Raw genomic sequence first — 144,179 nt, 5'->3', positions numbered from 1 at the left:
GCTTGTGTGTGTGAATCAAGGCACCTGCAGTGATTAACTCTTTCACTACTGTTGAAATTACATTCCTTTAAAATTTACTCTCTTTTCTGCTGCTAGCAGTTATTGTTGCGTGAAGGTTCCGTTTTCACTCAGCTACCCTGCTGTAGTGACCCTCAGATCAATGAGCATATCAGGGTTCCCTTAAGTTCAATCTGTGGGAATCCGATGTAAGGTGTGAGACTGAGTGGTCCTGCATAAGCAGTAAGCTGTAGTAGTAGTGTTCTCTAAAATAACTTAACATATCTTAACATATTACCAAGCCTTAAAAAAAGGAATACTACTAACAGCTAAAATCATGGTTGGTTCTTTAGCTCAGAGTATGGATCACATGATTCAAGGCTTAAGGGATATTCAATTAGAGAATCAGAATATAATTTTTTTTATTAATGATCACCTTGCTAACAAAACTCCTAATGTTGAGTCAACCCCAGAACCCATTGTTAGTCCACCTGAAAAGTTCTCTGGGGACAGATCTATGTTCAGGGATTTCAGGAATTCCTGCACTCTGCTTTTTACTTTGAAACCTAAGTCATACCCAACTGACAGGATTAGAGTTCTAACTGTAATTTCATTTCTCAGAGGTGAGGCCAGGTCTTGGGCCAATGCTTTTTATGAAAAAAATGATCCTATCCTAAATTCCCTAGAAGATTTTTTTTCTGCTATGTCTCTCTTATATGAAGATCACAATAGAAAAAATACTGCTGAAACTGCCATTAGATCTTTAAGGCAGGGCAAAAGAATGGTAGAAGATTACATTACTGAATTCAAAAGATGGGCTCCTGACACCCTTTGGAATATTCCTGCTCTACGCAATCAGTTCCGTCTGGGGCTCAATAATGCAGTTAAGGATGAGTTGGCAAGGGGTGTGATTCCAGAGGACTTGGATGCCTTGATGACTCTCTCTATTGGCATAGATTGTCGACTTAGGGAAAGGAAGTCAGAAAGATCTTATTCGGAGAATACCAGCAGAAGAACCCCCAATTATTATCACTCAACTCCTTCCACAGTAATCACTAGACCCATAGAAGAACCCATGGATGTTGCAGTTATTAGGGGACCCTTGAGACCTGAAGAGAAAGCAAGGCGTAAGCTTCTAAACTTATGTCTATACTGTGCTGAAAAGAACCATGCAGTTAGGGACTGTCCCTCTCTGATTCGACAAAAGAAGGGTAAGACTTCATCCAATGACCATACAGTTAATTTGGTTGACAGCATAAAATCTCATCTATTTATTTATGTCTCCTTACAGTGGTCCCATCAGAAGATAAACGTTCAGGCCATAATTGACTCTGGGGCTTCTGGGAATTTTGCTGATAACACTTTTGTTGTTAATAATCACATACCACTAATAAAAAAGAATGTTGCACTAGCTATTCGTCTGGTTGACGGTTCATTCTTTAGCTCTGGTCCCATAACTCACCACACTATCCCACTCAAAGTGGTTACCCCTTCAGGACACACAGAGCTTATTTCCTTTGATGTTCTTCCATCCTCTGTTTATCCACTAATCCTTGGATTGAATTGGTTAATAAAGCATAATCCCACTATATCGTGGTCTACAGCATCAGTAGTTTTTGATTCAAATCACTGTAAACAATCCTGTTTTGGGGTACACACACTTTGTCAAATCACTGAACATAAGTTACCAGAATGCTATAGTGAATTTGCTGATGTTTTTGATAAAAAAGAGGCTGAGTCCTTACCTCCACACAGAGACTATGACTGTCCTATTGATCTTATACCTGGAAGCTCCATACCATATGGTCATATATATCCGTTGTCACAGCCAGAGTTAAATCATTTAAAAGAATATTTAGATGATAACTTGAAAAAAGGCTTTATTAGACCTTCCACCTCCTCTGCAGCTGCAGCAATGTTCTTTGTAAAAAACAAGGATGGCAGTCTTAGGCCTATCATCGATTATAGGCAGTTGAACAAATGCACAAAAAAGAACAGATACCCCCTGCCCCTCATACCTGAACTTATTGAACGTTTACAAGGTGCCACAGTTTTTACTAAACTTGACCTCAGAGGTGCTTACAATTTGATCAGGATGAGGGCAGGGGATGAATGGTTAACTGCATTCCGTACTAGGTACGGTTTGTATGAATACACTGTAATGCCCTTCGGGTTGTGCAATGCCCCTGCGACATTTCAATGTTTTATAAATGATGTCTTTCATGATTTGTTAGATGTCTGTATTGTCGTATACTTGGATGACATCTTGGTTTATTCAAATTCTCTACAGGCTCACATTGTACATGTCAAACAAGTATTAACACGTTTAAGGGCACACCATCTCTATGCAAAGCTTGAAAAGTGTATTTTTAATACAAACACCATATCATTCCTTGGTTACTGCATCTCACCAGCTGGAATTTCAATGGAGTCAAGCAAAGTGGAAGCTATCACTAACTGGCCTATTCCACGTAATAAAAAAGATGTTCAAAGATTCCTTGGCTTTGCGAACTTTTATAGAAAGTTCATTAAAGATTTCTCTCTTATTGTCAGACCTCTCACTACGCTAACACGTAAGCAAGTCAAGTTTGTTTGGAATCAAGATGCTGATCATTCCTTTAATATTCTAAAAACTAAATTTGTCTCAGCCCCTATTTTACAATTTCCAGATCCCACATGTCAATTTACGCTGGAAGTTGATGCTTCTGAGTTTGCTGTGGGGGCTGTTTTATCTCAAAGACATTCTGAAAAAGAACCTTTGCATCCTGTCTCCTATTATTCTAGAACTATGAGTTCAGCAGAGATTAATTATGGAATTGGTGATAAGGAACTTCTTGCAATCAAATCAGCTTTGGAGTTTTGGCGACACCTCCTAGAGGGTGCAACATATCCAATCACCATCTATACTGATCACAGTAATCTAGAATATTTAAAATCAAACAAGACCCTTACTGCTCGCCAGGTTCGATGGAGTTTGTTCTTTTCTCGTTTTGATTACGTTATAACTTATAGACCAGGATCAAAAAATATGAAAGCCGATGCTCTTTCTAGAAAAGACCCTCGTCCTACTGATGTGGTTTCTCCTTCATCTATCATACCTTCGGATAGAATTATTTGTCTAACAACTGATTTTAAAACCATTTTACAAGAACATTTAAAGGATGATTCATCTTTGGATCATTTGGATGTACTAAAACATTCGGACAACTTATACTACCATGGCACTCTGTTATATATACCTCCTTCTCTCAGGAATGAGGTACTTACCTCTGCCCACGACTCCTTGTTGGCTGGTCATCCTGGAGTTCATAGAACTGCTCATTTGATTAAAAGGAATTATTGGTGGCCTAAGATGCATGATACTATTAAACAGTACATTGAATCCTGTATGGTATGTACAACTAAGAAACATCACCATAAGAGTCCCTATGGTTACCTTCTCTCTTTACCAGTACCAGACAGACCTTGGGCAGCGATTGCTATGGATTTCATAGTTGATCTACCTTCATCAGCTAATTATAACACCATATTAGTAGTAGTGGACTTATTTTCTAAAATGGCACATTTCCTACCACATAGAGGATTGCCTACATCTTCAGAAACTGCTTCACTTTTTCTGAATCACATTGTAAAATTACATGGTCTACCTGAGACAATTACCACAGATAGAGGTACGCAATTCACTTCAAGGTTTTGGAATCAACTGTGCTCCTCTCTCAACTTTACCAAACGTTTGAGTACCGCTTATCATCCACAAACGAATAGTCAAACAGAAAGGACAAATCAAACATTAGAGCAGTACCTTCGTTGCTACTGCACTCAACAACAAGATAAATGGCATTCCCTACTTGCTACTGCCGAATTTGCCCATAATAATGCCGTAAATTCATCAACTAAAATTATACCATTTTACATCAACTACGGATTTCATCCCTCATATTACCCAAATCGGATCAACAATTCCGACATGCCTATAGTTAATGATCTTGTTAACACCATTACCACCAATTTCACAACATTGAAACAAGTCTTACTAGAAGCTCAGGCTGTTCAGAAACACCATTATGATCTACGTAGATCCAAGCCCCCAGATTACAAGATTGGCGACAAAGTCTGGTTAAGCACTAAACATTTACGGTTACAAGTTCCATCTAAAAAACTCGCTTCTCTATATTTAGGGCCTTATCCAATACAAAAGGTCATCAATGTTAATGCTGTAACACTTAAGCTACCAGATTCTCTAAAGATACATCCCACATTCCACGTTTCTCTTTTGAAACCGTACAGTACAATCAGAGACACGACTCAGAATGACACGGTGGATCCTTCAGTTATTGATGGCATGGAGTATGAGATTGAGTCTATCCTAGACTCTCGTTACCATCATAATCAACTTCAATATCTTGTCAGTTGGAAAGGGTTTGGTCCGGAGGAGGACTCTTGGGAACCTTCCACTAATGTCTCTGCACCACGTCTTGTCTCCTTGTTTCATCGTAGAAATCCTGATCGTCCTGGTCCTTGATCCGCGGAGCGGCTCCTTGGGGGGGTGTCCTGTCAGGGATTTATCTCTTTTCATGCTGTACCTTTAAAAAGTGAACTCACTAGCCCTATTTAAGGCTCCTCCCAACAGAGCTCATTGCTTGGTAATTTGTTGCTCAGTGACAAGCTGCTTCAGAAGAGACCTAGCCGTTTATACAACTTTGTATTTCAACTTATTGCTCTCTAAACTCACCCTGAGTTTCTGCCTGCTTGAATCAACCTGCAGATGCTCTTTTGTGCCTGAAGATTTTCACCCTTTATTCAGTCAGAGATTTCTCAGTCTCTCTCCTGTATTGAAGTTACTCCCTGCAGCGTGTGACGTCACGCCCGACATTCTCCCGCCGCGGTTCTCTGTCAAGCTCACTGTGATACCGCTGGGACTTGTTGCTGTCTGGTAACAGTATTACTCTGCTCAATTGCCATCTCCTGTAATACTGGTCTGTATATATTGCATTGTATGAACTGTGTGTATTGCTGCAACTTCATTACACTTATGCTTGCTATATTAACTGTGTAACTTTCACTTGCTGGAGATTCATATTCGCTTCAGATATCAAATATGCACTAAACTATTACTTCTAATTACCAACTTGCATACAAATAACTGTGACAAAGATTCATATTGCTACCATCTCTCATTAACGGACTGCCTAAGCATACTTCAAACCTTATGACAATTAACCTTCATTCTGCTTGAAAAGAACTGTTTGCATTAACTTCAACTTTACCTGTTTCATGAGATAAACACAGCATCTTATACTCTGATTGAACAAGTTTGGAAATAACCAATATTCATTATCAAAGTATGGTTTACATAATGCCCACAGCTTGATTTATTTAGATAACAAAGTACTGTGTGAATTTTGGTGTGTTTGCTAAAGCCTGCTGCATAAACTATTTTACACTGCTTGTGTGTGTGAATCAAGGCACCTGCAGTGATTAACTCTTTCACTACTGTTGAAATTACATTCCTTTAAAATTTACTCTCTTTTCTGCTGCTAGCAGTTATTGTTGCGTGAAGGTTCCGTTTTCACTCAGCTACCCTGCTGTAGTGACCCTCAGATCAATGAGCATATCAGGGTTCCCTTAAGTTCAATCTGTGGGAATCCGAGGTAAGGTGTGAGACTGAGTGGTCCTGCATAAGCAGTAAGCTGTAGTAGTAGTGTTCTCTAAAACAACTTAACATATCTTAACAAAGGCCTAGCAAAGGGGTGGACTGTAAGATTTTAATGTGTATAAAAATGGTATTACTGTAGTTATAGAGGGGTTAGTGTATCCAGACTATTTTAACATCAGGCATGATGTAATGCTGACCTAGTCAGTAAGCAAGCATATAACATATATGGATATGGGAGTGACAAGCATTGCAAAGGCTTCACATAACTCACAATACCTAGTTTGGAACATGGCCAAAAGTGTATTATCAGCAGTTTTAAAGGGTATAAGAATCAGGGTGAGATAACAGTAGACAGAGTGCCTCTCTGGAAGGGAAAACATCAAGTTACACTCCATGACCTTAACGGCCTCCCACAGAAGTAAACGGGGTAATATCATTTTATTTACTATTTCTCTGTTAAAATTGTTCTCTGTGTTTTAACCTTGTAGACAATAACAAATAATCTTGTTATTTATCTTTCTTTAATAAATGTGTGATTGTTTATGTTGAAGGGAGTATTGTTGTCTGTTTCTGGAGAGTCATGATAGATATACAGAAGATTGTATATGGATTCGTTTGCACAGGGCCCATTATTGATATATGTATATATTAATTTTACGACGTGAACATCTTTTAACATAAGATCCTTTTTTGTTTAAGTGTAATTTCTTACACTTAAAGATAGCTTTATGTTTGTCTATGAGGTTGCTAAGCTCCACAAGTTAAAAGTAGCTGGCTCCATTATTGTCACAGATGTATTTAAATAGTAGATGCTAGGTGCGTTAACAAAGAGATATGGCAGTGATATGCAAGATAACACTGCTTTCAATTGAGGGGTAGGGGTTGTTGAAAGAGGCCTCCTCTACTTTTCCACCACAGACTTGTACATTTTCTGGAACACTAGTGCTGAAGTAATACTTTTGAGCTCTTTCCAGTCAAAAATCTTGACATATGCAATATCATTTTAAAACAATTTTAATATATTATTGTGTTTTTTAATAGTAATACTTTAAATTCCTATGTTCTTGACCTAGAAAAAAAATGTTCTTTTATTTTAAATATATATTTCTATTTGATCTGTATATACAATATCTATATAACTATATATTTATCTATCTGTATATATTCTTATAGATATATAAGTATCGATATATATTTTACAAAAATCTATACAGATACATATAGAAATAAATATTTTAAAAAACATAGGTATTTGAAGTATTCCCAACGCACATTCATCTTTAGCACAAATGGCCTAGACTCGAGCACCTTCAAGTTAGCACATGTGCGATCAAAAGAAAAGGCTTATTAGCACGCCTCATAGAAAGGCGTTAGCACAGTCTCAATATCCAATCTATAGATGTTAGCCCACCTAAATTAGTGGTAGCTGTAAATGACTTTGTCCACTGTTATAAACAATCACATAATGGAACTATTTAGGTAACTTTTGCAAAATGCTTAGGTTAACCTCCTTTAACTTAAGATCTTAATTGAGCCTCTTTTTCAATCTCTTGTAGGTCATTTTTAATGATAAAGATCAAAAACAAGAATATAAAGCAAAAACATTATTAGACAGTACACAAATATTTAACATACATGCAACAAACATGCAAACAGCAACAAGCAATCCTACAGGCACTCTGCAAACATACACTTAAAGATCCCTTTCTGCAAACAAACATTTGAAGACCTCACAGCAACAAGCAATCCTACAAGCTCTCTGCAAACTTGCGCCTAGATTTAGAGTCCTGCGTTAGCCGTCAAAAACAGCATTAGGGGGTCCTAACGCTGGTTTTGGCCGCCCGCTGGTATTTAGAGTCAGTCAGGAAAGGGTCTAACGCTCACTTTCCAGCCGCATATTTTCCATACCGCAGTTCTTTCTAATGCCAGTATTCAGAGTCTTGGCTGAAGTGAGCGTTAGAAATCTAACGATAAGACTCCAGCCGCAGAAAAAAGCCAGGAGTTAAGAGCTTTCTGGGCTAACGCCGGTTCATAAAGCTCTTAACTACTGTGCTCTAAAGTACACTAACACCCATAAACTACCTATGTACCCCTAAACCGAGGCCCCCCACATCGCCGCCACTCTATTAAATTTTTTTAACCCCTAATCTGCCGACCGCACACCACCGCAACCTACATTATCCCTATGTACCCCTAATATGCTGCCCCTAACATCGCCGACCTCTACATAATATTTATTACCCCCTAATCTGCCCCCCCCAACGTCGCCGCTACCTACCTACAATTATTAACCCCTAATCTGGCGACCGGACCTCACCGCTACTCTAATAAATGTATTAACCCCTAAAGCTAAGTCTAACCCTAACACCCCCCTAAGTTAAATATAATTTAAATCTAATGAAATAAATCTTATTAAATAAATGATTCCTATTTAAATCTAAATACTTACCTGTAAAATAAACCCTAATATAGCTACAATATAAATAATAATTATATTGTAGCTATTTTAGGATTAATATTTATTTTACAGGCAACTTTGTATTTATTTTAATCAGGTACAATAGTTATTAAATAGTTAATAACTATTTAATAGCTACCTAGTTAAAATAATTACAAAATTACCTGTAAAATAAATCCTAACCTAAGTTACAATTAAACAAAACACTACACTATGAATACATTAATTAAATAAACTATCTACAATTATCTACAATTAAATCAACTAAACTAAATTACAAAAACAAACACTAAATTCCAAAAATAACAAACACTAAATTTCAAAAATTAAAAAAAGATTACAAGAATTTTAAACTAATTACACCTTCTCTAAGCCCCCTAAAATAATAACAAAGCCCCCCAAAATAAAAAAATACCCTACCCTATTCTAAAATAAAAATTGTAAAGCTCTTTTACCTTACCAGCCCTTAAAGGGGCCTTTTTGCGGGGCATGCCCCAAAGAGAACAGCTCTTTTGCATTTAAATAAACATACAATACCCCCCAACATTACAACCCACCACCCACATACCCCTAATCTAACCCAAACCCCCCTTAAAAAACCTAACACTAAGCCCCTGAAGATTTTTCTACCTTGTCTTCACCACACCGGGTATCACTGATCCGTCCAGAAGAGGGTCCGAAGTCTTCCTCCTATCCGGCAAGAAGAGGTCCAGAAGAGGCTCCAAAGTCTTCATCCTATTCGGCAAGAAGAGGAGATCCGGACCGGCAAACATCTTCATCCAAGCGGCATCTTATATCTTCTTCCATCCGGCACGGAGCGGGACCATCTTGAAGCAGCCGACGCGGATCCATCCTCTTCCAACGACGTCCTAAGTCCGAATGAATGTTCCTTTAAATGATGTCATCGAAGATGGCGTCCCTCGAATTCCGATTGGCTGATAGGATTCTATCAGCCAATCGGAATTAAGGTAGGAAAAATCTGATTGACTGTTCCAATCAGCCAATCAGATAGAGCTTGCATTCTATTGGCTGTTCCGATCAGCCAATAGAATGCAAGCTCAATCTGATTGGCTGATTGGATCAGCCAATCGGATTGAACTTCAATCTGATTGACTGATTGAATCAGCCAATCAGATTTTTCCTACCTTAATTCCGATTGGCTGATAGAATCCTATCAGCAAATCGGAATTCGAGGGACGCCATCTTGGATGACGTCATTTAAAGGAACCTTCATTCGGACTTAGGACGTCGTTGGAAGAGGATGGATCTGCGTCGGCTTCAAGATGGTCCCGCTCCACGCCGGATGGAAGAAGATAGAAGATGCCGCTTGGATGAAGATGTTTGCCGGTCTGGATCTCCTCTTCTTACCAAATAGGATGAAGACTTCAGAGACTCTTCTGGACCTCTTCTTGTCGTATAGGAGGAAGACTTTGGACCCTCTTCTGGACGGATCGGTGATACCCGGCGTGGTGAAGACAAGGTTGGAAGATCTTCAGGGGCTTAGTGTTAGTTTTTTTAAGGGGGGTTTGGGTTAGATTAGGGGTATGTGGGTGGTGGATTGTAATGTTGGGGGGGTATTGTATGTTTATTTAAATGCAAAAGAGCTGTTTTCTTTTGGGGCATGCCCCGCAAAAGGCCCTTTTAAGGGCTGGTAAGGTAAAAGAGCTTTATAATTTTTATTTTAGAATAGGGTAGGGCATTTTTTTTATTTTGGGGGGTATTGTTATTTTTTTAGGGGGCTTAGAGTAGGTGTAATTAGTTTAAAATTCTTGTAATCTTTTTTATTTTTTGTAATTTAGTGTTTGTTTGTTTTTTAAATTTAGTTTAGTTAATTTAATTGAAGATAATTGTAGGTAATTGTAGGTAGTTTATTTAATTAATTTATTGATAGTGTAGTGTTAGGTTTAATTGTAACTTAGGTTAGGATTTATTTTACAGGTAATTTTGTACTTATTTTAACTAGGTAGCTATTAAATAGTTATTAACTATTTAATAGCTATTATACCTGGTTAAAATAAATACAAAGTTGGGGGCGGAACCTGGCTGTGAAAGTAAATGGCCGCACATTGATAGTGCTCTGATACCCTAATACTCTCAGCACTAGGATAAGCACGACAACCAGCACCTAGACCGGTAATAATCTGACATAACTGGCTCTACCATATGACCATACAAGAATCGGAGGTGAAATTGAACGAAATTGCCGATTTGCAGGGGCAGCATAGGGAGAGGCCTGCAAACCACCGGAGCAGTACTACGCATTGTTGATTCCCGCGCCCTGTAACCTGAAAAGACAAGAGTGGCCTGTCGGCAGCCGCTGCGCTAATGTACAGATGTGCTGGGCTATGATCTGGCTAAAGCAGCTGTGACAGCACCACACTCGCCGCAATACGGCACACGCTGGCAAAGTTGCGGCCCATATCGGGCTGTGAAGTGGCGACTGGGCCGCAGTGTATCCCACCGGCTGAGGTTCCTGAAGTAAGAGGAAACAGAGGATCATGCCAGTGAAGTGGTGAGTGGCGTCAGTTGGCGCATATTATACTAAGGTACCATACACACCGAAAACCACAAAGGGCAGACTTACATAATCACTAGGAATTCGGCCCACATTTATATCTAAAAAGCTGATGCACAAAACCATATGAGTAATCTTTACCGCACTGTGATTCTCTTGTTAAGTGACACAGGACCGTTGTGACATATAAATATTACGCAGTTGGGACTCTGTGAAAGCTGCAGGGCTGCCATTTACACAGCGCCACATGTGGGCTAATAGCCTTTATATTAACAATCAAGAGATCAATAGAAAGACCTGTCCTTTGGGGCATATGTGACTCACACTATAAACATGTCAAGCAAGAGAGGTACCAAGCCCCAAAAGGTCACACACTCCTCTAACATGGACAGCTATCTTATTCCAGCAGATATAGGACAGGGATCACATAAGGACACCTCTGACTCAGTTAGCATGCAGGAGGCAGCAGCTGCACATAGCGTTGATCCTAAATATAGCAATTACATTACAAAAGATGATATAAGGCATCTATCATCTAAGAGTGACATAAATTAAGCCATCATGGAAATGAGAAATATGTTTGGTGAACTTAAGAAAGATATTGCTACTATAGACGCTTGTCACGCTTGTGGAAGAGTCACAGGAGGCACTGCGCTCTGATGTACAGCACAACACTAATTACATACAGACACAGGACGCAACTATCATGAACTTGAATGAGAGAATTGAAGACCTAGAAAATAGGAGCCGACGGAACAACCTGAGAATAAGGGGAGTTCCTGAGGCTGTGGCTCCAGCAGAAATAAATGAATATATACAGAAGCTGTTTAAAGACATCAAAAACAACCCAGAAGACGAAGATATTCATGTGCAAAGAGCCCACAGGGCCTTAAGGCCTAAACCACCAGCCAAGGCCCCACCTAGAGACATTATTGTCAAATTTTTATCTTACAGGGATAGAGAAGACATACTCCGGCATGCCAGAAATAGGCAACCCCTGACTCACAAGGGAGTAGAGATCCAGGTTTACACGGATTTGTGTCCTGCAACGTTACAGAAATGGAGAGAAATGCGCTTCCTTACTCTGAGCCTCAAAGAACACAGGGTCCCATACCGATGGGGCTTTCCGACTTCTCTGATTGCCTCCAAGGATGGAGTTACAGCCACGTACCGCACAGAGACTGACCTACCTGCCTTTAATCAAGCCCTTGGATTACAAATAAGGCATGTTGGCCCCTTGGCTGAACAAGCACAAGGAGGAGAAAATCACAGAGCGGACAGAAACCTGCATGGCAGAGGACCTCCTTGATGCTTGTACCCTTCCATAGTGCAGACAAAGTGTGGGCTCGTGGGTAGAGTCACGAAGCTGGTCGTATACCGAGTACGGCAGACTCCATGCATATAAGACTTAGATCGACACATCTGGCAGCTAAGTACAATGTTTGATATATCCCTCATAGTTACACTCAGAAGTTTATTGAATAGATTCCTACTGCTTAAAAGAATCTCTCAAAGGGGGGAGACACTGGCCACCTGGAGCTGGCAATAAGACATGACACCATCAGAGTGACTGCTGTTTAATTTGTACTGTTGGTAAATGTTGAAAAACGCAGTTGATTTAGTAAATTATAATATCTACAGTTTATAACAAATGTTATGTTCTCTATATTTGCATTCTGATTGTCTTAGAATGGATCTTTACTGCTCTACATAAAAGACTCTCTCGATTGGGGGAGACATTAGCCATCTGGACCTGGCCATGGACATGACTTCACCAGAGTACTTGCTGTTTAACATTTACTGCTATTGAATGTTGAAAACTGTAACTCAGTGAGTGATTGGTTATGTTTGTGGTCTATATCAAATGCTCCATATGATTGATATGCTGCCCAGGCCGCAATTGGTAATGGCTGATTTAACCATGTTGGCTGTGGTGCAGTATTGATTATTAATAGATAATGTTCTTAGAAATGAAACCCATAAATGTTTAAAGTCACTGTTTAAGCACGGTTCATATTTGTTTAAGGTAGTCAGCACTATACTTCCTCATTCTAGGTTTTTAACAGCATATTTTGATGCCAAATGTAATTATGTGTTGCCATAACTCGATGCTTTGATATTTGGTTATGTTACCCTTGCTCTATGGATTCCACACTGCATATGGGAGCACATTAGCACTATACTGCCCTATTAAAGGCGCGCTGTATGATACTATTAACTATGTCCCCCACAACACAAAAGGGATATTGAAATATAACCTTACTCTAGATAGGATCCCAATCCCCTAAAAGGCCAGAAGTCAGGCCCTTAAGGCTCACCCCCATCTAGAGATATAGCATATAAACCCGACTAGTCAATTTTGATCACTAAGTTAAAATGTAGCTTTTAATGGAGCCAGACAAGCCGGGGTCCCATGGTACGTGAGTCAGGGGTCATTTTGGGGGTCCCATAGCGCAGAGCGCCTTTATAGCATTTACAGTTAGATTATGGGCAATCATTCACGGAGTGCACCCTCTATGATCTACATTAAGAGTCAAAATTCATGTTTTATTACCAAATTGTTGTGTTTATCCACAAGTTATGCAATTTATATATAATATTTCATTTGCTGAGAGTATAGGGGTTACTACCCCCTTTATTTGTTTATTCATACTTACTAGTGGAGAGTGACTATACCTTTCCTCCACTTTATAGTCTTGATTTCTTTTCTTTTCCTCATTCTTTTCTTATTTTTTCTTGATTACTAACTTCCCACTTCTTGGCTCTTTCTTAAGACCTCCTACGGGGCATCTATTTCTTTTTCCTTTGATAACTCCCCTCTTATCTTAGCTTTCTTGCTTATATAGTTTATTAACTATACCTTAGCCCCCTTCCCTTGCCTTTCCCTTCCCTTACTTCCCTCTTATCCTCCCCCCTTTTTTTTTTTTTTTTTTTATTTATTTACCACACTACCCCCTCATTACCAAATAATCTACCTTACCCATCACAGTCTATCCCCTAGTTTGCAATATGGGAGGCACTGATAACTCGACGATGGAACTTATCACAATTAATGTGAAGGGATTTAACAGCCCAGGGAAAAGATCAATTGTGACCAGGGACCTTAAAAGGATGGGAGGGGATATTGTGTACCTCCAGGAGACACATTTCTCCAAATATAGAGAACCCAAGTGGTACAACCAAAACTTCCCAGTGGCGTATTTTGCCTCTGGCCCGATCAAGAAAAATGGGGTGGGGATCCTGTTTGGGGCGGGTGTGCCTTTCCGGATGGAGCAGACGATAAAAGACCCTGATGGCAGGTTCCTGATACTGGTCAGAACTTTATATGGAAAGTATGTAACTTTAATTAATGCTTATGCCCCAAACCTGGCACAAGATGTTTTCTTTTAAAAAACTGAAGAACGAGATTCTAGAAGCACAGAAAGGGATTATATTCCTAGGAGGGGATTTTAACATCTCATTTTGCCCCACTCTTGATGCTTCGGATGGTCTATCTAGCACCAAACATAAAATAGTTAAGCAGATTGCTAAATGTATGAGAGATTTGGTTCTCCATGATGTATGGCGCACAATGCACCCAACCACTAAGAACTATTCATTCTATTCCCATCCTCATGGGAAATACACAAGGATAGATTACATTTTCACAGATTCTACGGGGCTGTCTTATGTAACTGGCAGTAACATAGGACAAATCACTTGGTCTGACCATGCCCCAGTGAAATGCTCTATAGAATGGCCGGAGCAACCAACCATTCCATTTATATGGCGCCTAGATGAATCCTTACTAGATGACAAAGTGTTGAAACAAAAACTAAACAGCACTATTGAGGAATATTTCCGCAATAACACAAGAGAGGGGCTGGCCGACACCACAGTGTGGGAGGCACATAAGTGCGTCCTGAGGGGCGTTTTGATCAGGCATGTGTTGGCTATACGACGGGAGTAACGATCCCACTATGCTGCTCTTTTGGAGAGTGTAGCACAGGCGGAAAATGCACATAAGACAGGCGGATGTCACAATGCAGGCAGATCTGGCAAGGACGAGAACAGCACTTTTGAGCTATTTACAAAAGGAACAACAAGCAAAAGCTCTCAAGCTTAGACAACATTACTTCGAGCAGAGTAATAAGGCAGGGAAACTGCTAGCGCGTGCTCTAGCACGCCAAAGACTCAAAACCTATGTTTATGAAATTGCTGATCAACTTGGTGTGGAGCAGCAAGAAGGCCCAGCAATTGCTGACACCTTCGGACACTTCTATGAAGCCTTATATAACTTGCACCCTAGAGACATAGGGAGCCAAGATGGGGCACTTAAAGAAAACCGAGAGAAAGCTATCATAGACTACCTGGGCGGATTAGAGATGCCCGGATTAATGCAAACAGAAGCTGAGCAACTTGAAGCCCCATTCACGGTGGAGGATATTGAGCTAGTGATCAAATTACTCCCAGGGGGTAAAAGTCCGGGCCCAGATGGGTTTGGAATGCGGTATTATAAAATATTTCAGGACAAGCTGATAACTCATCTACGACGAATGTTTAATCAGATTTCAGAAGGAGCCGTCCTGCCGGGTTCTATGCTTGAAGCGCACATTTCAGTCATACATAAACCAGGGAAACCTGAAAAGCAGCCTGGTAGCTATAGGCCGATATCGCTCCTAAACTCAGATATAAAGATCCTAGCAAAACTCATAGCGAATCACCTTGCTAAGCTTTTACCACAACTCATTTCTACGGACCAGGTAGGGTTTGTACCAGGCAGAGAGGCCCGGGATAACATTCTCAAGGTGACCCAATTGATATGCTTCGCGCATAATACTTCAGCTCCGTTGGCACTTGTGTCCACGGATGCTGAAAAAGCCTTTGACTGGATCAACTGGTCTTTTATGCTGCACACACTGGTCAAACTGGGATTCCGTGAAGGCATTATTCGTGCGATCTTCTCGCTGTACTCAACACCTAGCGCTAAGGTCCGGGTAAATGGTATGCTCTCGAAACCCTTCCCGATCACCAACGGGACAAGACAGGGGTGTCCCCTGTCACCCCTACTATTTGCTCTAATAATGGAGACGCTCGCATGTAAGATTCGTAGCAATCCTAACATTTCAGGTGTAGCTCTCGGTCGCAGGGAGCATAAACTAGCAATGTATGCGGATGACGTTCTAGTGACGCTCTCTGACACTTTGCTATCACTCTCTGCCTTATTGACTGAATTTGAGGATTTTGGAAAAGTCTCGGACTTTTCGCTCAACCTATCAAAATCTGAGATTTTGAATGTGACAATACCGACTGATACCTTTCTCGAAACCTGTGACAAATGCCCTCTTAGTATAGCTCCACACCGCCTGAAGTACTTGGGGGTTTATCTAAATCCGGTTCTGACTGAAATGGTTGAAATAAATTACAAATTGATTAGAGACGCGGTGACAGGGGACATGACCAAATGGAAAAATAAATCTATTTCGTGGATGGGCCGCGTCCATGCGGTCAAAATGAATGTGCTACCAAGGGTCCTGTATGTCATGCAGGCACTCCCTCTCTGGTCGGCTATGCCCTTTGTACACCAGATTCAGTCGGAAATGGAAGCATATATTTGGAATGGCTTAAAGCCAAGAATTAGAAAGAGCACAATGTATATGCCTAGAGACAGGGGGGGGGCGATGGAGTTCCATTATTGAAAACATATTTCAAGGCAATAAATGCCCAGCGCCTAGTTCATTGGTGTCAAAACAAGGCAGACAAAGCCTGGGTTCATATGGACTGTGAAATCTTGCAAAGGGGTAATGTGGGTACACTCGCATGGATATCGATTGAAAATCGGTCCCCTCTAATGCACCAATATCCTCTTCTGAGTAATGTCTTCAGTGAATGGGACGCATGGGTCAAAGAGGATGCATCCATCTCTTCTAAACCGTCGCCGGTAACACCGGCCTTTGAAAACCCAGACAACGCTCTAGCAAATGAAGCCCGATCCCAGAGACATACTTATACTCTAGCAGAAGCAGCCATATATAACGCATTCGACGAAGGCAAGCTTCAAACCCAGGAAAATCTAATGAAATGGAGTCGATGGCTTTTCTCGTCTTGGTTCAGAGTGGCACAGTTTCATCACTATATTAAGGGGCACAAAGATATGACCCCCTTCACGAGAGAAAGGACCATCTTTGAAAATATCTGCACGATGGATCAAACGCCAGGGCATTTGATCTCCCGTTTATATAAGCTTTTACTGACAAGGAATGATGAGATGCTGCCCTCTTACGCAGAGGCATGGCGAGCGGAACATAACTTAAACATCACCCGCAAAGAGTGGTGGCAGATCTTTAATAGGGCAAAGACGACATTGGTATCAATGAAGTTGCAAGAGATGCACTTTAAATTTCTAAGCCGGTGGTACCTGACCCCGCAAAGGCTGCATAAGATCTATCCACAGGCAAGCGATGAGTGTTGGAAGGGTTGTGGGGAGATAGGCACCATACTGCACATTTGGTGGTCATGCCCGAGAATTCATGACTTCTGGGAGAGAGTCCTTGCAGAGAGTAGTCGGCTTCTCGGGGTGATTATACCCCCGAACCCTCAATACTTGCTATATCATAATCTACCCAAAATTGTTATAGAGGCAAAACATAGACTTTTCTTACTGATATTGAACTGTGCAAAGAGCCTGATCCCAAAACACTGGAAGTCGGTTATTGCACCAAACTTCACTGAATGGAAGAATGGGGTAAGCGATCTGCTCGGTCTGGAGAGGTTCCACTACCTTAAAATAGGAAAGCTGGATCTACACGAACATATGAGTTTAATCTGGGAAGGGAAAGGCATCTGAATTCCAGGAGTAGCGTGATAGCTTCACTGATATGGAGGTGTGAAACTGGGAGGTACACATTAATGTTAATGCTCTAGAATGGTGTGAGATATAGGGAATGATGAGATTAGAAAACTGTAATAAACCCCCCCCTCTTTTTTTTTTTTTTCTCTCTCTCCCCAAGTTTCTGCCCTTCCCCCCCCCCTCTCCCTTCTTCTCTTCTTTCTATCTCCTCAATTTTCTGATTGGGTATAACTTGATACCCAGGCTAGTTTTCTATCCTAACTATGGGATACAGCACTCATTAAAAAAAAAAATTATGCGTAAAAGATATGCTGAAATTGTTAACAATGTGCCAGAAACATATACTGGGAGTAAAGTTTCGAGAAAATTTTTACTTATGCACTGTAACTTTTGCTATTCTCCTAACAATATGCATAATATGTAATTTGTTATCTTTGTTTGTTTATCAATGACTGTAATACTCTAAATTCTGGTCATTCAATAAAGCATTTAAAAAAAAAAAAAAAAAATACAAAGTTGCCTATAAAATAAATATTAATCCTAAAATAGCTACAATATAATTATTCGTTATATTGTAGGTATATTAGGGTTTATTTTACAGGTAAATATTTAGATTTAAATAGGAATAATTTATTTAATAAGATTTATTTTATTTTGTTAGATTTAAATTATATTTAATTTAGGGTGGTGTTAAGGTTAGACTTAGCTTTAGGGGTTAAAACATTTATTATAGTAGCAGTGAGGTCCGGTCGGCAGATTAGGGGTTAATAATTGTAGGTAGGTGGCGGCGACATTGGGGGCAGCAGATTAGAAGTTAATAAATATAATATAGGGGTCGGCGGTGTTAGGGGCAGCAGATTAGGGGTACATAGGGATAACGTAGGTTGCGGTGGTGTACGGAGCGGCAGATTAGGGGTTAAAAATAATATGCAGGGGTCAGCGATAGCGTGGGCGGCAGATTAGGGGTTAATAAGTGTAAGGTTAGGGGTGTTTAGACTCGTGGTACATGTTAGGGTGTTAGGTGCAGACTTAGGAAGTGTTTCCCCATAGGATACAATGGGGCTGCGTTAGGAGCTGAACGCTGCTTTTTTGGAGGTGTTAGGGTTTTTTTCAGCCCAAACTGCCCCATTGTTTCCTATGGGGGAATCGTGCACAAGCACGTTTTTGAAGCTGGCCATGTCCGTAAGCACCGCTGGTATTGAGAGTTGCAGTGGCGGTAAATATGCCTCTACGCCAGCGTTGTTTAAAAGGTGCGGAGGGAAAAAAGCATGCGTAGCTAACGCACCCCTTTGGCCGCAGAACTCTAAATCTAGGCGATACTTTTAAAGATCCCTTTCTGCAAAAAAACATTTGAAGACCTCACAGCAACAATCAATCCTACAGGCTCTCTGCAAACATACTTTTAAAGATCCCTTTTTGCAAACAAACATTTAAATGTAATTCTTCTATCTCCAATCAAGACAATGAGTGCATTTTATTTTTTATATCTGTTGGGCTAATTTGGAATTGGTTTTAACATTCCCTTCTCCAAGCTACACCCCCCCCCCCATACACCTACGCTTTATCAACAGGAAGTTTTACCTTTAAAACTCTCTTTCTCACACAGACCTCACAGCAACAAGCAATCCTTCAGGCTCTCTGCACGCACTAGCCCACCAAGCCCCCCTCCACCTCCCACCCTGGTGTTTACCTTAATATATAAACACCTAACAGCAATTAGGTGCAGCTGTCACTAATGATCCAGGATAGAGACACTACTTCACACTCACAGCCTCTGAACTGACACTTTATCATATTCTGTTACACTTTTCCAACCCTCATTTACTCACCACACATTTCACTCACTCTCAGTTTACACTGCCTTTATATCAGACATATTTCCCTTCTCGCTCACCTTTTTTTTCCATTCCCTCTCCTTTAGATTGTAAGCTTGAGAGCCTCTCTACCTTTATGCCACTTTGTATTTAAAGTGAACTACTACTGATTGTGCTCAAGGGCAGGGCATTCCTCTCCTTTTGTATAACTCAATTATTGTACCTACAACTGTAATGTACCCTAATATTGTACTTGTTTGTTTGTGTATTTAATGCATCCCTGTAATGTTCCATTACTTCTTGTATAGCGCTACGTAATCTGCTGGTGCTTTACCTGATAATAATAATAATACTAAAATAGTTTGGCAATATTGTCTTATGGGTATCCCTATTGGCTATTAATCATAGACTGTTCTAATCTCACTTCATAAAAAATGAACCCTCCCTAGGAGCAACTTGATAAAAAAAAAAACAACTAATTAAACACTAATTAATACAAATGTCATAGCTATCTCTGTAGTCTTAGAATTATAACCTCATAGGAAAATTCAGATAAATAAATAAACCATAATAACATAATTACTGACAAATATATATTGAATGGAGGACACAAGTAACTTGTTTTTTAAGTTTCCTTTTTCCTTTGTAACACGCAGCCAGTATTGCTGAGCAGCTCCTCATCTTTATATTATTGAAATTATTAATTGGTTGTGACTTAAAGGGGCATGAAACCCACATCTTTTTCTCTATTGATTCAGATATAGCAGGTGATTTTAAACAACTTTCAAATGTACTTCTATTATTTAATTTGTTTTGTTCTCTTGTTTGCCTTTTATTGAAAAGGATACCTAGGTAGACTCAAGAGCTGCTGATTGGTGGCTTCACATAAATGTCTAATTTTATTGGCTTGCCTGATGTGTTCAGCTGTTTTCCAGTAGTGCATTGCTGCTTCTTCAAGAAGCGATAGAATACATTGGAAAGATGTTTAAAACTGTATTCTCTATCTGAATCATAAAAGAAAAAAATGGGTTTTCAAGTCTCTTTACATTAGTCAATTTCTGTTCTCATTAGAAATGTTCAAAGTATAACTGCACAGGATAACTGATTTTTAATGCTTCACATACTAAAATGTATTGGAGTAGGATTCACCTTTGGGGTTTGTGCTATTGTGAACTTACATGCTTTATACAAAATATGGCGGTAATATGGTGATACAGTGCATTATGGCCCACATTTAAGAAAGTCCAGATGAACAGGGGTGTGCATCATCGCGTCTAGCAAGCATTGCACATTATCGCAAGTGTGCAACCCCACCCCTCTCATGCTCAGCCAGTTATACACAAGCAGGGGCTGTCAATCTCCCTGGTTGGAAATTTCTGGGGGATTAACATATGCCACAAAATAGTTGGTGTAATGTGTTAAGAAACAGCAGTCTGTCGACTTCTGCTTCTTAACACTTGGCTGCAGGCCTACTTGTGCAAACCTGCAGCCAAAAGGGCTCTGAAGATCATATCAGAGCTTCAAACATGCAGCTGGAATATGTACATTTAAGGACCAACATTTTAAGTACTGGGTAGGAAATAATAGTTCATCTAAATTCCACTGGGAAGGTTCTGATTAAGGCTTATTAGTGTTTGCCAGTTGTAGGGGCGTTGTGGCTATGAATTGTTTTATTACATTGGCTGGTCTTGCAGTGCAGATGCTGCATATGTGTAGTTTATCCAAAGTCCCATTTTTAGTGTAGTAACTATTTATGTGATAATTATTCAATCGCATTCAATGTCAATTAACCCATACAATAATGGGGATGATTCAAATTCAACAGGCCAGAGAAGTTTCACCTTAGTGGAGCCTCTTGAGCACACAGGTAACACTTTTGGGATCTGACATTTGCATTACTGTTCAAATAGATTATAAGCGAGTGTGTGGAAAAAGTTGGAAAAAGGTTGAAAACATGGAAAAAATATAAGAATTTGATGAGGGTCAGAGTAGTAATTAGGTAAGGCTAAGAGTGAGTCTAAGGGAGCAATAAGCAAAGCTTTCCAGAATGTCTTAGATTCAAAGGAATCCAAAAGTATCTCCGGCAGCATGTTCAGCTCCTCCTATAGTTAAAGGGACATAATACTCATATGCTAAATCACTTGAAACTGATGCAGTATAACTCTAAAAAGCTAACAGGAAAATATCACCTGAGCATCTCTATGTAAAAAAGGAAGATATTTTACCTCACAATATCCTCAGCTCAGCAGAGTAAGTTCTGTGTGAAAAGTTATAATTCAGCTGTTGCTTAGCTGCGGGTAAAAATATAAAAAAATGAAGAAATGAACAGCAGCCAATCAGCATCAGCAGTGCTGAGGTCATGAACTCTTACTTTGACCTCATGAGATTTGACTTAACTCTCATGAGATTTCATAGTAAGCTTCCTTTACCTGATTGGTGAAATAATATGAGAGTTCACGAGGCTCATCCTTTCAGCTGACCCAGGACAGACACACTAAAATGCTGCTTAGAAATCCTTTACAATGGGAGGTGGCTACTGAGGAACTTTTGAGGTAAAATATCTTTCTTTTTTACATAGGAGATATTTTCTAGTCAGCTTTTTACAGCTATGCTGCATCACTTTCAAGTGTTTAAACATTTGGGTATTATGGCCCTTTAAATGAGGCACAGAAGACAAGCACCTTTCATGAAACATGTAGAGGAAAAAAATATCTTGGTCAATGACCACTGAATCTTGAATAAACATTGCTTTAACTATTTGTATAATTATATGTAATGTATAAAAAAATTAACGAAGAAGCACTCTTTAAGCCGAATCAGTAAAAGAAGAAAAATTGTTTATAATATTATGAAAACATAAGTCTTTAACCTTATGAACATATACAGTATCTTTATATATCTTAATTAAAGGACCACTAAATACACTAGAACTGCATAATCAACAAGTGCCTTATGAAAATACAATTAAATAATACTTACTCCAATTTCAAATAAGCAGTAGATTTTTAATTTTGACAAATTTATTTTTTCTCCATTTGCCAGCCCCCTTTATCATGTGACAGCCATCAGCTAATCACAGACTAGTATGTGTATATCCTGTGAGCTTCTGCACATGCTCAGTAGGAGCTGGTGCCTCAGAAAGTGTGTATATATAAAGAATGTCCAAAATTTGAAAATAGAAGTAAATTGGAAAGTCTCTTAAAACTGTGTGCTCTATCTGAAACATGAAAGTTTTATTTTGACTTTAGTGTCTCTTTAAGGAATTATTGTAAGATTAATCTTACCATTGCATTATAGGTGTGTATATTTGTTGATTTGTATTTTGATTATGCAAACTGTGACATGTATTGTAAAATGCAAGTATAATTGTTTTTGCATCTATTCCTTCAATCTCTATCAGGTAGATTACAAGTTATGGATGCAACTGGTGCGAAACGATCGTAACAAAAGTTGCATTATTTCACACTCCATTGCGCTGCCATTACAAGTTTTTAAGCAGCCGGCTTGTGCGTGTGATATGGTTGCGTTGAGCTCCATACCGCACAAAATACAAGCGCTGTCGTGCAAGCTTTCCCCATAGACATCAATGGGGAGAGCGGGTAAGAAAAAAACCTAACACCTGCGATCGCGGAATTAAAAGCTCTGTAACGCAGCCCCATTGATGTCTATGGGGAAAAAAAAATATGTTTTAACCTAACACCCTAACATAAACCTCACGTCTAAACACCCCTAATCTGCTGCCCCAGACATTGCAGACACCTACGTAATGTTATTAACTTCTAATCTGCTGCTCCGGATATCGCCGCCACCGAAATAAATCTATTAACCCCTAATCTGCCCCTCCTGATATCGCTGCCACTATACTAAAGTTATTAACCACTATTCCCCTGCACCCCGACTTCGCCCACACTAAAATAAATCTATTAACCCATATTCCGCCACACCCCAACATCGCCGCCACTAAATAAAGTTATTAACCCCTAAACCTCTGGCCTCCCACATCGCTACCACTAAATAAACCAATTAACCCCTAAACCACCAGCCCCCCAAATCGCAACAACCTAAATTAAACTATATTAACCCCTAACCGTAACCCTAACCCTAACACCCCCTTACTTTAACATAATAAAATAGAGCTAAATTAAAGTTACAATTATTAACTAATTAATACCTATTTAAAACTAAATACATACTTAACTGTGAAATAAAACCTACGCTAGCTACAATATAACTAATAGTTACTGTATATTGTAGCTAGCTTAGGTTTTATTTTTATTTCACAGGTAAGTTTGTATTTATTTTAACTAGGTAGACTAGTTAGTATATATATATATATATATATATATATATATATATATATATACTAGTAAACTATTTACTAACTACCTAGTTAAAATAAATACAAACTTACCCTAAGCTGCCTTACACTAAAACCTACCATTACAAAAAATAAAAAACACTACAATTACAACAAAAAACTACCTTTACAAAAAATAACAAACAAAATTATCCAAAACAATACAAATTATTCCTATTCTACTACCCTTTAAAAAATCAAAAACACAAAAAACAAAATAAAAAACCCTAATCTATAATAAACTACCAAGGGCCCTTAAAAGGGCCTTTTGTGGGCCCTTAAAAGGGCCTTTTGTAGGGCATTGCTTTAAAGAAATCCGCTCTTTTCTACAAAAGATTAACACCCCCTAACAGAATACAAACTCCCACTCCCCAAACCCACAAACTAAAAATAAAGTAAAACCTAATCTACCCATTGCCCTGTAAAGGGCATTTGTATGGACATTGCCCTTAAAAGGGCATTCAGCTCTTTTTCTGCACATTAAAAATAAAAAAATGGCTATTCTAAAAAGAAAAACCCACCCCAAAATGAAAAAAAAAAAACCATTACACAAAATAACAAACAAATTATCCAAAATAATAACAATTATTCCTATTCTAATACCCAATTAAAAAAAATAAAAAAAAATAAAAGAAACCTAATCTATAATAAACTACCAATAGCCCTTAAAAGGGCCTTTTGTAGGGCATTGCCCTAAAGAAATCAGCTCTTTTTCGAAAAAAAAATACAAAGACCACTAACATTACCAACCCCCACCCCCCAAACCCACATGAAAAACAGCCAATAGGATGAGAGCTTCTGAAATTCTATTGGCTGTTCAAATCAGCCAATAGAAATTCAGTAGCTCTCATCCTATCGGCTGATTTGAATTTCCAAAATCAAATCAGCCAATAGGAATGCAAGGGACACCATTTTGAAAAGGCTCCCTTGCATTGAAGATTCAGTATACGGCGACGACCACATGAAAAGGATGCTCCGTGCCGGATGTCTTAAGGATGGAGTCGCTCCGCTCCATCGGGATGAAGATAGAAGACGCCACCGGGATAAAGATAGAAGACGCCGACTGGATGGATGAAGACTTCTTGCCGCCTGGTTTTCAGAAACTGTAAGTGGATGTTAGGGGTTTAGTGTTAGGATTTTTTAAACTTTCTTGGGTGTTTTTTTTTTTTAGTTTGGGGTTTGGGCTTTTCTTAAAAGAGCTAAATGCTCAGGTTTTTAGTTAGAGTTAGGTTTCTTATTTTGGGGGGTTGGTTGGGTGGTGAGTTTTACTGTTGGGGGGTCTTTGTATTTTTTTACAGGTATAAGAGCTGTTTAAGTTAGGGCAATGCCCTACAAAAGGCCCTTTTAAGGGCTATTGGTAGTTTATTGTAGTGGGTGGGCTTTTTTATTTTTATGGGGCTATTAGATTAGGTGTAATTCTTTTTTATTTTGATAATTTCGTTTGTTATTTTTCGTAATTAAGTGTTTGTTAGGATAAGGTAGTACTGGAAGGAGCTTCCAGTACTACCTTATCCTCGAGTAACAGGCAGATAGATACCCTGCAGCTAATGACCCACGTGACTGCAGTGACATCATCAGTCCTTTAGCCGGACTGGATCTAGCTGCTACCAGAGGGAATCTACAGTTGTCATCTGAACATCTGACGCTACAATTCTCAGCTGATCTCGGGCAGTTGCAGCAGAGTGTTATTACCCGCAGCTGATTGGAAGTCCCGTGGCGACGTGTCTTAGCCTGGGGGTGTCTGTCGGGCGACTCTGAACAGTCCCGACTTGCGGTTTAACGCACGCTGATTGTGCCGCTCGTCTTGTGAGTATACAGTACTATCCGGGGGGGAACTTACCTGCTCCATTGCATTGGACCTACGATACTGTTTTATGTTTGGCTCCTCTCTTCTTCCATTTGTTTATACAGCAAGGATTCCGTCGGGATTTCTTTTGGGGAGTGCAGCCGCAGATCCAGCATACCAGAACTGAAGATTGTCAACAAAACACCAGCTCACCTCTTGGGGACTGCGGACCCTTTTTTTCTATTGTAATTTTTATAGTAGTGTTAGGATTTATATTTATTTTTCTTTAATTGGTAGTTAGTTTAATTTTAGCTTAATAGTTATATTTGTTTAATTGTTAGTTTAAACCTAGTTTTTTTAATTTGACAGGTAAATTTTAATTTAATTTAAAGGGACAGCCAACACCAGAATTTTTGTTGTTTTAAAAGATAGATAATCCCTTAATTACCCATTCCCCAGTTTTGCATAACTAACACAGTTATAATAACAGTTATAATAAAAGTTTTACCTCTGTGATTATCTTGTATTTAAGCCTCTGCAGACTGCCCCCTTATTTCATTTTTTTTGATAGACTTGCATTTTAGCCAATCAGTGCTCACTCCTTGGTAAATTCACAAGCATGAGCTCAAATTTATCTATATGAAACACATGAACTAATGTCCTATAGTGGTAAAAACCATCAAAATGCATTTAGATTAGAGGCGGCCTTCAAGGTCTAAAAAATTAGCATATGGACCTCCTAAATTAAGCTTTCAACTATGAATACCAAGAGAACAAAGCAAAATTGGTGATAAAAGTAAATTGTAAAGTTGTTTAAAATGACATGCTCTATCTGAATCATGAAAGATGTTTTGGACTTGACTGTCCCTTTAAGATAGGGAAATTGTAATTTTAATATAAAGCATTAGGTTTATAGATTACTAGTTTAAATTAGGTTGTTGCGATGTGGAAGGGTTTCGGTTTAGGGATTAATAGTTTAATTTAGTATATTTTAATGTGGGGGGCTTGCGGTTTAGGGGTTAATAGGTTTATTATGGTGTCGGGGAGTGGCAGAATAGGGGTTAATATCCTTAGTATAGTGGGGGCGATGTGGGTGGATGGCAGATTAGGGGTTAATAATATTTAAATAGTGTTTGTGATGCAGGAGGGTGGCAGTTTAGGTGTAAATAACTTTATTATAGTGGTGACAATGTCGGGGAGCGGCGGAATAGGGGTTAATAACTTTTATTAGCAGCGGCGATGTCAGGAGCGGCAGATTAGGGGTTAATCATTTTAATATAGTGTTTGCAATGCGGGAGGGCCTCGGTTTAGGGGTTAAAAGGTAGTTTATGGGTGTTTAGTGTACTTTGTAACAGTTTAGTTATGAGTTTTGTGTAACAGTTTTGTTGCGTAAATCTCATAATTACTGCTCTCAGATGGCGATACGGATCATGTCAGGATAGGCTGTAACGCAAGCTTTTTAGCCTCCCGCAAAACTTGTAATGGCAGCGCTATGGAAGTCCCATGAAAAAACGTCATTTTTAAGAGTGCAGGACTGACGTTGCGTTACAGGCTAAAAGGCTAGCGGTACAGATATACCGACAAGACTTGTTAAGTCTGCGTTGCTGTTTTAACGCTAAAATTACCATATTTTCAGCGTTAAAACACAAACGCAAAACTTGTAATCTAGGTGTTTATTATTTATTTATTAAGGCTGCGTTGCTGTTTTAACGCTGAAATTACCATATTTTCCGCGTTAAAACACGAACGCAAAACTTGCAATCTAGGTGTTTATTATTTATTTATTACACCTTTAATGTACTTTTCCTTTCTCTACAATCTTTAAGGAGACAACCATGCACATATAATTTATCACATCTAAACAATATTAGTGATGCTAAATAGAGAATGAACTAATCTATTGTAATTTGGTCAATGCAGCTGTGTTCATCCATGATATAGTCATGTTTTGATCGACATGTGCACCTTAGTCACAGTCATACGATACAGAAAATCCTTTAAAAAACAATGTCCAAGTCTTCCACATCTGGAGAGCCTCATAACGCTTAAGAAGACTAATCTCTAGGGTCATTGAGTAGCAAAATATCTTCACTTGCTGCTAAAGCTATTCAACCAGAGCTAGAGCAGATTGATGTGCATCCTTACCATAAGTGTCAAGGTGCTCTTTAAAGACTATAATCTGTAAACTGCAAGAATGTTATGCTGTGGTTTCAAATGATTGCATTTAATGCTTTATCCATATGAGGCTTATTTGTATAAAAGTAAGATTTATAATATAGTTTTAATTAAAATCCTTCTTATGTTTATTGTAGCTGCTTACGTTTTTATTGCAATTATCTTGGTAACTATAACAAATAGCATTACAATAATGTAACTAAAAACAATCTTTCATAAGTACAATTTAAATATATGATATCAATGTTCATAATCCTGTGAACTCTATATTTTATATCCATAACAACTGAGGGATTAATTAATGACTTGTTCTATTTTATGCTCTGATGATTCTCTTTATGATATTACTTGGCACTTAGACCTGTGGATGTTACCAAATGTATGTTTGTCTATGTATAGTTACTTGATCTATCAGAAAATACTGTTATGTTACCAATTAGGCTTAACCAACTAATTGTGTTAAAATTACAGGCTAAAAATGTAATATTCCTTTTACTGGCAGTTGTCTTCAATAAGCCTAAGTTATAATTGAGTGAAATATTTAGGCATAGGAATTGTTTTGTTGTTAACAGATAGTGGTATGGCTATCAGGACACTGTATGTAAGAAATGGTTAAAAGGGACAATATGCAACTAATAGTAACAAGAAAATGATACCAGTAGATTTTAAGATAAAACCCAAATATCAAAAGCTGCTTGTGATGTCCTTAAAGAATGTGAGTGGCATTCCAGAGGGATATTAGCTTAATTTCATACTTTCATATATTTTATTATAATAGCCTTTATTTTATTTCTGTATTATAAAAATTCAAGTAATTCATATTCTCAGAAAAAATTAAACTACTCTGAAAAAAAGTAGTTCTCCATGTGAAGATTAAAACATGTCCTCAAGATGCATGTCATAAATAGAGACATTAAACAACATGTAAACGCTCACCAGTACTCACAGACAGCTGAGTTTTCATTCAATGACTTAGAGCTAGATTACAAGTGAAGCGGTAGTTTGTGCCCCTGCTTGTGCATTAACTTCGCTCAATTTTGGCTTTTTGGGTGTGTCAGCGCATGTATTACATGTTGAAAGTAAAACATTTTTGCTTGTGCACTAACCTGACACACACAAAAAGCTGAAGTTATACTATCATGATTGTGTTAACATATTCCCCCACAAACTTCAAAAGAGCATGAAAAGTCATGCAAACCTGATCACATTTAACCAAAGTGCTCTAACCTGGCATCAAAGAATATGAATATTTCACATTTGAATGTTCTGCACATAGAAGAATTTGTTCTATTTATTCTTAAATCAATATATATATATATATATATATATATATATATATATATATATATATATACACACATATATACACAGTGTATATACATATATATATACATATATATATATATATAAAATATTTTTGTGGTAATATATATATATATATAGATAGATAGATAGATAGATAGATAGATAGAGAGAGAGAGAGAGAGAGAGAGAGAGAGAGAGAGAGAGAGAGAGAGAGAAGGCACTCTGGTCTTTTAACAAGTGAGTTTTAACATCTCAAGAGTGACGTTTCGGGGACACGCTCCCTTTCCTCAGACAAACAAACACAAATCACAAGTGGCAATTTAAATCATTTAAACCCCATCCCCCAGTGAGAAATTGCACCAAAATTGTAGCCATAGTGATCCTCAGTAAACAAAACCTATGCAGGTTTAATACTTTTTCAAACATCCAAGAATTATTAAAAAATTATTCAAAATTGTATCATTGCAAAAATGCCCATATGGGTATATATCAAACATATAGTTAAATCATCACTCTCTGTGTTATCTATATATTAGCTCCAAAAATAGATAGAGTTCAAAATAACATCAATTGGATAAAATCAGTGAAAATATAGTGTAATTTAGACAATGTTATCAGCCCATATACTGTCTACAATCAACGGAGATCAATGGAGCATACACCTGGGCCGTATATTTTGGGCATATTCTTAATAAACTCATAGCATCAGCTTAAATGTAAATTATTGTTACCTTCTATTCCACCTTTCTGGTGGTTCGGGGGATCCAACTATACCCAACGGCATGAAGCATAGCCTTAGCATCGCCGTGTAACGTACATCAGGCCTCATGCCGATGACGTCATTAACCCCTTAAGGACCAGCGACGTACCCTGTATGTCGCTGGCCTTTTTTTGGCACGTGATTGTTTTATAGCGCGGTCTTGCCACCAGCGTTTAGACTGCTCTATTCCACAAAGCCTGCTGGAGGGAGGGCATTAATAGCGTGTTCTTGCTAGACTTGTGCTATTATGTCCTGAAAAAACCCTTAACGACCAGTGACATACTGGGTACATTGTGGTCATTAAGGGGTTAAAGAAGAGACATGCCTTAGGGTCTCCACGTTGTTGCCATAGCAACGTAAACACATGGGGACTCGCTAGTATTATCTGATTTACAGAATCAGCTGCAGAGCTGTAGGCTGCAGTATCACTATGGAGAATGCTGACAGGACTATGGGGAAAAATATATAAATAAATGAATAGAAATAAATATTAAAATATAAATATTAAAATAAAAATATAATAAATTAATGAAATAGGAAAGACAATAAAGGAGAACTATAAAAAATATAGAAATATAGAAAAAAAGGAAAATATAAAGAAATATTATATAGGAAAATGTAAAGAAAATAAAAATAATAAAAATAATTATAAAAATGAAAAATAATAATGATGAAAAAAATATATGATGAAAAAATATTATGAAGAAATATGATGAAAGAATAGGATTAAAAATAGGATGAAAAATTTAAAAAATAAAAAAATTATGAAAAAATGATAAAAAAATTAAAAATGAAAAAAGTGATAAAGGAAAAAATGGGAAAATGAAAAATGAAAAAAAAAAATGAAAATATAAAGATAAAGTAAAAGAACATAACATAATAAGTACACAGTGTACTGGTCTAAAGAGAGGTCAACAGGTTATCAACAGCAATATGTCTACAATCAACAGACTATGGTCTCTCATATAATGAAATGGAATCCAAGATTCTCAAATATTTTGGTATTAAAATGTCTTAAGTGTCTCAATGAATTGCACTGGGAGATTCAATATCACAAGACTGCACATCACTTATAACACTTTCCAGCAAGTTATCAGCCCTATGGATACAGATACTGGGATTGAGGATACTCAGACTCTAACATTCACAGAGAGTGATGTAGCACGCATCCTATTTGAATATGAGGAGGAAACACAATTCAGTACAGATTCAAGCAACTCAATTTTTCTGACCTTGTTGAAACTAAAGAAAAAAGAAATAGATTTGAAACTACATGGTATTTATTTATCCGATTATTATCGGAAAAAGCTGATACAATGTGGATTCTGCATCAGAAACATACCTACTATAAGCAGAGCCAGTACAGCATTCTGTAAGGAATGGTGCGCAATTTTAAATAAATGCTCTTTGGACTTAATACTGCTGGTTACCGAAGAAATTAGAACACAGCTTGAAAAGATCAAGATTGACATACAGGAGTATGAAAATATCAATACCCAGAAATTAGAAGCAGACACCAGCACAGATTGGCTGAACCAATTGCAGTCACAGATCAAGGAGTACAAAGAGGCCCTTATATTCTTTAAGAACAGGAAATTGGCCCCAGTTACAGAGGACTACAGAGAAAAAAGTGTATATAGGTGTTAAGCGGGAGGTGAAGGGGGGAACAGAGGATACAGACCTAGAAGGCAGAGACGCCCTAGAAAATATACAAGAAGGAATCTCCAAACCATTTATACCAGCTCAGGTACTGATTCAGATACCCCATCAACCACACAGGCACCTACACTGCCATACAGAAGAACCAGACAGCCACAACATGTTTTAGGGATGACTACTGGTCAGCGATAAGAAGAGGAGGCCACATCCAAGAAGGGGTGGTCAGAGGCAGACCACCATTCACCCACCAATCCCTATAGAGGCATCAACAAGCAAAATATTGGTCATTAATAACAGTGACCGCAAATTATCTGACTCTGAAACTCGTCTTCTAAACAAAGGACTAAACTTTTTACCTATTAGAAAAAGTGATCCTTTTGACATGTGGATAGACCAACAGAAATTCCAGTGATCCCTGAGATTAAGGAAACACTTCAGTAATAATCTGACCTCCAACATGAGTACTCCATTTCGGAAGCCAAGCAAATTTGATCCTACAAGCTACAATTTAAGTATCAAGACATACTCTCGCCTGATAAGCAAAGACGTCAGTACGGTACCAATATAAACATTCAGGAATAATCTGATAAAAGAGGAGGCTTTAGCAATAAAATCTCTAGCAATGGACCTTACGATTGTCATCCGCCCGGTGGATAAGGGGGGAGCAACGGTAGTGATGAACTATGAGTACTATCGATCAGAGATCATGCACAAACTCAATGACACCACAACTTACCAACATCTACAAAGGAACCTGATAAAAGAATTCCAGAAAGAGATTTAAACATTGGTGTTGGGGGGGTGTATCACAGGGCTTTATTGATGAAAAAATAGGTGACTTCCTAGCGATGGATCACCCTAAATGCCTGATATTGTATACTTTACCCAAAGTTCATAAAAACAAAACTCACCCTCCAGGCACACCAATTGTCTCAGCCAGAGATTATATTACATTACCACTCTCTAAATTTGTGGACTTCTTTCTACAGCCAATAGTCAAGAACATGAGGTCATATGTCAGAGATTCATTGGACCTCATACAGAAACTGAAAGGCTTGAAAATGGAAGAGGACTGGATATTAGCAATGGCTGATGTAACCAGCTACAACGGCTGATGTAACCAGCCTCTGCACTGTTATACCGCAACAGGAGGGCTTTAACATGGTAGTGAGAGCACTTAGCAGATACCCATATGTGGGACCACCAGCAACATGTCTTTTACAAATTCTGGTGTTGAGCCTCAGGCTGAATTTTTTAAAATTTGAAGACTCCTACTACTATCAAATAAATGCAACAGCCATGGGCTTGAATGTTGCTCCTTCTTTTGTGAATCTCTATATGGAGCACTATAAGGAAGAAATTATGAAGGCCTTTCATAGAAAAGAAGTAATAATATATCAACATTACATTGATGATCTTTTTATGATCTGGGCTGGCCCGAGTGAAACACTACAAAATTGGTTTCAAGAATTGAATGATTTAAAGCATCCTATTCAATTTAAAATATCTTACAGCCATGATAAAGTGGAAATTCTAGACCTGTGCATATATAGAGATGGAGTAGGCCTAGGGACCACATTATACCAAAAACCAACAGTCAGAAATTCAGTATTGCATGCACAGAGTTGCCATCCAACATCCCTTCTCAGAGCCATTCCACAAGGCCAAATGTCAAGAGTTAACAGAAACAATAGTGATACAGTGAAAATGAAAACACAACTTCAGGATATGGAGAGCAAGTTCATGGTAATGGGATACCAATGGAAATATCTCCTAGAGTGTATGACTGAACAGGACTACCCCAAGACTGTGAGGGAGAGAGAATCTATAAAATGCATGCCCTTCATGACAAAATACTTCCCAGACACTAAAAACATTGGGCAGAATATAAAAACCTGCTGGCATATTTTCCATAGTGACCCTACCCTACATTTTGAAGAGTGGGGGAGACCAAGAGTGGGCTTCAAAAGGAATCGGTTGGTTTTGACTGATCCAAAACACTGCTATGCAAAGAATACATGGATGACAAATACCAAAAAGGCCATGCAATGATCTCAGGGTCCACATTCCATCACCCTGGCATGAACCAAAAATTCCACATTCAACATTATCTCACATGCACAACACCTTTTGTGGTCTCCATGATCAATTGTCCATGTGGGCTTTTTTACATAGGAAAAACAACAGATGATGCCTATACCCACATGGCCAACCACAGGTCATAAATTAGAATGGCGATAAAAAACAAAAAAGTGACCAACCTGTGGCACATCACTTTGCTACTAGTGGACACACAGTACAGGACCTTCGGTTCAAGTTAATTGATCATGTGCCCATACTCCCAAGGGGAGGACATAGACATAGCAAATTCTTGCAAATAGAATCAAAGTGGATATTTAAACTGGATACCCTCCGTCCAAAGGGACTTAATGTGAGCCTGGACTGGCACTGTTTCCTGTAAAGGATAAAGAGTCACCTTACAAAGGACTGTTGGAAGCTTTAGATGTTCCCTCGCAATAGAAGTCCCTGATGGAGAAGATGAAATACAGATACCACCTACCTTGAGACATTATAAGTAGAAGGACTTAAGACACTTTAATACCAGAATATTTGAGAGTCTAGGATTCCATTCCATTATATGAGAGACTACAAACCATTGATTGTAGACATATTGCTGTTGATAACCTGTAGACCTCTCTTTAGACCAGTACACTGTGCACTTATTATGTTATTTTAGTTTATCTTTATTTTGTCATTTTTTCATTTTTCTATTTTTCATTTTCCCATTTTTTTTTCATTTTTCACTTTTTTCATTTTTAAAACTTTAATTTTTTAATTTTAATCTTTTTTCATTTTTTCATCATATTCTTTAATCATATTCTTTCATCATAATTTTTCATTATATATTTTTTCATCATTATTATTTTTCTTAGTTATATTTATTATTTTTATTTTCTTTATATTTTCCTATATATTATTTCTTTATATTTTCCTTTTTTCTATTTTTCTATATTTTTATAGCTCTCCTCCTTTATTGTTTTTACTATTTCATTCATTTATTATGTTTTTATTTTATTATTTATATTTTTTATTTACTTCTATTAATTTATTTATATTTGTTTTCCACGTAGTCCTGTTTGCGTTCTCCATAGTGATACAGCAGCTTACAGTTCTGCAGCTGATTCTGGATATCAGATAATACTAGTGAGTCATCATGTGTTTATGTTGCTATGGCACCGACGTGGAGCACCTAAGGCATGTCTCTTCTTTGATGACATCATCGGCATGATGCCTGATGTAAGTTACACGGCAATGCTAAGGCTATGCTTCACATCATTGCGGCTATGATAGTTGGAGTCCCTGAACCGCCAGAAAAGCAGTATAGAAAGTAATAATAATTTACTGTTAAGCTGATGCTATGAGTTTATTAAGAATATGCCCTAAATATACGACCCAGGTGTATGCTCCGTTGTTTGTAGACGGTATATGGGCTGATAACATTGTCTAAATTACGCTATATTTTCACTGATTTTATCCACTTGTTGTTATTTTGTACTCTATCTATTTTTGGAGCTAATATATAGATTACACAGAGAGTGATGATTTAACTATATATTTAATATATACCCATATGGGCATTTTTGTAATGATACAATTTTGAATAATTTTTTAATAATTCTTGAATATTTGAAAAAGCATTGAACCGGCATAGGTTTTGTTTACTGAAGATCACTATGGTTACGATTTTGGTGCAATTTCTCACTGGGGGTGGGGTTTACACTGTTTAAATTGCCACTTGTGATTTGTGTTTGTTTGTCTGAGAAAGGGGAATGTGTCCCCTAAACGTCACACTTGAGATATTATAACTCACTTGTTAAAAGACCAGAGAGTGCCTCTTTTTGTTCTCTATATTTAACCATTGGCACCCTGGCAGTGGAAGATTGAGGTAAGAGTGCTTTCTTCTGAACAGTATATATAAATATATATATATATATATATATATAAAAGACAAAATATGCACGCTCAGGATTTTTAAATGCAAAAAAAAGTGAATACATTTTGACTTTTTTGCATTTAAAAATCCTGAGAGTGCATATTTTTGTCTTCCTATTGTATTCCAATATTGTACCTAGGTGAATGTCTGTTGGTGGGCATTAAACAACTGAGTGGATACATATATATATATTTGGTTTTATATATATATATATATATATATATATATATATATATATATATATATATATATATATATGTATATGATACAACAAAGGTTTTTTTTGGTTAAGCACACCACAAAAAAGACAATTTGCAACCTAGCACACACATTGTGGAAGTGCTACCAAGGTGACCAGCAATTAATTGAAAAAAACAAAAAAGTGTAGGTGCACATTCTACCACTAGAGTCCACATAGTTATAGCATATTTAAATATATACTTCAATTTGCTAAATATACTTGCACTGTTCAAATAAGATTGGGGATAGACATCTCACACAATAATATCGACATATATTTAAATTGCAAAGAATATTATCAGAAAAATATGCTTTTAAATAAAAATGGGTTCTTAGTCACACAATATGATCATATTCTGCTAAGCCAGTCTACCACTTACAAGGTGTCCCAAATCAGACTGGTCCTATGCTAATCAGTATCCACACTGCAGCAAATTATGTCTATGCAGAGTTCCTTAGCTATATATATATATATATATATATGACACAGTAGTTAAACTGGAACACACCTGAACTGGGTGGTGTGCATTAACCAAAAGGAGGGTTTGGTCAGCTCCCTAATTTAAAAGATACAACAAAGGTTTTTTTTGGTTAAGCACACCACAAAAAAGACTATTTGCAACCTAGCACACACATTGTGGAAGTGCTACCAAGGTGACCAGCAATGATTAATTGAAAAAAACAAAAAAGTGTAGGTGCACATTCTACCACTAGAGTCCACATAGTTATAGCATATTTAAATATATACTTCAATTTGCTAAATATACTTGCACTGTTCAAATAAGATTCAGGATAGACATCTCACACAATAATATCGACATATATTTAAATTGCAAAGAATATTATCAGAAAAATATGCTTTTAAATAAAAATGGGTTCTTAGTCACACAATATGATCATATTCTGCTAAGCCAGTCTACCACTTACAAGGTGTCCCAAAACAGACTGGTCCTATGCTAATCAGTATCCACACTGCAGCAAATTATGTCTATGCAGAGTTCCTTAGCTATATATATATATATATATGACACAGTAGTTAAACTGGAACACACCTGAACTGGGTGGTGTGCATTAACCAAAAGGAGGGTTTGGTCAGCTCCCTAATTTAAAAGATATATATAAATACAGATTCACAGAAAGATTTACTTTTGAAGTGGGCAGAGGAGCGCTGGGTATTTGAATTTCATATCTATATTAAAAAGTAAGTAATAGCTCATCTTCATTACAAATGATGAATTAAACTCCATCTAAAATATCTCTAACATTCCTTATCTGTTTTTATAAAGGGGAGAGTTTACCATCACTTTAAACTCCAGGCTGAGATAGTCGCTTTTAAATCTTGTTGTTCTGATGATATATACATAAAATACAATGGCCTCTAGTTATCAAAGTCTGGCGGACCTGATCCGACAGTGCGGATCAGGTCCGCCAGACTTTGCTGAATACGGTGAGCAATTCGCTCGCCATATTCAGCATTGCACCAGCAGCTCACAAGAGCTGCTGGTGCAAAGCCGCCCCCTGCAGACTCGCGGCTAATGGGCCGCCAGCAGGGGGTGTCAATAAACCCGATCGTACTCGATCGGGTTGATTTCCGGCGATGTCTGTCTGCCTGCTCAGAGCAGGCGGACAGGTTATGGAGCAGTGGTCTTTGTGACCGCTGCTTCATAACTGCTGTTTCTGGCGAGCCTGCAGGCTCGCCAGAAACACAGGGCATCAAGCTCCATACAGAGCTTAATACATATGCCCCCATGTGTTCTCAGATTGTTCTGTTATATTGCTCTGATCTAAATCAAATATAAAATATACAATATTTTTTATATCCATTATCCCATGAAGAATGCATAATAGTTTCTTGTCAGTCCATTTTGTATTCACTGATACTTTATTAATACAGAAGTTATTGGGAACATAGCATCACTGTTTTATACATGCTGCTCCACTTCTCACACTTCCTAATTATGGGATAGATTACAAGTGGCGTGCTATCGTTATTGAACATGAAGAATAAGTGCACTCCTGTCAAGTTTATGTGCGCAAAACCCGTCAGGAGTACACTAATTCTTAGTATGAGCTAACCCAACATGAGTTATAGATGTTCTTAAGCACTGTAAAAAAATATTTTTATATATATGTTTATGATCATTTTACAGTAACTATAATAATTATTAATTAAAATTAATATTTTTTCAATATTTTATATCTAATATTTACATAATGTAACTAATTCTTCATGTGCGCTAACCCAACACCACGTAAGACCTACAGCGTGAAACCCGAAGCCCGTTACGCATATTTTATATTTCAATGTTCTTCTCATAGAACAAAATGATCTTTTTGTATTTTAAATATATATGGATATATATATATATATATATATATATTGTTAATGTAAAATATATATCTTTACCAATATATCTATATGAATATATAAAAAATAACATTTTATTTTACTACTACTACTACTACTACTAATAATAATAATAGTAATAATACTATTCAAGAAACATTACAAAATATTTGGTAGAGAAACCCGAATAATTGTGAGTATACATATGAAATCCAACCTATACATATTATTTTATGAATAAACTTGTATTTAATTGCCACAGATATAACTTCAGTGCTTAAGAATTCACTCTTTAGACAAAATATACTGTATGAAAGTTCTCTTATCCAAATCTGTTTTAAAACTGCAGATTATAGAAAGGTTTCCCTCTACTCTGGCAACTCTAAGCCATTAATGTGACTTCATGTTTCTATGCCTAGTTTGTCTCTTACCACAGAAGGTTTTCTCCTCTTGTGCCTCCCCCCCCCCTGAACCTCGGATTAAAGCACATCTGCTAACATTGAGATATTTCAAGCTTAATTATCATCCATTTCCTCTATCCAGAATCTGTCCTTCCTCCATTGGAATAACCTCCATTTGTTTACCTTTGGGTCCTCTTTAGTAGATTTTCTATTTATATCTAGCTCTCCTCTCTCTTCTGGTACTTCTCTTTGATCAGCCTGTGCATCCACCAGTGTCAAACATATTATTTCAAGTCAGTGGCTGGATCCTTCACACTCAAGGTGGGCAATTGTTGTTGGGGAAAATGTCAAACTATCCAACACAGCAACCACCATTTTACCCAGAATATGTTTTACATTCCAAGATTTATAAAGAGGGGTTGCAATACTCCAAGGTTTCTACATAAAGGGGCCTATTTATCAAACGTCTGTCCGTCATGATCTGATCAGTGGATCATGTCTGACAGACATAGCTGAATGCGGACAGCATACGCTTTCCGCATTCAGCATTGCAATGCCGCCCCCTGCAGATTTGCAGCCAACCCGATCGTATCTGATAAGGTTGATTGCTATCTGCGTCCTCATAGAAGGCGGACAGGTTATGAAGCAGTGGTCAGCTCCATACGGAGCTTGATAAATAAAAGTCTTAAAATTTATGACACTCTGAAGTTCATCCGACTGGAACTCCCATACTGGGAGATGACCGGTTTAAGTGCATCCCACCTCTGATCTAATTGCCCATGGTTTTCTTGACTATTCTTTAAGTTGCTGGCGGCTAGAAGCCAAATGTTTACTTGCTACCTAACGCCTAGATTTAGAGTTTGGCGTTAGCCGTCAAAACCAGGGGCTCTTAACGCTGGTTTTGGGCTACCGCTGTTATTTAGAGTCAGTCAGGAAAGGGTCTAACGCTCACTTTGCATCTGCGACTTTTCCATACCGCAGATCCCCCTACGCCATTTGCGTATCCTATCTTTTCAATGGGATCTGCCTAACGCCGGTATTGAGAGTCATGGCTGAAGTGAGCGTTAGAAATCTAGCGACAAAACTCCAGCCGCAGCAAAAAGCCAGGAGTTAAGAGCTTTCTGGGCTAACGCCGGTTCATAGAGCTCTTAACTACTGTGCTCTAAAGTACACTAACACCCATAAAGTACCTATGTACCCCTAAAACAAGGCCCCCCCCCACATCGCCGTCACTCTATTACATTTTTTTAACCCCTAATCTGCCGACCGCACACCGCCGCAACCTACGTTATCCCTATGTACCACTAGTCTGCTGCCCCTAACACTGCCGACCCCTACATAATATTTATTAACCCCTAATCTGCCGCCCCCAACGTCGCCACCACCTACCTACATTGGGGGCGAAAGATTAGGGGTTAATAAATATAATATAGGGGTCGGCGGTGTTAGGGGCAGCAGATTAGGGTTACATAGGGATAACGTAGGTGGCGGCGGTGTACGGAGCGGCAGATTAGGGGTTAAAAAAATATGCAGGGGTCAGCGATAGCGGGGGCGGAAGATTAGGGGTTAATAAGTGTAAGGCTAGGGGTGTTTAGACTCGCGGTACATGTTAGGGTGTTAGGTGCAGACATAGGAAGTGTTTCCCCATAGGAAACAATGGGGCTGCGTTAGGAGCTGAACGCTGCTTTTTTGCAGGTGTTAGTTTTTTTTCCAGCTCAAACGGCCCCATTGTTTCCTATGGGGGAATCGTGCGTGAGCACGTTTTTTAAGCTGGCCGCGTCCGTAAGCACCGCTGGTATTGAGAGTTGCAGTGGCGGTAAATTATGCTCTACGCTCCCTTTTTGGAGCTTAACGCAGCCCTTCTGTGAACTCTAAATACCAGCGATATTTAAAAGGTGCGGGGGGAAAAAAGCCAGCGTTAGCTAGGCGGGTCGTTACCAACAATACTCTAAATCTAGCCGTAAGGTAGTTGTTAGAGCCAAGATTAAATTAGCAATTCAAAATAATAAACATAATAATACTGAAAATAAGCTAATAACAATATAAAAATGTGACTTCAACTCTAAAAAATATATACTGTGCACATTTTTTTACTTTTTCTAATTTAAAAAAGTGTAAGAGTTAAATTAATTTTCAAGTTGATCAATAGCATTCATAAATTTAGTCAATTGCTTATATTTGTAATATAAATTATTACATATTTGCTTTATTCCAAGGTAATTTAATTAAACTCCATTAATATCTTGATATTCTGTATGTATAATCGAATATTATTTCTTTTCCTATAATGACTAAATATTGATTGAAATCTATGATGAATTATTACTATCAAATATATTATTACTACATTGCCTGATTGGTTTCATTTTCAACTAGTTTGTGAAATGTTCAGAATGTATCCACTGCTTATAGAAAAATTATATCATATGTACAAATTATATTATGCAACAGAACCACTGAGTTGTAAAGTTATGCTGAAAAAGGAAAACCTTGAAATGAAAAACTGACAAAGAAAAATTAGTTATAACTAAATACATTTACATTACCGCTTGCTTGCTTTTATTAATAATGCTATTGTTTTAAACATGTTTGGTATTTTTCTTGGACTTAAATGTGACTATAAAATTATATATTTTTAGTCTTATGTATGGATTTATCAGTCGTATAAACCATATTTAATTATAGTATTGTTATTAGCATTATTATTGAAGATGTATGGAATATGATCAAACTAAATTATGTAATCTATGTTTACAAGGTTGACTTTTCTGAAACATACTTTTCCTGTAATATATAGGAGCGCAGAAAGTCTCTATGATTTATTCCAAAGAGGATGATATGACTCACATCCATATGTATGCAGCATCTGTGCTGTACCTGGGCAACACAAACGTAAATCTAATATGATACTCAACAACTCTTGTAGCTAAAGAAATAGCAGGAAAATGATCATAAAGGTAATCTTTAATAAATAAATATTCATAAAAGCACTTAAGAAGGAGAAATAGTGGAAACTTACAGAACCTTAGTAGAACCAAGTAGAAGTATATAAATCAGAAAAATGAGTAAGATTTCCAAAAGCCAATTTAATCTCCTTAAGCAGTTGAAAGAAATAGAAAGGAAAATGAAGACTCTCTTCATAAAGTCTCAAGAATTCCCAAGACTAGCAAAAACATATATATAGTAAACTAATTTCAACGCTGCCAGGAACCCATAATGTAAGGACTCCCTAAAATATTTAAAAACAAAATAGAAAGTATTGATCTCAGGTTTTTAGCTTATTATGTATATGACTAAAAAAAAATAGCTAAATAATACTTGACTGACAGGTAGTTTTTGATTTCCTGAATGCCTGGGATCATTTTGTCTTCTTGAAGACCTTTCAATCACTGGAAAATTTAGTGTCACCAAAAAAAAAATATCTCCTTTTAGTATTTTTTTTTTCAAAAGAGCTTTATTGAAACATAGTTTGATAAATTACAACAAAATAGGACATACAATGTTTTTCAATGTCAGTCAAAAACTGGTACGTTATCCTCTGATCCTGTACATAGGAATTACATCATAAGTCCATTGAAGCGCTCTATTATTTTCTTTTTTAACAGTATTATCTAAAGCAAAAGTAAACCATATTTCCAAGAATAATATTAACAATAACAATAAACAGATAACTCAGTGGGTACTGTATAGTGGTCTTTTGGGCCATATCAAGTAGGTAATTACACATCAACACGTGTCAACTAAGGAGGGATTAAAAAAAAATAATAATAGTGGGACAGGAAAGTAGTGTGGGGAAAGGGTAGGGAAGGGAAGATATACATCATAATTTCAGCAGAAGTCTAACTCTAATCCAACCTAGTCAAAGACCCATTTTTATGTGTCATTATCGCCCCTCAGGGCCTCTTGCCATTTAGTCAACATTAGCTCATGTGTCACAGCCCTACCTGACTCCCAATAGTGGTTTCTGTCAAGTTTTAAGGTGAGTGTAACCTGGGCTTTCCAGTGATCTAGCGTGGGGATCGATGTTGACCTCCACCTCTGGGTGACAAGTGCTTTAGCACTGTTTAAAAAGATTATAAGGAGCAGCCGAAGTGAAACCTCCTCGACCTTGGGCAGAGAGTGGAAGAGTAAGATGTCTGGTCTCAAGGGTAATGTGATTAAAAAAGCCTGCTTAACAAATGCAATGACCTCATTCCAGAAGGGAGCTATTCTGTCACATTTCCACCATATGTGCAAAAGGTCAGCCTCCTCTCCTCAGCCCCTCTAGCATCTCCCATCTGTTTTTTTGTATATTTGTTTTATCCTGGTGGGGGTCAGGTACCATCAAGAGATAAATTTAAAATTAATTTCTTGGGTGTTGGCTGAGATTGAGGATTTTTTATGCATGAGGAAGATTGATTCCCAGTCCTTTGGAGCTATATTTGTGTGCAAGTCAGAGTGCCATTTATGTATATAGGCAGGCATAACGTCAGGAGGAATCAATAGTTTGTATATTTTGGATAGCATGTGTCTCGCTGGGCATTCTAACATACAGAGGCTTTCAAAAGCTGTGATTCGTCTAGCCAATAAGGATTTCTTAGTGTGAGAGTGCACAAAGTGTGCGACCTGCGCATATGTGAACCAAGAGGTAAAGACTGAGTCCCCCATTCCCATCTCTAATCAAAGAGCCAACGGCTCTATCCCGAATATGTACTGCTGCCCTATCCATGCGGATGCTACTATATAAAGGGATCTCAGGGTTCCCTTTAAAAGGCGTTAGGGGGGAAGGGATAGAAGAAATATGTGTAGAAGTGTTCAATAGCTTATCCCACTGAGTAAGTAATTCACTTATAAGTGGGTATAGCTTAATCAATGGAGGCCTATTCTGTGGCGTGAGCCAAGCGAGAGCGCCCACGTTTCCCACTCCCAGAATGTCCGAGTCCAAACGGATCCACTGTTTTTGGTCCAATTGGGAACACCATTCCAGTATCCGTTGCAGTAGGGTAGCCGTTCTGTAACGTACTAGATCCGGGACACCCAGTCCCCCTCTCTCCCTGGGCAAGTAGAGAGTTTTCTTTTGAACTCTGGGTCTAAGTTTATTCCATACAAAAGTCTCTAATTTAGATTGCAACTTAATGAGGTAATGGTAGGGCAATGGTAGGGGTATCGTCTGAAGGAGGTAAAGTATTCTGGGCAGGACATTCATTTTTAGTATTTGTATCCTGCCGAACCAGGAAAAGGACTTGCCGCTCCATCTAGAGAGATCGTTTACGATTTTGTTTTGGATGAGGGTGTAATTAGCTTCAATCATATCTACAGGGTTGGCCAATAGATAGATACCAAGATATTTAAGTTTTGGGGGCTGAATTCTAATAGGACAACAAGAGACAATTTTTTCCAATTCACCGTGGGGAATATTCACGTTAAGGACTTCAGATTTGGTTATGTTAAGGTGGAAATTTGAGTGCCTGCCATATGATCGAAATTCCTTAAGCAAGGCGGGAATGGAGATACCTATGTCGGTCAGGGTCAACAAAATGTAATCGACATAAAGAGCCGCTTTGTATTCTGTATTATGTACTGTGACACCCCAAACCTGTTGGTTATGCCTAATCTTTTGCACTAAAATTTCGATGGAGAGGGCAAATAATAATGGGGATTAATAATGTGGATAAGGGGCAACACTGGCGCGTACCATTTCATATTTGAAAAGGATCTGATAGGTAGCCATTTACTTTAACTCTTGCTATAGGGCATGAATATAGTGCAAAGATCTTTCCTATAAATTTATCCCCTAGGTTCATGGATGACAGGGTGGCTCTGAGAAACTCCCAATCCACCCTATCAAAAGCCTTTTTGGCATCTGTGGAAATTATTGCTATTGGTATATGATTATTTACTTTGAGGGTATTATCCCTAGCCTCCCTCCCTGGGATGAAGCCCATCTTTTCCGTATGAACTAGTTGTTTTAGTAGGGGATTTAACCTATTAGCTAATACCTTTGCATATATTTTCACATCTGAGTTCAAAAGTGAGATGGGCCTATAATTCTCTGGCTTATTGGGAGGTTTCCCCGGTTTGGGGAGTACTGTGATATGAGCTTCCAACATGGTTTGAGTAAAGCCTGTGTGGTCTTGTAGTGAGATAAATAAGTCAGTAAGTTGGGGAGCTAATATATGCATGTAAATCTTGTAGTATTTATTACCATAGCCGTCCGGTCCCGGGCTCTTGCCTACAGGTAGATCTTTAATAGTGTCTACTACTTCCATAACTGTAAATGGATCGCCCAGCGCATTGGAGTCGGCTTCATCAAGTCTGGGAAGGTGTGGAAGGGAGAGATAGCTTTTCAGCTCCGCCTCTCTACAACTACGGTTCAAGGGAGGGTTTTTGTGCTGTTCCTTCTACAGATTATATAGAATGGAGTAATAATGTTGAAATATTTCTGCTATTTGTAAACTATCCTCACACACACGACCTGCTTTGTTGTGTAGGGAATGCATGTATGCTTTTAATTGTTTTCGACGTAACGCCCTGGCCAGAAGACGCCCAGCCTTATTGCTATGCTTATAATAGTGTTGTTTTAGTGAGAGTGTGTTACGGTGTTGTTCTTGTTGTAGGTGTTGTTGTAAAGCCAGTCTCTGATCAGTAAGGGGAATATTGGTCGGGTCTTGTTTATGAAGGTGCTCTGCTGTACTGACCTCATCTAATAATTGTTGGTACTGCATTCAAAGTCTCTTACGCAAACCTGCTTTGTGTTTAATGAAGTCACCCCTTATAACGCATTTGTGCACTTCCCATATTGTAGTATGTGAGAGTCCATCGCCAGAGTTTAGTTGAAAATATTCTGTCAGGGATTTGTCAACCGCAGTCTTAAATAGAGGATCACTCAAGAGTGAGTCATCTAGCCGCCATTGGAATGGCGTCATTGGCGTCTCAGGCCACCCCAATGTGCAAAACACCGGGGCATGGTCCAACCAGGTTATGGGTAGAATCTCAACCGATCGCACATATGAGAGGCTCAAGGGGTCAGTGAGAAAATAATCCAGTCGGGAATAGTTTTTATGGGGATGGGAAAAAAAGGTGTAATCCCTATATTTGGGATGTACGGTACGCCAGACATCATGGACTGCTAAACTCCCAAAATTATTGCTAATATTTTTGATATGTTTTCTAGATATTGACGAGGTTCCCCCATAGGTGTCCATGCCAGGATCCAGAGGTACATTAAGATCCCCCCCCCCCCCAAGATGAGGGAGCCCTTTTTATAATCTAATACAGTGTTTGCTATTCCACGGATAAAAGCGTGTTGCGCTGTGTTGGGTGCATATATGTTAACTATTGTGATAGGCCTACCAAACAGTAAACCAATGAGTGTCAGCTGCCTGCCATCATGATCCCTCTACAACTGTTATAGTTGAAATCGTATGTTCTTGTGAATAAGGATTCCCACTCCACACTTCTTATGGGGGCCTGAAGAAAAGAACATTGTAGTATATATCTGCGATGGACCACCTAGGTTCTTTCCCTTTTTTAAAGTGGGTTTCTTGTATCAAAACAATATCCCCCTTGAGCCTGGCAAACTCTCTGAGAGCTATAGATCTTTTCTCTAGTTGCTTAAGGCCTTTGACATTTAGAGTTAGAAAGTTTATATTCCATAATTGAGAAGTCATTTTATATCAATAGCTGAGAATGATGTAAGGTGGAAGAGGTGGGGCTCAGGGGAGGGAGAAAAGGAGGGGGAAAAAAAGGGGGGAAGGATATGTAAAGTAAAGTGACACTAGTGTATAATTATTAGGTGATGTATATTGTAATCAACCAAAACGCCCTTTCTTCCCACTGAGAGGAGGCAATGGAGAAAATAAGGGGTAGAGCGAAGAAAGGGAAACAATAGCCAGGAAAAAAGAAAAAGATAAGTAATAAAGATTAGGGGAGTAAAAATAAAGAAGTAAAGCAGAAAAAAAGGGGTCGAGCTAAAGACCTGCAGGGTTTGTAAAAGTTATTCAAACAAGATGATAAATATCTGTTAGAGCAAACAGTTTATCTGCAATAAAGGGTTGCGCTTATGGGAGGTGTATACTAATTGTGAAGAGGGGAAACCCCTCCTCAAAAATGGTATTTAAAAAAACAAAAAACAAAAACAAAACATCTGCCACAAAGCACCGTCACAAGGCGAGGACAGGTGCGCCCACTTATCTGGTATGGGAGGAGGGGTTAAGAAGTGGTGCTTGGGTACTATAGTCTAAAATCAAGCTACTAATTCCCCACATACCCTATCAGTTACCTTATTGCCATGTATGATATAATCAGTACACAATACAGGGAGGTCCCCCCACCAAGTAAGATTTCCCCTGACAATGCATGTAACACAGTTGCAGTATTCCCCAACTCTCACCATGGGTGGACATCCCCACCAGCATTGTGGGGGCTTCCTCTGTACCCTTCAAACATTACTTGCCAATCTGATCTTCCTAGGCACATATGAGTAACCTATAGCGTAACCTAAGCAACAGACGGTGCACAGTAAGAACTATAAGAGGACAGCTTAATCCACTTATGCTTACTTGACATCCATGCTCTACCCTCATACAACCAAGCATATTAATTTTCTTCATTCAACAGGGGGGCCAGCCAACGTCCAGTCCAAATTAGGGAAAGATGATTAAAAGGGTACAGACAGCAAACCCCCGAACATTGAAACTAATGGAAACACAATAATATATAAGATCATAACATTGTAAGTACTTATACACATCAAACATTTGTACTTATCTGCTATATCGGATTCGCAGGACAAGCTAAACATGTTATCATAAGCCTCTAGTCAATAACACAAGCAGCTGGTGATAGGTTCAAGTGTCCTTGGTTAGCTGTGTTCCAAGGAGCCAGAGTGGGTGTTGGTATTTCCACCGTCAGGTTGAAGGGTAGGGTCGGATATCTCCACCCCCAGCGATTCACAAAAGGTAGGGGGCTTAGGAATTATTTAGTTAAGCAGTGTTGGGGTAGTTTGTGTTTGTAGGTTGTGGCTTTGCAGTGGTTAATAGTTTAGGGGGTATTTACAGTATAGGGGTTAAGTAGTGTAGGAGATTTTTGCAGTATAGGGGTTAATAGGTTAGGACCTTATTGCGGTGGGCTATTGGCGGTGTATAGGGGTTAATAGGTTAGGAAGTTTATTAAGTTATTGGTGGTATAGGGATTACTTGGCTAGGAAGTTTATTGCTGTGGGCTATTGGCGGTATGGAGGTTAATTAGTTAGGAAGTTTATTGTTCTAGGCTATTGGCAGTATAGCGATTAATAGATTAGAAAGTTTATTGCGGTAGGCTATTGGAGGATTAGGGGATAAGTATTGTAGCGTGCGGTGGTGGGTTATAGTGGTTTAGGGGTACATAGGACTAGTTATTAGACTTGGTGCTATATTTTTAAAACTTTGATCCTTTGTCAATGCTGCTTGGATTATTTATTTATTTTGCCAGCAACATCACCCATTGCGATGCCTTTAAAGGGTAATGACTGCACTTTTGAATATGTCGCCGGCATTCTCAACATTGCATCAGATCCTTTTTGAATATATCTCCTCCTTGCAGCACTTTTGAATCAACAGGGCATAAGAGATATCTGAATGTAGGAATTTCCTTTTTTTTTTTTGCTTATGAACAAGAACTTAAAGGGACAGTCTAGTCAATAATAAACTTTGATGATTTCATGATAGGTCATGCAATTTTAAACAACTTTCCAATTTACTATTATCATTAAATTTGCTTTGTTCCCTTGGAGGTATTTTTGAAAAGCTAAACCTAGGTAGGCTCAAACTGATTTCTAAACCATTGAAAACCGCTTCTTAGCTCAGATTATTTTGAAAGTTTTTCACAGTTAGACAGTACTAGTTCATGTGTGTCATATATATATATATATATATATATATATATATATATATATATAACATTGTGCTCACTCCTGTGGAGTTATTTAGGAGTCTGCAATGATTGGCTAAACTGCATGTCTGTCAAAAGCACTGAGATAAGGGGGCAGTCTGCAGAGGCTTAGATTCAAAGTGATCACAGAGGTAAAACATATTAATATAACTGTGTTGGATATGCAAAACTGGGGAATAGGTAATAAAGGGATTAGCTATGTTTTTAAATAATAAAAATTCTGATGTAGACTTTGCCTTTAACATAATTGTTTGTAATTTATTATTAATGAAAATAGTTATCAAGACGGCTTATAAATTAAAGTGATGGAAAAGTCAAAATTAAAATGTGCATGTATGCATTTAAATTTTTAATAAAAGCATTTTTGCAAAATACTTCCACTAGAAAAAAATGCTTCTAGTAAAAGCAAAATAGGGGATAGGTTAAAAGTGGTATGCAAACAATTGTGCTCAGGTTTTCGCAATGATTTGCGTACAGATTAAATTGCGCTTATATTACAAGAATCATTAACGTAATCTCAGAGCTGTGGTTAACTGTTTGGCGAAATTAAAATGTGGCACAAAACACATTTACCTTCTAAAGACAAGGAAACCCCTGGGTCTAAATGATAAAATGGACTATGCCAGCTTTGTGTAGTTGAAAAACATTTACAAACATCATGGGACTGAGCATCCCAACCAAATAATGTGTAGCTACAAAATGTTGTAAAATATTTGTAAATATCATGGGGGCTGAAGTGAAAATAGTTAATCTCTGTCAGTCAGTACACATATATAAAAGAAAGTACACAAAAATTAAAGCATTTAATGTTTTGGAAAACATGATACAGAATATGGAGCTGCATTTAATAAAAATAGCAGCATATTGAAATAGGTAAACACAGCTAAACCAAGGTGAAATAGGTATGTGTTAAAATACACTATAGTATGGACTAATTCATTTGCATGTCTTCTTGAAAAAATTTGGCTCATTGAACAGTAAAGGATGTAACTTAAGATGTTAGGATGTTAAGGTAATGAGGCCTATTTATCAAAGGTCTGTCAGACGTGATCCGACAGTGCAGATCAGGTCCGACAGACCTCGCTGAATGCGGAGAGCAATACTCTCTCTGTATTCAGCATTGCACAAGCAGCTCTTGTGAGCTGCTGGTGCAACGCCGCCCCCTGCAGATTCGCAGCCAATCAGCCACAAACAGGGGGGTGTCAATCAACACGATCGTACTTGATCGGGTTGAACTGTGGCAATCTCTGTCCGCCTCATCAGAGCACGCGGACAGGTTATGGAGCAGCGGTCTTTAGACCGCTGCTTCATAACTTGCATTTCTCGCGAGTCTGATGACTCGCCAGAAACACGGGCCCTCAAGCTCCATTTGGAGCTTGATAAATGGGCCTCTATGTGTCTTTAACAATAAAGGTGTTGTGAAAAGAAAAATGGTAAGGGCCTGAAGGCTTAAATAATCAATCACACGTGATGAGAAAGCAAGCCCTGGTGAAGCCCCAGTTCAGATAGTAAGCAGGGGTGAAAAGAGTATGTTGTTGGCAAAAAATCTTCATGAGAGGACTGTTTTTTTAATGGATACTAACAATGCAGCAAGCATAATTTGCAGAGGAGCAAGTACACTCTCAAGGGAATAAAGAAATGAAAATCAAGTAAGAGGCAAGAAAGACTCTCTAATCAAGTCTGCAATTTTGCAGGAAAGGATCCTTTGGGGTTTAAAGACAGCTAAGTGAAGTGAAACAGATGACGTCATGTACCGGTCACTCTATGGTTGAGCGCAATTTGCCTAGTCCAGATGACCACGTTCCAAGTAACTAATATTCAGCCCAGGTGAGCATATGTTGCAGAGCACTTTGTTCAAACAGCATGGATTCAGCTGTTAGCAGCATAACGAAAAAGCCGTTGGGGAACAGTGAACTTACAAGGCAGTTCCGGTGGTGGTAACATGTATACTTACAGTGACTTGCCCACATAAGTTTGATCCTTTATGAAAAAGTTGCTGGGAAACCAACTGCATAAATAACAAGTGATATGTTAAAAAGAAAAGCCTATAGACCTTAAATGTGGTGGAAACCGCGGTCAGCAGACACAATATCACTTAGTTAATCTTATTCCTAATTCCCTGTGGAAGTTCTATTAGCATTGAGGTGCATCTTTTAGTATTTTTTGGACTACCATTGATCATTAAAAAGATGTTTAATAACATAATGTGCATCTAACATGTTACAAAAATATTTTGTATCGTTTAAAGCAACAGTACGTTCTTAATGCTTGCAACATTGTAAGATTGTTTAGTATCATGAGTACACACCTTTTAGGATATTAGTAGCAAGTTTTATATATTTCAGTATGTAAGGATATGAAGTATGATCACTAGGTTTTGATATGAGGTAAATAGATACTTTGATGAGTTTGTAGCAACCTTAGTTAGGAGGATACTTTGCAACAGGTGGATGTTTGAGAAAAGAGATTATAAAAATAAAAAGCCCAAACTTTTAAAAAGAGTGCTGTATTCCCTTACTTTTGGATACAAAGATTATCTCTTTTTTATCCACATCTTTCTTCCCGAGGTTAATATATATATATATATATATATATATATATATATATATATATATATATATATATATATATATATATTTATATTTATATATATATATATATATATATATATGTCTATATATGCGTATGCATATGTATTTATGTATTTCCATGTGTATATCCATGTGTATATATCTATTTGCACAATAAAATAGATTCCCCGTAGGGAGACCCTGGGTGCACCTGAGCACAACTGTGTCCTTAACTCCATCGATTGTAAAATATCAATCATAATTGTAATCCCCTTGGAACTTGACAACGTTAAATAATGATAATACAGTGATTCAGCAGTTCAGCTCGTATAAAGCTCAGTGTGCAAATGAATGCATTTATACAACAGCGGTATACAGTGGCAAAACAGCTTATCCTCACTTGAACGACCTCTTTTGCGGCATACGCTTGGAAAGCTGTTGGATAACTACTAGTTACTTCACCGCTCTACTTGTAATCTGGCGTTATATATTGTGAAAGTAAAGCAGTTATTAATTAAATATTGATGGTGACCAAAAACATCAATATATGATGTGTGCAATTAAAAAAAATAATATTCTGACTATCATAGTTTAGTAGTGTGCTGTACAATATTCACAGTTTAAAGTAGTGGCATCACTAGGGTTGGTGTCACCCGGTGCGGTAAGTTATGGTGTCAGCCCCCCCTCCCCCCAGAAAGAAGACACACAAAAACACAGGCACACAAACATACAAACACTCAGACACACTTAAAAACACACTCATATGCACACAAAAAACACTCGGAAACACACAGACACACACACACAAAAAGAAAACACAGAAAAACACTTAGACACAAATACAAAAACACTCTGACACACACACACACAAAAACACTCAGGCACACACACAAACACTTAGACACACACACATACACAAAAACTCAGACACATACACATACACAATATGTAAACTGCACTGCATTAATTATAAAGGTCATTCCTAGAGCTGCTCCCTGGCTCAGCAGAGCATCAAATGAAAGATAAACAGAGCACTCTAAAATAAATCACTAAAGAAAAGGTTTATTCACGCAAACTATGAAAATTCTGCTCTCTGACTCTGTTCTAAGTCTGTCAGTGCACAGCCCCGAGCTGCGTGCCTACTGCTTCTTATGGCCAATCACCTCTGCACTCTACCCAACCCCAGACCCCCACCCACTCTCCCCTCCTACCTCTTCAGTGTGCACTTAGTGTACCATAACCATACCGGTCTGGTGGGCATCATACGTGGCTCCTTAACTTTAGAGACAGTGTCAGACAGTTATGCGGTCAGGTGCCAGGCATCCCCCTCATGATTTCCTGGTTCCCGTTTAGAGAGACAGCACAGCAGTGAGTGACTCCACTGCTCCACACATCACTGAGCAGTGAGCACAGATAGGCAGGCAGGTTTAGGCTAGCAGCACAACTTTGCAAGCCCCACGGCACGCCCACAACATTCATAGTGAAATTGGGCAGGGGAGAAGCAAAGTACAAACAAGCAAAAGCAGTCGGGAAAACTATTTGTGGAAATGCAGCGCTGGCTCAAGGGGCAAAAATATTAAGTGTCTACAACTTCCCCAGTCCCACTAATGTTCACAAATGCTGGACCCTCTAATAAAAAAACCTATGCATCTCTACATTGTATTTCTTTGAATTTCAATGCACCCCACGCACCCTCTAGTGACGCCACTGGTTTAAAGGTATGTATTACCATTTTGATAAAAAAAAATATTTATGCCATTTGGGCAGGGATAACATTTTGTTACAGTTATTTCTTATGGGGAAGGTGGGCAACAGGGAAAATGGGTAGTCCTGACACCTAAGATAAAACAGGATCTGTGGTATGCTTTTTATATGCAGTCCAGTATTACAATTTGGATGAGCAACAGCATCACATGTGGACATCAGAGCAGACAGGCAGATCTGGTACCTATTGCAGTGCAGGGTACATTGAATATGGAGGTATAGATAGTGTAAGTAGAATTTCATAACTTGGAGGAGCAATAGCAGGGGGCAGATGGGCACTCAGGGCAGAACACAAGCCATGGCCCATGTTGGTTTATGGAGTACAGTTTTACAACTTGGAAAAAAGGCAGCAACAGCACCATGAGCAGCAGAGCAGACATGCAGCCCTGGCTCCCCAGAAAGCAGAAGAGCCACAGCATGTGGTGCTATTTTATAGTGTAAATCTCACAACTTGGATATTCAGCACAATTGGGAAGAACAGAAGGTGATGGCACAGAAGCCATGTCACATGATTGTATATGTAGCTGAAGTTGTTTTACAACTTCAAAGAACAGCAATATCAGTAGCCCATCATGGACACCAGGTTTGTACCAAGTTATGCCAGTATTTATATGGATTTTTTTTAACATATTCATGTATGGTACAACTAGGAATTTGGTGCAGATCTGATGTCCTGACATAGATACTGTGATGAAGTAATTTGCATATAGAAAGGGAGAGAAATAAAGTTAACACAATTTGTGAATAATCTTAATGATAATAATCAGTTCATTATTTTAACACGAGAGCACCATAGTCATGAAATCAACTTTATACATCAAAGATAATGTGGTGCAACGTTTTTTTCAAGAAATGTGACACTAATACATACAAAAAACATGACAGTTGTCATCATCCCAATTGGCTAAAGGCAGTACCAAAAGGTAAATTTTTAAGAATCTGGAGAAATTGTTTTATGATAAGCAGTCCAACATCGTCAAAGAGAGATTTATAAAAAAGGATATAAAAACATGACTTTAGAGGAGGAGAGAAATTAAATAAAAAACAGAAATAGATCTGAACTTCTTAATAATATTAAAAAGGAGAACACCATGAATAATTTCTCAAAATTTGTAACTTCCTTTAACATAGAACATCGATCAATTAAGAAAATTATAGAAAGACACTGGCATATTTTAAAAGAGGATGAATATCTAGGCCCTATGATCCCTAAGAACCCATTAGTCATCTTTAGAAAGGGACAAAATTTCAAACAAAAATTAGCACAATTAAAGGGATAGCCCCCAAAAACCTCTACAAATGAGTAATATGACAGTTTTTTTTTACATGTGGAAAATGCAAGGGATACAATTATACGAGAAGAACTCATAAAACATTTAATTCCACTGTTACTGGGAAGAATTTTTAAATAAAAGATTTCATCACATGTAAAAGTAAGAACGTCATATACTTATTACAATTTGGATGTTAATGCTAATATTTGGGTCAAACGTCAAGATTTTTAAAAACTACGATCATGGAATATCAAAATAAAATAGAAAAAAAAACATGAAGACCATGTAGTACCTCTACATTGCAATAACTGCCATTTTTTTAAAAAAAAAGAAACATTTATGTGGCTAGGAATAGAAAAAGTTAAAAGTACACTGGAGAGGTGGTGATATGGCCAGACAACTAGACCAAAGAGAGCTAAAGTGGATACATACGCTCAAAACTTACGCCCACTGGGGTCTAAATAAAGACACAAAAATCACTGTTTTTGTATAAAGCTCATAACCTCTCCAAACATATGTATAATAACACATAGATATGACACAATGGTAAACATGTTTTTATAATATGCTTTCCAATAATCTTGCAAAGATAATTAGGATATCATAATTTTGTTTATTAATATATGATAGATCCCAAATATTTGATCTACTAAGGTTTCCCACATAGTGGGGCCTATTTATCAAGCCGTCAACTTACTTGCAATCGACGGCACCAATACGCTCGCCTAAGATCGCCTAACTTCGCTACCGTGGACCTGAATACGCTCTCCAAAGTTACCAAAAAAGCTGTTAAAAAGCCGCGCACCAAGTACGGGGTCGATGAACAGTGGACTGTTGTTAACTAACAGTCATCGATCTTGCTGCTCTTCGGCTTTTTCCCAGCTTTATTGGTATACTGTCACTAAACACCCACACTATTATAAACTGATTAACCCCTATCCCGCCGCTCCCCGACCCCGCTGCAATTAAATAAAGTTATTAACCCCTAAACTGCTGCTCCTGGCACCCACCGCCACTCTAATAAACCTATTAACCCCTATCCTGCCATTCCCGGAGCCCACCGCCACCTACATTAGGTTATTAACCCCTAATCTGCCGTCCCCAACGTCGCCGCCACTATATTAAATTTATTAACCCCTAAACCTAAGTCTAACCCTAACACCCCTAACTTAAATCTAATTTAAATAAATCTAAATAAAATTCCTATCATTACCTAAATTATTCCTATTTAAAACTAAATACTTACCTATAAAATAAACCCTAAGCTAGCTACAATATAAGTAATAATTACATTGTAGCTATCTTAGGGTTTATTTTTATTTTACAGGCAAGTTTGTATTTATTTTAACTAGGTACAATAGTTACTAAATAGTTATTAACTATTTAATAACTACCTAGCTAAGATAAATACAAAAGTACCTGTAAAATAAAACCTAACCTAAGTTACACTGACACCTAACACTACATTATAATTAAATAAATTAACTAAATTAAATACAATTACCTAAATTAAATTATCTAAAGTACAAAAAAACAAACAAACACTAAATTACAGAAAATAAAAAACAAATTACAGATATTTAAACTAATTACACCTAATCTAATAGCCCTATCAAAATAAAAAAAAGCCCCCCCCAATAAAAAAAACCCTCCAGACGGACAGAAGTCTTCATCCAAGCCGGGCAAAAGTGGTCCTCCAGACGGCAGAAGTCTTCATCCAGACGGCATCTTCTATCTTCATCCATCCGGCGCGGAGTGGGTCTATCTTCAAGACATCCGATGCGGAGCATCCTCTTCTGCCAATGACTACCCAACGAATGAAGGTTCCTTTAAGTGACGTCATCTAAGACTAACCCCCTGAAGATCGACATACCGAGAGACGTCTTCATCCAAGCCGGGCAAAGTGGTCCTCCAGACGGGCAGAAGTCTTCATCCAAGCCAGGCAGAAGTGGTCCTCCAGATGGGCAGAAGTCTTCATCCAAGCTGGGCAGAAGTGGTCCGCCAGACGGCAGAAGTCTTCATCCAGATGGCATCTTCTATCTTCATCCATACGGCGCGGAGCGGGTCCATCTTCAAGACATCCAATGCGGAGCATCCTCTTCATCTGACGACTACCCGACGAATGAAGGTTACTTTAAGTGACGTCATCCAAGATGGCGTCCCTTAGATTCCGATTGGCTTATAGAATTCTATCAGCCAATCGGAATTAAGGTAGAAAAAATCCTATTGTCTGATGCAATCAACCAATAGGATTGAAGTTCAATCCTATTGGCTGATCCAGTCAGCCAATAGGATTGAGCTTGCATTCTGTAAGAGTATTATGATATCTAGGTAGCATATACACATTGTATCATTATGCATATTTTATTGTCTTTAATTACAATGTATCTGATGTATCTTTTTGTATCCTTCTTATAATCAAAATGTAGTCAGAAGCATTATAACCTTTATACACAGTTTTATGCAAACTTTTGAACTCTTGAGCTACGTGCAAGAAATAATGTTCATGCAAGCAATTTCTGTAGGTCAGACTATAACTATATATCTAATTAATGTATTTTAAGATTTTGCATTGTTTCTTTGTCATGTCAGTCATAAATTTATCTAATGTCTAGGAATATCAGACAAGGATGAAATATTACGTACAGGATGCATATGTTCTTCCGAGTCTTAGAAATGAGCTACTGATTATAGGTTTTCAATGTATTTCTGAAATGTATATACAGTAAACTGACCATTCTGACGTAATAAATCAGAACTGTTTTGCAAGCATATCCTTGTGTGTGTGTTCTGTAAGACGGTTCTCCAAGCTCTTGTCATTACAGTTTGCAGTGCTAAATATCAGAGATCTGAGGATAAGGAAGACGTGAAGTGCTGCAGGTGCCTAAGGGTCCTGGTCCTGAAATAAGGCCTTATCACATTCTATTAGCTGTCCAAACAATGCAAGCTCATTCCTATTGGCTGATTGGATCAGCTAATAGGATTTTTTCTACCTTAATTCCGATTGGCTGATAGAATTCTATTCACCAATCGAAATCTAAGGGACGCCATCTTGGATGACGTCACTTAAAGTAACCTTCATTCGTCGGGTAGTCGTCAGATGAAGAGGATGCTCCGCATTGGATGTCTTGAAGATGGACCCGCTCCGCGCCGTATGGATGAAGATAGAAGATGCCATCTGGATGAAGACTTCTGCCGTCTGGCGGACCACTTCTGCCCAGCTTGGATGAAGACTTCTGCCCATCTGGAGGACCACTTCTGCCTGGCTTGGATGAAGACTTCTGCCCGTCTGGAGGACCACTTTGCCCGGCTTGGATGAAGACGTCTCTCGGTATGTCGATCTTCAGGGGGTTAGTCTTTTTTTAAGGGTGTATTGGGTGGATTTTATTTTTAGGTTAGGGCTTTGGGCTGCAAAGAGCAAACTGCCCTTTTAAGGGCAATGCCCATCTAAATGCCATTTTCAGTGCAATGGGGAGCTTAGGTTGTTTTAGTTAGTTTTTTTTGGGGGGTTGGTTGTGTGGGTGGTGGGTTTTACTGTTGGGGGTTGTTTGTATTTTTTTTCCAGGTAAAAGAGCTGATTACTTTGGGGCAGTGCCCCGCAAAAGGCCCTTTTAAGGGCTATTGATAGTTTATTTTAGGCTAGGGTTTTTTTATTTTGTGGGGGATTTTTTATTTTGATAGGGCTATTAGATTAGGTGTAATTAGTTTAAATATCTGTATTTTGTTTATTATTTTCTGTAATTTAGTGTTTGTTTGTTTTTATACTTTAGATAATTTAATTTAATTTAGGTAATTGTATTTAATTGAGTTAATTTATTTAATTATAGTGTAGTGTTAGCTTTTATTGTAATTTAGGTTAGGTTTTATTTTGCAGGTGCTTTTTTATTTATTTTAGCTAGGTAGTTATTAAATAGTTAATAACTATTTAGTAACTATTCTACCTAGTTAAAATAAATACAAACTTGCCTGTAAAATAAAAATAAAGCCTAAGATAGCTACAATGTAACTATTAGTTATATTGTAGCTAGCTTAGGGTTTATTTTATAGGTAAGTATTTAGTTTTAAATAGGAATAATTTAGGTAATGATAGGAATTTGATTTAGATTTATTTAAATTAGATTTAATTTAGGGGTGTTATAGTTAGACTTAGGTTTAGGGGTTAATAAATTTAATATAGTGGCGGCAACGTTGGGGACAGCAGATTAGGGATTAATAAGTATAATGTAGGTGGCGGCAGTGTCAGGGGCGGCAGATTAGGGGTTAATAAATATAATGTAGGTGGCGGCGGTGGCAGGCAGATTATGCGTTAATAAGTATAATGTAGGTAGTGTATCAGGGGTAGTGTATCAGGGGCGGCAGATTAGGGGTGTTTAGACTCGGGGGTTATGTTAGGGTGTTAGGTGTAAACGTAACTTTCTTCTCCCATAATCAATGGGATATCAGGCAGCATCAAACATAACCTTTGCTGCTTTCAGACTCCCATTGATTCCTATGGCATCCACCGCCTCCAGGGTGGCGGATTGAAAACCAGGTACGCTGGGCCGGAATAGTGCCGAGCGTACCTGGTAGAAATTTGATAACTAGCAAAAGTAGTCAGATAGTGCCGAATTTGCATTCAGAACATCTGTAGTGACGTAAACATCGATCTGTGTCGGACTGAGACAGGCGGATCGTATGTTACGTAACAAAATTCTACTTTTGACGGTCTGTAGCCTTTGATAAATAAGGCGAATCAGGCACGCCACAATTACGCTGCGGAATTCCAGCATATTTGCGGTTGACGGCTTGATAAATAGAGGCCAGTGTCTTAACAAGTGTGCAATTATGAGAACCTCTGATAGAAGTTTGACTAACCATATTTTGTTATCTGTCACCTGTTTCTTTAAATCTTGGAAATTAATGTCACAATTATTATAACATTGCTCATTGTTAGTCGAGTCTATAAATAAGAATTTTTTTATGTCAGCTATCTATGACAATTTTAATTCAAATCAAACAAAGATCACATTAATCACACTCTTTTCTTTCTTTCCCATTTGTTACTTAGTTTGCATCGGCACACACAGCCGACAATAAATTTATATTGTTTTTAATGGGATGCTCCAGATTGGACAAAAAATAGCACGTGATGACTAAGCACCAAAGCAGACCTGGCTGGAAACTGGTATAGAAAAAATGGCTCTAAAGGGAACTACAACAGTTTACCATTAAGGATTGGCTAAGCACGATTCAAATATATAGAAGGTGATTGGTCGCTCATATATAATCAAAGTGAATACAATATTTTGTACCGTTAAGAAATAGTGAAATTTCATGTATGTATTTAATAATGTGAAATAAGTTGATGTTAATTATATTACATAAATGTTTTATTTTCTTTTAAGTTAGATTTATTTTTTATTTATAACGAGTGTAAACCCGGCCTCCACCAATGAGGTAATGGGTAGTGTCTCTGATTGTGTATTTAAAGACCGCCTGTGTTGCGGAAAGGTATGCTTGGTTTGTAAATGCACTTTTTTATCTGTGAATGCTCTTGAAAAAGACAGCCTGGACCTTTGAAATGCGTTGGGAAAAATAAAACTGCTTTTATATGTAAAAGCTGGTGAAGTTTTCTTTGAAAACACAAGGAGCCACTTATTGTAAATATATGCTGTGAGTGTCTACACTTTATTAAAGTAACTATGGTTAATTGCAAAAAATGATTTATTCCACTATTTTATCATTTCCTGTTTAAACATTTGACAAATTATAATTAAAGCAGAGCATCCCTCCATTGAGAATGATGCTGTGCAGTAGAGAACGAGTAAAGAGGTAAGAAATACTCGGCTAATACAAAGAAGGAACAGTTGTGTGTTTAATATAAACAGCTTAAATGGAGTGATGCTCTGTTTAATTATAATTTTTCAGATGTTTAAACAGGAAATGATAAAATAGTGGATTAAATAATTTTCTGCAATTAACCATTGTTACTTTATGCTTATAATATATATAGGGCTAGATTATGATAGGAGCGCTAACAGTTATGTGCAAGCGAAAAAGGGTTTATCGTGGGTGTTTGCATGCATTGGGTTTATCGCTCATATTACAAGCTGAAAGTAAACACGATCTCTTGAGCGTAATTTAGGTTAACACGCATTGGTCTAGCGTAACCTGAGAGCTTTGGTTAACTGTTTCAAGAAACAAGTAAAAAGTTACAAAATACATCAAAAATACATGTAAAAGTACAGTTACCTTCATAATAGATATACTACAAGAAGGATTGTGGCACTCAAAACATGGCTAAAATTATTATGTTAGGAAAATGTGCAAGCAGTCACAAGAATAATATGTAAATACACCAGATTAAGAAAGGACTAATGAATATATATACAAAAGCCAAAGTGTGACACAGGCTGCACCAAAACCCAAATTTTATTATTATATGCAGTCGAACCAGTGTTCAGTGAAATACCTTAGATTGGAGCAATGAAATTTGCTGCCTAGATATACCAAAGTAATACACACAGAGCTATAACATGGTAAAAGTTACAGAAAGTAAGGATCTGTTAGAACACATGCAGTAAACACTCAACTTGCAGAAAAAACTAGGAAATGTCAACAGCTGAAAAAAGTCACTGAGGGGAGTTCCACGGTGCTCTTAGTGCTAACACACGCACCAATAAACAATTTCCAGGCTGAAACAAGCAGTGAAGACATCCAGGCAAAACTCTAGAGCACTTAGTGTGAATGCATGCTCAACGCCTAGTATCTGGAAAACAAGTGACAGACCACTCATGCGGAACAGGCTTGACTTACGAATCTTCGGATATTGGGGTAACCAGCACTGATGCCTCTATCCAAAGGTCTGCTTCAGGGTTCCAATCCTGATTACAGAGTGTCCGTCTGCAAAGACTCTGTGCGAAAACTTTTCTCAAATGATTCGGCTCACCTCCTTGCACGTCTATAGTCGCAGCTATGCTTGAACAGCAGCTGCTGGACACGTGAACTCAAACAAACACGGAGGGCCTGGTTAGATTCATACCATGCAGCAAACAACCAAACAGCTGTGAAAGTGATGACGCGTTTCGCCCCTCCCCTTAGTGGGCCATCTTCAGGGCTTCTTTGTATTGATCCAAACTTGTCATCTGTTGTTTATATGTCAGTGAGGGAAAACCTAGTGAGACTTCCGAACATTAAAATAACAATACAACGTTACTGAAACAAACTTACTGAGTTTACATTTACAAAGGACAACATTATTTCATTTTAAATACACTATAATATACACTTGACTACAGTGTATCTTTCTGATAGAACACTTCACACACAATAGAACAATATAATAAGTACTTTTAACATGGTAAGAGCAACTGAGCTTTGGCATATTTTAAGATCAGAGATAGATAATGGTCATTACAAAAAATTAGCAAATTCTAATTTCTCATTTAGACCCATTGGTGAAAGAGTGTTGAGGACATACATCCACTTTGATTCTTTCTAAAGTAGAGCCTTATCCACATCTCCACTCCTTCTTCTAGGTTTCACTTGCTCAATGCCTATTACTTTCAACCCATCATAGCTAGAACCATGTTTCTCAGCAAAGTTTCTCCCTATGGGACTGTCTAGATTAGTGTTTTTAATTTCATTTCTATGCTCCCGTACCCTTTCCTTAAAGGGACAGTCTAGTCAAAAATAAACTTTCATGATTCAGATAGAGAATGTAATTTTTAACAGTTTTCCAATAAACTTGTATCACCAATTTTGCTTTGTTTTTTTGGTATTCTAAGTTGAAAGCTATACCTAGGAGGTTTCTAATTTCTAAACCCTTATAGGCCGCCTCTTCTCTCATGGCATTTTGACAGGTTTTCACCCCTAGAGGGTGTGAGTTCACGTGTGTCATATAGATAACACGGTGCTTCCACACATGGAGTTCAGATGAGCTAGCTCTGATTGGCTAAAATGGATGTCTGTTAAAAGAACTGAAATAAGGGTGCAGTTTGCAGAGGCTTAGATACAAGGTAATTACAGAGGTAAAAAGTGTATGTATATATTGTGCAAAACTAGGGAAAAAGGGATTATCTATCTTTTTAAACAATACAAATTCTGGTGTAAACTGTCCCTTTAAGTTCCCAGGTCATTTTACCAACGTAAACATGGGGACATGAACAGGATAACAGGTAGATCACCCCTGCCGGAATTGCAATTTATCCACTGTTTAATTTTAAATACATGGTTTTCTGTTGTGCAGAAAGTTTTAGTTCTTAGCATGCTGCTACAGTAGACGCACTTTCCATAGGGGTGACTACTCACTCTAGGTATATTGGCAGTTAGCCAGTTTTGCGGTGGAGTACCTTTTTCATATTCACTTCATACCAAACAATCTTTGAGACTTAAAGCCCTCCTTGCTGTCATTTTTGGGGATTCAGAAATAATGCCTGCCAGTGTTGAGTCTGCCTGTAAGACATGTCAATTTGCTTTCACTATTCTCCTTATCTTGTCCCAGTGGCTATTATATCTAGTGATAATCCTTAAAGTATCATCTTCCTTCTTTGGTTTCCTCTGAAATAGGAGCTCTTGCCTGGTGCTTTTCCATGCCCTAGTCCATGCCCGTTTAACCTGTCTGTTGGAATAGTTCCTTTCTTTAAATCTTTGTGCCATGATCACAGCATGCATTTCAAAGGACGCCTCCGTAGAACAATTTTGTTTTAGTCTTAGAAATCGTCCAGTTGGAATACCATACTTTAGGACCTGAGGGTGATGGCTCTCTGCATGCAGCAGGGTTTTTGTGGCCGTGGCTTTCCTAAAGACCTCAGTTATGAGGCCATTGTTATGTTTTGATTTTTAAGAGATCAAGAAAAGGAGCTTCAACATCACTGACCTCATATGTCAAGAAAATGTTGAGGGAGTTGGCATTCAGTAAGTCTGCAAAAGTCTTAACTTCTTCTGCACTTCCCTCCCAAAGGATAAACACATCATCCACATATCTTAACCACAGTGCCACGTGTGCCTCAACCCACTCACTTAACCTAGAAAAAAATTCTAATTGCTCCCAGTACCCTAGGTGCAATCAAGCATAAGTTGGGCAACATGTAGTACCCATGGCCGTACCTCTTTGCTGACGGTATAGCTTACCATAAAAAATGAAAATGTTATTTTTCAACACATTCAAGAAATTAAAATGAAGTCAGTGTGATTCTTGAAATCTATCCCTCTAGTTTCCAGAAAGTGCCTTGCAGCCCTAAGACCAACCTAGTGAGGGATCGAGGAATAGAGGGACTCAACATCAAAGGTCACAAGTAACATATTTTCTTTAATGTTCACGCTGTACAACCTTTGTAGAACCTCATTAGTATCCCTGACATATGAGGGCAAAGCTAACAGGAATGGACGCAGGAAATAATCTACGTTCTTGCTTACATTCTCTGTAGGCCCTCCTATGCCAGAGATAATAGGTCTACCTTGAGGCTTTTCCAGATTTTTGTTCAGCTTTGGAATACAATAGAATGTAGGAAGGACCGGGTTCTTTTGGAACATAAATTTATGTTCAGTGGGGGTAATGAGTACCTTCATAATAGCACCATCTATTAAAATTATTTTAAAAATGATTGCACATATAAAGTTATCAGGGCTAAAAGATATGAGATAAGAGATGTGTTAATAAAAAGGCAGGCAAAGGGCTTTAACATAGAGATACTTACTGTACATATACAAGATGTATTGTATTGTACTGCTGTCCTGAAGTAAAGCCTTTGAAATTTCAAGAATTTTGTGAGTGTCTGCATGTTTTTCCTTTGATTTATGTATGTATACATATATTCAGTCCACAGGTATCTGCATTCACACTTCAAAATCAACAACAACCTGGGTGCTAAGTCCTGAAAAGTACATACTGCAAAGGAAGGACAGCACTCATTTGATTTCTTCGATTTATTGTAAATACATTTTAATTTTTTTTTTAGAAATCCAGTGAGTGCAGTCCTTCCCTTTGCAGTATATAGTGAATAGCTATAGCAAATCATGTCCGCTCGACATTTAGTAAATTTACCCCAATGTGTGAGTTTGTGTGTGTGTGAGTTTCTGTATTTGTGAGTTAGAGTGTCTGTGTGTATATGTGAGAGAGTGAGCATCTTTGTGTGTAAACACCAAAGAAGAAAGTAGAATCCTTGAAAGTTAAAATCCGTTTTCTTTATTCATTAAATACAGGATAAAAATCCTTGACACCCACACACAGGATACTTTAAGGCCTAGATCTCAAGGTACAAAAGATGACCGTACCCTCTTTATCACACAGTACTCTTCAGAGTTCTATGAAATTTGTGATATTTAAAAAATATATTTCCCTCTACTATATGGGGATAAGGGCCTGAAGACTACTGTAGAGCAAGGTTTCAAATGTGTATATTACAGAAATTTAACCTTGAGTAATATCCTGTCCCCTACTCAGCTCCCACAGAAACAACAGCCTACTACTTGGCTAAGCATTAATGGTACATATAGATGTGGGGGGACTAGATGCAAGGCTTGTGAATCCATTGTAGAAGGAAAAGATTTCTACTCATGTGTTACCAACCAAACCTTTGAAACTAAAATATGTGTCAAGTGCTCTATATCCTACGTCATGTATATAATAGAATGCATCCACCACCGATGTCAATATGTAGGTATGACTACTAGAGACATACGAACCAGGATACGCGAACATCTTGGTTATAAAAACAAAAAACAAATTTTGTTCTGCTCTGTCATGACATTTTATTGAGGTGCATGATGAGGATGTAAGAGGATTCAAGTGGTGGGTAATTGAGACCATTAGGTGACCACCTAGAGAGGGGCAACAAGGATGCGCTCCTGGCTAGGCAAGAAGCCTTTTGGATTTTTAAACTATGTACCCAGGTCCCTGATGGTTTCAATTCTGAGTTCGACTTGATTAAGCACTGGCGTTAAAGACATTTTCTTGTGTATATGATAGAGTATACAAACACATTTGAGCCATATACACTAGTGTGAGTCTATTTGGTACTGCTGTGATGCCCTTGTAATTACATTTGTATTTACATTTATGTTTGTATCAATAAAGTTGATCTAAGATTTAGGACTTAGAATATGAAAATGTGAAACCTTTAAAGTTTAAAATGTTAATTGAAACTTGAAAGCCACAACCGTGTGGTTTTATAAAGACTGTTTTAGGATATACTATTGGTGGTTACTTTACCATCATATATACCCTTTTTATGAGTATATTATTATTTTGCTTTTTAACTCTATGCTTACTTGTACCTTTTACACATTTTTGTATATTTGGTGGCAATCTCCTCTATCCTTTCTTATAAACCATTGATACAGTAGATACAGCCTATGTACCTATTTTTCTGGACATAGCTGACATGTATATCTAGCTAAACGAAGTTGGAATATATATACTTTCTAAAATTAAATCTGTACAAAATGATATAGGCGATTTGAGGTGGTTTAGACTTATCTTGTCAGATATAATATTTATTGATGCTGTATCAGTATTGGTGTTTTGAGCTCAAACTGTATTATCCCTATATGAAACTCGCTCGGCTAGATTACGAGTTTTTGTCGGTAATGGTGTGCGGTCCTAGCACTCCTTTTTTTCTTACTGCTCACTTAAGACAACACTGGTATTACACTGGTTTTCTGCAAGCCGGCTTTAGCCTCAGAAAAGTGAGCGTTGAGCAAAATTTAGCTCCACATCTCACCTCAATACCAGTGTGGCTTAAGTCAGCGGTAAGCTGGCAAAACATGCTTGTGCACGATTTCCCCATAGGAAACAATGGGGTTGAGCTGGCTGGAAAAAAAAACTAACACCTGCAAAAAAGCAGCGTTCAGCTCCTAAAGCATCCCCATTATTTCCTATGGGGAAATACTTTTTATGTCTACACCTAACACCCTAACATGAACCCCGAGTCTAAACACCCCTAATCTTACACATATTAACCCTTAATCTGCCACCCCTGACATCGCTGACACCTGCATTATATTATTAACCCCTAATCTGCCGCTACGGACACCACCAGCACCTACATTATCCCTATAAACCCCTAATCTGCTGCCCCCAACATCGCTGAACCCTACATTTTATTTATTAACCCCGAATCTGCCCCCCACAACATCACCGCAACTATAATACATTTATTAACCCCTAATCTGCCACCGCCAACGTTCCCGCCACTATAATACATTTATTAACCCCTAAACCTAAGTCTAACCCTAACACCCCCCTAACTTAAATATAATTTAAATAAATCTAAACAAACTTACTATAATTAACTAAATAATTCCTATTTAAAACTAAATACTTAATACTAATAGTTACATTGTAGCCATTTTAGGATTTATATTTATTTTACAGGCAACTTTGTATTTATTTTAACTAGGTACAATAGTTATTAAATAGTTATTAACAATTTAATAACTACCTAGTTAAAATAAGTACAAATTTAACTGTAAAATAAATCCTAACCTAAATTACAATTAAACCTAACACTACACTATAATTAAATTAATTACATAAACTAACTACAATTAAATAAAATAAACTAAAGTACAAAAAAACAACAAACACTAAATTACAGAAAATAAAAAATTAATTACAATTTTTTAAGCTAATTACACCTACTCTAATCCCCCTAATAAAATAAAAAAGCCCCCCAAAATAATAAAATTCCCTACCCTATACTAAATTACAAATAGCCCTTAAAAGGGCCTTTTGCAGGGCATTGCCCCAAAGTAATCAGCTCTTTTACCAGTAAAATAAAAGACAATACCCCCCAACATTAAAACCCCCCACCAACATACCCAACCCTATTCTAAAACCCACCCAATCCCCCCTTAATAAAACCTAACACTACCCCCTTGAAGATCACCCTACCTTGAACCGTCTTCACCCAGCCGGGCAGAAGTGGACATCCAGAGGGGCAGAAGTCTTCATCCGATCCGGCCAGAAGAGGTCCTCCAAGCGGCAGAAGTCTTCATCCAGGCGACATCTTCTATCCTCTTCCATCCGGAGCGGAGCGGGTCCATCTTGAAGACATCTGACGCAGAGCATCCATTTCCTTCTTGATCCGACGACTGAATGAAGGTTCCTTTAAGTGACGTCATCCAATATGGCGTCCCTTCAATTCTGATTGGCTGATAGAATACTATCAGCCAATCGGAATTAAGGTAGGAAAAATCCTATTGGCTGATGCAATCAGCCAATAGGATTGAAGTTCAATCCTATTGGCTGATTGGATCAGCCAATAGGATTGGGCTTGCATTCTATTGGCTGTTCCAATCAGCCAATAGAATGCGAGCTCAATCCTATTGGCTGATTGGATCAGCCAATAGGATTGAACTTCAATCCTATTGGCTGATTGCATCAGCCGATAGGATTTTTCCTACCTTAATTCTGATTGGCTGATAGGATTCTATAAGCCAATTGGAATTGAAGGGACGCCATCTTGGACTTAAAGGAACCTTCATTCAGTTGTTGGATCAAGAAGGAAGAGGATGCTCCGCGTCGGATGTCTTCAAGATGGACCCGCTCCACTCTGGATGGAAGAAGATAGAAGATGCCGCCTGGATGAAGACTTCTGCCACTTGGAGGACCTCTTCTGGCCGGATTGGATGAAGACTTCTGCCCATCTGGATGTCCACTTCTGCCCGGCTGGGTGAAGACGGCTCAAGGTAGGGTGATCTTCAAGGGGGTAGTGTTAGGTTTTATTAAGGGGGGATTGGGTGGGTTTTAGAATAGCTTTAGGTGTGTGGGTGGTGGGTTTTAATGTTGGGGGGGTATAGTCTTTTATTTTACAGGTAAAAGAGCTGAATACTTTGAGGCAATGCCCCGCAAAAGGCCTTTTAAGGGCCATTTGTAATTTAGTATAGGGTAGGGAATTTTATTATTTTGGGGTGCTTTTTTATTTTATTAGGGGATTAGATTAGGTGTAATTATCTTAAAAAAATTGTAATTCTTTTTTTATTTTCTGTAATTTAGTGGGGGGGGGGGGTTCCGTAATTTACTTTATTTAAATTAATTGTAATTAATTGTAGGTAGTTTAAGTAATTAGTTTAATTATAGTGTAGCGTTAGGTGTAATTGTAACTTAGTTTAGGGTTTATTTTACAGGTCCTTTTGTATTTATTTTAGCTAGGTAGTTATTAAATAGTTAATAACTATTTAATAACTATTGTACCTAGTTAAAATAAATAAAAAGTTGCCTGTAAAATAAAAATAAACCCTAAAATGGCTACAATGTAATTATTAGTTATATTGTAGCTAGCTTAAGGTTTATTTTATAGGTATTTAATTTTATTTAAATTAAATTTAAGTTAGGGGGTGTTAGGGTTAGACTTAGATTTAGGGGTTAATATATTTATTATAGTGGCAGCGACGTGGGCGGCAGATTAGGGGTTAATAAATGTAGGTAGGTGTCGGCGATGTTAGGGACAGCAGATTAGGGGTTAATAAAATGTAACTAGTGTTTGCGAGGCGGGAGTGCGGCGGTTTAGGGGTTAATACATTTATTAAAGTGGCGGCGATGTCCGGTTGGCAAGGCTCGTAATCTAGCTATATGTATCCTAATGATGTATGAGTGCGTAATTATGTCTCCTAAATAATGTTTCAAGATGTGTTCCTGTGAAGTATTGGGAATACTAGCCCTCCAATGTACCTACTTTTTCCTTCTTTTTCTTTTTATAATAACATTGTTAGAGATTAATATCGATTTAGTCAGCCAGGGGGTTAAATGGGAGATCCTTTCCCCCTTCTTAATTAACCAATAACTGTGCAGAGTAATATTTTTAAATTGTTCACTAATTAGGGTGTAGCAGGTTTATGATTACAGCACCACGCTGAAACTAGTCAGACCAACCTGCATTTTCTGTTCCTGTGTGTGGGTGTCATGGACTTCTATCCTGTATTTAATGAATAAAGAAAACGGGTTTTAACTTTCAAGGATTCTACTTTCTTCTTTGGTGCTTTTACTTTTCTGGGGCTACAAGGAGTCCCTAACTTTAGTTGAATCCTGTTAAATGTCTTCAAACTTGATAGCCTATTGCTGCTGTTCTACGATACCTAAGAAAAGGTTTGAAAGGAGAAGCTGATTGGTCAGGAGCTACACAACTTCAACACACCCCTGCATGATGTCACACGCCATACCCGGAAGCAAGTCATACTCTAGAGGAAGCAGCGGATTGTGTGAGTTGGTTTCCACACCGGAGCTGTGGTTCACACACTGCGTATACAACTCTGAGGGGTCTCAGCAACTGGGAAGTTCGTGAGGGAGAGCTGAATCCAGCAGAAGTGTGAGTTTTTGTCCCCTACTCTGCTACAGTGGATGCCAGAACTGCTCTTGGGTATGGGTGTTGGGGTGGATTTAATTGTGTACAGCCACTAACTGCAATTGTCGATATTGATGGTCTTATCTCTGCTTGTCCTTTTGTGAATACTATTGCAGCCTTCTGAATATGTATGTGTCAATGAGTTTTTTTATTCTCCGATTTAGTATATGAGATCTCTATGCTGGGAACATTTTTCATGTTTGTTTCGTCTTTGTGTGTGTTTGTGTGTGAGAAAGTGTGAGAGTGTGTGAGATGTGTGTGTGTGTGAGAGTGAATGTCTAAGTGCAAATATTTATGTATGTGTTATTATGTGCAGAGTGCAAGAGTGTTTAGACCTGAACTAAAGGTGTCAACTCTACTATCGGATGTGTGTGTATGTGTTTATGAGTGTGTGTATGTATGTTTGTGTGAGTATGTGTAAGTGTGTGTATGTGTTTATGAGTGTGTGTATGTATGTTTGTGTGTGTATGTGTTTATGAGTGTGTGTATGTATGGTTGTGTGAGTATGTGTTATGGATGTGTTTATGATTGTGTGTATGTATGTTTGTGTGAGTATGTGTAAGTGTGTGTATGTGTTTATGAGTGTGTGTATGTGTTTATGAATGTGTATGTACAGTGGGCCAAAAAAGTATTTAGTCATCCACCAATTGTGCAAGTTCTCCCACTTAAGAAGATGAGAGATGCCTGTAATTTTCATCATAGGTATACCTCAACTATGAGAGACAAAATGTGGAAACAAATCCAGACAATCACATTGTCTGATTTGGAAATAATTTATTTGCATATTATGGTGGAAAATAAGAATTTGGTCACCTACAAACAAGCAAGATTTCTGGCTCTCACAGACCTGTATCTTCTTCTTTAAGAGGCTCCTCTGTCCTCCACTCAGTACCTGTATTAATGGCACCTGTTTGAACTTGTTATCAGTATAAAAGACACCTGTCCACAACCTCAAACAGTAACACTCCAAACTCCACTATGGTGAAGACAAAAGAGCTGTCGAAGGACACCAGAAACAAAATTGTAGACCTGCACCAGACTGGGAAGACTGAACGCAATAGGCAAGCAGCTTGGTGTGAAGAAATCAACTGTGGGAGCAATAATTAGAAAATGGAAGACATACAAGGCCACTGATAATCTCCCTCAATCTGGGGCTCCACGCAAGATCTCACCCTGTGGGGTCAAAATGATCACAAGAACAGTGAGAAAACATCCCAGAACCACAAAGAGAGACCTAGTGAATGACCTGCAGAGCTGGGACCAATGCAACAAAGGCTACCATCAGTAACACACTATGCCACCAGGGACTCAGATCCGGCAGTAACAGACGTGTCCCCCTCTTAAGCCAGTACATGTCCGGGCCCGTCTGAAGTATGCTAGAGAGCATTTGGATGATCCAGAAGTGGATTGGGAGAATGTCATATGGTCAGATGAAACCAAAGTAGAACTGTTTGGTAGAAACACAATTCGTTGTGTTTGGAGGAGAGAGAATGCTCAGTTGCAACCAAAGAACACCATACCTACTGTGAAGCATGGGGGTGGCAACATCATGCTTTGGGGCTGTTTCTCTGCAAAGGGAACAGGACGACTGATCCGTGTACATGGAAGAATGAATGGGGCCATGTAGCGTGAGATTTTGAGTGCAAACCTCCTTTCATCAGCAAGGGCATTGAAGATGAAATGTGGCTGGGTCTTTCAGCATGACAATGATCCCAAACACTGCCCGGGCAACAAAGGAGTGGCTTTGTAAGAAGCATTTCAAGGTCCTGGAGTGGCCTAGCCAGTCTCCAGATCTCAACCCCATAGAAAACCTTTGGAGGGAGTTGAAAGTCCGTGTTACCCAGCGATAGCCCCAAAACATCACTGCTCTAGTGGAGATCTGCATGCAGGAATTGGCCAACATACCAGCAACAGTGTGTGACAACCTTGTGAAGACTTACAGAAAACGTTTGACCTCTGTCATTGCCAACAAAGGATATATAACAAAGTATTGAGATTAACTTTTGATATTGACCAAATACTTATTTTCCACCATAATTTACAAATAAATTCTTTCCAAATCAGACAATGTTATTGTCTGGATTTGTTTACACATTTTGTCTCTCATAGTTGAGGTATACGTATGATGAAAATTACAGGCCTCTCTCATCTTCTTAAGTGGGAGAACTTGCACAATTGGTGGCTGACTAAATACTTTTTTGCCCCACTGTATGTTTGTTTGTTTGAGTATGTGTAAATGTGTGTATATCACTGGTTTTAAAACCAGTCCACAGGCCTCCTGACAGGCCAGATGACATAATCAGCTGATAAGGGAAACATGATTATAACATACTCTCACCCAAAGTTATCCTGAAATTCTGGCAAGTTAGGGAGGTCTGAGGACAAATGTGTATGTATATATATGGACCATATTTCCCTACTTAATACAATACATGTATTGCTGAGGTATGGTCTGTTGCGTATACGCTTTCTTTTCATAAACATGGTAGCTGTATAATATTTAAATTTACTAATTATTGTCACGTGTACTATATATCTGCAAAATATGATAAGAAGCGCTCAAGAGAGCAATAGAGTACTTGAGGAATAAATATCTAGAAAAACTATTTATTAAGCAATAGAATACAAAAAAATCAAAGAAATCTATGGTTAAAATACATACATAAAGATGAATTAAAAGGCGCCAGAGAAAAAAGATATGTAAAAGGGACGTCTCCCCGATTTAAGATAAAATGGATAACATATAAAACCAACAAATAATGATTTCACTGAGATCTAATATGTCATAGGCAAAATGTTAAAGTGCAAAAATCTAAAGTGCAGGTATCTGAAATACATAAGATATAGTGATATAGTGAACCTGTAATAGATGTGTTCTATTGCTTAATAAATAGTTTTTCTAGATATTTATTCCTCCAGTACTCTGTTGCTCTCTTGAGCGCTTCTTATCATATTTTTTACTTTCTATGCATTTCTATAATTATACCTAGGGAAAATTTAATTTTGAGAGGGAGCTTATACATTTATGTGCGCCCTGTTTTTTAGCATTATGGCACATTAACCCATTTATCAATTTCCTGTGGGAAATTTGGTCGATACCTAAATCTCCCTTTTTTTCATGAAAATGTGCACGTTTACGTTAAATAACTAGCCATTTCAAGTTGCTGGTTAATGTTCCTGGGAACTTGTCGTAGCATTTGTGGTAGCATTCCCCCCCCCCCCCCCAAATAAAGTGTGCAGTTACCTTTATAAAATTGTGGTCTAAGCGGACTGTGTTTATATTGTTAATATGAATGTATATGCTTATATACATACATATTTATGTGTTAATATGTGTATAAAAACACATAAATACATATTTATATATTCATATAAATATATAATTTAAATTTGCTGTGCAACTTAACCACTAGGTTCTCTGCTGTGAACGAGGCTCCCATTTGAGACTATGGATGCACGCTCTCGTGAGCCCAATGCTTCCAGGCAATGTGAACGTGAGGTCCCATTCACATTGTACTTAACTTGTAATACCAGCACACATTTGCGTGCACTGTTATTACTTAGTGGAGCAAATATCATGCGCGCAAAAGTGGAATTTTGTGCTCCACTCGTAATCTAGGCAAATATGTTACACCTATAACAACCTTTCGAATATAGCAATTGGCTTTTTTGGGCACTAGGCCAGGCACATTCACAGAAATCAACACATAACAGTGTGTAATGATAGTTAAAGGGACAGTCTACTCCAGAATTGTTATTGTTTAAAAAGATAGATAATCCCTTTATGACCCATTCCCCAGTATTGCATAACCAACACTGTTATATTAATACACATATTACCTCTGTGATTACCTTGTATCTAAGCCTCTGCAGACTGCCCCCTTACCTCAGTGCTTTTGACAGACATGCAGTGTAGCCAATCAGTACAGACTCCTAAATAACTCCACGGGAGTGAGCACAATGTTATCTATAAAACACACATGAACTAGTACTGTCTAACTGTGAAATACTTTCAAAATGCTCTGAGCTGAGAGGCAGTTTTCAACAGTTTTAGAAATCAGTTTGAGCCTAGCTAGGTTTAGCTTTTCAAAAATACCACCAAGGGAACAAAGCAAATTTTATGATAAAAGTAAATTGGAAAGTTGTTTAAAATTGCATGCCCTATCTGAATCATGAAAGTTTAATTTTGACTAGACTGTCCCTTTAAATCTTTTTCTGTAATGTTACAGTTGATTTCTTTTTTGAAATGTGGAGATTGGCACAGGTATTGCCAGGCACACTCACATAATAAAAGATAAGCTTTGTGTAAAAATATTTCTGCAATGTTACAGGTGAAGAAAGATACAGCCTTTACTTTTGGAATATAAATATTGGCACTTTTTTGGGCACACCTGTGCACTGTCATCTGAGGAGTTGGCAGTGAGTAGGTCGCATAAAGCCAACTAAAGCCTAGATTACAAGTGGAGTGCAAAAATATTAGCATGCTAGCACTGCTCAAGTTAAATCAGTAGTGCTTTTGCACTCATATTACATGTTGAAAATAAATATTAACTCTAGTGCGAATGTCTAGGGTGCACTAATAGATAATTGATAGAATGTCTGGGCTAATTCCTCACATAATAGACTTCTGCGGGGAGCTCTGAAAAACTCATGTCAGCTCAATTGCTAATCCGAACTTGACACTGAATTTATGGTTAACTAAAGGTCTGTTAAACTGAAGGTCAAATAGTGGAGTTCTTCACTGACTTTTAAACTATGATTTTCTATTAAGATATGTTTAAAACACTTCACACACTTCACACATACATACCTACATACATACAAATACAGTACATAACATGCACACTCACATACTGAGACTGAGTGGTAAGATACAGAAAAGATAAATATATATATAATATAATCTGGGTATTAACTTGAATCCTTACAAAAACATTTTTGTTGTTTGTTCATTTATTCATTAAAGGGACTGCAATTTTTTTTCTTTATTTTGGGCATCTGTCTGAATCTGAATAAAGGTTACAAATGGCACAGTAAAATGCGATAGAAAGTTATTTTCATGAATTGGAATAGGCACTTATAATTGTAACCTATATTAAACACTCACACATACTCCTTTAAACTTAAGTGTATGGGGCCTATTTAACAAAGGTTTGTCGGACCTGATCTGACAGTGCAGATCAGGTCCGACAGACCTCGCTGAATGCGGAGAGCAATACGCTCTCCGTATTCAGCATTGAACCAGCAGCTCTTGTGAGCTGCTGGTGCAACACCACCCCCTGCAGATTTGCGGCCAATCAGCCGCCAGCAGGAGGGTGTCAATCAACCCAATCGTACTCAATTGGGTTGAATTGCGGTGATGTCTGTCTGCCTCCTCAGAGCAGGTGGACAGGTTATGGAGCGGCAGTCTTTAGACCGCTGCTTCATAACTGAGCCAGAAACACGAGCCCTCAAGATCCATCCAGAGCTTGATAAATGGGCCCCTAAGTGTACGTGTCCCTTGTCTTTTGCATAATTGCTTAAGTTAAACAGTCTACTCCACAGAGATTGTTATGAAGATGCAGGAAATGTACTGTTAATTTCTATTTATTTTAGATCAACGGCTTTATTACACATTGTGAATTAAAATGAGTTCATTGTTTTTCTGATATATTGCTGTCCTTCATTGATAACAGTAGATATAAGGAATTGAAAGCTAAATTAGATATACTCATGTCCTTGCATTAAATTATATCATAACCTTAAAAGAGTCTATTTATCTGCAACTATTAAAAATGATTGATTGCATTATGAAAAATAAGACCCAGTGAATAATAATAGTTCTTAGCGCCAAGTCTACTGAGCAATTAAAATTGCATTTTAGAGCATCCTGAATAGGTTCACAATATGCAAAAAAAAAAAAAAAAAATTAATGAAATTAAAACTTAATAGCTATGCTTGGAATGAAATGAGAGACGCTGATGAGTTTTAGGCATGGTGTTGTTTTTCATTACATAGTGTCTTTATTCTTGATGGAAATTCTAGTACATTTCAGTTTTTAATGAAACTTTCCCTTCACTGAAGAGAAAAAACAACTTACTGCAATAGATATGTTTTTTTTTGTTTTTTTTAAATCTTGGGGGAGCCAGAATTCCATCCTTATTTCACGACTAACTAAATGCTGTTTCTGCTGCCAGTTAATGGCCCCATGTAGTGTTTTGGCACTTTAGGAAGGTAGAGAGAAGCATTTATACACTGCTGTTTTGTGATAATTAGCTATTTTATGCTATGGTGACCCATTGCATAATGAGGTGATCTGGGACCAATTAATAGGAAAAACTAACAACCAACATATTTATAAACAGCTCCTTACATGGTGTACCTTAATTCTGAATGCTCATGTTGCTTGACAGATTTAAACTGTCCCAATAGATTCTGATAGCTCAATATGTATCTAATTTCTAATTTGCTATCTCTTAAAGAACAAGAATTTGTAGAAAAAAATGCTATCAGTTTATAGGCAAACTTTATTTTTTTTATTTTTTTTTAAAGATAAACTAACTTTCTGGGCATATCTGAATTCTAGAAAAAGGGAATGTAATTGTTTATCTAAGAGGATTTATAAAAGATGTATTATACTATTACTCCCACTGAGTAAAGGTTAGTAAATCAGACTCTTGGCTATTGCCATATTGATTTTAGCGATAGTGCAATATGTCTTTTTAAATAGGAATACTGGCTTAAAGTACTTACAGGCACACATAAAAAAATTTTTTCAATCATTGGTTTCCAACTGGTAGAAAATACAATTTATTCTCAAATGTTAATAACTTATGATCTTAAAGTTTAATTTTTGACCCCTTGTTAATGTCAGACACATTGGATTTCATGTGAATTTATTCAGACCTCACTAATATTTTCAATGAATAAACTGCTTCAATACCACTGCCACTGTTTTGCTGACATTTATGTTATGATTTGTAACATGCATGGATAATGTAACCGTCTATAACAATGTTCTGAATAATAGTTCCACTATCAATAATGCCATAGTTATATTCTATGAACTAGTGTATTATATGTAGTTTCACATATTCTGTATCCATGTAATTGATGTTATTTGCTTAATTGAAGCCAACAAACACAACAGAACACTTGACATAGAAGAGTTTACATAAACACAAACTTAATCCACTATTTTCATCAGCATTTCTCAATTGCAGCACTTAACCTTGAAAAGCCATATTTAAGTATTTCCTTGCTCAAGCTTATTAGTGGCTTAGTTGTGTAAGAATATTTCAATAGTAAGCAACGAATAATGAAAGGCAAATATAGCGCTGTATGCTTAATGCATTACTGTATACAGTGTACATTATAATATGCTAATCACCTAGGGTGGTACCTATTAGTTCATTTCAGATGTGATGAGTAATCAAATAGGACATTTACATATGAAGTTAGAGATGTTGACATACGTTTTTAAGAATTGTTCTTCTACATATTGACATCAGAAATGATGCATGAAATCAATTATAGAATTTACATCTTATTTGTTCTTTAAAGCAGATAGTAACAGTGAAATAAATACTTTATCTAGGATACCAATTGGAAAATGATGGAGCAATTGGATTATTATTACATTTACAGATTACACAAAAAATAAATTATGAGAATACATTGGCCATTCTTGAAGTGAGTTTAAATGCTGAAGCATTCACTTCTTAATAAACCACATTTTGGGTTAGATTACAATTGCATGCTTTATCTGAATTATGAACATTTTATTTTGACTAGACTATCCTTTTAACCAGAGCATCTTAACATGCCCAAATATTTTTAGTGCGTTCTACAAATTTATTGGAAAGCAATGGGATAATTACTCGCTCACTGCACTTATATTACAAGTAGTGAGTTTCTTTCATTATTCAGATAAGATTTACAATAATAATAATAATTTAAAAAAAAAATCCAATTTACTTATATGATCAAATTTACTTTGTACTCAGGTGTCTGGACCACTATGACTGGTCTTGCAAGATGCTTTAAACAATGTTATACATTATGCTACCAAGTGCTGAAAAGCATTCTTGCTGTTATATAGGGCTTTAGAAATGTGCTAACTTTTTACAACAAAGAATACAATGAGATTGGAGCAAATCTGATTATAGAAGTAAAATGGAATAATTTTAATATTAGAATATTGAATCTGAATCATGAAAGAAAAAGAATTGGGGTTCATGTCTAAGTTTTCATGTCGAAGTTTTATTTAATTTAATTGTGTTTGCACATGCAATATAATAGTTATATTATTATTGTTTAATAAAACAAAACTTTTTTATTTTAAAGGTATGGTAAAGTGAAAAATTTTTTTTTAAATGGATAGGATAGAGTATGACTTTTTAAACAAACTTCCAAATCACTTAAATTTTACTTAGTTCTCTTGATAACCTTTTGTTATACAGCTCAGGGATGTACGTGTCTCTTTAAACATCTGGCAGCAGTGTTTGTAACAATGTTTATAGCATTGTTAAACATTGTTGCCCAAAGCAAACTGGATCTGATTGGCTTATAAGAAGAAACGGTTGTTACAAATGTGGTGCATCTCACTGCAAAACCTGCAGCTATGTGATTCAAGGTAGTAGCTTCCAATCATCTATCCTGAACATGAAATTTGATATTTTATTAATTGCAATAACACCCATGTTATGTATTTGCTAATGTGCATGGGTTGCAATAAACAATATACAGGTCATGCAAAAAGAGCTTTAAAGGACAGTTTTTTTTTTTTAAACTCATTAGGACCATTGAGGACCCTGATTCAAATCCTACTATTGCCAAACATTTTCACATTTTTACATAATTCAGACTGTTCATTGTTAAGAGTACAAGGTATAGATTTTACTCCACACAGTATGAGAGCAGAAAAAAGAGAGACAAAATTGGATGAAAGGGATGCTTTTTATCTTTCATTTAAAAACACAATATCCTGATGGTTTGAATTCACAAATGGATGTTTATTTATTAAGCACTAAAGAAAACGTGGTTGATCAATCAATGAATCATATGTGATATATATTTGTAGATTCAGAGATTTATAACATACTAGATAATTTCCATTCCTTCTGTACAGGAAGAGTCCACAGCTGCATTCATTACTTGTGGGAATACAGAACTTGGCCACCAGGAGGAGGCAAAGACACCACAGCCAAAGGCTTAAATACCTCCCCCACTTCCCTCATACCCCAGTCATTCTGCAGAGGAAACAAGGAACAGTAGGAGAAATATCAGGGTGAAAAAGGTGCCAGAAGAAACAAGATAAAATGTACGGCCACCCATCAGAGTACGCGGGCTGGAGCTGTGGACTCTCCCTGTACAGAAGGAAAGGAAATTATCTGGTAAGCATAATTTATGTTTTCCTTCTTAATACAGGGAGAGTCCACAGCTGCATTCATTACTTGTGGGAAATGATACCCAAGCTACAGAGGACACTGAATGATAACGGGGGGGCAAAAAGAGAGGCGGCCCCCATCTGAGGGCACCATAGCCAGCAAAAAAAACATACTCCTGAAGGCTGCTTCAAAAGAAGCAAAGGAAAAACCTTCTGGAAAAAGAATGTAAGGAGGACCAAGCATCCACCCACAATCAGATCCATACAGATCTCATGCCAGAGACCCAAGATAACGTCACTGCTCTTGAACTGAGCCGAAAACCTCTGAGGAGGCTAGTGTCCCGCTGTCCCCTATGTCAAACGGAAGACACTCCTGTACAAAAAATAAGGAAGTTGACATGTCCACAGATCATCGCACTCCCCAGATACCAATATTCAACAGAGAAACTGTCTAATCTTATAAAGCCTAAAGAGATTAAGGCATGATTCCCTCAAAAGGGAAAACCCTCTCCTCCTAAAGAAGGAATAGGACATAAAAAAAGTAAACAACCACAATCTCTCGATTGAGGTCTCAAAAAAACACAACCTTAGGAAAACCCTAACTAGGCTTGTAGAACAGCCTGACTATAGAGGAAACCCCATAAGTAATACGTATTGTCATTTTGCAACACCAAGAAAAAACATGGGGTAGATCATTGAAAACAAAATTCAAAGACTGCCTCCCGCACAGGTACAAAAGTAGTCCAAAGCAACCACGTAAGCTAAGATCTAAGCTCCAAAAGGAGCATCAGATTGACTCACTGGCCTGAACAGTCAGACCCACAGTCAGAACCCTAGCAAAAAGCTAAATGCCCGGAAGCTCATGAGCCTCTATGGTGGAAAACAACCAGAGCCCAGAAACTGTCCCAAAAAGGAACTAGCTAGGAAGACCCTTCTCCAGGATGATGATCATCCTGGAGGAGAAAAAGGGAACCCTGGGAGGACAGAGTGCAGGACAAATCTTGCTCTTCCCAACAAAGAGGGTCCTACACACCTAAAATAGATGACGAGGAACTAGCTAAGCGCTGAAGGAGGGCACCGTAATTTCAGAAAGGAACCCTCTCTGTCAGGATTCTTTCAGCTGTTCCTAGCATCCTGTCCAAACTCCTCCCATTCCACCTTTCCACATTCCACTAGTGCTTAGTAATTTTGTGTAGATGATATCAAGACCTTGTTCAAAGCCTATTCTGAAGTATCTAACTTTAACCATACTTCCTACAGAGACTTATATATATAAAACTATATATATAAAACTATATATATATATATATATATAAAACTTATAGTTTTTACATCAGCCCAGTTCCTGCAATCCTGTCTCTGCTATATCGCAACGGAGTTTCACAGTACCTCTGTCCTCATACGGAACTTATCTATCTCAAGTCCCCTCTTACTCAAGGGGTTATTGCAGAGTGCTGCGTAACAGCCAAGTATCAGCTACATTACCTTTTCACCTACCATCGGTAACTAAACTCAATTTTGGCATCTTCCGATAACTGAAGCAAACGAACAGCTGAGCCAACGCTGATGTCACACGCCACTCAAACGGCCGTTTGCTACACTGTTGCCGCTCCATCTCAGCTCAAACAACAATTCAGCTTGCATTAAGGAAGACTCCTTCTCTGCCACTTCACTACACTGTAGTAGTTGTTACATGACTCTCAGTTTGCTCTCCTGTATCATCAAGCAACGTGTGTGTGTAAGGTTGTGAAAGCCTGCTTCCAAAATCATCTGGTGTGTGTTGCTCAGTATTGCACGCATATGTAAACTTAACCTGTGTGTGACCAAACTTACTAAGACCACTTGGCCATTCCACTCTGCAGTAAATTTCATTAACTAACATATAAATCTACTTAAAGTCATAGTAGCATCTAGTTGGAAGTGAACACATCCTCAAATTTAAAACATCTAACTATTTAGTCTGCAGCTGAGATCTTTAATTAAGTAATAGGATTCACTCCTTGAATCCTTATACTCTCTCGGCTAAGGTCAAGCGACCTCTCACAGACCTCCTCAAAAGAATAAGATTCAATAGAACAAAAAGGGGGCCCTGACCCAGCAGATCCCTGGGATAAGGAAACTCCCATTTAGGCAAAACCACTACACCGCAACATACAATCCCACGGACACAAATAGAGCAATCAGTCTCACTGATGCCTGCTCCTGAAGGATCAAGCCATCACTCAAGGTAAAAGTGATATGGCAGAAGAGAAGAAAAGGTTGAATTGGACCTCTAAAGCACTGCTAAGAATCCCTTAGCTATGCCTGCGGATCTCTGAACCGCAACCTATTAATGGGTACCCTGGGATAGGCACAAACGTCCTGAAATTCTTGAACGGCATCCCCAATCAGATACAAACATCCAAACACCTTCGGATAGAGACCTATCCCCAGATCCCGTGAATGAGTGGAGAGAAAATCCTTCCCTGAAGATCACACTCAGAGGGTGGATCGCAGACAAAGAGCAGTAGTGGGCCTCTGCCCACCACCAAACTCGAGATACTACCCTCTACGCAGTAGAATATCTCCTTCTTAGAAAGAGGTCTGATCTACTGAAAGAAAAACAGGCTGACTAGAGTCCATACACTGGGACAAACCCAGAAGACCAGACCCTTAAAGCAAAATGCTTGCCCGAGAGAAACATAATAATTGGGAAGGAATCTAAATCCATAGTCCCCCTATAGGACACACTCTCCTCAAGTGAACGGCTAATGACAGAAGTCAAAACACGTCCCGGGAGAGCTAATAGAATTGTCCCTCAGGACAGGGAGATCTGGCAGAACCCTGGAGAAAGAATCTCCAAACCGGTATTCCAGGTAAATCTGATAAGACAGATTCAAAAACAGTGCCATGTTGATATCTCGCCCCCAGCTGAGATAAGACCCATCAATGAAAGAAACCCAAGAAGGGCCCCAGGACAACATCACCCCTCCCCACAGCGCCAGGGATGGCCAGAAGGGGAACTGGAGGGCACAACCCAATGAAGTAAACTCCAACTTCACAAGACCTAATGAATAACTGTCTGAAAGACCAATTAGCATCCAGGGATCCACCATGACACCTACCCAGAGAACTCTGGTCTAGATCCTTCTCAGAGGATTGAAAAAAACTGATGCAAATCCTTTAACAGAACGGTCCTTTAACAGACGATGGTAGTAAACCAGAATCACCAAGACCCGGGAGTCACAGATACATCTGTAATCAGGATACTGCCAAATACACCCCAGATCCCCAAAAAAAAACCTTAGGATCAGAAACGAGGTTTACTGAAAGGAACGGTCCGTAAGAACCGGATTTTACTTAAATGGAATGAAAAGGAAGATAACCTCCTCAACAGTGATCCTGTAGAGTTCCCGAACAAAAAGGAAGAGGGAACCCAATATTCTCCCCCAAAAGGAGACATAATAAACTCTGCTTAAGTACCATAGAACCCAAATAGGATGGGGAATCCCTCCCTTATTTGGACCATGACATGACAGTGGAATGAAAATATTCTCACACTGCGCTAGGTACTGGGACAATGACTCCAAAGTCACCCAAAAAACTTCCCTCTCTCTGGCAAAAGCCAAATTCAAGAGAAGAAAAACTGCTCAGAAAGGGAGGATGAGAGTCTCGCTCCGGCCTCTAGCACCCCAGGATCCGATATGATCCAGAATCAAGCGCCCATCCAAGAGATTACCATAAACAGGTCTTTCATGTCACCTTAGAATAGATGGACCTGATCTGCCTGGACCGTAATAGCTAGAAATAACTTTTTTTCTCTCGAGTAGAAGGACAGTGTAGACTTAACAAACATGCCTGTCAGAGCAACTCAAGGACCAAACAGAAAATTCTAAAGTTCCAGCAATGCTAGAAGCCAGAGAATAACCCAAATCGATTATCATAAATTCCAAGGCTTAAATCTGACTTGAAAATATCGAGGGAACCATCACCTCAAACTGGACCTGAAATGCTTCCACAGGAAGTCACCAGAAATGTGACAACTGGAGTCGTTAGTATGAATTATCCCAGATGACGAAACGTCTTACTAACAAACAAATCTATCCTGATCAGATTGGAGAGAAAAAAAAAAAAATTAGGCAAGTGCACCAAAGTGATAGCCAAGAAGGAATGTGCAAAAACAGGACCAGCCTGTCATACGACACAAAACCCCCCTATAGAGCTTGGATACTAAAATAAAATAAAAACATATATATGTATAGATGAGAAGGAATGGGATCTCCATCTGTCTCCCCTTGTCTAATCAAGATTGCTATCTGATTTAGAGGACTGAGATCTGACTGACTCAATACTCAGAATCTCTAACATCGCCAAAACTTCTCTCAGAAGCAAGTTCAGGCATGTCATTCTAAATCTAAATGCTAAATCCTCTTCTGTCGGAGGAATCAAATCAGCAGACTCCGACCCTGGAGGTTCTACCTCTGAAGCCTTTAGAGGGAACCGCATCCCCAGATGACTGATTGATACAATCGTTAATTTACACGATGGTCCCTGGGCAGGAATGCATCGATTAACCCTTTGCTTGCACGTAGCAGGCAGAGGCAAAATTGCTAAGGCCATAGAGATGGCCATGCTAAACTGCGCAGTAACATCTGGTGGAAAAAAGCCCCCTTCCAGTGAAAGAGCAGCTGTACTCGGGGAAACTGCATGTGAAGGAACAGTAGAATCTAGGGAACACACTACATGGCATGAAGAATCCTCAGAGGTGGGCGCCTCAGTGGTCTCTAACATCTCAACATTGGTTGATGAGAACACTCTGTTGCTGCATACGGAGCATAATTGGGAGGGCTGGACTGCCCAGGCCTCCTCACAATATACATAGGTATAAAATTCTGTATTAGAGGGATCCCCCTCTAAATTAACAGAATCCTCCATAACTTGTCTAATTTAAATTATTGAAAAAATAACTGGCACCTTATACCCCCAATGGCTGTGGCACTCACCACCTCCTATGATCCAGACATGTAGAGAAGTTACTCCTCTCCACAGAAACTCGGTCAGGAATCAGAAATGGGAAAAAAATGTTCAGTCACAGGGTGCATCATGCAGGACCACCCCTGCTAAGGAAAAAGTGCACCAGCTTATTAAAACTGTGCAGCTCTCAAATGAAAAGCAACCTGTACGTTCTGTATCAGCCTATGAGCCCAAACGTCTCTTACACATAACCAGTCAAAATCACATAACAAATATGATGAAAAAAAAAACCCTGTTCAATAACCCCCCTCAGGAAATATTAACCCATGATTCCATAAAGATAAACGAGTCCCACTGTGACATTGTCTTCTATCGTTAACATGTGTGTAAAAGATGAAACGATCTTACCGAAATCTATGCCGTGGAAGAGTAACACGGTCCTTCAAGTTTGACAGATGGTAGCAGCGCTTCTGACATGGACTTGAGTGAAAAAAGCAGGCAATGTACCTCATCAACGCTGATTGCTTACGGATCTGTTAATATGAGTCTGGATGGTTTCGCAGAAAGAATCTCCCTGCATCTCCAGACTCTAACTTTCATCAATGCTCTCACTGAGAGGCTGACAAGACTACTTAAAATTCTAGTCCCATCTCAAAGGGCAGTTACCCTTCCTAAAGAACTACTCCGAAATATTCTGATAATTCTCTGCCAATCTCCTGTGACAAAAGGGAAGTGGGGGAGGTATTTAAGCCTTTTTCTGGGGTGTCTTTGACTCCTCCTGGTGCCCAGGTTCTGTATTTCCATAAGTAATGAATGCAGCTGTGGACTTTCCCTGTATTAAGAAGGAAATATATACTTTAATAACATTGTTTATGCGTAATAGGTAGAAGTAATTTTTTATCCTGAAACCGATCTCAGATTAAATAATGATTAGGAATTATAGGGGTTAATTTCTACTGCACTATATGAATGACATTGATATGATTGAGTGATGTTGGTTTAAATAGACCTACCTTAGCCCTTCTCTTTATCAGTTGACAAGTGCCATGGAGGCATGAAACGCGTATGATGCAGGTGAGTTATGATCCTCCTATCCCCCTGTAACTGTGTTACTGGATACTGCTGACTCCCTATGTGTTTTAATCCTTGAATAAAGATGAACTGATTTTGCTTTCAATGTTTGATCGGAATTTCTTGAGTGCCGGGAATGTGTGATGTTGTACATTTTTGCAAACACTGCTGTAATAGATATGTGCTCCTAAGATCCTATCAGCCTACCTAGGTTAACTCATTAACAAAGGATTTTAAATGAACAAAGTCCATTTATTTATAGAAGTACATTCAAAAGTGACTTAAAATTTTGACTTTTGTGTCCCTTTAAGTGTTGTGCCAAATTTAATTTGTAAAATGTTTAAAATTTTGAGATTTTGGAGACCTGAAGTAAACCATTATTATTAAAGAAACAGTATACACCAATTTTCATATAACTGCATGTAATAGACACTACTATAAAGAAGAATATGCACAGATACTGATATAAATTGTTTTAGCACTGTTGGTGAGGTTAGGCTGGAACACCCAGTGAAAGGGGCTGGAAAACATGAAGAGCAGGTACTCCCCCCTCCCCCTTTCCATGGATATGGAAAGACAGATTATACAAACAGGAGCAACAGGAACCAGTATAAATCTAAAACTGTTGGGCTTGGTTAGGAGTCTGAAAATCAGAACAATGTTTTTAAAAAATAAGCAAAACTATACAATATTACAAAAATTTCCAGATGGGCTTTATAAATGGATCATCTACAAAAGATTTATGCAAAGAAAAATCTAGTGTACAATGTCCCTACCTACCTTAGCCCTTCTCTTTATCAGTTGACAAGTGCCATGGAGGCATGAAACGCGTATGATGCAGGTGAGTTATGATCCTCCTATCCCCCTGTAACTGTGTTACTGGATACTGCTGACTCCCTATGTGTTTTAATCCTTGAATAAAGATGAACTGATTTTGCTTTCAATGTTTGATCGGAATTTCTTGAGTGCCGGGAATGTGTGATGTTGTACATTTTTGCAAACACTGCTGTAATAGATATGTGCTCCTAAGATCCTATCAGCCTACCTAGGTTAACTCATTAACAAAGGATTTTAAATGAACAAAGTCCATTTATTTATAGAAGTACATTCAAAAGTGACTTAAAATTTTGACTTTTGTGTCCCTTTAAGTGTTGTGCCAAATTTAATTTGTAAAATGTTTAAAATTTTGAGATTTTGGAGACCTGAAGTAAACCATTATTATTAAAGAAACAGTATACACCAATTTTCATATAACTGCATGTAATAGACACTACTATAAAGAAGAATATGCACAGATACTGATATAAATTGTTTTAGCACTGTTGGTGAGGTTAGGCTGGAACACCCAGTGAAAGGGGCTGGAAAACATGAAGAGCAGGTACTCCCCCCTCCCCCTTTCCATGGATATGGAAAGACAGATTATACAAACAGGAGCAACAGGAACCAGTATAAATCTAAAACTGTTGGGCTTGGTTAGGAGTCTGAAAATCAGAACAATGTTTTTAAAAAATAAGCAAAACTATACAATATTACAAAAATTTCCAGATGGGCTTTATAAATGGATCATCTACAAAAGATTTATGCAAAGAAAAATCTAGTGTACAATGTCCCTTTAATAGTTTAGCACAAGACTACAGTACATGAAGAACACCCTTGACTTAGCCCTTGAGCAATATCCAATTATCTAACATGCAGATGTTAGCATGCCATGTAGTTTCTCTCGAGCAATAAAAAATAACTTTGGACCTATACTATCAGCACAAAAAGAGAAGTACTATTGATAATATACTTGTGCTCTACTTGTATTCTAGCCCATTGTTTTAAGAAAATAAACATTATAATGAATAGGGTAGCTCCAATTGAACTAAAGAGATGCACTATAACATGTATTTGATATTTAACAATATCAAGTGTGTCCATAAAAACAGTACTTGTAGAATACACATTAAAACTAGAAATAAAGAGGTATTCTCAAGTGATGGAATGTATAATTACAAAATACAACAGTTATCTTGAAAACAGTATGAAGTTTATTCCCTAACTATTGAATTAAATTTGGTTTATGTATGCTGCACTAAGAGGAAATTAAAAACCTAATTTAATGAGCATATGAATAACATAACAAAAAAGTATTAAATTGTACACTTTCCTACAATGTTATTAAAATTTGCTGTGGCATCAAAACAATTTTAAATGTAACTGGATAGACTAGATTTCTTTTAAAACAGGTGCAATTGATTTTGACATATGCTATTATGTAAGAGGAAAACATACTGGATGTTAAAATGAGACACCTTACAACTGCTGACTCTTATAGCAGACTTTATATTAGTTAGTTTCTGAGTTAGTTAAATATAAATATATATATATATGCATGGTGGAGGAATTTTAATTTCTTAATTTTTTTTGTTCTAATTCATATTGACTATATTTATATTAGTTTTACATATCTCTGATTATTTGTTTATACACACATTATGTGTGCAATAAAAGCACCTATGAAGAAATCCAGCTGGCCAGTTTGTCCAGTATAATTTATTTTGTCCAGTGTGTGTGTGTATATATATATATATATATATATATATATATATATATATATATATAGACTTCCAACAAAAGCAGACACTCACCGAGTTTGAAGTGGCAAAAAACTTTTAATCCAACAGAGTGACGTTTCCGGGTTTCACCCCTGTCCTCAGACTCAAACAACAACAATGAAATGCTCAACAACATACCTTAAATACCCTATTCACCCCACATGTGTTTCAGATAAGCACTAATTACCTCGTGTGCAAATACAGTGTTATTAGGCACGTAGCATACGTCATCAATAGGCATTGCATGTAGCGGTAAAAACATATACAAAACTTGACAACATATGTGTGTTTTAAACGACCTTATATTGTCCGCTATAACTGTCCCGTACTAGTTTAAATTGTTCATGACATGCTTAATAGAGATCTAGCGTTTTAACATTTTCTTTAAATTTTCTTTATGTTTTTATGCACTTTTGGGTATTGGTAGCGATTAATAACACATTAGACACCATTTGTTTATCATGCGGTTAGCTGCTAGGTTACACACAGCGTTCATTAGTGACGCTCGCATAGGCACTAGGCAATTACCGCTACACAGAATATGGGAAATAGATGTTGTAATGAATAACGTTAGCGGATAATATAAGGTCATTTAAAACACACATATGTTGTCAAGTTTTGTATATGTTTTTACCGCTAAGACATTATTTTATTATATTTAGCGGTTGGTTGCTAGGCTACATGCAATGCCTATTGATGACGTATGCTACGTGCCTACTAACACCGTATTTGCACACAAGGTAATTAACGCTTATCTGAAACACATGTAGGGTGAATAGGGTATTTAAGGTAGGTTGTTGAGCATTTCGTTGTTGTTGTTTGAGTCTGAGGACGGGGGTGAAACCCTGAAATGTCACTCTGTTGGATTAAAAGTTTTTTGCCACTTCGAACCCGGTGAGTGCCTGCTTTTCTTGGAAGTCTATGAAATATGTTGCTGAGCACCCCGGTCAAAAGGATTGTATCGTGAGTGCTAAACAGGTTTGTACTGTTTGAATAATTTTTGTTTTGAGAACCCGAGTAGTGTTGACTGTACTTTTTTACTCTACAAAATCACCTTTTGAGCATGTCACTAACTGAACCCACAGCATTAACAACTGTAGTAGAAACGGACAGAAATATAATACAAGGGGCAAATGGCATCCTTTTCGATACTCTGACTACAGGGCCTACCAGTGGTACACATACTAGCACATCTACTAAAGTTAAAGAAAAAAGAAAAAGACCTTGAATTACATGGACAATACTTATCAGAGTACTACAGGAAATGTTATATACCAAGGGGCTTTATGGTTAAAACGTCCCAACTCTGGGTCGGAATAACCCCACATTTTGTGAAAAATGGTGCAACATTTTGAATAAATGTGCATTAGATCTCATGCTGTTAGTAATCCAAGAAGTAAGATCTCTACTCACACAGGAGAGAACAGAAATAGAGCAGTACACTACTGAACACAATAGTGATATCACAGAAAGAGTAGAGGAAGACTGGGAGAGTAAGCTACGAACTCAGGTAGAACAGTATCAGAAGGAACTAACTGCCTTTAAGAACAGAAATTTTGAAGCAGTATTAGATTATTACTGGGAGAAAAAGGTATACAAGTGGATGTTGAAACCCGAGGAGACACAAAGATTAAGGGAATTCTGCCCTAGAAGATACAGAACAAGGAGACCATGGAACCTAACCACAGTTGATAGCTCAGGCTCTGGGACGGACTCGGATATAGCACCTGAACAGGGCATCCCTACCGATACACAAGTTGTAAGAGGGGTGACAACAAGGTAAAAAAACCGTGGAGGGGCGCCCCCACCCGAGGAGGGGGCAACATAAGAGGCAGACCCCCACGACAAAGGAGATGAAAGAGGAAAAGGTAGTGAACATCAGTCACTGGATGCTCACAGAAGATGACCGATCACTGCTTCAGAAAGGATTATCTTTTGTCTCCACTAAATGCACAGACAGGTTCGAATTGCATATTGACATGCAACTATTTCAATGCTCACTCAGGTTAAAGAAAGGCAGTTTTCACCATAACAGCACTAACCACACGATACAAACCTTTTGGAAAAAAATGAAAAAAGATCTAAACAGATCAACAACAGAACAAAAGGAAGCAGTCAGGTTTAACCTGAGTAAAAAAGAAAGAGCAGCCATGAAGAGTTTGGCTGAAGACAATACCATAGTATTAAGTAGAGTGGAAAAAGATGGAGCAACTCTCATCTTGGATTACAGCTACTACCGGAAAGAGATACACTCCCAACTGGATGATTCGTTGGTTTATTGCAAATTTCCAAGAGACCTGACCCAGAAATTCAAGAAGGAGATAGATGATTACCTGAAGGATTTGTATAACAACAAATGGATAGACCAGCACACGATGGCATACCTAAAGGTTGATTACCCAACGATTCCAATCTTCTATACACTACCGAAGATCCACAAAGACCTGCAAAGACCCCTCGGACGCCACATCGTTTCTGCAATGGGATCCGTACTTCAACCACTGGCGATTTATGTGGATAGCCTATTACAACCCTTGGTCTAGAATATGAGTACATATGTTAAGGATTCCAATGAAGTCATCAGGTCCCTTAGAGACCTCCATATCAAAGAAGAAGATTTGCTAGTGACACTAGATGTCTCTAGCCTGTATACGGTGATTCCCCACCAAGAAGGCCTGGCAGCGGCGAGAAAACAGCTACTGAAATACCCATATGAGGGTTTACCTATTGTGCTCATACTGGATTTATTGGAGACATGCCTTCAGAAGAATTACTTTTGTTTTGAAAACCAGTTTTTGCTCCAACTTATGGGCACAGCTATGGGCTCTAGTGTGGCACCTTCATATGCTAAGATATTTATGTCGGAATTCAAGAACAACGGAACAATGTGCTTCCAAAGGTCATAAATCATCTATTTCAAGAGATATATCGATGACCTACTACTGGTATGGACAGGACAGGAAGAGGACCTTAAAACTATGAACTCAACTCAGAACATCAATCATTGAAGTTCAAGATAAACCACAACAGGAATGAGATAGAATTCCTAGACATAAGACTGTGCAAAGAGGACAACAGGATAAGCACCACACTGTACCAAAAACTGACGGATAAAAATTCTTTATTGGAAGCATCTAGCTGCCAAACGCCTGCCTTGAAGAAAGCCCTTCCAAAATCTCAGTTCATCAGAGTGTTAAGAAATTACACTGATGAAAAACAAGCAGAGATACAAGTGGAGGAGATGAGACAACGTTTCTTACAGAGGGAATACCATAATCGACTTCTTAATAAGCATATATCTGCTCTGAATGACAAGGATGTCAGAAACAAAAAGAGGAATGAAGAGGGAGACGAGAAAATGACCCTGGCTATGACGTACTCAGCAGACAAAAATGAGTCTGGAAGAATTTTGAAGAATAATTGGGAGATACTCTGCAGTGATGAAACACTACCCTTCATTAAGATGGATACACCAAGGATAGGGTTCAGAAGAAGAGGATCTTTAAAAGACATTCTACAAAAAATGGACCCGACACACTTTTACAAAACAAAGACATGGTTGGATAATACAAAACCAGGTAGCTTCAAATGTAGCGGTTGCACTACATGTAATGGAATGCTGACGGGATCCTTCTTTCATCATCCGAGAAACAGGAAAAAATACTTCCATAAACACAGGTTGACATGCACCACTAAATTTGTGGTATATTTACTACACTGTCCTTGTAGTTTATTCTATGTAGGCAAAACGAGTGACGATCTGAGGACAAGAATGACGAATCATAGAAGCGCCATCCATGCAGCTATTAAGAACAAAGAGTCAGACCAACCTTTGGCACGCCACTTCCTACAGAACAATCATAATGTAGCAGAGTTGAGATATACTCTCATTGATCCTATCCCCCCATTGTCAAGAGGAGGGGACCGGAATAAGATACTCATGCAGAGAAAAGCCAGGTGGACTTTTGAACTGGACACACTGATCCCAAAGGCCCAAATACTATAATTGAATGGCATAGTTTCCTGTAATTGTCCTGTGCTTAGTTCAATTTCACTATGCCTAGTTCCCTTTTTGTATGCCAAGTTCAATTTTTCTATGCCTAGTTCAACTTTTGTATATGCAACATGTATAAATGTAATTAAATTTTTGTATAGGCTACTTGTGTAGATGTAATTCTGTATATGTAATTCTGTATATGTAATGCTGCATTGCGCCCGGTCATAAATATTAGCCCCAGATATATTGCCTGGTGGGCGAAATTGTCTCTATGTATATGTCCTTACTATAAAAAATAGCATTTAAACTAGTGTTTAAATGGGCCCCAGTTTTCCGTTTAGCTTTCCACTAGAGGTAGCCATTTGTGCCCTAGGAATAGTATATAACTGTCCCGTACTAGTATAAATTGTTCATGATATGCTTAATAGAGATTTGGGTTTTAACATTTTCTTTATATTTTCTTTATGTTTTTATGCACTTTTGGGTATTGGTAGCGATTAATAACACATTAGACACCATTTGCTTATCACGTGTTTGTCTTAAACAATAAAACGTTTATAACCAAAGAAGTTACTCCCTCCTTTGGACGTTGCATGAGGATTCAACTTTACCTATGTGCTTATTTTCATCTACTAACTTGTGAGTAGCCTGCAGAAAATATATGGGGCTTACCGAGTATATAATCTACACTTAGATCTGTGTTTGCGCTTTTCTCACCCTCTCTAGCTTTTTTCTATCGGTTTGAACTGACCTAAAAGAGGAGCTGCAGTTTGCACAAATCACCGGGAACATCCATCTTTGATTATTGAAAAACAAGGACATTTTTGGAGAAGTCCAGGGAATTTTGGAAATTTAATTCACCCAATCCATTTATAAAAGATGGTATCACAAAAATGTTCTTAAAATATTGATTGACTTTTATTTATTTTTTATTTTTTTTCCCATAGAAATGTGGTAAATGTGGTGAATTAATTTATATATAATAACAATCAGTGACCCTTTCCATTCTATCTCTAACATCACCTCATATTTACAGTATTACCATCTGATATTATTAGTATTAGATACTTTTAGACCAATTAATTTAGAGTGAGCAACGCTTCTTATTTTCTTATTTATCCTTATATACTCATATACATTTATATTTCCATTTTTCCCCAATCGCTTACCCCCTTCACTGCATTAGTTCTCATGTCATGCCTCACTGCATGAGAAAGAAGCTCCCATTGTAGCCTATGGAAGGGTGCTCTCGAAAGCACAATTCTGGGCAATGCAACATTTGTGCTGGTATTACAAAGTGGAGCGCAAATATTGCTTTTGCGAAAACGATGTTTTGTGCTGCATTCATAATCTGGCCCACAATTTTTCAAGTGCTTATTTTATTGAGCACTATAATATAATGTATATGGCTTTTCTTCACCTAGAGAAGTATAGGTACACTCCTTAGTGAGATACACAGCTCTCAATATACAGTAAAATTAACCTTTCCAGAATTCTGTGAAGGACATTGACAGATCTTTTAGATAAACCTGTCTAATTAGCAAGTTTTAGAGAATCAGATCCCTAGTTCTTAATGCTGTGCATTAAATCACAGGTGGTTTGTATGTAAGGTTTACACATGTGCATATTTTAATGAGGATAACTCTATTGAAATTAATAAACAAAAGTATATAATTATAAAAGAGGTGCTGTTTTTTTAACGTATATGTACCTGTATGTATAGGGGGAAATCACATATGTAGATATCTCCTCAAAAAAGACACCCCATCTTGCATCATGTACACGTTATTGCTCTTCTACATGCACAATACAAAACAGTGAATCTGTTGTATTGAGCCTTTATTGCAATAGGCACCAAGAATAGCATTATTTGTATTAGAAAAACAAAGCCCTAAAAAGCACAACTATTATTATACAATTATTCCAATTTATAAAATATTAAAATGACATAATTACATGTTTCACATATAAGTATTCATAGTTGCCAAAAGCCTGGCTAATATAATAAAGACAATTAATAAAACAATGTCAAGGGTATTTTTACAAGTAGGCACTGAAGACAGTTCCCTAGAAGCGCACTACATCCAGGGAAGCCTCTGTATGCAATTATAACAAATGTATTTTTAGTTTTCCCACCTAAGTCTACATTCAAATGGTTGTTAGTACAGATTTTATTTAGATAAATGCCCAGAATACGCTACTGTGTGAAAAGGAGAGGTGATAGTTTAAATAGCATATAACCTACATTTTTGCCCTTCAATCCCTCAGAGCTCATGAAATGAACAATGTAGTGTGATAAAGTGAGCAGAGATGTAAGATTGAATGATTTAAGTTAGCACCCATATATCCACAATTTCTGGCAAAAGTAACAGTGTGCTCTGTCTTAGGGGTGTATTTGCATGGACATTCTCATAGAGAAAAACTGTGCACAAGACTGCAGTGCCTCCGGAGCAGCATCAGCTTGTACAACTCCACCCCTTGCTCTTGAGCAATCAGGGTTTGTCCGTCATTTTCTATGTCTTTCTTCAGCAATCTCTGATGTTGCAGACATGATAAGAAGCAGTGGTTGTCTGAAAAGGGCCTGAAGCTGCTTACTCAGCTTAATAAATGGGGCCCTATGACTACTTACTGTTCTTAACTGGGAACTGTTGAAGGAGGTATGTGAAGTATCACTATTGAAGCTACGTAATAAAGAGAAACTGATCATTATAAGCCAGCATACTTAAAACAACTGTATAGGTGAAGCAAAACAACTGTATAGGTGAAGCAAAACAACTGTATAGGTGAAGCAAAACAACTGTATAGGTGAAGCAAAACAACTGTACAGGGAGTGCAGAATTATTAGGCAAGTTGTATTTTTGAGGATTAATTTTATTATTGAACAACAACCATGTTCTCAATGAACCCAAAAAACTCATTAATATCAAAGCTGAATATTTTTGGAAGTAGTTTTTAGTTTGTTTTTAGTTTTAGCTATTTTAGGGGGATATCTGTGTGTGCAGGTGACTATTACTGTGCATAATTATTAGGCAACTTAACAAAAAACAAAAATATACCCATTTCAATTATTTATTTTTACCAGTGAAACCAATATAACATCTCAACATTCACAAATATACATTTCTGACATTCAAAAACAAAACAAAACAAATCAGTGACCAATATAGCCACCTTTCTTTGCAAGGACACTCAAAAGCCTGCCATCCATGGATTCTGTCAGTGTTTTGATCTGTTCACCATCAACATTGCGTGCAGCAGCAACCACAGCCTCCCAGACACTCTTCAGAGAGGTGTACTGTTTTCCCTCCTTGTAAATCTCACATTTGATGATGGACCACAGGTTCTCAATGGGGTTCAGATCAGGTGAACAAGGAGGCCATGTCATTAGATTTTCTTCTTTTATACCCTTTCTTGCCAGCCACGCTGTGGAGTACTTGGACGCGTGTGATGGAGCATTGTCCTGCATGAAAATCATGTTTTTCTTGAAGGATGCAGACTTCTTCCTGTACCACTGCTTGAAGAAGGTGTCTTCCAGAAACTGGCAGTAGGACTGGGAGTTGAGCTTGACTCCATCCTCAACCCGAAAAGGCCCCACAAGCTCATCTTTGATGATACCAGCCCAAACCAGTACTCCACCTCCACCTTGCTGGCGTCTGAGTCGGACTGGAGCTCTCTGCCCTTTACCAATCCAGCCACGGGCCCATCCATCTGGCCCATCAAGACTCACTCTCATTTCATCAGTCCATAAAACCTTAGAAAAATCAGTCTTGAGATATTTCTTGGCCCAGTCTTGACGTTTCAGCTTGTGTGTCTTGTTCAGTGGTGGTCGTCTTTCAGCCTTTCTTACCTTGGCCATGTCTCTGAGTATTGCACACCTTGTGCTTTTGGGCACTCCAGTGATGTTGCAGCTCTGAAATATGGCCAAACTGGTGGCAAGTGGCATCTTGGCAGCTGCACGCTTGACTTTTCTCAGTTAATGGGCAGTTATTTTGCGCCTTGGTTTTTCCACACGCTTCTTGCGACCCTGTTGACTATTTTGAATGAAACGCTTGATTGTTCGATGATCACGCTTCAGAAGCTTTGCAATTTTAAGAGTGCTGCATCCCTCTGCAAGATATCTCACTATTTTTGACTTTTCTGAGCCTGTCAAGTCCTTCTTTTGACCCATGTTGCCAAAGGAAAGGAAGTTGCCTAATAATTATGCACACCTGATATAGGGTGTTGATGTCATTAGACCACACCCCTTCTCATTACAGAGATGCACATCACCTAATATGCTTAATTGGTAGTAGGCTTTCGAGCCTATACAGCTTGGAGTAAGACAACATGCATAAAGAGGATGATGTGGTCAAAATACTCATTTGCCTAATAATTCTGCACTCCCTGTATAGGTGAAGCAAAATGTAATGGAGATAAGAAAGAGTTAAAGTTCTAGATTCAATACTACATCAATGGAAAAACTGGTCACAACTTTTAACTGCCCTTACTCAAAGCAGTGAGTGGCAAGTTCAGTTACCTTGAAATCAAGTCATTTTTTTAATGTTTTCAAGTTTATTGAAAAGTTAAAAAAAAGATAATGTCCTACACATTTTGTATAGGGTTTCCATACAATAATAACTTTCAAAGAATTTCAGAAAGAGAAAATAAAGTGTTAAGTATACAGTATCAGTAAACTTTCATGATTCAGATAGGGCATGCAATTGTAAACAACTTTCCAATTTACTTCCATTATCTAATTTGCTCAATTCTTTAGATATCCTTTGTTGAAGAAATATCAATGCACATGTGTGAGCCAATCACACAAGGCCTTTATGCGCAGCAACCAATCAGTAGCTACAGAGCATATCTAGATATGCTTTTAAGCAAGTGATATCAAGAGAATGAAGCAAAATACAAGTAAATTAGAAAGTTGTTTAAAATGACATGCTCTTTCTAAATCACGAAAGAATAAAATTGGGTTTCATGTCCCTTTAAGTCAGACATATAGGCTCCATTTATGAAGCAGCAGATGCTACTTCGGAGCCCCATCGTTTCAGGTCCACCTGAAACGGAAGTTAAGAAGCAGTGGTCGTAAGACGTCCGCTCCTTAACCTTGTCCACCACCTTTTAGGTGGCGGACTGAAATCATCCCAATCCGATCTAATAGGGATGATTGATGGCCCCTGCTAATGGCTAATTGGCTGCCAGTGAGCTGGAGGCGGCATTGCACAAGCATTTCACCAGAAATGCTTTTGCAATGTTAAATGCTCGCCCTTTATTAAGTCTACCCCAAAGTCACCACTCCTCATATCTTAAAGGGACAAAAAACCCAATTTTATTCTTTCATGGTTCAGATAGAGCATACAATTTTTAGAAATTTTCTAGTTTACTCCTATTATAATTTGTTCTTCATTCTCTTGGTAACTTTATTTGAAAAAACAGGTACGTAAGCATAGGAGCCGGACCATTTTGGGTGGGTACATTAAGCCACCAATCAGCAGGCTCTACTCAGGCCCTGAACCAAAAATGGGCCTGTTCCTATGTTTACATTCCTGCTTTTTCAATTAAAGATAGCAAGAGAATGAAGAAAATGTTATAATAGGAGAAAATTAGAAAGTTGCTTAAAATTGCATGCTCTATCTGAATCATGAAAGAAAAAAATTGTATTTTGTGTCCCTTTAATAATCACAAGTCCATTTATGGCATTATGATATTTACTATAGTCCTTACAATAGAAAATAACTTTTTTGTTAAATACACAATTAGGTCCAGAGCTATAGAACGCTATACAACCTTTATTATTTAAGATCATGTGATTCTATGGGGCATATTTATCAAGCTAAAGACAGCTGCTTCATAACTTGTCCGCCTGCTCTGAGGCCGCGGACAGAAATCAACCCGATCGAATATGACTGGGTTGATTGACACCCTCTGCTAGCGGCCTATTGGCCTCAAATCTGCAGGGGGCGGCATTGCACCAGCAGTTCACAAGAAGCGCATGGAAGTTCCTTGTTCCAAAATTCTATATATGTGGGTAAGATGTATTTGTGAGTTTAGTGTAAGATCTGATATACTAGCGAAAGTGTATTTCTAATTGCTGGAGTCAAACATCATAGTACTTCAAACTCGGTCAAAGCTATAATTAGCAAATTCTTTTATTATTATTATTATTATTATTATTATTAATATTATTATTATCGGTTATTTGTAGATCGCCAACAGATTCCGCAGCGCTATAAACAAATGCGGAGTACAACAAAACAATTATATGGATCAAATGGATAGAGGGCCCTGCCAAGAGTTGCACTGTTGTAGTCAGCTCTTAAGAAGGTGATCTACAAACAGCTGGACTCTTAGGCTTACATGCTATGGGGGTTCAGGGGATAGCGATGGAGGAGAGGAACTGGTATAAAGAAAGGTTAGTGTAGGTTGTATGCATCCCTGAACAGTAGAGTCTTTAGGGAGTGCTTGAAGCTTTCAAAACTAGGGGAAAGTCTTGTGGAGCGAGGCAGAGAGTTCCACAAGATGGGAGTGTGATGATGTAACAAGAAAGGAGGAGAGTAGAAGGGGATGGGAGGGAGAGTATCTGGAGACAAGGTCTGAGATATAGGGGGGAGCAGTGCAGTTTAGAGCTTTGTATGTCAGAGTGAGAATTTTGTGTTTGATTCTATAGGCAAGAGAAAGCCAGTGGAGGGGTTGGCAGAGAGGTGCAGCAGATGAAGAGTGAGATCTATGAACGATGAGCCTGGCAGAGGCATTCATTATGTATTGTAAAGGAGCTAGGCAGCAGGTGGGGAGACTAGAGGACAGAGTTGCAGTAATCAAGGTGGGAAAAGATGAGAGAGTGGATTAAAATCTTAGTTGTATCTTGTGCAAGGAAGTGTCTAATTTTAGAGATGTTTTAAAGGTGGAAGCGGCAGGCTTTAGCCAAGGACTGAATGTGAGGAGTGAAAGAAAGATCATTGGGCATGCGGGGTAGGGGTAATGATGGAGTTGTCGACAGTTATAGAGAGATTGGGGGTGGAGATTTTGGAAGAAGGGGTGTCGTCGGCATACAAATGATATTGGAAACCGTGGGACTTTATTAGGGAACCTAGTGATGACATGTAGATTGAGAAGAGAAGAGGACCAAGGACAGAGCCTTGCGGTACTCTAGCAGAAAGTGGTGACGGGGCGGAGGAGGCCCCAGAGAAGGCTACACTAAAGGTACGGTTTGACAGGTAGGAAGAGAGCCACAAGAGGCTTGTGTCACAGATACCAAATGATTGGAGGGTATGGAGCAAAGGAGGGTGGTCAACAGTGTCAAAGGCTGTGGACAGATCAAGGAGGATAAGCAGATAAAAGTGGCCTTTAGATTTTGCTCTAAGCAGGTAATTGGTAACCTTAAAAATTGCTGTCTCTGTGGAGTCTCTGTCTCTGTGGAGTGATGGGGACAAAATCCAGATTTCAGTGGGTCAAGGAGGGAGTTTGATGTAAGGAAATGGGATAGGTGTGCACATACTAGTTTTTCAAGGAGTTTTGAGGCAAGAGGGAGGCGGGAAATAGGGTTGTAGTTAGATGGGGAGGTAGGATCAAGGGAAGGTTTTTTAAGGATAGGTGTGACTAGTGCATGTTTCAGAGATGAGGGAGATATACGGGTGCTGAGGGAGAGGTTAAAAATGTGTGTGAGTATAGGGGTAATGGTAGCAGAGAGGGAGGAGAGTAGCTGTGAGGGGATAGGGTCAAGGGGACAGGTAGTGAGGTGAGAGCGCAGTTTAAGTGCCGACACTTCTTCCTCATAAACAGGGGAGAATGAGCTAAGTTTAAGGTTATGTGGGTTGTGATTGATTGAGAGCATTTGAGGGGGGGAGAGAATGGAATTATGTTGAGAGCTGATTTTGTTTCTGATGGAGTTGATTTTGTAAATGAAGTGGCTGGCAAAGTCTTGGGCTGACAGAGAAGTTGCATTAGGAGGTGGGGGAGGGCGGAGAAGAGTATTGAAAGTGGAGAACAGATATTTTGGGTTTAAAGAAAGATTAGAGATAAGAGTAGAGAAGTAGGGTTGCTTACGGAGATTAAGGGCAGAATAGTAGGAGTTCAAGATGAATTTATAATGAAGAAAATCAGCTGAACTCCGGGATTTTCTCCAGTGCTGCTCAGCAGTACAGGAATATCTGCATAGGTACCATGTCAGAGGAGTATGCCAAGGCTGAGGATGAATGTGTGATTTACAAGCTATGGTAAGAGGGGTCAGATTGTCAAGGATGGATGTAAGGGTGGAATTATAGTGGCAGATAGATTGGTCATGCCAGGAAAAGGAGGAGAAGGATGAGAGGAGAGGTTTGAGGGAATTAGCAAGCTGTTGCTGATCTAATGACATAATGCCTCTGTGAAGTTTGGTGTGAGGAGTAGAAGGAGGGAGAGTTGTAGGGAGGGATGATATGTTGCAAGTAGGGAGATGGTGGTCAGAAAGAGGAGAGGGGGAGTTAGTGAAGTTTTATAGAGTGCATCGATAGATAAAAATCAGGTAAAGGGAGTGACCATCTGTGTGAGTAAGAGAATCAGTGACCGAAAGAGGAAGTGAGAGAATCATGTGGGTTTCGCATGAGGAAAATGTGAGGGAAGAGATGGGTTGTATTTGTTGAAAGGTGCAATGAGAGGAAAGTAAAATACCTACACCACCTCCTTGTCTATTAACAGACCTAGGAGTGTGGCTGAAGTGGAGACCCCCATGTGACAGAGCAGCAGTGGATGCTGTGTCTAGGGGAGAGAGCCAGGTTTCTGTTAGGGCCAGAAGGTTGAGGGAGCAAGAGATAAAGAGGTCATGTATAGAAGTGAGCTTGTTGCAAACAGAGCGAGAGTTCTAGAGTGCACAAGTGAAAGGGGTAGTGGCTTTTGATGCAAGAGGAATGTGAGTAAGGTTGGCAGAGTTTTTTTTTCTGAGTCTATGGGACGGTACACATGGATGTGCACGGCTAGGCAGTTGTTGGGGACCAGGATTAGGGGAGATGTCACCAGCAGTTAGTAAAAGCAAGAGGGAGAGTGACATGAGATGAGATACAGATTTGCAGTAATGAGACTGTTTTTTGAGACAAGGTGCAGGGGGGAGAGAGAGTGTTTAGGAATAGGTAAAGTTCATGAGAACAAAAGTAAGGTGAGTTTAAAAGAGATGGGCTAATGAACAGTGCAGGTGAAGAGGGAGAAGGAGTAATTGAATAATGTATCGGGTTTATCACACCTGTTTATATATTTGTACATATGTATTTATGTATGTATTTGTGTATATATGTATTAACAGACATACAGTACACATATAAACACATAAATACATGTGTACAGCTATATAGACATAGGTAGAAGTGCTTTGGAGCCCTTTGTAGTTAAGTAAATGAAAACATGCTAAAAGCATGTTTTTACTGTAAAAATTTGACATTTCAATGCTCTGCATATAGAGAATATGTTCTTTGTATTTTAAATAGATATCCCTATATATATATATATATATATATATATATATATATATATATATATATATATATATATATATCTGTATATATCTTTACCTGTATATTGTGCAAAATATCATCAGATATATGTAGAAATATGCAGTTATGAATAAATAGAACATTCTGCAATGTGAAGAACCTTGGAATGTGACATATTCATATTTTTATGTCCGCTTAGCGCATTTGAGAATGTTTATTTCCCACTTTTTTTGCACCATTAACTTCTATTGGGAATAAGTTATCGTATGCGATATTCTAACTTCGGCTTTTTGCGCTCGTCGGGGCAGCATGTAAGCTATAACTTTTTAATTTCAACTCATAATGCGAGCGCAACCCAATGATCGCAAAGTGCTTACTACTAGCACAGTTAATGCTCAAGCGGGGGTGTTATATAGGGCTCCATTTGTAATCTGGTAATGGGTATGCCTGTATAATTGTTTGTTTTATTCAGGCAATAGAGTCATTTTTCTCTCAAAACTGTTAACTTCTTGTTGCATAGAATAAGTTCCACTATGAAGAACACTGGCATCACAAAAAAACTAAATTTATGCTTACCTGATAAATGTCTTTCTTTCCTGGCATGGAGAGTCCACAATATCATTCCTCTTGGCCAGCAGGAGGAGGCACAGAACATCCCAGCAGAGCTGTTAAGTGTCACTCCCATTACCCATAATCCCAAGTTATTCGATCAAAGGAAAATGGAAATAGAAGATGACACAAGGGTATAGAGGTGCCTGAGGCTTATACACAAAAACTGCTTTCTTAAATCCAATTAAGGGCTGGTCGTGGACTCTCCATGCCAGGAAAGAAAGAAATTTATCAGGTAAGCATAATTTGAGTTTTCTTTCCAATGGCATGGAGAGTCCACAATTTCATTCCAATTACTAGTGTAACCCAAGCTAGAGGACACAGAACGAAAGGGAGGGAGAACAAGACATGCGGATCTAAACAGAAGGCATCACCGCTTGAAGAACTTTTCTCCCAAAGGAAAACTCAGCCGAGGCAAAAGTATCAAAATTGTAGAATTTGGAAAAGGTATGCAATGAGGATCAAGTGGCCGCCCTGCAGATTTGTCCCACAGAAGCTTAATTTTTGAAAGCCCAGGAAGAAGAGACAGACCTTGTGGAATGAGGCATAATTCTTCCAGGAAGCTGCTGTCCAGCTGTCTCATAAGCCAACCTGATAACACTTCTCAACTAGAGAGAAAGAGAAGGAGAAGTAGCCTTCTGACCCTTACGTTTATCAGAGAAAACAACGAACAGGGCAGATTATTGCCGAAAATCTTTAGTTGCTTGAAGGAAAATTTTTAGAGCATGCACAACATCCAGGCTATGCAACAGGTGATGCAACAGGTGAGAAGAAGGATTAGGACAAAAAGAAGGAACAACAATTTCCTGAATGATAATGTGATCCAATACTACTTTTGGAAGAATTCCCAACTTAGTTCGAAGAACCGCCTTATCCACATGAAAAATAAGATAAGGGGAATCCCACTGCAAAGCCGAAAGCTTGGAAACTCTGAGAGCAGAAGAAATAGCAAGGAGAAACAAATCTTTCCAAGATAACAACTTGATATCAACTGAATGCATAGGCTCCAAGCCATGAGGGCAGGGATACAGGACTCACGGTTAGAAGTCTTCTTTCTTCTACATCAGCTTCTGGTTTGTCAGTTTCACTGGGTTCTGACAGGGACCATGAAACCTCAGCTGTGGGCAGACACTTTATCTTAGGTGTGACGGATCCAGACGACTTCTGACAGGGACCTGGAGAATATGAAAAGCAGAGTAACCAACCCTGACTTTCTATATAGGGGTAGCAAAAATGTTAGAAGGTAAGCAAGAACTACCTCGCCGTCTTCTAACTGCTAAAAGTCACCATTACTCTTACTAAAGAGAATTACAGGGACACAGCATAGCCCTAATCCTTGCTTGCAGGGAAAAGTAACCATTAAAGGTTTAATATCTTCAGACACCATCTTCGCACATCCTCCTGATGATAAAGGCAAATAATAACTGGGGATTATGGGTAATGGGAAAGATTCTTAACAGCTCTGCTGGGGTGTTCTTTGCCTCCTCCTGCTGGCCAGTAATTTAATTACCACTAGTAATTAAAAGCCTTTAGAATATTACAAAAGAAGCAAATTAATAATAATAGAAAAAAAATCTCCTATAAAACAATCCATTCTAACATATGCAAAATAGGAAACTGAAAAAGTTCAAAAGAAATAAACAAAAGATAAAAACAAGACATGACGGTGAGATGAGACATTAAGGGCAATGCCTCTGACATTCTTTTTGGCCTCTTCAAGATTCCTCAGACAAATTGAATTCTATTCATCAAAACTGCTTTATCATAACAAAACAAACGTGCAAATATTTAGCAATTACACCCATTTACATAACCCGTTTTGCAAACAAGTGTTGTGATTGTAATTATTGTTTTGTTGTGTAGCTATCAGTTCTTACTGCAAAGTGTATCAGGTAGTAGGGCAGCTAACACAACTATATATGTTAATGTCAGGAACAGTAGCAGCAGTAGTGTCTGGCCAGATACAGAGCTTTTACACATTTGTGTTTTTATTCCACAAAATGATCTATTCACAGTTTTATTGCACAATTTCTGTTTACAGTGTTGTGCTACCCTTTTTAATCTGTTAGAAAAGTGTATCTAATCATTTTTCTACAAAATTCCTATGTGGTACACAATTGTCAAAACTGAAAAGCATAAGAGTGTATTTCAGTTTCAAATTTCCTTATTATTTTAATAGATTTAGTAGTATGTATGCCTTGAATAAAATATTAGTGTTATGTTTTACTGTGCACAAGGACACATAGACCATATGCACATATGCTTTGTGCACCTATATTGAAACAAAACACAGTCGCCTAGATTACGAGTTTTGTCGGTAAGGCTGTGCGGTGCTAACGCACAGTTTTCCCTCACCGCTCACCACAGACAACGCTGGTATTACGTTTTTTACCTACACTTATTAACCCCTAATCAGCCGCCCCTAATGTCGCCGCAACTATATTAAATGTAAATTGCAATCAGCCAATAGGATTGAGCTTGCATTCTATTGGCTTATCCAATCAGCCAATAGAATGCCAGCTCAATACTATTGGCTGATTGCATCAGCCAATAGGATTTTTTCTACCTTAATTCCGATTGGCTGATAGAATTCAGCCAATCGGAATTGAAGGGACGCCATCTTGGATGACGTCATTTAAAGGAACCTTCATTCATCAGTTGGACTTCATTGGAAGAGGATGCTCTGCATCAGATGTCTTGAAGATTGACCCGCTCCGCACCAGATGGATGAAGATAGAAGATGCCGCCTGGATGAAGACGTCTGCCCGTCTGGAGGACCTCTTCTTCCCGGCTTCGATGAAGACTTCTGCCCATCTGGAGGACCAATTCGCCTGGCTTCGTTGAGGACTTTGGCCCGGCTGGGTGAAGACTTCTCAAGATAGGGTGATCTTGAAGGGGTTAGTGTTAGGTTTTATTAAGGGAGGATTGGGTGGGTTTTAGAGTAGGGTTGGGTGTGTGGGTGGTGGGTTTTAATGTTGGGGGGGTATTGTACTTTTTTTTACAGGTAATAGAGCTGATTACTTTGGGCCAATGCCCCGTAAAAGGCCCTTTTAAGGGCTATTTGTAATTTAGTATAGGGTAGGGCTTTTTATTATTTTTGGGGGCTTTTTTATTTTATTAGGGGGATTAGAGTAGGTGTAATTAGTTTAAAAAACTTGTAATTATTTTATGTAGTGGGGGGTTTCATACTTTAGATAATTTTTTTAATTGTATTTAATTGTATTTAGTTTAGGTAATTAATTTAATTATAGTGTAGTGTTAGGTGTAATTGCAACTTAGGTTAGGATTTATTTTACAGGTAAATTTGTATTTATTTTAACTAGGTAGCTATTAAATAGTTAATAACTATTTAATAACTATTGTACATAGTTAAAATAAATACAAAGTTGCCTGTAAAATAAAAATAAATCCTAAACTAGCTACAATCTAACTATTAGTTATATTGTAGCTATCTTAGGGTTTATTTTATAGTTAAGTATTTAGTTTTAAATAGGAATAATTTAATTAATGTTAGTTATTTTATTTAGATTTATTTAAATTATATTTAAGTTAGGGGGTGTTAGGGTTAGACTTATGTTTAGGGGTTAATACATTTAATATAGTTGCGGCAACGTTGGGGACGGCAGATTAGGGGTTAATAAATGTAGGTAGGTGTCGGCGATGTTAGGGATGGCAGATTAGGGGTTAATAAAATTTAAGTAGTGTTTGTGATGTGGGAGGGCGGTGGTTTAGGGGTTAATATATTTTTATAGTGGCGGCGATGTCCGGTTCAGCAGATTAGGGGTTAAACTTTTTTTTTATTGTTTGCGATGTGGGGGGGGGCTCAGTTTAGGGGTAATAGGTAGTTTATGGGTGTTAGTGTACTTTTTAGCACTTTAGTTAAGAGTATTATGCTACGGCGTTAGCCCATAAAACTCTTAACTACTGAGTTTTAAATGCAGTACCAGTCTTGTACCGCTCACATTTTGGAAGACTCGTAATACCGGCGTTATGCAAGTCCCATTGAAAATATAGGATACGCAATTTACGTAAGTGGATTTGCGGTATTACCGAGTCTGGCCAAAAAAGTGAGAGGTACACCTGTCATTTCAAGACTAGTAATACCAGCGTTAGGATAAAAGCAGCGTTGGGACCTCTCAAAGCTGCTTTTTAAGGCTAACGCAAGACTTGTAATCTCGCTGAGTGTCTCTTTAAAAATCCAGAGGAGGTTTGTTTTCTAAATTATCAAAACTACAGTGACTCTGCTCGACATTTGATAAATGGAGCCCCATGTTTCAATATGGGTGCAAAGCTATGTTAATGCAGACGTGTTTTTATTCAAAATAGAAATGCACTCATATTTCTTCATCTAGTTTTTCCTTGGGTCATGTTAGGATACTTATATTACATGTCATACTATTTTGTATTGTAATACACAATGTTTTTGATCATACTATGTTACACACGCTAGGTAACTATTACCTTCTTCTCTGATTCAAAAAGGAGTTGAGCAGCATTTGTGGAAGGGGGACACAATGTATGTAAGCGCATGCACATGTGCAGTGAATATGAGCTTAAAACAAGAAAACAAGTAACATTTACACCTAACACCCTAACATAAGAAAGACAAACAGACAAGGGGTTAAGGTATTGCAAATAGAGTCTCCTACAGTAAGATAATTATCAGGTGTAGGGTGTCTAGGAAAGGGGGGGGGGAGATACAGCACAGTTTTAGACAGATTGAGTTAAAGGTAGTGCAAAGACATCAACGTGTATGTTGCAGAGAGACTGCTGGTAATCTGGTTTAGTAAAGCTAGAGCGATATCAGGAGAGAACAAATATATTTGAATATCATTGGCATTTAAGTGGTACTGGAACCCAAAGGAGGATATGAGTTTTCATAGGGATACTGTATAGATTGAAAAAGCAAGGGGCCCAAGACAAAGTCTTGTGTTACTCCTACTGAGAAAGGCAAAAGATTCAAAGATATGTTATTAAAGGAAACTCGAAATGAGTGGTTGATAGGAAGTCATTTAGGAGAGGGCTGTGTCTTGGTTGTTAAAGGTTGTAAACAGCCCTCTGGGGATGGATGAATTAGTTGAAATGAGGGGCAAAAAGTGAGTTGGTTGGCCAAGTTGTGGGCAGAAATGTATGATCTGATGATGAATTTATAATGGAGGAAATCAGCAGGGGTGCATGATTTTTTCCACTGACATTCAGCAGTCTGTTTATCTGCTCAACAAACTGTGAAGGGTGCAGCTTTGTTTTCGACAAGAGAGTGATGAATTGTTGGAGAGTAGAGGTTTCAGCTTGGGAGCTAAGTCTGGAAGATCCAAGTAATTTATATTCCAGTAATGTAGCAGTTTTTGGGGGCTGATAAGGTCACTACAGTTAGAGTAAGAGAGAAAGTTAGTAGATGAGGGTCAGAGAGAGGAAAGGGGGGGGTTAGAAAACTGGGAAATAGCAAAGTGATTAGTGAAGATTTGGTCAATCGAGTTGTCTTCATAGTGGTTTGGAGATGAAGTTTACTGGGACAAGACAAAATAAGTGGTAGAGATAGAAGTTTATAGGTAACATGTAATTTAGAATTGTCAATAGGTATATTGAAATCCCTAAATGAAGGAAGGGAAATTACAAGAGAGGAAATGTGGGAGCCAGTCTTTAAAGCGATCTAAAAATTGTGATGTTGGATCAGGAGGGCGATAACTAACAGCAACACACAGCGCTACAGGGGAGCGACTGATTGCATTAACATGAGAAAGAAAGGACTGTGGGTGTAGGACTGCAGTGGAAGGAGCAGTGTTGGGACAGAAGAATACCTACTCTCCCTCTCTGTCTGTCTTTTTTTCTGGGAGTGTGACTAAAGTGCAGGCCAACATAGGACACGTATGCTGCAGCAGTTGTCTTAGCAGAGGAGAGAAAAGTTTCTGTGAGAGCTAACAGATCAAGTGATTGTGAAATGCATAAGTCATGAATAGAAGTGAGATTGTTGCTTGTAGCGTGTGCATTCCAAAGGGCACAAGAGAATTGTGAGGTTTTAGAAGAAGTGCAGTTGACTGCAATTGAGAAGCTTATATAGGATACATTTTAGAGGTGCTAGTCATGTTTATGAGCAGAAAGAGACAGATGATGGACCTGGGCTAGTTAAGATACACCCAGCTGCAAGTAGATGGGCAAGGAAAGAAGATAGAAGTGTGTCTTATGTAACTGTCTTAGCTTAGTAACAGTAGAATATGGTTGTCTGAGGGATGAGAGAAAGGAATAGAGCTCATTAGTATTGTAATTGGGAGAATATAGAAGGGAAGGTGAGATAAATAGTCTGAATGTTTGTGAATGCAAGAGCAGTGACTTCATAAGTAAAAGAGAGGATACAGTAAGGGCAAACAGGAGAATGGGTAAAATGTTACCTGACAGGGGAAATTTAAGGAATACTATTTGAGTACCTGAATAGATGTAATCAACTCCTTTTGTCCAACTTCTCAGACATTTAGAAAACTGCACACTTAATATAAGTGCATAGATACTGAAAATACAAGTGCCTTGAAAAGCTAAGCTCTGACAAGCTAGGAGTGTCCAATTTATGAACAATCACATGGTCTTAATAATAAATTACTGCTAAGAAAATACAAGGCTTGAGCAAACAAAGAAGATGGCACCTTCTTATCACTTATACAAAAAGTTACAGTAAACAACCAACTACCAAGGTATCAGATAAACAAACTAATTATTAAAGATATTGGGGAGTGTAAGAAAAGCAGTTTCATATGGGGGGGTTGCAGTGGTGTTACGGAGGGAGAATAGCAGAGAAAATAAAGACAGTGAATTCCAGAAATCAGAAAAACATAGCAAACATTAAAGATATTATATTGGGGAGTGCAATAAAGCAGTTTCATGGGGTGTTGCAGGGGTGTTGAAGAGGGAGAATGGCAGAGGAAACAAAGACAATAGATTCAAGGTCAGATAAATATATCTGGGAGAGATGTTAGGGAAAATCATAGTACAGATCTATGGTAGAAATATGTGCCAAAGAGATGTATGCTGTATGGCTGTACTATATGCGTCATCTATCTATGGGGCTGATTAAAGAAGCTAGAAATGCCGCTGTTTCCACGCAAGCATTCAGGCTCGCCGGAAACAAAATTAAGACTGCTGCTCCTTAACTCATCCACCACCTCTGAGGTGGTGGATAGCAATCATCCTGATCAGATACGATCGGGATGATTGACACCCCCTGCTAGCGACCGATTGGTCGCAAATATGCAGGGGGTGGCATTGCACAAGCATTTCACATGAAATGATTGTGCAATGATAAATGTCGACAGCATATGCTGTCGGCATTTATCGATGTCGGGCGGACATGATCCGCCCGACATTTGATAAATCGGCCCCTAAATCTTTCATATCTCCGTGTCTAGCTCAGACGTTTAGAAAACTGTACACATACTGCAAATTCAAGTGCCCTGATAAAACATGGTTATTGCATTATACTAGAATGTATCCCAAAAATAGGAATACATAGGACCAGAAAATTTGGCAGTGGCACTCTGTCAGAATTTAAAACCAGGCAAGTTACAGTATCATGCATATTACAAGTTAGAAGTAAAAAGTTAGTGTGAGAGGGAAACCTGATGCATGCTAACTTCAGGACTTCGGATATTGCGACCACGTTAACTTCGCATCCTAGAGTTCAATGGAGCACACTTTAAAAAAACAAAAACCTAACACTTATTGATATACTGTGATATACCAACTGCGCTAATCTAATTTTATCAGAAAGTGTATATATGAGTTTAATAGTTCATTTATGTTATGTTAAATTTTATTTTACTCTTTACACTTAACACTAGGGACTCGATTTATGAAATGTCTGCTGGACATCCCTGCAGGCAGGCAGCATACCCTGACCACATTTATCATTGCACAAGCATTTTAACAGAAATGCTTGTGCAATGCAGCCCTTTGCTCACTGGCGGCCAATCGGCCACTAGCAGGGGCTATCAATCATCCCGATCGTATCAGATCAGGATGATTTCAATCCACTCTTTTTTATGACCGCTGCTTCTTAACTTTTGTTTCAGGCAGGCTGAAATGATGGGCATCTGAAGCAGCATCCACTGCTTGATAAATGGATCCCTACGTCTTAAAGCACGCTAATCCAAAGAGCGCAAATTTTGTTTGCTATTGAGCACAACCGTTTATATTAAACATGTAATATGTATCTAAGTTAGCTCAGTCGCAATATTGCTTATCGCGACCTGCACTAACTTTAGTGAGCCACTTGTAATCTAGAGCATAAAGTTTGATTTTTAAGGACCAGTAAATACAGTAGATTTTCATAATTAACACATGCATGATAAAGAGACAGTGCACATAGTATGAACTTCAAATGAGTAGTCGATTTTTGTCTGATAATTTTCAGTTATGTCTATTTCCACTCCCACTGCATCATGTGACAGCCATCAGCCAATCACAAATGCATATACGTATATTCTGTGAATCTTTGCACATGCTCAGTGAGAGCTAATGATTCAAAAAGTGTAAATATAAAAAGATTGTGCACACTTTGTTAATGGAAGTAAATTGAAAAGTTGTTTAAAATTGCTGCTCTATCTGAGTAATGAAAGTTTAATTTTTACTTGTACAAATGTTAATAGCTGAGCTGAGAATTTGATAAAATGCTGCAATCTTTTAAGTAACTTTAAATATTCTGAAAGTGTAAACTAAAGTGAGTTTGTAAATAGCAAATAGTCTTATCAACATAAGGGAAAAACAGACTTTTTAAAAAATAAAATAGATATATGACTTAATATGTTTTGCAAATTTGGAACCATCTGGTCACGTTATGCATAGGTGGCATATGTAATGGATATTAAAACGGTATTACCTGACAACACACTCATTAGCTGAAGCTAACACCTGATTTGGTACCTAATGGCTAGAGGTATAGCTATGGAACATTACAGCTTTCATGTAGACCATTAAAAGTGATTGCAATCAATTCATAGTTTACAGTTGCTATCAAATCTGCTTTTATGTAGAAAGCTAATAAAAAAAGTCATTGAGCTTTGTTGTATTTGATTTTATTCAGTAAGTGAATTCTAACACGGTTCTCTAACAAAAAATAGGCATTTAGACTACCTAACAACTGAAATGTGTTTTATCTCTCTAGAGTAAAGAGCCAGAAGAGATTAAAATATATTCTGTAATTGCATTTGAGATAAATATCATCTTTTTAATATCCTTTTTTAGGGCTTGGCGCTGTAGCTATGCAGCGGGATTAGGTGCTGCCAATAATTTACATTTTATGAAAACCTAAGCAACTGAGACAAATATTGAAAGGGTATTAATAATTAATTTGACTGTAAGACAAAGACACTATTTTCACTGACTGCTTTCTCTAAATAAAAAAAAATTAAAATAAGCAAAGAGGGACTAGCTTCATCAATTTCCACTAAAAAAATAAAAAAATAAAATATATATATCAACAAATCTTCACCAGCAATAGTTAATATTTATAAAACTATTAATAACATTTACACATTTCATATGGTCAAATGCTAGAAAACAAATGTAGTTAGACTGAAAGCAATAATGAATTAGAGGAAGTCATTGCATTTTTATAACCTAAGGGCATAGTACTGAAATATTTGAATAAATGGATGGTTCAGGTATTTTCTTTTTTTGCGGTTGCATGTAAAAAAGGGCAATTTTAAATTATTGTAGTTTTTTTTGTTCCTGTGCTGAGAAAAAAATACTTTTATGTTTTTATTTTTTCCACTAATAAAGTGGCCTGTATATGAGTAATGCACTGATTTGTGTTAGTAGGAATATTTTAATATATATTTGATTCATTTAATGACCCTTTAAGAAGCACCAGTCACTTTATGAGCAACATGAAACTGCAGCTGAAAATTATTATTTTAATGTCACTAATGTGAATACAAATATTGTAAACTATGGGAAATGGAAGGTGGATGACAGTTAACTTACTGATTGAGGGACAAGGAAAACCTTCAGCCCAATGACTCTAAACCCTATCATGACGCACTTCTATCCAAACTGAATGAAAAACATATCATATTATTTAGATTTTTCTTTATACATTTTTCTTGTCATTTGCTTATAACCCAACATTATTCAGTTCATGAATGAGCTCACACATTGAATGAAAAATTACTCTGGGTGCAAAGCTATGTTAATGCAGACGTGTTTTTATTCAAAATAGAAATGCACTCATATTTCTTCATCTAGTTTTTCCTTGGGTCATGTTAGGATACTTATATTACATGTCATACTATTTTGTATTGTAATACACAATGTTTTTGATCATACTATGTTACACACGCTAGGTAATTATTACCTTCTTCTCTGATTCAAAAAGGAGTTGAGCAGCATTTGTGGAAGGGGGACACAATGTATGTAAGCGCATGCACATGTGCAGTGAATATGAGCTTAAAACAAGAAAACAAGTAACATTTACACCTAACACCCTAACATAAGAAAGACAAACAGACAAGGGGTTAAGGTATTGCAAATAGAGTCTCCTACAGTAAGATAATTATCAGGTGTAGGGTGTCTAGGAAAGGGGGGGGGGGTAAGAAACAGCACAGTTTTAGACAGATTGAGTTAAAGGTAGTGCAAAGACATCAACGTGTATGTTGCAGAGAGACTGCTGGTAATCTGGTTTAGTAAAGCTAGAGCGATATCAGGAGAGAACAAATATATTTGAATATCATTGGCATTTAAGTGGTACTCGAACCCAAAGGAGGATATGAGTTTTCATAGGGATACTGTATAGATTGAAAAAGCAAGGGGCCCAAGACAAAGTCTTGTGTTACTCCAACTGAGAAAGGCAAAAGATCCAAAGATATGTTATTAAAGGAAACTCGAAATGAGTGGTTGATAGGAAGTCATTTAGGAGAGGGCTGTGTCTTGGTTGTTAAAGGTTGTAAACAGCCCTCTGGGGATGGATGAATTAGTTGAAATGAGGGGCAAAAAGTGAGTTGGTTGGCCAAGTTGTGCGCAGAAATGTATGATCCGTACAAACAAATGTAGTTAGACTGAAAGCAATAATGAATTAGAGGAAGTCATTGCATTTTTATAACCTAAGGGCATAGTACTGAAATATTTTAAGAAATGGATGGTTCGGGTATTTTCTTTTTTTGCGGTTGTATGTAAAAAAGGGCAATTTTAAATTATTGTAGTTTTTTTTGTTCCTGTGCTGAGAAAAAAAATATTTTTATGTTTTATATTTTCCACTAATAAAGTGGCCTGTATATGAGTAATGCACTGATTCGTTAGTAGGAATTATTTTAATATATGTTTGATTCATTTAATGACCCTTTAAGAAGCACCAGTCACTTTATGAGCAACATGAAACTGCAGCTGGAAATTATTATTTTAATGTCACTAATGTGAATACAAATATTGTAAAATATGGGAAATGGAAGGTGGATGACAGTTAACTTACTGATTGAGGGACAAGGAAAACCTTCAGCCCAATGACTCTAAACCCTATCATGACGCACTTCTATCCAAACTGAAGGAAAAACATATCATATTATTTAGATTTTTCTTTATACATTTTTCTTGTCATTTGCTTATAACCCAACATTATTCAGTTCATGAATGAGCTCACACATTGAATGAAAAATTACTCAGACATATTTATATTTACTACAAATGAAACCTTTACTTGTTCATTATCTTATTTGTGTCTGCTCACAGTTAATACATTTATCATTACATTTCAAATGTTCAAAAATGACCAATGTAAATGTAGTACTAAATCTTTTTATTATTGCTAGATCTTTGAAATTAGAAAATTGTGTGTGAGGGGCATCAATTTTTGTGACCTTCCTTGAATTTTTTTTGACAATTTCATATTTTATGCATACCTGGCATGAACATCATATTAAAAATGGGGTGACAATGTGCAAACAAATGTGGGGAAGATATGCAAATAATTGCAACAGGCCCAGTTATTCCCATTTGCTTGGTTAAAATTGTGATGCAAAAAATATACTAATTGCACTTTTGTGCAGGCTTTTGTAGTAATTGCATATTGGAAAGTGCATACTCAATGTACACCTCAAGACTCAAAGAGCCCCCATTAGAAGACCAAACACCCAACACCACATGACCATCTACATAAAACCTCTAAAACGAACCCCTTACATATGTTATTCCTTGTTCCAATGCAGTATATTTTCAGTCTCTTTCAGGGAGAGCGACAAGATCCCTTGCTTTTTTCTTCACAGTAAATCAAGTCATTTTCTTAGTAAAATTATTCTTACTGGTTTAGAGACTAGCCAATCAGGATTTTTATAGAAGTAATTGTTAAATTTGAGCTAACTGTATAATCACCAGACCAAATGTAAAGACACAATTAGTATTAATTACTCATGGTTCACATTTACATAAATATAACCCAGTATGACAGTATAGAAGGAGGGATGTGTGACCCCCTTGTGGACCTGTGAAAATTAATGCTTAAGTGTAGGTGAATGGGGTGGAAAGTGGAGTTTTTAAAAGAGTTGTTAAGGAGGAATTGGGTATCTGGACCTGTATGGTATAGGAAACTCATTGGAGCCTACATACTTGCCAGGGCTGGTATGCAGAAAAGCTTGCAGATGGTGTCCTGGTTGGTGGAGAGCCGGGGAGCAGAGTATATCTGGGAGAAGATACAGTCCCTGGAGGAGCAGAGTGATGCAGAGCTGCATAAAAGCGCCGGGGCCTACAGAAGGCATAAAATGGTGAGGAGGTCTTGCCCTTCTTAGAGGCTCAGTCTAGTGCTGAAGGAGGTGCAGTGGCCAAGTGGAGAAGGGAGCAGTACTGGAGGCTGGCCATGAAGGCTTGGTGATTAGATTAAGATCTATGCCCCCTCCCCACACTTGTTTCTTTTGTGTGTCTTCATTCATGGAATAAAGTTCTGCTTTATATATGGATCCCTGGTGTGCTGCATTTCTGTTCTTGTGCTAGTTTCTGGGACACGCTCAGTCCCCTTTTCCTTTAGCTGGCATCTCAAGACTTGAACTTCGTTCTTAAGTAAAACTGGTAGTGCAGTCTGCACTTTGACTGCTTACGGATTCCCCCGCTGATCTCTGGATATGCTCCTATGAGCCGTGCTGCTTCTCTCCCTCTGCATATATTCAATACTGATTGGGGCATCTAAATATAGTTTGTTTATATGTTATTTTATGGCATAACCTTCATTTATGTTTTATCACATTTTATGTCAATGTGTTTTACAAATGGGATGACTTGGGGTCACTTATTGAAGTGATATATATGGATCATTACTGATTTATTATTTTTTATAATTATATGTTTTATTTGTGAATGTTATAGCTGCATGTTGCTGTTAGTTACCAATTAATCAATTATGCACTCCTGTATGCATACACGCCCATTAGAGGCGTGTATTACTTTCCCATTGGTTAGAACTTGTTTTAAATATTTTGTCCGTTGTAAGGTGCTTTATGCCTGATGAAACAGCCAATGCTAAGGCTGAGAAATGCGTTGCATAGACAGAGAACATATTGTATAGATCCTCTGTATTCACTGCTTGTTATTTGTTTTAAACTGTTTTTAATAAACAAATTGTTTTAATACAAGCATTGTGAAAGTACCTTTTTGAGTGGCATAGCCACCATTATAAGACATCTGAACACTGCGATTAACCTGCATACTGAGTGGGTTGGACTGTACCTGCATCATCTACTTCATTCCTGGAGAGGGTCAGCTGGTAGACCCCAAGTTACCAGCCTGCTTCTACCAGTACATAAGTCTACTTGGACCAAATGTGAGTACCAATTTGGCTTGAATCGTTTTCCATTCACCGTTGATATGCTGATGCACACATGAGGCACCCCTCTGTTTTCTGTTTCTTCCATAGTTACACTCAGACACATCTGTGTGGAGGAGAGCAGCCATTCCATTCTGCAGCATAGTTGGATTAAATGAACAGTTCTTAATCTAATACCATCATTGGATTTTTTACCTTTGTGATTCTTTCAGGCTATATGGTTTGATATTCGTTATATATTATTTATTATATGAACAATTCACCTATATGTACCATTCCCTCAAGAGTGCGCCCCCTCATTTTTTGTTGTTGTATAATAAGCTACTTAAAGCTGTTTTTTCCCTTGCTGGATTTTTTTCACAGCTGTACTAACTTTCACCTAGATTACGAGTTTTGCGTTAGACGTTTTGCGGTGCTAACGAGCAGTTTATGCTCACTGCTCACTTGCAGACAACGCTGGTATTACAGGTTTTTACAAACCCGGCATTAACCGCAAAAAAGTGAGCGAAGAGCAAAATTTAGCTCCACATCTCACCTCAATACCAGCGCTGCTTACGTTAGCGATGAGCTGCTAAAACGTGCTCGTGCACGATTTCCCCATAGGAATCAATAGGGGAGAGCCGGATGAAAAAACCTAACACCTGCAAAAAAGCAGCGTTTAGCTCTTAACGCAGCCCCATTGATTCCTATGGGGAAACACATTTTATGTCTACACCTAACACCCTAACATGAACCCTGAGTCTAAACACCCCTAATATTACACTTATTAACCCCTAATCTGCCGCCCACAACGTCACCTCCACTATAATAACGTTATTAACCCCTAAACCTAAGTCTAACCCTAACCCCCCCAACTTAAATATAATTACAATAAATCTAAATAAAATTACTACAATTCACTAAATAATTCCTATTTAAAACTAAATACCTATAAAATAAACCATAAGCTAGCTACAATATAACTAATAGTTACATTGTATCTAGCTTAGGGTTTATTTTTATTTTACAGGCAACTTTGTATTTATTTTAACTAGGTACAATAGTTATTAAATAGTTATTAACTATTTAATAACTACCTAGTTAAAATAAATACAAATTTCCCTGTAAAATAAAACCTAAGTTACAATTACACCTAACACTACACTATAATTAAATACATTGAATACAATTAAATAAAATGATCTAAAGTACGAAAAAAACCCCCACTAAATTACAGAAAATAATAAAATAATTACAAGATTTCAAAACTTATTACACCTACTCTAATCCCCATAACAAAATAAAAAAGCCCCCCAAAATAAAAAAAGCCCTACCCTTAAAAGGGCCTTTTGTGGGGCATTGCCCCAAAGTAATCAGCTCTTTTACCAGTAAAAAAAGTACAAATACTCCCCCAACATTAAAACCCACCACCCACACAACCAACCCTACTCTAAAACCCACCCAATCCCCCCTTAAAGAAAACTAACACTAACCCCTTGAAGATCACCCTACCGTGAGACGTCTTCACCCAACCGGGCAGAAGTGGACCACCAGAGGGGAAGAAGTCTTCACCCAACCGGGCAGAAGTGGACCTCCAGATGGGCAGAAGTCTTCATCCAGACGGCATCTTCTATCTGCATCCATCCGGCACAGAGCAGGTCCATCTTCAAGACATCTGACGCAGAGCATCCTCTTCTAATGACGGCCGACGACTGAATGAAGGTTCCTTTAAATTACGTCATCCAAGATGGCGTCCCTTCAATTCTGATTGGCTGATAGAATTCTATCAGCCAATCGGAATTAAGGTAGAAAAAATCCTATTGGCTGATGCAATCAGCCAATAGGATTGAACTGGCATTCTATTGGCTGATTGGAAGAGCCAATAGAATGCCAGCTCAATCCTATTGGCTGATTGGATCAGCCAATAGGATTGAACTTCAATCCTATTGTCTGATTGCATCAGCCAATAGGATTTTTTTCTACCTTAATTGAAGGGACGCCATCTTGGATGACGTCATATAAAGCAACCTTCATTCAGTTGTCGGCCGTCGTTAGAAGAGGATGCTCCGCATCGGATGTCTTGAAGGTGGACCCGCTCCGCGCCGGATGGATGAAGATAGAAGATGCCGTCTGGATGAAGACTTCTGCCCGTCTGGAGGTCCACTTCTGCCCGGTTGGGTGAAGACTTCCGCCCTTCTGGAGGTCCACTTCTGCCCGATTGGGTGAAGACGTTTCACGCTAGGGTGATCTTCAAGGGGTTAGTGTTAGTTGTTTTTTAAGGGGGGATTGGGTGGGTTTTAGAGTTGGGTTGGTTGTGTGGGTGGTGGGTTTTAATGTTGGGGGGATGTTTGTACTTTTTTTTACAGGTAAAAGAGCTGATTACTGTGTGGCAATGCCCCGCAAAAGATCCTTTTAAGGGCTATTTTTAATTTAGGGTAGGGCTTTTTTTATTTTGGGGGGCTTTTTTATTTTGTTAGGGGGATTAGAGTAGGTGTAATTAGTTTAATAATCTTGTAATTATTTTATTATTTTCTGTAATTTAGTGGGGTTTTTCATACTTTAGATAATTTTTATTTAATTGTAATTAATTGTATTTAATTTATTTAATTATAGTGTAGTGTTATGTGTAATTGTAACTTAGGTTAGGTTTTATTTTACAGGGGAATGTGTCTTTATTTTAACTAGGTAGTTATTAAATAGTTAATAACTATTTAGTAACTATTGTACCTAGTTAAAATAAATACAAACTTGCCTGTAAAATAAAAATAAACCCCAAGATAGCTACAATGTAACTATTAGTTATATTGTAGCTAGCTTAGGGTTTATTTTAAAGGTAAGTATTTAGTTTTAAAAAAAGTGAATTGCAGTAATTTTATTTAAATTATATTTAAGTTAGGGGGTGTTAGGGTTAGACTTAGGTTTAGGGGTTAATAACTTTATTATAGTGGCTGTGACATTGGGGGCGGCAGATTAGGGGTTAATAAATGTAGGTAGGTGTCGGCGATGTTAGGGCCGACAGATTAGGGGTTAATAATATTTAACTAGTGTTTGCGATGCGGGAGTGCGGTGGTTTAGGGGTTAATATATTTATCATAGTGGCAGCGATGTACGGTTCGGCAGATTAGGGGTTAAAATATTTATTTTATTGTTTGCGATGTGGGGGGGCCTCGGTTTAGGGGTTAATAGGTAGTTTATGGGTGTTAGTGTACTTTTTAGCACTTTAGTTAAGAGTTTTATGCTACGGCGTTGTAGTGTAAAACTCTTAACTACTGACTTTAAAATGCGGTACCAGGTTTGACAGGAGAGGGTCTACCGCTCACTTTTGGTCATACCGGTGCTATGCAAGTCCCATTGAAAATATAGGATACGCAATTGACGTAAGTGGATTTGCGGTATTTTCGAGTCTGGCCAAAAAAGTGAGCGGTACACCTGTCCCTGCAAGACTCGTAATACCAGCGGGCGTTAAAAAGCAGTGCTAGGACCTTTTTACGCTGCTTTTAACCCTAACGCACAACTCGTAATCTAGCGGTTTGTTTTCATTTCACTCTAGTGTTTATCCTTAAAGATAAAAGCACAAATTTTAAAGTTAGTTATAAACAATTCTGTTTTGTCTCTTTCTCAATTCAGTGATAGAGATGTTGTACCACAATGAAAACAAAACTGTCAACATCTAATTTAGTGAGAAAGAAAACTTAAAGCATCTTTTGGGTTGTGTTGAACAGTATACTGTGTTTGCCATATTTTCAATGAGCATCACATTTTTTTTTTTTTTTTGTAAATTCTTTTTATTGAAGAAACACAGGTACATATCGACAGGCAGATTTTTACAATAATAGCAATTATAGACAGTTCTCGACTTCTAGCAGTTACGATAGTCCTTCACTATTAGAGAAGTCTTTGTAGAAAGAGCATTATCATGATATTCATATATCAATGTATATATAGCCCGTGCTTCTTATTTTCCATATAGAACATAAGAAAAAACAAAAACAAACAATTTAACTAAACTAAATACATATTCTAAACATAACCCCAATTGACCTCACGGCTTGATAGGTGAGCCATCCCCTTCGTATGTATATAGGCGAGTTGACTATGAATATGTTACCCAACAATGTAAGCTAGACAAAGTAAAACAAACAAGCTTATGCATTTGATTTAACAAAGGATCCGCCAAGACCCACTTAATGATAGACCTCTTAGAGAGGCATGCCAGATTCTATAAGTAAGTTATCCTGTCTAGTATTTCACACACAATAAACAATGGGTCAGCATTTAAATGAGACTGTATGCTACGATATGTGAGGGCCCCAAGTCGTTTAAAAATAAATAGTTTATATAGCTTAATGTTTGAGTGGGTTTTTTTTTTTTTTGTCAGCTGAAGTATGGTTTTGCTAGAAGATAAGGGCAAGGTTATATTACAATAAGGGTGAATTGCGGCCATCGCGAATAGATTGTGCTGCAAGTGGTTTACAATATGTACAACAAATCACAATACTGGAGGCAGCCCAGGCATATATATGGGATAGCTATAATAAGAGCTTAGTTATTCTATCTAATAGTTTACCCTTAAGAAATAATGTGCCAGCATTTAAATAAGAAAATATAACTGTATGATATATGTAAAGGCTGCAACCCATTTAGAAAGATATTATTCATATAACTTAATGTTCGAGTGAATTTTCCCAGGAGTGTTTTAGGTTCCTAGATCTGTCTAAGAGAAGTAATATTGGTGATATTCACATTGTCAGCTCAAATATGGCTTTACTAGAGGATAAGGGCAAGACTAATTTACATTGAGAGTGAGTTGCGACTGACACATGTAGATTGCTATCCTCAATAGACAGTGGGCCAACATTTAAATGAGAAGATATAACTGTATGATATGACATATGTGGGCCCCAACCCACTTAGAAATAAATAATTTATATAACTGAGTATTTGAATGGTTTTTATTTTTTATTTTTCAGGGATGCTTTAGTTTCCTGGCTGTGTCTGAGGGGAGTAATATTGGCGATATTCAAATTGTAATCCCAAGTGTGCTTCTGCTAGGAGATAAGTGCAAGGTTAAAATTACACTAGAGGTGGATTGCGCCTGTCACGTATTGGTTGTACGTCAAGTGTTTTACAATACGTGTATGAGATCACATTTCTGGGGATAACCAGAGCACATATGGGATATTCATACTAGGCGCTTCACAGGGCAATGTATCTTCTTGAGACTACACAGCCATTTTCTACTGAATTACCTATAAATATGGGAGAGTCCCTAAACTATAGGGATATATTTGAGTTGACGAATTCAGCCCATAGTGAGCACAGCGTTTCATGTATTGTCAATTAGGGAGCAAAAATAAAATAATAATTCTACAACAAATCACACATATAACAACAACACACATCATAACCAGATTTGCCTTTCTATAGTATAACACAAGTTGTGACATTGGCAGCCCAACAGATATATTTACAGGGTGGGATTGATCTATACATGTCAGATATTTTCACAGGCAAATCTAAACTAATTGGCATGGGTACACGCTGCTATTAATGGATTGTACTGCCCGACAGGCTTCCCTTAAGATTCCAAAAGGAAAAAAAAAAAAAGAAAAAAAGAAAAAGAATAAGTGCAGCAAATGGTTAAAGTCATTTATGCAGTAACAATATACATATAGTATGGTCAAATGTAAAAATAAGTAAAGGCGTCTGCTGACAAACAAATTTGAATGGCAATAAAAGAAAACATGTCAGCCTGCTGTGTACGGTGTGATCATGACTCAGCCAATGCCTCTCCTATATCGCGGTGCAGATCCAGCTCTCCGTACATTCTCGTTAGCGTCCAGCCTTGAGAACAATGGGAATGATAAAAACAAATCCCATATCAGAAGATCCCCCATGCCACAAATATATTGCGTTATGTCCTCTCTTTGGAAGTTGACACCATCTGCGTCTGAAAACGGCTCTGTGTCTAATGCGCGCAGCAGCTGGGTCTCCAACAACAGCAACTCTCTAAGCAATGTTTTACTACGTTGGTGATGCACAGCATGGAGGATTGCGCTGCTCTGGACCTGGAATGCGGAGGAGTGAGTAACATGATCCCGGTGCAGCATAGATGTATTTACAACAGTTATGGCAGTCGGTAGTTTATCTGCATCATCTGTAATAGCTTTCTTTCCTCCGATGTTTACTGTGTAGTGATGGGCTGTTAAAGCTGTGGTGTCAGGAATCCTGCAGGTAGTAACACAACTTGACTCCGTTGGGAGTTGGCGCCATTTGGGGGGGGGCATAAGGAGTTTTCGGCTCGAGTGTCAGCCAGTACTTCTTGTAATGCAGATTCCAGTTTATCTAGCGCCGGTAAAAATAATTCTTTTAAAGCAGATAGCATGTCTTTGTTTCTGAGTTCTGCTTCAGAGGGAAAGGTATCTGATCTTGTTTCCGTCCCCATCTGTGCTTAGTATGGCGCGTATTGTTCAACACTTCTCTCTCCTTCTTTGTAATTTCTTGTCATTCCAGGGGCCAAGAGGTATTATTCTTGATCCTTTACGAAGCCCAAACAGCGAAATCAGTTAAGGTAAAGCAGGATGGCGATGGCTTTGTCCTGAAATAAGGGTGATAACTCAATGGTTAAGCAGAGCCTCTCTGACTTGCGACCATCTTAAAACGCCACCCACCGGAAGTCCTGAGCATCACATTTTAATGTTTTCTATAACTGCTGCAACATAACTACCTCATCTACATATTTGTGAATATATTCTTCTGACTATATTATAAGTGAAAATATTACTGTCTTAATTCATTATTAGTAAATATATTCTTGTTTTGTTTCATTGCTTTGTATAATCAGTACATACTAATAACTTATAGATAGTCTCATTATTGCATACTTTTTCTATCACCTCTCTTTTTGTGCTTGTTTGTGTAACCTGTGTGCTCTTATGCAACATCTACTGACAAGCAAATAGCTCTTTAATAGTGAATGAAACCAATTTGATTGTGATCCTCCTGGAGAGATGAAGTGACAAGGAATGCATTGCTGTCCTATAGTTTTTCCTAGAACTATAACAATTTCTGTGACAGGATTGAGATCTAGTCCATAATTAGGAAAAACAAAAATGGGCACAACATTACATTTTACGGCACGTTTGTTTTGTTAAAGGGAGAATAAACCCAATTTTTTTTCTTTCATGATTTAGAAAGATCATGTCATTTTAAACAACTTTCCATATTATATTTTTTTCTCTTGATATCCTTTGTTTAATATCTAAACAGGCTCAGTAGCTGCTGATAGGTGGATGCACATAGATGCATTGTGTGATTGGCTTACCCATGTGCATTGCTATTTCTTCAACAAAGAATATCTGAATAATGAAGCAAATTAGATAATAGAAGTAAATTGGATTATTGATTAACATTTTATTTTATATCTGAATCTTCAATTGCAAATGTTTGGGTTTAATTTTTCTTTAATAATCAACTTACAGGAAAATTTGCTTAAACACATTCTTTGTTTCTCAAACAAATAAAAAAAAAAATACACCTGTCTATTGTTTTCCTTAAAATATGATCGTTAATTGCATGTCACTTTAATTTAGTTAGCTCACCCAAGTTTCTCTTCAGTTCATTTTTTTTAAAAACCCTCTGTATTTCATAAAGTTAGATTGGACAAACACATAAAAAGCCATAAGAAACAAAACTCTTCTATGCAGACCATCAAACAATCAAAAATGAAGACAGGCAGTGGGAAACGAGAACGTAACTCAAACATGGATTAACTGTTACTATTTACTATAGCTTAGATTACGAGTTTTGCGCTAAACAGGGTACAAAACTAACGGCAAAAAAGTTGAGTTATTTCACTCTCCATAGAGCTGCCATTACGAGTTACTGAAAAGCCTCCTTGTGCTGTGTGTTATGGTGCGTTAAGCTCTGTACCGCACAAAATCCAAGGGCTGATTTGACGTGTTTGTGCATGCTTTCCCTCATAAACAATCAATGGGGAGAGAGTGTTAAAAAAAACTAACACCTGAAGTGCGGAATGAAAAATCTTCGTAATGGAACTCCATTGATGTCTATGGGGAAAAAAAGTTATGTTTAAACCTAACACCCTAACATAAACCCCAAGTCTAAACACCCCTAATCCGCCACCCCTGACATCGCCGACACCTAAATAAAGTAATTAACCCCTAATCCGCCTCTCCCGAAATCGCCGCCACTATTAAAAGCTATTAACCCCTAATCCGCCGCTCCCTGACATCGCCGCCACTAAATAAAATGATTAACCCCTAAATCTACGGCCTCCCATATCGCTGCTACTAAATAAACCTATTAACTCCTAAACCTCTGGCCCCCCACATTGTCACCACTAAATAAACCTATTAACCCCTAAACCGCCAGCCCCATCACATTGCAAAACAGTAAATTAAAATAATAACCCCTAAATCTAACACACCCCCTAACTTTAAATTAAAATTACAATATAACTAACTTAAAATAAATAAAAACTTACTTGTGAAATAAAAAAATCCTACATTTAAACTATAAATTAACCTAACATAGCTATTCTAATAAAATAAAAAAACTACCAATTAAAAAAAATCGAAATTACAAATTTAAAAACACTACGAAAAAATTTAAAAAATCTAAAATTACAAAAAATAATAAACATTAAATTACGAAAAATAAAAAACACTAAGCTTACAAAAAATAATAAACGAAATTATCAAAAATAAAAACAATTACACCTAATCTAATAACCCTATAAAACTAAAAAAGTCCCACAAAATAAAAACACCCCCTAACCTACAATAAACTACCCAACAGTAAAACCCACCACCCAACCTTTTTCAGCATTATAAGCCGCAATGCACCGTAACGCAAAACTCCTAATCTAGCCGTGCATTTGCATTTTCTTTAATATTCCTAAAAAACTTTATTTAAACAAATGCAATATTTCCAGAAAAGTATCAAGGACTGTCAGTCTGGGGGTAGTTGGGGCAGAGTTGTGGTAAAAAAGAGGCATTTTGCTGGCATGGCTATGGGGTCTCAAGATTCAATGTCTAAAATTGGGACATTTATAAGGTGGAGAAACCTGATGGAAGTATAAACCATAACTATTTGCAAAATACAGGATGGTTTGGTGATCTGATTTGTCACATGTGGATAATTAGACCTTTTCATTCATACCCTCATGGTCAATAGTACCACAAGGCGGCAAGATATTTAAAAGGGATCCATGATCGTCATGTGGAGAAAGCCCACAAAATATTTTAAAGGGCTGACAGTACTGTTTAACCCCTTAGTGACCAGACCACTTTTCAATTTGTTGACCATCTGGGACCAAGGCTATTTTTGCATTTCCGCGATGTTTGTGTTTAACTGTTATTTTCCTCTTACTCATTTACTGTACCCACACATATTATATACCGTTTTTCTTGCCATTAAATGGACTTTCTAAAGATACCATTATTTTCATCATATCTTATAATTTACTGTAAAAAAATTATAAAATATTAGGAAAAAATGAAAAAAAAACACACTTTTTCTAACTTTGAGCCCCAAAATCTCTAACACATCTACAACCACCATAAAATACCAATGCTAAACAGTTTCTAAATTTTTTCTTGAGTTTAGAAATACCCAATATTTACATGTTCTTTGCTTTTTTTCCCAAGTTATAGGGCAATAAGTACAAGTGGCACTTTGCTATTTCAAAACCATGTTTTTTCAAAATTGGCGATAGTTACATTGTAACACCAATATCTGTCAGGAATCCCTAAATAACCCTTCAAATGTATATATTTTTTAAAAGAAGACAACCTAAGGTATTAAACTTGGGGTATTTTGACTTTTTTCATGCAACCATTTTACCACCAATCTATGCCAAAGTTTGGGGGGAAAAAAAAATAATTTGATTTTTTGACAAATAGCAATTTAAGAATACATTTACTGATAAAATGGTAAGGGTTACTGCCAAATAACACCCTAATATGTCTTCAGTAGCATCTCCTGGGTACAGTGATACCACCCATGTATAGGTGTGTCGGGTTCTCTGTGGGCTAAAAGCCCTTATTTTTAGAGAGCGCATTCCAGTTTCCAACTTGGAATTTTCACATCGGTCATCATGTACCCATGTCCTATTTGGGACATTTCTGAAGCTGGCCAATGGAATTTACCCCCATCAAACCGTATATTTTTGAAAAGTAGACACCCTAGGGTATTTCAAATGCTGGTATTTTAACACTTTCCATGCACTAATTCAACCACTAGTCTTTGTCAAACTTTAGGGTAGTTATTTTTTTGTGTTATTTTTCACACACATTGTATTTTATGCATGGATTTTTAGCTCCTGTTATGTGTTACTGCCAAAAAACACCTCAATATGTGTTCAACAACATCTCCTGAGTACAGTGATACCACCTATGTATAGGTGTGTCGGGTTCTCTGGGGGCTAAATGGCCTTATTTTTAGGTAGTGCATTCCAGTTTTTCAACTTGGAATTTTCACATCGGTCATCATGCACCCATGTCCTATTTGGCACATTTCTGAAGCTGGCCAATAGAATTTACCCCATCAAACCATATATTTTTGAAAAGTAGACACCCTAGGGTATTTCAAATGCTGGTATTTTAACACTTTCCATGCACTAATTCAACCACTAGTCTTTGTCAAACCTTTGGGTAGTCATTTTTTTGTGTTATTTTTAACACACATTGTACTTTAGGCATGTATTTTCAGTTCCTGTTATGTGTTACTGCCAAAAAACACCTCAATATGTGTTCAACAATATCTCCTGAGTACAGTGATACCACCTATGTATAGGTGTGTCTGGTTCTCTGGGGGCTAAATGGCCTTATTTTTAGGTAGCACATTCCAGTTTTTCAACTTGGAATTTTCACATCGGTCATCATGCACCCATGTCCTATTTGGGACATTTCTGAAGCTGGCCAATGGAATTTACCCCCATCAAACCATATATTTTTGAAAAGCAGACACGCTAGGGTATTTCAAATGCTGGTATTTTAACACTTTCCATGCACTAATTCAACCACTAGTCTTTGTCAAACTTTTGGGTAGTCATTTTTTTGTGTTATTTTTCACACACATTGTACTTTAGGCATGTATTTTCAGTTCCTGTTATGTGTTACTGCCAAAAACCACCTCAATATGTGTTCAACAACATCTCCCGAGTACAGTGATACCACCTATGTATAGGTGTGTTGGGTTCTCTGGGGGCTAAATGGCCTTATTTTTAGGTAGCGCATTCCAGTTTTTCAACTTGGAATTTTCACATCGGTCATCATGCACCCATGTCCTATTTGGGACATTTCTGAAGCTGGCCAATGGAATTTACCCCCATAAAACCATATATTTTTGAAAAGTAGCAAATGCTGGTATTTTAACACTTTCCATGCACTAATTCAACCACTAGTCTTTGTCAAACTTTTGGGTAGTCATTTTTTTGTGTTATTTTTCACACACATTGTACTTTAGGCATGTATTTTCAGTTCCTCTTATATGTTACTGCCAAAAACCACCTCAATATGTGTTCAACAACATCTCCCGAGTACAGTGATACCACCTATGTATAGGTGTGTCGGGTTCTCTGGGGGCTAAATGGCCTTATTTTTAGGTAGCGCATTCCAGTTTTTCAACTTGGAATTTTCACATCGGTCATCATGCACCCATGTCCTATTTGGGACATTTCTGAAGCTGGCCAATGGAATTTACCCCCATCAAACCATATATTTTTGAAAAGCAGACACGCTAGGGTATTTCAAATGCTGGTATTTTAACACTTTCCATGCACTAATTCAACCACTAGTCTTTGTCAAACTTTTGGGTAGTCATTTTTTTGTGTTATTTTTCACACACATTGTACTTTAGGCATGTATTTTCAGTTCCTGTTATGTGTTACTGCCAAAAACCACCTCAATATGTGTTCAACAACATCTCCCGAGTACAGTGATACCACCTATGTATAGGTGTGTTGGGTTCTCTGGGGGCTAAATGGCCTTATTTTTAGGTAGCGCATTCCAGTTTTTCAACTTGGAATTTTCACATCGGTCATCATGCACCCATGTCCTATTTGGGACATTTCTGAAGCTGGCCAATGGAATTTACCCCCATAAAACCATATATTTTTGAAAAGTAGCAAATGCTGGTATTTTAACACTTTCCATGCACTAATTCAACCACTAGTCTTTGTCAAACTTTTGGGTAGACTTTTTTTTGTGTTATTTTTCACACACATTGTACTTTAGGCATGTATTTTCAGTTCCTCTTATATGTTACTGCCAAAAACCACCTCAATATGTGTTCAACAACATCTCCCGAGTACAGTGATAACACATATGTATAGGTGTGTCGGGTTCTCTGGGGGCTAAATGGCCTTATTTTTAGGTAGCGCATTCCAGTTTTTCAACTTGGAATTTTCACATCGGTCATCATGCACCCATGTCCTATTTGGGACATTTCTGAAGCTGGCCAATGGAATTTACCCCCATCAAACCATATATTTTTGAAAAGCAGACACGCTAGGGTATTTCAAATGCTGGTATTTTAACACTTTCCATGCACTAATTCAACCACTAGTCTTTGTCAAACTTTTGGGTAGTCATTTTTTTGTGTTATTTTTCACACACATTGTACTTTAGGCATGTATTTTCAGTTCCTGTTATGTGTTACTGCCAAAACCACCTCAATATGTGTTCAACAACATCTCCCGAGTACAGTGATACCACCTATGTATAGGTGTGTTGGGTTCTCTGGGGGCTAAATGGCCTTATTTTTAGGTAGCGCATTCCAGTTTTTCAACTTGGAATTTTCACATCGGTCATCATGCACCCATGTCCTATTTGGGACATTTCTGAAGCTGGCCAATGGAATTTACCCCCATAAAACCATATATTTTTGAAAAGTAGCAAATGCTCGTATTTTAACACTTTCCATGCACTAATTCAACCACTAGTCTTTGTCAAACATTTGGGTAGTCATTTTTTTGTGTTATTTTTCACACACATTGTACTTTAGGCATGTATTTTCAGTTCCTCTTATATGTTACTGCCAAAAACCACCTCAATATGTGTTCAACAACATCTCCCGAGTACAGTGATACCACCTATGTATAGGTGTGTCGGGTTCTCTGGGGGCTAAATGGCCTTATTTTTAGGTAGCGCATTCCAGTTTTTCAACTTGGAATTTTCACATCGGTCATCATGCACCCATGTCCTATTTGGGACATTTCTGAAGCTGGCCAATAAAATTTACCCCCATAAAACCATATATTTTTGAAAAGTAGACACCCTAGGGTATTTCAAATGCTGGTATTTTAACAATTTCCATGCACTAATTCAACCACTAGTCTTTGTCAAACTTTTGGGTAGTCATTTTTTTGTGTTATTTTTCACACACATTGTACTTTAGGCATGTATTTTCAGTTCCTGTTATGTGTTACTGCCAAAAAACACCTCAATATGTGTTCAACAACATCTCCTAAGTACAGTGATACCACCCATGTATAGGTGTGTCGGGTTCTCTGGGGGCTAAAAGGCCTTATTTTTAGGTAGCACATTCCAGTTTTTCAACTTGGAATTTTCACATCGGTCATCATGCACCCATGTCCTATTTGGGACATTTCTGAAGCTGGCCAATGGAATTTACCCCCATCAAACCGTATATTTTTGAAAAGCAGACACGCTAGGGTATTTCAAATGCTGGTATTTTAACACTTTCCATGCACTAATTCAACCACTAGTCTTTGTCAAACTTTTGGGTAGTCATTTTTTTGTGTTATTTTTCACACACATTGTACTTTAGGCATGTATTTTCAGTTCCTGTTATGTGTTACTGCCAAAAACCACCTCAATATGTGTTCAACAACATCTCCCGAGTACAGTGATACCACCTATGTATAGGTGTGTTGGGTTCTCTGGGGGCTAAATGGCCTTATTTTTAGGTAGCGCATTCCAGTTTTTCAACTTGGAATTTTCACATCGGTCATCATGCACCCATGTCCTATTTGGGACATTTCTGAAGCTGGCCAATGGAATTTACCCCCATAAAACCATATATTTTTGAAAAGTAGCAAATGCTGGTATTTTAACACTTTCCATGCACTAATTCAACCACTAGTCTTTGTAAAACTTTTGGGTAGTCATTTTTTTGTGTTATTTTTCACACACATTGTACTTTAGGCATGTATTTTCAGTTCCTCTTATATGTTACTGCCAAAAACCACCTCAATATGTGTTCAACAACATCTCCCGAGTACAGTGATACCACCTATGTATAGGTGTGTCGGGTTCTCTGGGGGCTAAATGGCCTTATTTTTAGGTAGCGCATTCCAGTTTATCAACTTGGAATTTTCACATCGGTCATCATGCACCCATGTCCTATTTGGGACATTTCTGAAGCTGGCCAATGGAATTTACCCCCATCAAACCATATATTTTTGAAAAGCAGACACGCTAGGTTATTTCAAATGCTGGTATTTTAACACTTTCCATGCACTAATTCAACCACTAGTCTTTGTCAAACTTTTGGGTAGTCATTTTTTTGTGTTATTTTTCACACACATTGTACTTTAGGCATGTATTTTCAGTTCCTGTTATGTGTTACTGCCAAAAACCACCTCAATATGTGTTCAACAACATCTCCCGAGTACAGTGATACCACCTATGTATAGGTGTGTTGGGTTCTCTGGGGGCTAAATGGCCTTATTTTTAGGTAGCGCATTCCAGTTTTTCAACTTGGAATTTTCACATCGGTCATCATGCACCCATGTCCTATTTGGGACATTTCTGAAGCTGGCCAATGGAATTTACCCCCATAAAACCATATATTTTTGAAAAGTAGCAAATGCTGGTATTTTAACACTTTCCATGCACTAATTCAACCACTAGTCTTTGTCAAACTTTTGGGTAGTCTTTTTTTTGTGTTATTTTTCACACACATTGTACTTTAGGCATGTATTTTCAGTTCCTGTTATGTGTTACTGCCAAAACCACCTCAATATGTGTTCAACAACATCTCCCGAGTACAGTGATACCACCTATGTATAGGTGTGTTGGGTTCTCTGGGGGCTAAATGGCCTTATTTTTAGGTAGCGCATTCCAGTTTTTCAACTTGGAATTTTCACATCGGTCATCATGCACCCATGTCCTATTTGGGACATTTCTGAAGCTGGCCAATGGAATTTACCCCCATAAAACCATATATTTTTGAAAAGTAGCAAATGCTCGTATTTTAACACTTTCCATGCACTAATTCAAACACTAGTCTTTGTCAAACATTTGGGTAGTCATTTTTTTGTGTTATTTTTCACACACATTGTACTTTAGGCATGTATTTTCAGTTCCTCTTATATGTTACTGCCAAAAACCACCTCAATATGTGTTCAACAACATCTCCTGAGTACAGTGATACCACCTATGTATAGGTGTGTCGGGTTCTCTGGGGGCTAAATGGCCTTATTTTTAGGTAGCGCATTCCAGTTTTTCAACTTGGAATTTTCACATCGGTCATCATGCATCCATGTCCTATTTGGGACATTTCTGAAGCTGGCCAATAAAATTTACCCCCATAAAACCATATATTTTTGAAAAGTAGACACACTAGGGTATTTCAAATGCTGGTATTTTAACAATTTCCATGCACTAATTCAACCACTAGTCTTTGTCAAACTTTTGGGTAGTCATTTTTTTGTGTTATTTTTCACACACATTGTACTTTAGGCATGTATTTTCAGTTCCTGTTATGTGTTACTGCCAAAAAACACCTCAATATGTGTTCAACAACATCTCCTAAGTACAGTGATACCACCCATGTATAGGTGTGTCGGGTTCTCTGGGGGCTAAAAGGCCTTATTTTTAGGTAGCACATTCCAGTTTTTCAACTTGGAATTTTCACATCGGTCATCATGCACCCATGTCCTATTTGGGACATTTCTGAAGCTGGCCAATGGAATTTACCCCCATCAAACCATATATTTTTGAAAAGCAGACACGCTAGGGTATTTCAAATGCTGGTATTTTAACACTTTCCATGCACTAATTCAACCACTAGTCTTTGTCAAACTTTTGGGTAGTCATTTTTTTGTGTTATTTTTCACACACATTGTACTTTAGGCATGTATTTTCAGTTCCTGTTATGTGTTACTGCCAAAAAAACCACCTCAATATGTGTTCAACAACATCTCCCGAGTACAGTGATACCACCTATGTATAGGTGTGTTGGGTTCTCTGGGGGCTAAATGGCCTTATTTTTAGGTAGCGCATTCCAGTTTTTCAACTTGGAATTTTCACATCGGTCATCATGCACCCATGTCCTATTTGGGACATTTCTGAAGCTGGGCAATGGAATTTACCCCCATAAAACCATATATTTTTGAAAAGTAGCAAATGCTGGAATTTTAACACTTTCCATGCACTAATTCAACCACTAGTCTTTGTCAAACTTTTGGGTAGTCATTTTTTGTGTTATTTTTCACACACATTGTACTTTAGGCATGTATTTTCAGTTCCTCTTATATGTTACTGCCAAAAACCACCTCAATATGTGTTCAACAACATCTCCCGAGTACAGTGATACCACCTATGTATAGGTGTGTCGGGTTCTCTGGGGGCTAAATGGCCTTATTTTTAGGTAGCGCATTCCAGTTTTTCAACTTGGAATTTTCACATCGGTCATCATGCACCCATGTCCTATTTGGGACATTTCTGAAGCTGGCCAATGGAATTTACCCCCATCAAACCATATATTTTTGAAAAGCAGACACGCTAGGGTATTTCAAATGCTGGTATTTTAACACTTTCCATGCACTAATTCAACCACTAGTCTTTGTCAAACTTTTGGGTAGTCATTTTTTTGTGTTATTTTTCACACACATTGTACTTTAGGCATGTATTTTCAGTTCCTGTTATGTGTTACTGCCAAAACCACCTCAATATGTGTTCAACAACATCTCCTGAGTACAGGGATACCACCTATGTATAGGTGTGTTGGGTTCTCTGGGGGCTAAATGGCCTTATTTTTAGGTAGCGCATTCCAGTTTTCAACTTGGAATTTTCACATCGGTCATCATGCACCCATGTCCTATTTGGGACATTTCTGAAGCTGGCCAATGGAATTTACCCCCATAAAACCATATATTTTTGAAAAGTAGCCAATGCTCGTATTTTTACACTTTCCATGCACTAATTCAACCACTAGTCTTTGTCAAACTTTTGGGTAGTCATTTTTTTGCGTTATTTTTCACACACATTGTACTTTAGGCATGTATTTTCAGTTCATCTTATATGTTACTGCCAAAAACCAACTCAATATGTGTTCAACAACATCTCCCGAGTACAGTGATACCACCTATGTATAGGTGTGTCGGGTTCTCTGGGGGCTAAATGGCCTTATTTTTAGGTAGCGCATTCCAGTTTTTCAACTTGGAATTTTCACATCGGTCATCATGCACTCATGTCCTATTTGGGACATTTCTGAAGCTGGCCAATAAAATTTACCCCCATAAAACCATATATTTTTGAAAAGTAGACACCCTAGGGTATTTCAAATGCTGGTATTTTAACAATTTCCATGCACTAATTCAACCACTAGTCTTTGTCAAACTTTTGGGTAGTCATTTTTTTGTGTTATTTTTCACACACATTGTACTTTAGGCATGTATTTTCAGTTCCTGTTATGTGTTACTGCCAAAAACCAACTCAATATGTGTTCAACAACATCTCCTGAGTACAGTGATACCACCCATGTATAGGTGTGTCGGGTTCTCTGGGGGCTAAAAGGCCTTATTTTTAGGTAGCACATTCCAGTTTTTCAACTTGGAATTTTCACATCGGTCATCATGCACCCATGTCCTATTTGGGACATTTCTGAAGCTGGCCAATGGAATTTACCCCCATCAAACCATATATTTTTAAAAAGTAGACACCCTAGGGTTTTTCAAATGCTGATATGTTAACACTTTCCATGCACTAATTCAACCACCAGTCTTTGTCAAACTTTTGGGTAGTCATTTTTTTGTGTTATTTTTCACACACATTGTAATTTAGGCATGGATTTTCAGTTCCTGTTATGTGTTACTCTAAAAAACACCTCAATATGTGTTCAACAACATCTCCTGAGTACAGTGATACCACCCATGTATAGGTGTGTCGGGTTCTCTGGAGGCTAAAAGGCCTTATTTTTAGGTAGCGAATTCCAGTTTTTCAACTTGGAATTTTCACATCGGTCATCATGCACCCATGTCCTATTTGGGACATTTCTGAAGCTGGCCAATGGAATTTACCCCCATCAAACCATATATTTTTGAAAAGTAGACACCCTAGGGTTTTTCAAATGCTGATATTTTAACACTTTCCATGCACTAATTCAACCACCAGTCTTTGTCAAACTTTTGGGTAGTCATTTTTTTGTGTTATTTTTCACACACATTGTACTTTAGGCATGCATTTTCAGTTCCTGTTATGTGTTACTGCCAAAAACCACCTCAATATGTGTTCAACAATATCTCCTGAGTACAGTGATACCACCTATGTATAGGTGTGTCGGGTTGTCTGGGGGATAAATGGCCTTATTTTTAGGTAGCACATTCCAGTTTTTCAACTTGGAATTTTCACAATGGTCATCATGCACCCATGTCCTATTTGGGACATTTCTGAAGCTGGCCAATGGATTTAACCCCATCAAACCATATATTTTTGAAAAGTAGACACCCTAGGGTATTTCAAATGCTGGTATTTTAACACTTTCCATGCACTAATTCAACCACTAGTCTTTGTCAAACTTTTGGGTAGTCATTTTTTTTGTGTTATTTTTCACACACATTGTACTTTAGGCATGTATTTTCAGTTCCTGTTATGTGTTACTGCCAAAAACCACCTCAATATGTGTTCAACAACATCTCCTGAGTACAGTGATACCACCTATGTATAGGTGTGTCGGGTTCTCTGGGGGCTAAATGGCCTTATTTTTAGGTAGCGCATTCCAGTTTTTCAACTTGGAATTTTCACATCGGTCATCATGCACCCATGTCCTATTTGGGACATTTCTGAAGCTGGCCAATGGAATTTACCCCCATAAAACCATATATTTTTTAAAAGTAGCAAATGCTGGTATTTTAACACTTTCCATGCACTAATTCAACCACTAGTCTTTGTCAAACTTTTGGGTAGTAATTTTTTTGTGTTATTTTTCACACACATTGTACTTTAGGCATGTATTTTCAGTTCCTGTTATGTGTTACTGCCATAAACCACCTCAATATGTGTTCAACAACATCTCCCGAGTACAGTGATACCACCTATGTATAGGTGTGTCGGGTTCTCTGGGGGCTAAATGGCCTTATTTTTAGGTAGCGCATTCCAGTTTTTCAACTTGGAATTTTCACATCGGTCATCATGCACCCATGTCCTATTTGGGACATTTCTGAAGCTGGCCAATGGAATTTACCCCCATCAAACCATATATTTTTGAAAAGCAGACACGCTAGGGTATTTCAAATGCTGGTATTTTAACACTTTCCATGCACTAATTCAACCACCAGTCTTTGTCAAACTTTTGGGTAGTCATTTTTTTGTGTTATTTTTCACACACATTGTAATTTAGGCATGGATTTTAAGTTCCTGTTATGTGTTACTCTAAAAAACACCTCAATATGTGTTCAACAACATCTCCTGAGTACAGTGATACCACCCATGTATAGGTGTGTCGGGTTCTCTGGAGGCTAAAAGGCCTTATTTTTAGGTAGCGCATTCCAGTTTTTCAACTTGGAATTTTCACATCGGTCATCATGCACCCATGTCCTATTTGGGACATTTCTGAAGCTGGCCAATGGAATTTACCCCCATCAAACCATATATTTTTGAAAAGTAGACACCCTAGGGTTTTTCAAATGCTGATATTTTAACACTTTCCATGCACTAATTCAACCACCAGTCTTTGTCAAACTTTTAGGTAGTCATTTTTTTGTGTTATTTTTCACACACATTGGCCTAGATTTGGAGTTCGGCGGTAAAAGGGCTGTTAACGCTCCGCAGGCTTTTTTCTGGCCGCCCCATAAATTTAACTCTGGTATCGAGAGTTAAAACAAATGCTGCGTTAGGCTCCAAAAAAGGAGCGTAGAGCATTTTTACCGCAAATGCAACTCTCGATACCAGAGTTGCTTACGGACGCGGCCGGCCTCAAAAACGTGCTCGTGCACGATTCTCCCATAGGAAACAATGGGGCTGTTTGAGCTGAAAAAAAACCTAACACCTGCAAAAAAGCAGCGTTCAGCTCCTAACGCAGCCCCATTGTTTCCTATGGGGAAACACTTCCTACGTCTGCACCTAACACTCTAACATGTACCCCGAGTCTAAACACCCCTACCCTTACACTTATTAACCCCTAATCTGCCGCCCCCGCTATCGCTGACCCCTGCATTACACTTTTAACCCCTAATCTGCCGCTCCGTAAAACGCCGCCACCTACGTTATCCCTATGTACCCCTAATCTGCTGCCCTAACATCGCCGACCCCTATGTTATATTTATTAACCCCTAATCTGCCCCCCACAACGTCGCCGACACCTACCTACACTTATTAACCCCTAATCTGCCGAGCGGACCTGAGCGCTACTATAATAAAGTTATTAACCCCTAATCCGCCTCACTAACCCTATCATAAATAGTATTAACCCCTAATCTGCCCTCCCTAACATCGCCGACACCTACCTTCAATTATTAACCCCTAAACTTCTGATCGGAGCTCACCGCTATTCTAATAAATGGATTAACCCCTAAAGCTAAGTCTAACCCTAACACTAACACCCCCCTAAGTTAAATATAATTTTTATCTAACGAAATAAATTAACTCTTATTAAATAACTTATTCCTATTTAAAGCTAAATACTTACCTGTAAAATAAATCCTAATATAGCTACAATATAAATTATAATTATATTATAGCTATTTTAGGATTAATATTTATTTTACAGGCAACTTTGTAATTATTTTAACCAGGTACAATAGCTATTAAATAGTTAAGAACTATTTAATAGTTACCTAGTTAAAATAATAACAAATTTACCTGTAAAATAAATCCTAACCTAAGTTATAATTAAACCTAACACTACACTATCAATAAAATAATTAAATAAACTACCTACAATTACCTACAATTAACCTAACACTACACTATCAATAAATTAATTAAACACAATTCCTACAAATAAATACAATTAAATAAACTAGCTAAAGTACAAAAAATAAAAAAGAACTAAGTTACAGAAAATAAAAAAATATTTACAAACATAAGAAAAATATTACAACAATTTTAAACTAATTACACCTACTCTAAGCCCCCTAATAAAATAACAAAGCCCCCCAAAATAAAAAATTCCCTACCCTATTCTAAATTAAAAAAGTTACAAGCTCTTTTACCTTACCAGCCCTGAACAGGGCCCTTGTTCCGATCAGCCAATAGAATGCGAGCTCAATCTGATTGGCTGATGGGATCGGCCAATCGGATTAAACTTGATTCTGATTGGCTGATTCCATCAGCCAATCAGAAAATTCCTACCTTAATTCCGATTGGCTGATAGAATCCTATCAGCCAATCGGAATTCGAGGGACGCCATCTTGGATGACGTCCCTTAAAGGAACCGTCATTAGTCGGGAGACATCGGAAGAAGAGGATGGATCCGCGTCGCCTGCTTCAAGATGGACCCGCTCCGCACCGGATGGAAGAAGATCGAAGATGCCGCTTGGAATAGATGTTTGCCGGTCCGGATGTCCTCTTCTTGCCGGATAGGAGGAAGACTTTGGAGCACCGGATTATGGATCGCCAACCCCCGCTTGGGTTGGATGAAGATCTTGGAGCCAGGACGGATCGGTGATACCTGGATGGTGAAGACAAGGTAGGAAGGTCTTCAGGGGATTAGTGTTAGGTTTATTTAAGGGGGGTTTGGGTTAGATTAGGGGTATGTGGGTGGTGGGTTGTAATGTTGGGGGGGGTATTGTATGTTTTTTTTTACAGGCAAAAGAGCTGAACTTCTTGGGGCATGCCCCGCAAAGGGCCCTGTTCAGGGCTGGTAAGGTAAAATAGCTTGTAACTTTTTTAATTTAGAATAGGGTAGGGAATTTTTTATTTTGGGGGGATTTGTTATTTTATTAGGGGGCTTAGAGTAGGTGTAATTAGTTTAAAATTGTTGTAATATTTTTCTTATGTTTGTAAATATTTTTTTATTTTCTGTAACTTAGTTCTTTTTTATTTTTTGTACTTTAGCTAGTTTATTTAATTGTATTTATTTGTAGGAATTGTGTTTAATTAATTTATTGATAGTGTAGTGTTAGGTTAATTGTAGGTAATTGTAGGTAGTTTATTTAATTATTTTATTGATAGTGTAGTGTTAGGTTTAATTATATCTTAGGTTAGGATTTATTTTACAGGTAAATTTGTTATTATTTTAACTAGGTAACTATTAAATAGTTCTTAACTATTTAATAGCTATTGTACCTGGTTAAAATAATTACAAAGTTGCCTGTAAAATAAATATTAATCCTAAAATAGCTATAATATAATTATAATTTATATTGTAGCTATATTAGGATTTATTTTACAGGTAAGTATTTAGCTTTAAATAGGAATAAGTTATTTAATAAGAGTTAATTTATTTCGTTAGATAAAAATTATATTTAACTTAGGGGGGTGTTAGTGTTAGGGTTAGACTTAGCTTTAGGGGTTAATCCATTTATTAGAATAGCGGTGAGCTCCGGTCGTCAGATTAGGGGTTAATAATTGAAGGTAGGTGTCGGCGATGTTAGGGAGGGCAGATTAGGGGTTAATACTATTTATGATAGGGTTAGTGAGGCGGATTAGGGGTTAATAACTTTATTATAGTAGCGGTGAGGTCCGCTCGGCAGATTAGGGGTTAATAAGTGTAGGTAGGTGTCGGCGACGTTGAGGGGGGCAGATTAGGGGTTAATAAATATAATATAGGGGTCGGCGGTGTTAGGGCAGCAGATTAGGGGTACATAAGGATAACGTAGGTGGCGGCGCTTTGCGGTCGGAAGATTAGGGGTTAATTATTGTAAGTAGCTGGCGGCGACGTTGTGGGGGGCAGGTTAGGGGTGAATAAATATAATACAGGGGTCGGCGGGGTTAGGGGCAGCAGATTAGGGGTACATAAATATAACGTAGGTGGCGGTCGGCAGATTAGGGGTTAAAAATTTTAATCGAGTGGCGGCGATGTGGGGGGACCTCGGTTTAGGGGTACATAGGTAGTTTATGGGTGTTAGTGTACTTTAGGGTACAGTAGTTAAGAGCTTTATAAACCGGCGTTAGCCAGAAAGCTCTTAACTCCTGCTATTTTCAGGCGGCTGGAATCTTGTCGTTAGAGCTCTAACGCTCACTTCAGAAACGACTCTAAATACCAGCGTTAGAAAGATCCCATTGACAATATAGGCTACGCAAATGGCGTAGGGGGATCTGCGGTATGGAAAAGTCGCGGCTGTAAAGTGAGCGTTAGACCCTTTAATCACTGACTCCAAATACCAGCGGGCGGCCAAAACCAGCGTTAGGAGCCTCTAACGCTGGTTTTGACGGCTACCGCCGAACTCCAAATCTAGGCCATTGTACTTTAGGCATGCATTTTCAGTTCCTGTTATGTGTTACTGCCAAAAACCACCTCAATATGTGTTCAACAATATCTCCTGAGTACAGTGATACCACCTATGTATACGTGTGTCGGGTTCTCTGGGGGATAAATGGCCTTATTTTTAGGTAGCACATTCCAGTTTTTCAACTTGGAATTTTCACAATGGTCATCATGCACCCATGTCCTATTTGGGACATTTCTGAAGCTGGCCAATGGAGTTTACCCCCATCAAACCATATATTTTTGAAAAGTAGACACCCTAGGGTATTTCAAATGCTGGTATTTTAACACTTTCCATGCACTAATTCAACCACTAGTCTTTGTCAAACTTTTGGGTAGTCATTTTTTTGTGTTATTTTTCACACACATTGTACTTTAGGCATGTATTTTCAGTTCCTGTTATGTGTTACTGCCAAAAAACACCTCAATATGTGTTCAACAACATCTCCTGAGTACAGTGATACCACCTATGTATAGGTGTGTCGGGTTCTCTGGGGGCTAAATGGCCTTATTTTTAGGTAGCGCATTCCAGTTTTTCAACTTGGAATTTTCACATCGGTCATCATGCACCCATGTCCTATTTGGGACATTTCTGAAGCTGGCCAATGGAATTTACCCCCATAAAACCATATATTTTTGAAAAGTAGCAAATGCTGGTATTTTAACACTTTCCATGCACTAATTCAACCACTAGTCTTTGTCAAACTTTTGGGTAGTCATTTATTTGTGTTATTTTTCACACACATTGTACTTTAGGCATGTATTTTCAGTTCCCGTTATGTGTTACTGCCAAAAACCACCTCAATATGTGTTCAACAACATCTCCCGAGTACAGTGATACCACCTATGTATAGGTGTGTCGGGTTCTCTGGGGGCTAAATGGCCTTATTTTTAGGTAGCGCATTCCAGTTTTTCAACTTGGAATTTTCACATCGGTCATCATGCACCCATGTCCTATTTGGGACATTTCTGAAGCTGGCCAATGGAATTTACCCCCATCAAAACATATATTTTTGAAAAGCAGACATGCTAGGGTATTTCAAATGCTGGTATTTTAACACTTTCCATGCACTAATTCAACCACTAGTCTTTGTCAAACTTTTGGGTAGTCATTTTTTTGTGTTATTTTTCACACACATTGTACTTTAGGCATGTATTTTCAGTTCCTGTTATGTGTTACTGCCAAAAACCACCTCAATATGTGTTCAACAACATCTCCCGAGTACAGTGATACCACCTATGTATAGGTGTGTTGGGTTCTCTGGGGGCTAAATGGCCTTATTTTTAGGTAGCGCATTCCAGTTTTTCAACTTGGAATTTTCACATTGGTCATCATGCACCCATGTCCTATTTGGGACATTTCTGAAGCTGGCCAATGGAATTTACCCCCATAAAACCATATATTTTTGAAAAGTAGCAAATGCTGGTATTTTAACACTTTCCATGCACTAATTCAACCACTAGTCTTTGTCAAACTTTTGGGTAGTCATTTTTTTGTGTTATTTTTCACACACATTGTACTTTAGGCATGTATTTTCAGTTCCTGTTATGTGTTACTGCCAAAAACCACCTCAATATGTGTTCAACAACATCTCCTGAGTACAGTGATACCACCTATGTATAGGTGTGTTGGGTTTTCTGGGGGCTAAATGGCCTTATTTTTAGGTAGCGCATTCCAGTTTTTCAACTTGGAATTTTTACATCGGTCATCATGCACCCATGTCCTATTTGGGACATTTCTGAAGCTGGCCAATGGAATTTACCCCCATAAAACCATATATTTTTGAAAAGTAGCAAATGCTGGTATTTTAACACTTTCCATGCACTAATTCAACCACTAGTCTTTGTCAAACTTTTGGGTAGTCATTATTTTGTGTTATTTTTCACACACATTGTACTTTAGGCATGTATTTTCAGTTCCTCTTATATGTTACTGCCAAAAACCACCTCAATATGTGTTCAACAACATCTCCCGAGTACAGTGATACCACCTATGTATAGGTGTGTCGGGTTCTCTGGGGGCTAAATGGCCTTATTTTTAGGTAGCGCATTCCAGTTTTTCAACTTGGAATTTTCACATCGGTCATCATGCACCCATGTCCTATTTGGGACATTTCTGAAGCTGGCCAATAAAATTTACCCCCATAAAACCATATATTTTTGAAATGTAGACACCCTAGGGTATTTCAAATGCGGGTATTTTAACACTTTCCATGCACTAATTCAACCACTAGTCTTTGTCAAACTTTTGGGTAGTCATTTTTTTGTGTTATTTTTCACACACATTGTACTTTAGGAATGTATTTTCAGTTCCTGTTATGTGTTACTGCCAAAAAACACCTCAATATGTGTTCAACAACATCTCTTGAGTACAGTGATACCACCCATGTATAGGTGTGTCGGGTTCTCTGGGGGCTAAAAGGCCTTATTTTTAGGTAGCACATTCCAGTTTTTCAACTTGGAATTTTCACATCGGTCATCATGCACCCATGTCCTATTTGGGACATTTCTGAAGCTGGCCAATGGAATTTACCCCCATCAAACCATATATTTTTAAAAAGTAGACACCCTAGGGTTTTTCAAATGCTGATATGTTAACACTTTCCATGCACTAATTCAACCACCAGTCTTTGTCAAACTTTTGGGTAGTCATTTTTTTGTGTTATTTTTCCCACACATTGTACTTTAGGCATGGATTTCCAGTTCCTGTTATGTGTTACTGCCAAAAAACACCTCAATATGTGTTCAACAACATCTCCTGAGTACAGTGATACCACCCATGTATAGTTGTGTCGGGTTCTCTGGGGGCTAAAAGGCCTTATTTTTAGGTAGCGCATTCCAGTTTTTCAACTTGGAATTTTCACATCGGTCATCATGCACCCATGTCCTATTTGGGACATTTCTGAAGCTGGCCAATGGAATTTACCCCCATCAAACCATATATTTTTGAAAAGCAGACACGCTAGGGTATTTCAAATGCTGGTATTTTAACACTTTCCATGCACTAATTCAACCACCAGTCTTTGTCAAACTTTTGGGTAGTCATTTTTTTGTGTTATTTTTCACACACATTGTAATTTAGGCATGGATTTTCAGTTCCTGTTATGTGTTACTCTAAAAAACACCTCAATATGTGTTCAACAACATCTCCTGAGTACAGTGATACCACCCATGTATAGGTGTGTCGGGTTCTCTGGAGGCTAAAAGGCCTTATTTTTAGGTAGCGCATTCCAGTTTTTCAACTTGGAATTTTCACATCGGTCATCATGCACCCATGTCCTATTTGGGACATTTCTGAAGCTGGCCAATGGAATTTACCCCCATCAAACCATATATTTTTGAAAAGTAGACACCCTAGGGTTTTTCAAATGCTGATATTTTAACACTTTCCATGCACTAATTCAACCACCAGTCTTTGTCAAACTTGTGGGTAGTCATTTTTTTGTGTTATTTTTCACACACATTGTACTTTAGGCATGCATTTTCAGTTCCTGTTATGTGTTACTGCCAAAAACCACCTCAATATGTGTTCAACAATATCTCCTGAGTACAGTGATACCACCTATGTATAGGTGTGTCGGGTTCTCTGGGGGATAAATGGCCTTATTTTTAGGTAGCACATTCCAGTTTTTCAACTTGGAATTTTCACAATGGTCATCATGCACCCATGTCCTATTTGGGACATTTCTGAAGCTGGCCAATGGAGTTTACCCCCATCAAACCATATATTTTTGAAAAGTAGACACCCTAGGGTATTTCAAATGCTGGTATTTTAACACTTTCCATGCACTAATTCAACCACTAGTCTTTGTCAAACTTTTGGGTAGTCATTTTTTTGTGTTATTTTTCACACACATTGTACTTTAGGCATGTATTTTCAGTTCCTGTTATGTGTTACTGCCAAAAAACACCTCAATATGTGTTCAACAACATCTCCTGAGTACAGTGATACCACCTATGTATAGGTGTGTCGGGTTCTCTGGGGGCTAAATGGCCTTATTTTTAGGTAGCGCATTCCAGTTTTTCAACTTGGAATTTTCACATCGGTCATCATGCACCCATGTCCTATTTGGGACATTTCTGAAGCTGGCCAATGGAATTTACCCCCATAAAACAATATATTTTTGAAAAGTAGCAAATGCTGGTATTTTAACACTTTCCATGCACTAATTCAACCACTAGTCTTTGTCAAACTTTTGGGTAGTCATTTATTTGTGTTATTTTTCACACACATTGTACTTTAGGCATGTATTTTCAGTTCCCGTTATGTGTTACTGCCAAAAACCACCTCAATATGTGTTCAACAACATCTCCTGAGTACAGTGATACCACCTATGTATAGGTGTGTCGGGTTCTCTGGGGGCTAAATGGCCTTATTTTTAGGTAGCGCATTCCAGTTTTTCAACTTGGAATTTTCACATCGGTCATCATGCACCCATGTCCTATTTGGGACATTTCTGAAGCTGGCCAATGGAATTTACCCCCATCAAACCATATATTTTTGAAAAGCAGACATGCTAGGGTATTTCAAATGCTGGTATTTTAACACTTTCCATGCACTAATTCAACCACTAGTCTTTGTCAAACTTTTGGGTAGTCATTTTTTTGTGTTATTTTTCATACACATTGTACTTTAGGCATGTATTTTCAGTTCCTGTTATGTGTTACTGCCAAAAACCACCTCAATATGTGTTCAACAACATCTCCCGAGTACAGTGATACCACCTATGTATAGGTGTGTTGGGTTCTCTGGGGGCTAAATGGCCTTATTTTTAGGTAGCGCATTCCAGTTTTTCAACTTGGAATTTTCACATTGGTCATCATGCACCCATGTCCTATTTGGGACATTTCTGAAGCTGGCCAATGGAATTTACCCCCATAAAACCATATATTTTTGAAAAGTAGCAAATGCTGGTATTTTAACACTTTCCATGCACTAATTCAACCACTAGTCTTTGTCAAACTTTTGGGTAGTCATTTTTTTGTGTTATTTTTCACACACATTGTACTTTAGGCATGTATTTTCAGTTCCTGTTATGTGTTACTGCCAAAAACCACCTCAATATGTGTTCAACAACATCTCCTGAGTACAGTGATACCACCTATGTATAGGTGTGTTGGGTTTTCTGGGGGCTAAATGGCCTTATTTTTAGGTAGCGCATTCCAGTTTTTCAACTTGGAATTTTCACATCGGTCATCATGCACCCATGTCCTATTTGGGACATTTCTGAAGCTGGCCAATGGAATTTACCCCCATAAAACCATATATTTTTGAAAAGTAGCAAATGCTGGTATTTTAACACTTTCCATGCACTAATTCAACCACTAGTCTTTGTCAAACTTTTGGGTAGTCATTATTTTGTGTTATTTTTCACACACATTGTACTTTAGGCATGTATTTTCAGTTCCTCTTATATGTTACTGCCAAAAACCACCTCAATATGTGTTCAACAACATCTCCCGAGTACAGTGATACCACCTATGTATAGGTGTGTCGGGTTCTCTGGGGGCTAAATGGCCTTATTTTTAGGTAGCGCATTCCAGTTTTTCAACTTGGAATTTTCACATCGGTCATCATGCACCCATGTCCTATTTGGGACATTT

The sequence above is a fragment of the Bombina bombina genome, chromosome 2 (assembly GCF_027579735.1).
Source record: "Bombina bombina isolate aBomBom1 chromosome 2, aBomBom1.pri, whole genome shotgun sequence".
Classification (NCBI taxonomy): Eukaryota; Metazoa; Chordata; class Amphibia; order Anura; family Bombinatoridae; genus Bombina; species Bombina bombina.
This window is presented reverse-complemented; position numbering follows the sequence as displayed.